At 31.5% G+C, this 144179-nt stretch overlaps 3 protein-coding genes and 1 long non-coding RNA gene across 14 annotated transcripts in view; 1 reads left to right on the plus strand and 3 right to left on the minus strand.

The window, feature by feature from the left end:
* Positions 1-14047: 14047 nt before the first annotated feature.
* LOC143085577 (sodium- and chloride-dependent glycine transporter 2-like) lies at positions 14048-53579 on the minus strand. Of its 2 annotated transcripts, none has more exons than XM_076262024.1 (14): positions 53512-53579; positions 31053-31233; positions 29662-29793; positions 26701-26974; positions 25391-25523; positions 23844-23978; positions 23301-23404; positions 21891-22015; positions 19575-19687; positions 17595-17726; positions 17025-17124; positions 15682-15782; positions 14870-15037; positions 14048-14477 (listed from the first exon to the last, which is right to left on the minus strand). In XM_076262024.1, exons 1-14 carry the CDS (start codon positions 53533-53535, stop codon positions 14316-14318), a joined length of 1884 nt encoding a protein of 627 aa, XP_076118139.1. In that variant the 5' UTR covers positions 53536-53579; the 3' UTR covers positions 14048-14315. The 2 variants fall into 2 exon arrangements, with proteins under 2 accessions (XP_076118139.1, XP_076118138.1); XM_076262023.1 differs by lacking the exon at positions 53512-53579 and adding an exon at positions 52207-52467.
* An 8721-nt stretch (positions 53580-62300) lies between these two features.
* LOC143085580 (uncharacterized) lies at positions 62301-120571 on the minus strand. Of its 2 annotated transcripts, none has more exons than XM_076262025.1 (8): positions 120494-120571; positions 119766-119830; positions 118508-118630; positions 117528-117647; positions 115921-116031; positions 111824-111943; positions 63935-64045; positions 62301-62989 (listed from the first exon to the last, which is right to left on the minus strand). In XM_076262025.1, the coding sequence occupies exons 2-8, from the start codon at positions 119818-119820 to the stop codon at positions 62694-62696; spliced, it is 936 nt and encodes a 311-aa protein (XP_076118140.1). In that variant the 5' UTR covers positions 119821-119830; positions 120494-120571; the 3' UTR covers positions 62301-62693. The 2 variants fall into 2 exon arrangements, with proteins under 2 accessions (XP_076118140.1, XP_076118141.1); XM_076262026.1 differs by lacking the exon at positions 120494-120571 and adding an exon at positions 120408-120426.
* Positions 98171-110266, plus strand: LOC143085579 (uncharacterized). 4 transcript variants are annotated; one of them, XR_012981368.1, is made up of 6 exons: positions 98171-98449; positions 99806-99887; positions 100611-100697; positions 104675-104857; positions 109521-109628; positions 110060-110266. It is a non-coding gene; the product is annotated as an uncharacterized LOC143085579 (long non-coding RNA). The 4 variants fall into 4 exon arrangements; XR_012981369.1 differs by having other exon boundaries at positions 100635-100697; XR_012981366.1 differs by lacking the exon at positions 100611-100697.
* A 9736-nt stretch (positions 120572-130307) lies between the features above and the next one.
* Positions 130308-144179, minus strand: part of LOC143085581 (transient receptor potential-gamma protein-like) — a 151999-nt gene continuing 138127 nt past the window's right edge. For all 6 annotated transcript variants that reach the window (XM_076262031.1, XM_076262032.1, XM_076262033.1 and 3 more), the window contains 2 exons: positions 142779-142968; positions 130308-134687 (listed from right to left, as the gene is read on the minus strand). In XM_076262031.1, coding sequence (XP_076118146.1) covers positions 134092-134687; positions 142779-142968 — 786 coding nt within the window. In that variant the 3' untranslated portion in view covers positions 130308-134091. The remainder of the gene's footprint in view (positions 134688-142778; positions 142969-144179) is intronic.

Here is a 144179-nt window from a genome sequence, read left to right on the forward strand (position 1 = left end):
TGTAGTTTTATCTCGGCCTTTGGTCTCGGTGAATATACTTTTGGTGTTGATGAATCAGTATCAACCTTAATAAATATCATTAATTGTTGATAATCATGCAGGATTGCACTAAAACTTTTTTTATTAGATAGACCAATTAAATCTGACTTTCCATATTGCATAATATTAACTATTAAATGCAAGTGCTTATTATTAGAACGCGATGGTTACAAAATTAAAACGACTTGGTCAGATGTAACTTGATGTTGTTGGAAAATCATGAATAATGAACATTGTGATGAATTAGAAAATATTTGTTCTTTCTGTTTATCATAAGATTTTAAAATGGGACATCTATCTACAAGTCCAAACATATCGTAAATCATTATATGCATATGTTTATTATTTTAATTACCACATATGATGCTATGCATGAGTCACCATTTATCAGCACATGAATGGGGTTTACATAAAGAGGATAATGTGCAATAGATATGGAGCAGGACCAAACCAATAGATAACATAATAAAGAAATATAAAGAATAAGGTGATTGTTTTTTGGTTACATAATGACCAGTAGCAAATACTTCAGCCATGTTTAGGACAAATATAATAGAGATAAAAGGATAAGGAATAGTGTGGAATGAAAAAAAAAAGTTATTGATGATCTGACACCCCCCCCCCCCCACACACACACACACCATAGCCATTACTGCCAATACTCGCATATATATGTCGTGTACAAGTTGCAATTTTGTACAGGTTATAACATGTACAAAAATATTGTACATGTTATAATTTGTACAATGCAAAAGTACAAGTTATAACATGTACAAAAGTACCTCCTACATGTTGTAACATGAACAAAATATTGCTTAAAAATGGGTTTAACTTGTACAAAATTAGAAAATAAAAATATGTTATTATTCATCTATTATAACAACACGTGCCATTAACCTCCATAATATGTTCATCATTTTTTTGTTATTTTCCATTCATGTTAGTGTGATACCTTTTTAGTGCAGTTCGAGTGCAGTGATTGAACTTCAAGTGAGGTGATTGTTTTTCTTCTTTTTTAATTTTTTTTTTGCGCAAACGACGAACAAATTTATTTAGTTTTATTTAGAAAAAATCAAATTAGTTTTTTTCAAAATATAACACTATAAAGTATAGATGGAATTAGCATTCAGAATATTTTGTTTGTGTCATCTGCTTGACCAGAACATTTTTTGCATCAAATTGGGGATCAGAATATCAGAGACGGACATTATTACTGACACAAACACTAAAACCGATGGCGATATGAATGGTAATAATTCAGCAGACAACGATGAACAATACATTGACTTAGAAACAGAAACAATGGTTTTTGAATTTAGTGATGCTATCATGGCTAAAAAAGAGGGACGAAAGATAACAAAGGGACAGTCAACATGGCTAACATTGCTAATGAATCAGTATCCGCATGACATCTACTGGTTTACTTACTCGTTAGTGGCTATCATAGTTTTTGGTGGTGATATTCCTGCTGTCAATACTTGTTTTCTGATATTTCAAATATTGACATCAAGCGTGCACGAAAAGGGATCCTTTCTGGCCAGCAGGTACAAGCAAATGCCTTGATCAGAAACACTAGAACTAGATAAAATGTTCTCTGCCAAGGTGATAACGTTATCATTCATATTCTGTCCTTTAGTCTTTTGTAGACGAAACGCGCGTCTAGCGTAATATAAAATTTAATCCTGGTATCTATGATGAGTTTATTTGCAACCACTTGGTCGATGCCACTGCTGCTGGAGATTTATTTCCCTGAGGGTATCACCAGCCCAGTAGGCAGCACTTCTGTGTTGACTTGAGTCATCATTGATATGTTCATAATTATAAATTAACTGTTAACAAAACTTTGATTCGTTTTTGAAAAAATAAGGCTTTTCTACCTCAGGAATAGATTACCTTAGCTGTATTTGGCGAAACTTTTCGGAATATTTGGTCCTCAACTTCGTACTCTATTTGGCCTTTTTAACATTTTTTTTTATTCGAGCGTCACTGATAGAGTCTTTTGAAGACAAAACGCGCGTCTGGCGTAATATAAAATTTAATCCTGGTATCTATGATGAGTTTATTCATAGGGGCCCTAACGATGAGAGAAACATAAAAGGCATGGTGAGCAATGTGAATGAATGTGTAGGCTATATAATTGGAAATAAATTTGAAATAAAGGGATACTTGAGTGGAAACCAGGTTAAACTTTTAGCAAAGGCAACTTTAAATGTGTCTGAGGTGCCAATGAGTGAGAGAGATAGTGCGTAAGTTATCATTGATTGAGGTTTTGTGCGTTGTCAGTGTAAGTCTGGTAGGTGCAAATGTAGAAGAGTGAAAGTTTTGTGCAACTCAATGTGTCACATGTCTCTGTCTTGTAGTAACAAGTAAAAAAAACTTGTTTCTAAAATAAATGAAAATTTGGTATGTTATGCATGCTGAAAATAATGCACCTTCTTTTGCTTTTGATTATTGTTTGTTTTATTTAATAAATTTCAATCGTGCATGTATATTCTACTTTATTATTTTTTAAATTTTGTACAGGTTAGAACCATTTTTAAGTAATATTTGTACATGTAACAACATGTATGAGGTACTTTTATACATGTTACAACTTGTATTTTAGCATTGTACAAATTATAACATGTACAATATTTTTGTACACGTTATAACCTGTACAAAATTGCAACTTGTACACGACATATACATCTCTATACAAATATCGAGCCACGAATTAGTACGTCGTCGTAGACTAGTAAGTCGTGGTCGCGGATAAGGAAGTCGTGCCCACAGATAAGTAAGTCGTGGCCACGGATAAGAAAGTCGTGTCCAGAAATGAGTAAGTTGTTGACACGCATTAGTAAATCGTGTCTACGATTTTGTTATTCGTTGCCACGAATTTGTAGATCGTGGCCACTATAAGTAAGTCGTGGTCACACATAAATAAATCGTGGCTACCAATAAGTAACTCGTAGCAACGAATAAGGTTTTTCTTCTCTAGAGCATAGAATGACCAAATAAGTTTTCATTCATAACAGATGAAAAGAAGAACAAAATAAAAATACACAAAACAAAACAAACAAGGTCTGAAATATGAGAGAAATCATTTGTGTTTAAATGGGAAATGATTTAATATTTGTAAATTGAAGACTTGAAACTTTAGAATAGAAAAAAATCAAAACAATCATTATACTCGCATGTTATTGCGTGCATATTAATATGATTATAGAATTTTACAAGCTACAGTCTAGGCTTTCATATTTTAGAAACGATAGTAAACATTTATGCAAATATATCAATGCAAAACGGAAAACAAATACTACGAATGACATCAATACATTATTACAACAACAAAACATCATATACATGACATGAAGCATTTAAAAGTAGCCAAAAAAAAGTGTAAAAATAAGAAAAATTATTATAACAGAATGATATCTAATTCGAATATGTATTTATGAATACAATTATATACATTATTTACTTACTACTTCATTGACATTAGTTTTTATTCAAATTTCTAGAATCCTTCAATAAGTCTTCAATGTTTAGGAAAAGTGATTGTTGTATGACATTAATAGTCACAGATCTAGATCTATTCCAAAATAGCAATAAGGTCTACAGGGGCATTTCTAGAATTTTTGGGGTGTAGAATCCAATCTTTTGAACTTATTTTTTTTCTAAAAAAATAAAATAATTCTCTCCATTATTGTCTACGGTATATTAAAATGATTTGAAGGATCTTAACAAGCTTCAAGATTCTTAATTCAACAGCAGTAGACCAATAACGAAAAAAATTCAAATGTTAGAATATAATAAAATTAACAGTACCGATTTACTTGCACCAGATGCACATTTCGACAATACATGTCTTTTCAGTGATGCTCGTGGCCAAAATATTTGAAATCCAAAGCTTATATAAAAGATGAAGAGCTATAATCCAAAAGGTCCAAGGTATAAGGCATTACTTGAAATTTCAATAGTCCTATGCCAGGCTTTTATGAACGGGAGTCGTAATTCTTTGTATTCACGACCGACACTCGGCTAACCGAGAGATTGGTCGGTTAATCTATATTGAGTATGCGGCTATATGGGAGATTGGTCTGTTAATCGGGTTGGTTATAGGTCTGTTAAGAGTAAAACGCCTAATTTAATGTTAAACTCTATTAAATATACAGATTTTTGGCATTTTATAAAAATCAAATCAAAAAAAGAAAAGTGTCTGACAAAATGATATCTATCATAGAACATTTTGCACTTGTAAAATATTTCTTAGACTACGCAGTTTTCAGTAAAACTAAAAGGCGTCGCGCAAGTATGTAGTAGTTATGCTTATACGCATAGCAATTTTGTTAATAAAAGGCGAAACAAACAAATTTAGATATCATTTAAAGGACAAAAAATAGTACTGTGGTTCTAAAAAATAAATTGACATTAGTAAATATTTCAGAATTGTAAAATAACGTGAATAATACCACGTTTCAGTGAAAACTATTGGAATAAAGTCTGTTAATGGGTTGGACAATTAAAGTTGTGTCAGTTAAGAGTTATTTAGCCACGACAATAATTTTGCTACCTTTATATTTTCCCCTTGAAAAATTTAGAATGAGATGTTCCTGAGTAAACAAAAATGACAATACGATGCCACAGTATCCTAGAAAGAGCATTTTTATTTTGATTTTCTTTGCATTTTATTGAAGGGTGTGTCACTTCACAATATAGCGTGATATGGATTGGCCTCTGGAATATGCATGAATTTTTAAATGACGTTGTCAATCAGCCTTAACTTTTGTGTCTGTTCGAAGTAGCACGTTTTCAATTCCGACTGTCTTTCTAATGCGACATAGGGTACATATAACGTGTTCTCGTTCACATATAAACATGATATTTGTCACTCTAATTCGTCAGCATCATCATATTGGTTTTTTCTTCTATTACTTAATCATATGTTGTTAACAAATCACTCTAAAGAAGTAAACGAAATGGAGCGAATGCAGCTACATTTGGTTATTTTAAGTTTCAATTCATTTTATTCCGTTTAGTTCCTTTCTACATAAGTGCAGAGGAGAACTACAGTTGTCTATGGTGGCCGGTGAAGTCCATTTCGCGTTTTCGCGATTTCGCCTTTCATATTCTATAGGGCGAAAACGCGAAGTCGAAAACGAGAAATCGTTTTCGTTTTCGCGTTTTCGTCTTCGAAATTTCGCGTTCTCGCCATATAAAATATGTAAGGCGAAAACGCTAAAGCGCTAAAACGTAAAATGGCATTAACCTGCCACCATAGTTGTCCGCATGTAAACTTCTAGAATTTGTCACCAATATAAGTACATCGCAATCCGTTACTGTTTCAACAGCCATTGGTGTTTCATGTGTGTATTCCTAAACAAGTATTATTTTCCTCTCCTTTTTAGCAATGTATCACTCTCTACTGTCCTTATGTATTATTCTATATTCTGCGTTTCCATCCAGATTCTCGTGTACACCATGAGGGTCCGGATTGGGGGTATTGTTTATTTCTGTATTCTTTAAATTGTTATGTCATTTTTTTCTACATTTTATTGATCTTACTCATTATTCTTTCTTTATTTTTCATATTTTGTCATCCAAATAGAGAATATCATATGGCTTTTTCAATATCGCATCCGTATTAACCCGAGACACCAATATAATCCCAAGAGCTCTGCTCGAGGGATTATATTTGTTGAGGGTTGATACGGTGTGTGATATTGAAAAAAGCCATATCATATACACTTTATTATATTACGGATTACAAATGTGTCGAGGTTTCTGATTGGATAACAACACAGAGATGTCAGTATATATTCAGGAAAATGCCGGGGTATATGCGACGTTTTTATCCCCAATTGGCACCTAAAAAACGACATCATAACACCGGTTACTATGTGACGTAGTCATAAGCTATTAGACTGTCAGAGGTTCACAGAGGGAAAATAATGACGTGCTTCAGTCAATAATACATTTTTGATACACAATCACGCAATTAACACTTTTAATACTTTAATTTGATGTTAAAAGTGTTATTATAAATTATTACATACACGATAAAATTATGTTCACAGCAAATTAGAAAATCCTTCACGTATGACGAACATATCAGGTTGGGTTTTTCAATATATATGTGTTGTCAACAAATACCTGCACTGGAAAATAACATTAAGTCAGGGGTAATCCGTAATATATGTGTAATTCAGGTCTCAGAAAGGGTATATGCTGTGACATTCCCGGCTTAGAGCTTATATCCCCTTCGCCTTCGGCTCAGGGAATATAAACTCTAAGCCGGGAATGTCACAGTATATACCCTGTCTGAGACCTGAATAACATATAATATGCATATACCTGAAGTAGATGGGTTTTTTTTTATGTGACATGAAGTGATACAGATAAGAATGTTTGACATGACGTCATACGGATTAGGGGTTTGATAAAGCCTTTGCAACAGTGACTGCAATCGATGACGTGACGTCATACAGATTAAAGGTGTGATAAAGCTTTTGCAACCGTGCTGATATCGATATCACCACGGGTGGCTGATACAGCACGCTTGCCATTGATTGTTTTACACATACAATTTATCTGTATTTACTACTAAGTATATAATAAATATATTTAATTACTGATGTTTAGTTACATTACGACGTTTATCTTTGATTTATATACTGGTTACCAATGTAGATAACACATTTGTGTCATTCATGACAATTAAACAGAATCAACATGATATATATTCGATCATTCTTGGATGAAATTAATATTACTATAATATTACACTTTTTGAAACCATTTTTATCAATTTTCAATTCCATGTGTTGTTTCCGTATATGTTATGTTTCATTGCTCGTGTGTTGTTTTCGTATATTTTAGCCACTCGTCTTGAGCCTTCTCATTTGATCCGATAACACCCCATATAGCAATAAAATTATACTTTTATTGCCATTCATAACTCTTAACAGTCCAATTAACAGACCGGGTTTTATACATCCGACCCATTAACAGATCAGGTTTTAAATAAAGATTGATTTATGTCACCAAAATACAGATTTTCGTGTAGATTTTTCACACAATGATATCAATATGGTTAACAAACATAATGCCTTTCTTTTTTCAATGTTCAAAATATTGAATGCAAGTAAATTTAACCAATGTGTCATTTTGTGTACATTTTATGTGTGTAAAATGTGTATACATTTATTGATGAGTAACCCGCCTTTTCATTTTATAGATCGTACATCGAAGCTAGAAAATACTAATTACACAACTGAATGCAGTACATTGAATTGTTTTGTTAGACATGAATACTTTTTATGATGAAAATATATTTAGAAAGTTATACAATGAAACATGCTGAACTTTCAATGATTTTCTCGATAACACCTGATTAACAGACTCTAGCCAACCCGATTAACAGACCAACGGCCGATATAGCCGCATACTCAATATAGATTAACCGACCAATCTCTCGGTTAGCCGAGTGTCGGCCGTGGTATTAGATTTATAGATTATCGTTGATCATCTCAACGAGATTGATTTTCTCGCTTAAACCGGGACGGAGAAAGCGAGAAAGGCAATCGAGTTGAGATAATCAATGATAATCTATAAATATAATACAAAGAATTACGACGTTGTCCATTTCATTTCAATTTCGTTAGCAACGCCACGTGCCTGCTTAGTTTCTAGTGATAATTTTCCATTTCAAGCGAGTAGAATGAAAGGAAAAATTATTACAAAAAAAGATCAAAGAAAAAATGCCCAAAATAGCGATAATAAGCTTTGATTAGGATTTGGGCACCACTGACAGGTGTTCTGTTTGTAATACATACGTTTGGCATTCCGAATGATTAGCTTGGCATCTCAGATGAGTTTTACAATTACTGGTCATTGTCATTGCTGATGGACGTTTCGACACCGATATCCTAACCAGCCAAATACTCAACATTTATGTTTTGACAAGATATATCATTGACATTTTCTTTAACTGTAAATTTACTGTTAAATGAATGTTGATAAGTATACGAAACACCACGGTTTTCTACTGAGGCATAGCGTGAGAACAATATTTGGATTTTTTTTTTTTCCAATGCTCTTAAAGTTCGTTATTTATTGAACTATTTAACTCTTTTGACAGAAGTGCAGATGTAAAGGATAACCGACAAAATATAACCAAAGTATTTTAATGAGTTTGTAAAGGCTGGTTCGATGCCTCTTAAGTCGGACGTTTCATCCCAGATGAAATTATCAGCTCATTAGTCAATATTTTGTGTTGTCAAGCCTTGTCATTGATATGTTTATTCAATCTAAATTTACTGATTATCAAATATTTAAATATTTGAAACACTAACTTGTCATTTCCCCTATGCATACATTGCGTAGCTCGTATTTGGAAGACCTTGCATACATTTCAGGTTGTCAATGCTCAATGATTCATAGCGGCTCTGATGAGTTCTGTTGTATTCAAACGCAAGTCTGGTATACCAAATTATCTTACCCCTATATATTTCTAGGAATCTCATTGGTTATAATCAATTGTGTTGAGACCGTGTATATTCAATATGAGGTTAGAAGTCAGGGCTCATTTCAATACATGGTTAGTAGTGGTGTTATGTCCCTTTATACAATTAACATGGTGTTGAGAATAAATCTGAAAGGTTTCAACAGACCATGAGATTGATAATGAACGATGGAAATAAATTCATTATACACATTTAAAGCTAACAAGTTGTTTTTGTTTGCATTTGTTTTTTTTATAGCCCAATATAAGTAGGTTCATAATACTAACGGTATTGAAGACTTGATCACTTTTGTAGGCTGCTAGTCTAAATACCACGTGTTAAGATAGTCGGTAAGATAAGTTGTACGCGGGTTGCTATTCACAAGGACGCTATTAAACCAAGAGTTCTAAATGGTGATGTTGAAATCATCCCTTCGTAAATTTTATAGACGCAATCACGAGTTGGTTGACCGTTAATAACCGTTTCACAGATGATATCGGATAATTTTCTAACGTCGTAACTACAATCCCATTCCCTTTTCATGAATGTGATCTACCGAATTAGACTATTTATCGGGTTTATAATAACATGATCAACACGACGGATGCCACATGTGGAGCAGGATCTGCTTACCCTTCCGGAGCACCAGAGATAACCTCCAGTTTTGGTGGGGTTTTTGTTGCTCAGTGTTAAGTTTCCTATGTTGTTTCTTATGTACTAGTATTTGTCTGTTTGTCTTTTTTTATTTTAAGCCATGGCGTTGTCAATTTATTTTAGATTTATGAGTTTGACTGTTTCTCTGGTATCTTTCGCCCATTTTGGTGTGCTAGGGACCTAATACAATATTTATAGTGTTAGTAAATTCCACATAGGATTTTTACCCTAGTATATTTTGTTGACTTTTCTACATTTGTGGATTGCTGTTTATTTCGTCCTTTCACCTTTAGACATGGTGTTTGATATTTTGTTTGCAATTGTCTTGTTGATTTGTTTTCTTCTTTTTACAATATCATAGCAATTATTTGATATTATGTCAGTTACGTTCTTGTTGGGCTCAGTGTATCTCAACTCTTTGTAAGACAGTAATCGAATTAGGATGAGTATTGTCTTTGTAAAATTGTCTTTTGGTAACATTCAACGTTACACCAGCTCTTGTAATATTTAAATAAACAGCTGCGCCATGAGCGCATGATACGCCCGACGTCCTGTGTGGAAGTTTTATGCAAAAAATCATCGATAGTTTCTGAGAAAGTTTTAAGCGATAACCATTTATTGTTTTTGAGACACGGCGAACATGTGAAACCCCCCCCCCCCCTGTTTTTTTACAAAAAACTAAATATCACTAAAATAAAATTTTGAATCAAACCAAAAAGTCTTAAGATTAATATAACAAAGAAGTGTGTAAAGTTTTAAGCAATTATCATAAATCCTTTTTGAGATACAGCGCGACATGTAAAAAAAACCCCACCCCTTTTTTACAAAATACTCAATAACTCAAAAATGAAATTTTGAATCATCACCAAAAAGTATACAGATATTAAGATTAATATAACTAAGAAGTGTGTAAAGTTTTAAGCAATAATCAAGAATCGTTTTTGAGATACTGTGCGACATGTGAAAAAAACACACAGAGTGCCGTAACTCAAAAAGTTTAAATCTTATTTTCACCAAAAAGTATACAGATCATTTGACCATTATAAGAAACAACTATATTAAATTTCATGACATTTGGATAAGTCGTTCTCAAGTTACAGTGCGACATGTTTACGCCGGACAAACAGACGGACGGACGGACGGACACCGGATATTTGTATACCATAATACGTCCTGTCAAAATTTTGACTGGCGTATAAAAACTGTTGAGCACATAACGCTGATTTAAATTGCATATTAGATTCTTAAACTTTCTTAAATGTTATTTTCGTTGGATTTATTTTTAGGAACAAATAAACTTTTTGTAGTCTGGTCATCAACGCTCAATTTCCTTAAAACAACTTCTACTTCCATTATATTTGGCCTTTTTAACTTAGAACGTCACTAATGAGTTTTTTTTGTAGACAACACGCGAGGTCTGAGTAAAATATATTGATGCTGCTAGTATCTATGGTGAGTCTATAAGCATATAGTCATATAATTGGTTTTACATTAGGAACTTACGGTAGCGAAAGTTGTCTTATTGACAATCATATAATATTTTCTTTTTTTTTTTTTTTTACATTAAACATCATTATGGTTCTTCTTTTGAAACTCTTTTTAAAATATGGTCTCAGAAAGCAATTCTACAATATGTAAAACATGGTTAAAGTCCCATAACTCAAACATACTTGTCTTGTGAATAGTATGATAAACAAAACATCATCGCAAAATATGAAGTATGGAACCTTACAAACGGTAATTAATGGTCAAATAATGGTCTTATTGACAATCATACAATATTATATATATATATATATTAATCTGTTCCTCTAAAGACACCGCAAAACAACGTTTGGGGCAGCTCAAAGGACATTTGAAAAGAAGGGGATATAAAAACAAAAACATCAAAAATAGTTTTCGAAAAGCGGAATCCATCCCCAGAAGCAGTCTGCTAACTTACAAAGAAAAAAAGAAAAGTAAAAGAATCCCATGTGTGCTCACTTACCATCCATGCCTGAGAAATAGTTTCAAGACCATTCGTGATCATTGGACGGCAATCGAGAAACATTCCAAGTTATCCAAAACCTTTCCTGAGCCTCCCATGATTGCCTTCAAACAACCTAACAGCCTGAGAAATATACTTGTCCGTGCTGACCTTTCAAAACCTAACCATACTGTAGGTAATTGCCAGCCTTGTGGGGATAAGCGCTGCAAATGTTGCAACCAATTGCAGCATTCATCAACATTTCACAGTAAGACCACAGAAAAGACATACAAGATCTTTTGCAATGTCAACTGCAAAAGCTCAAACGTGATTTACGTTCTTGAGTGTCCTAGATGTGGTCTCCAATATGTTGGTGAATCTATGCAGCCATTTCACAAACGCCTCAATGGCCACAGGAGTGACCTCACAAAAAAAACGTATATTCTGGTCAGCCAACACTTCAGGTTACCAGATCACAATCTGAAAGATTTTGATCACATGAAGATCATTGTGATCGAACAGGATTGTACATTGCAAAATAGGCAAAGAGAGAATCGGGAGAAGTTTTGGATAAAAACACTGGGTGTCCTCCATCCAGACGGAATCAATAGAAAGAAATAATTAAATTTACAGTCTAGTGTTTATATTATATTCAGGATTTTGGATTAAAATCAATCGACCATAACTTACCTGTATTATTACTGATCTATGTTTACACCTTATACATTATATATCAGTATTGTTAAAACTTTTGCACCGACGAAGGCCATTTGTTGAGCCGAAATATTTGCAATTATTGTATAATTTATATCATCTGTTCAGTTTTTCCATCTTTGTGCGATGATATTCAACACTTTTTAGTGTTTTTTTTCCATCTATTTATCGGTATTGTTACAATCTTTTAGACTCATATATATATATATATATATATATATATATATATATATATATATATATTACATTATATAAAAGCAAATGGAACAAAGAAATAGGGTAGAAAGCATCAAGTTCATATCTAAAGGCGACAAGGTCAAATGAGCCCTTGGCTTTGGTGTATTGTAACACATAGATAAACTTTACCTTGATAAACATTTCAGTTCAGAAAAGTGACACATGCCAAGTCACATTTTTTTAGCAGGAAAAACAGGAGTAGGAAACAAGATAACTGTTCTCATGGGAACTAGGTCAATAGGCTTACAATTGTCCATGCTTACTCAAATTGCCTTCTTGAACACGAAATCAGTCAGCTTCATTCAACAGTAATGAGTACAAATCTTGTAAAAATTATACAGTTCGCGTCTACATATTGAAATTTGAAAACAAAAATATTTAAACATTTTAAAAGCCAACTGTTTTGTTTAAAATATTATTCTATTGTTTATCAATATTGCAACATACCGTTATAAGTTAGTCAAATACATTTGTTTTGCTAATTTGACTTGTTTTATTTGTCGAACAAGCCATTGATATCTTGTCTTAAAAGGGGCGCTTGCAGAACATGCAGAATTCAATCGTTTACTGTGTCGGTTAATGCTTCTAGTTTTAAAGAGCGTCGAATATATAGCATACGTCATAGTTAATTGATGAACAAACATTTTAATGAAAAGGCATGTCTGAAGATGTACAATTTGTTACAAAGCATTGAAGTTTTATCCAAATGTTGACTGGGGAATATAAATGTAACCACCTTTGTTTTTCTTCCGACTGGAAGTAAAACCCGTGTCCATAAGACTGTGTAGGATATATAAATATGCAGTCATGTCCGGTGATGCCTCTTGTTGAAACGTTGCACACGCTCTATAAGGCATAGCTTCTTGCAACAACTGTTTGAGGGATTCGACGATGTTTTTGTTTACAAAGCCCAATTATTTATCTTCTAATAAACGCTAATTTTTCATCGGCACTAGACAGTCTGCTCTTCATTCTGATTGACCCTCTATTACAGAACCTACTGTATTAATGGTTAATTTGTTCTTTTTAAGTAAGGTATGATCTTTAATTAGTAGGTTTTCTTAATTAAAAAAGACAATAGCATCGGGGAACCAAATAAAACACAAATGTTCTAAAGTTTTCTTTAGTTTGAGATCTTTACTTCTGTTCTTTAGAAATACAATAATAAACATTTGTCTTAACCAAGAACATTCTAGAACTCGTAACTTATAGTGTCCCTTTATGCGATAAGTAAAACTCCCCGTAGTTTATCTAAGAAAAGTAGCTGTATTATACATGTATTGATCTTCATTCTTCGTAACTGTTACTCTGGTGGAATTACCACAATAGAATTACGTTTTATATATATCATTAAATAAAGGCTAAATTTTAATTTCAAATCTGAAGCTTGGGTCCAAATATTTTTAATGGAAAATTTTATATCTTTTTTTTTTATCATATATTGTCTTTTTTCCCATTACAGTATACAGTCACATAGTATATTTTTTTACCTCTGCTTTGTGTTGTGTAAAACATGTGTTAACAACAATACCAAACTCCAAGAGTATATCCAAAATTGGGAAATCCATAAAATTTGACACTACATGTAATAAATGGTAAACTATATCATCAACGGTAACACTGGAAAACAACCGACATATTGCTGACTTGGTAAAAAAAAATTCTGCAGGAACAAAACAGTGGAAAATACCTGTTGTATAACTAATCTAATCTCATACTTGCAATGCACAATTTGTAACTGTTTATAAATATTCCAAAAGTCTATACTTTTACGCGAAAAAAATAAGATATTTTTTTCTGAAAGTAATATGAATATCATTCACTTTTAATACAATGTCTATTAGGAACAACATTTATTTTTTTCTTATGTTGTTTTTTGGTTCCTTAAGTTAAATGTTAAAAGTTAAATATCAAAATTGAATATTGAAACATAATTTTCAATTCTTTAACAAAGTGTTGAATATATAAAATTTATTGTATAAATGTTTAATATTGACCCATATGACAATACATTGTAGAACGACCTACTATCTGTTTAATTTTGCAACATATTGCATATGGGATTGTAAACAATTGATACAGTTTAAATTGTCTTCTAATAATAAGTTATCTGCATCTTTTAATATCTGTTAAAATGATTAATGTTTATTTTTTTTAAAAATGGTACCAAAAAATCAAAAGAGGTAAATGCACATGATTACTATAGGCCAAACAGTTATTCAAATCATATTTTGTTTTTCGTTAAACACATCCGGCTGATAAGACGTATCATTATCCAAACGATCAGTTGTTGTCAGCTGCAGAAGTTCAGCTGGTTTGATACAATCTACTGCTAGGGCAGGTCCGTAGTCCGACCCTGCCGTCAGCCGAGTTTTAATTCTCTGAAAAATAGGATAATATTATTATTTGATAGTTACAAATTGATGCAAAATGCTGTAAGTAGTATTTTAGGAGAGTAAAAAAAATCTCTTTCAAAAGTAAAATCACAAAAATACTGAACTCCGAGGAAAATTCAAACCGGATAGTCCCTTATCAAATGTCAAAATCAAAAGCTCAAACATACCAAACGAATGGATAACAACTGTCATACTCCTACCTTAGTACAGGCAATTTGTCAAGTGTTTTAAGGGAACGTGTTTTTTTTTATTGATTTCTTCTTTAAAAATTAACGATACCTATAATTGCTCCAGTGTTTAACACTTTACTTAATAATAAACCATTATGTAGTCTGTATTAAATAAAACAAAATAAAATAATAATTTAATATACAAACTTGTAGGAGTGTTCCTTCAGCAGCCCATAAGTCTTTGATGATATATAAAGGTATCGGTATAACTGAGGCAAATCCAATCATCCAGCCTACAACAACTGCCCAAGATGGATACTTGTACGTGCCATATGAAACTGGTGTGAATTGAATCAAATTAAAAACCACCATCAACTAAAATAAAAGCACTGTTGAATCAAAACGTATCCGGAGTTTAAAAGGATAACCTTATATATAACTGACATAATGCCAAGGGTTTTTCTCAATATCAGGAATGTTTTAAACATTTGATGATTTTGCTTAACATGTATATATTTTATGTTGTGTTTTTTAACTGTTATTTGTCTATAGGTGTTTTTCTTTTTTGTCATGGCATTGTCAATTTAATTTCAACTTATGAGTTTGAATTGACAGTTGCAATCTATAGCCTGTCTTTTAGAATACGATTAGCAAGTGTTAACGCTTGTAAAAGTACTAAATGGACTGAGAAAATGTCGGACTGTTTCTTTTCTTCAACCCTGGGTCTTGACCTTAGCAAATCACATTTATCTTCAATTAACGTTTGCTAAGTTGATGCCACAAGCTGATGATAGCTTGCATATACTGCTTTTGTTTGTAGAGCATGTCGTTCTGTTAGATCTCAAACTGAATCTACTTTGAATTAAACGCGTTTCACATAAATTTGCACACGCACTAATGAATGGTAAACATCGATATAGGATATGACCCAAACAAAAGCCTTTTATAATCCAGACAATGAAAAACAATTAAAAAAATAATATAGAGGCATAGACGACATTCAAAAGAATTAAACTTGCCACAACTGACGTTGGTGTTATAAATTTCCAAAATATACCCCATAAACAAGAGGGTCTTCTACCTGTCATCATTTCTAGATCATCATAAAATTGGTCAGTACCTAATAAAAAAAAAAATAGTTTTAACACATGTAAACTGATGCAATAGGTTTAACGTATTTCTGAGTATTGTTTATTTCCCATCAACATAACCTTCATATTATTTTTTAACATAGGTATCTTCATTCTTCTGTGTACTTTTGTATCTAGAGCAGTTTAATCAGAATAAAGTATATCAACGTTGAATTAAACGACTTTTTAAAAGTCTTTAGAAATACCTTTTTAGCAATTCATTTCCGATAGATCATTACTAATTTTCGACTTGTGAGTTTGGATGTCCCTTAGGCCTCTTTTGCCTTATTTTGAGTGATAGTAAAGAAAGAATTCAAGTAACCAAACGTTTCAAAAGTATAAAATGTCAACCGGATCTTTCTTTTGGACCCATCAGTTTATGAGTCAGTGTGTGGAATTTAATGCTACTGTCAAACAAGTTAGACGTTTAGCGCTTTGAAAATGCATGTACTAAGTCAGGAATATGATAGTTGTTGTCCATTAGTTTGATTTGTTTTATCGTTTGATATTGCCATAGGATTAGGAACTTTCCGTTTTGAATTTTCCTCAGAGTTCTGTTTTTTTGTGTTTTTACTGTTTTCTGTTATAATGCTTAATGCAATTAAAAGTTAAACAAAAACTGTGTTCTTAAAGCCAGCTATAGGTGTATGATCGGGTATTTCACTTCTCATAAAATATGTTTGCCGTAATATTGAAACACCAGACGTTCGAAATTTCATTTTACAATGCATGCATGTAATGACCAGTTCATGAAGGTCATGTGCTCATTTATCGAAATAGAATATCGATGATAACTTTAAGATAAAATTTAATTTATCAAGAATAAATGAAAAATGTCAATAATATAATAGATTTGTTCTTAGGATCAAAACAAAGTATTTGATTGTTGAACTTTAGCTTTATCGAAAAAAATAATTATGCAAGTCCTTCATAAAAACAAAAATCCGTATGGATACTACACCAAATTGCATGCACAATGCATTATATAATGAAGTTTCTTGGGATGAGAATTGTATACTGATGAATAATGTACTCAATGATATATAGGAAACACCTTTTATATTGCGGCATTATTGACAAGAAAAAATATCACCCAATGTGTAGGAAAAGCTTTTAAAATAACAGAAACATGACATCCAAAAGATACATTTTATATATAGAATGTAATGCAAGTCGTCATAAAAAGAATTCTAAAATATATCAGACTATAACTAAAATGTATTTAATATTACCATAAATCCATCCAATCAAAATACATTCCATTATTGCAGCTATCATTGGAGTAATCAATCCAACGTACCAGTCTACGGTTTGTAAAATATAAATTCCGCCCTAGAATATACAAATATAGAAATCTTCTGTACCAAACAAAAAGTTTCTTGATATTCTGTCCAACGGTAAAAGTAATTATGTGCTGTTCAAAAGCTGATACTTCCCAATGCTCAAATTCAGTATAAATCAATATCAAAAGACTGAAATTATGTTTTCATATAAATATTAACTTGTTCTGGTTGGTAAAACCTAATCGAGTTCACATATTTTTTAAAGATCAGGTAAAACATGACGGGTTTCATATGTGAAGCAGGATCTGTTTACTCTTGCTACCCAGCGAGATCATCACCGGTTCATCTTGCTCAGTCTATAGTTTTTTATGTTGTGTCTAGTTTTTTTTTTTTTTTTTTACTTGCCGTGGCGTGTCAGTTTATTTTCACCCCATTTGATATTTTATGGAAAGTAGACAGATTTTGTTATATATTAAAAAAAATAGCTATTTGTTGTTGTTTATCATTGTAAATACATACATTCATTACATACGGTATGCCTGATAGGAATCCAACACAACATATAGCAGTCATGAAAAGAGTTTTCCTGTTTCGCAATAATTTTGGATATTCGTCTACTAATGCACTGTGCATTGTTTCAATTGTTCCAAACTGTAATAGACAAGACAATTAAACAACATTTTCACAAAAATGTTTAAGTTTTAAAAACAAAATATGCAAGTCTTTGACAATCAGAATACGGCCTACATTGGGAGGAATGATATTATTTGGCATTAAAATTAGAAAATTAATATCATAGCGAACATGTGTACTAAGTTACAAGTTGGTTGGACAAAAATTTTAACCTGAATCGGGAAAGACGGACGTAAGGACAAACGAACAGATTCACAAACCGAAAAACATAATGCTCCTTAGTAGATCATAAAAAGGATTAAACAAAAAATATTGTTCATCAAAATACTGATGCAGCTATCAAACATAATAATCTCCTTCGTCTTTTCCATGACGTTATTTCAAAATTATGTATTTTCTTTCACATGCTGAATGATAAAATACAAAATAGATATTAATTTTACTGACAATGCAAACTTGAATTCAACTAGAGGCTCTAAAGAGCCTGTGTCGCTCACCTTGGTCTATGTGAATATTAAACAAAGGAAGCAGGTGGATTCATGACAAAATTGTGTTTTGGTTATGGTGATGTGTTTGTACATCTTACTTTACTGAACATTCTTGCTGCTTACAATTATCTCTATCTATAATGAACTTGGCCCAGTAGTTTCAGTGGAAAATGTTAGTTAAAATTTACAAATTTTATGAAAATTGTTAAAAATTGACTATAAAGGACAATAACTCCTTAGGGGTCAATTGACCATTTCCGTCATGTTGACTTATTTGTAAATCTTACTTTGCTTAACATTATTGATGTTTACAGTTTATCTCTATCTATAATAATATTCAAGATAATAACCAAAAACAGCAAAATTTCCTTAAAATTACCAATTCAGGGGCAGCAACCCAACAACGGGTTGTCAAATTCTTCTGAAAATTTCAGGGCAGATAGATCTTGATTTGATAAACAATTTTACCCTGTCAGATTTGCTCTAAAGGCTGCGGTTTCAGAGTTATAAGCCAAAATTTACATTTCACCCCTATGTTCTATTTTTAGCCATGTCGGCCATCTTGGTTGGTTGGCCGGGTCACCGGACACAATTTTAAACTAGATACCCCAATGATGATTGTGGCCAAGTTTGGTTTAATTTGGCCAAGTAGTTTCAGAGGAGAAGATTTTTGTAAAAGATATATAAGATTTACGAAAAATGGTTAAAAATTGACTATAAAGGGCAATAACTCCTAAAGGGGTCAACAGACCATTTCGGTCCTGTTGACTTATTTGTAAATCTTACTTTGCTGAACATTATTGCTGTTTACAGTTTATCTCTATGTATAATAATATTCAAGATAATAACCAAAAACAGTAAAATTTCCTTAAAATTACCATTTCAGGGGCAGCAACCCAACAACGGGTTGTCCGATTCATCTGAAAATTTCAGGGCAGATAGATCTTGACCTAATAAACAATTTTACCCTGTCAGATTTGCTCTAAATTTTTGAGTTATAAGCCAAAAACTGCATTTTACCCCTATGTTCTATTTTTAGCCATGGCGGCCATCTTGGTTGGTTGGCCGGGTCACCGGACACATTTTTTAAACTAGATACCCCAATGATGATTGTGGCTAAGTTTGGTTTAATTTGGCCTAGTAGTTTCAGAGGAGAAGATTTTTGTAAAAGTTAACGACGACGGACGACGACGGAAGACGACGGACGACGGACGCAAAGTGATGGGAAAAGCTCACTTGGCCCTTTGGGCCAGGTGAGCTAATAAGAGATATGCCAAACAATGTATTTATTATTATATTGTACAAATAAATATTATATATGTCTTTTATACTTGCATAGCAAACTTTTCAAGAAATGAACAAATACTACTATACTCACCTGAGTATCAATGCCTAAAGTAAGCATCATAAGAAAGAAAAGGACCGCCCATAACGGTGATACTGGGAAAGTTGATATTGCCTCTGGATAGGCCACAAAAGCTAGGCCAGGACCTTTAGAATAGACAGAAGCAGTTAATAAAGCTTATCTATAACTAAAACGTATTGGGAAAAAACACTGCTTAAAACCGTAAGTTATCTTCGCAGTAAACAATTTCTCATCATATACTGTTCATGGTGAGGGGTTTAGCTCTGTGTTATTTTAAATAGATTACTGTAAAATTATCATAGATAAAGTAAAAAGGGCCAAATGAAGTACATAGTTGAAGAGCATTAAGAACCCAAACATTTCGAAAGTTTCTACCAAAAACACAAATGGTCATCTATTTATGGAATAGAAAATCCTTAGTATTTTGGAAATTCAAAGTTTTATTCAATTTTAAGGGACACTAGCTGCCAAATTCATGTTCACTGATTTGACTCAAATTCTCATATTTTATTTATAACAATGTAAAACATTTTTCCAAACTATCAAAAGTATAAAATAAACAATTTACAGGACATAGTCTTAATAAGATATAGCTTCGTTTCGTGTGAAATTTAGCCAAGACGCCATCTAATCACTATCGAGTTGACATTCTATGACCATATAGGCGATGTAAACATAAACACAAATATAAATGGAGTAAGCAACTCGTGCAATTGGACTTTTATAGGTCTGTTAAATTTTGTATTGTTGATTAAAATTGGATGTTTATCGTCGTTTTGACCTTTACAAGAAGGATTTTTTGTGGATCGAATCAGTCAATCAAATTATTTACATTTTTTTCACTTTCAATGTTGACATTCTTTTCCTTTAAATAACCGTACACGGACAAAATACATGCGTTATTATATCTTTCTACGGGGTTAAATTGGAGTTCACATGAATATGGATTTAATGAGGTCAAATTATTCACTTGCAAGTGAATAATTCATTATCAATGTTTATTAGCTTAATTTGACAAAATTGAACCATTTTAGCTGATAAAAGCAAATTATTATTTCACTATTTTACTTTCATTAATAATGCTTTAGATTTTATATATATATCGTAGCTAGTGCCCCCTTAACAGTTTATTTATTATATTTTGTATGACCATATCAATGATAATTCATGTTAACACAGAAATGCTGACTTCTGGGCTGGTTATACAATCCGTTTCTTCGCTTCGTTTTATTGTTTTGCCAAAGTTTTCCGATCAATACAAAGTATATCACACTAGGAGTTTGTATATATTTCAATTTTATAACAATAGAAATTCAGGAAACCATGGAAATAATAACTCATTAGCCAAAGAGTGCACACATTTTGAGAAAGAAAGTAAAAAGTGGGAGTCACTGAAATTATTATTTTTGTCGACATTTTGTACAATACAAGTAAAATAAGCATGTATAAGATTCTAGAGACATTTGTCAGATTATTTTTTTTTAAATATAAAGATATTTTTCTGCTTGGAATTTAATGATAGGTTGACTTACCTAATTATAATGCACAGCATACCTTTGAAATATTGTATGGTTACCTGTAGATAACAACAATTTTGATTCTTGTTTTGAGATTTGCCTACACCTCTTGTTTATCATATACAAAATTGTTCATACTGTTAAGAATATACTATCTCCTAGCCACTATAAAACGAAATGTTTTTTGTCTACAAAATTACTGGTACTTAAAGCACTAAAATAATTGATAGATTTTGTAGAAGCTAGGATATTCATAAAATCATTATGTCATGGAATCAAATTTGTGGGATTTTTATTAATCGCTCTGATCACTGACTTAAACTTGATAATTTGCCAAGGTCATGATGTGTTAATTTGAAGTGTCCAGGAAAAGGGAAATTACCTCACGTTGAGCACCCCAAGCAAAAATGATATCGTTCAGTTCTAATATCTAAACCATCATTTAAGGAAGTTCGCTACTCAGTTTCAAAACAACAAGCCTTTCATAACACTAGTATATATTGATAGGCGTTAGATAAGGTAACCAAAAAAAGCAAAAACAAATGTAGGTCAAAGTGCTTGTTTTCGAGATATCAGCCTTTCTCAAAAACTATTAAAAAAATAACAAAGCTTTTGTAAGACTTTAACAGATGGTATATTATTATACATATAAAAGATTTATCAAAAGAAAATTGGGTCAGCGGGCATTCAAATGGATAAACCCAGAGGATTCCGAAAATCTGACAAAATCCTAAAACATTGACAAGCGAACATCCTTAAGTACACCACACTCGACGTTTTGTTAGAAACACATTTTTATATGGGTGTATACCTTGATCTACAACTTCAGCTACCTGCATTCCTTTAACATTTGCCATGTATCCTAGAATACAAAATGCAATAAATCCCGCCAAAACACTCGTTCCACCGTTTATAAAAGGCACAAGAATGGCCTCTCTGAAAGATGAAATTTAATTATGTTTGAAAATATGATGTCATTTCTCTGAAAATGCTGAATAAATGTTAAAATGGTTTTATTACATCATGATCTTAAACATGACACCTGGCTACGTCTTATGTAAATAGATAACACAAAGACTAGCAGACAGTTCTTTCCATCTGAAGTCATTGCATAACCAATCGAAATGTGACCACCAGCCCCTGTACCGACTGAGTGTTATTCCAAGACGTGTTATTTTGTTAAATGTTCTAACTAGTGTTTCGGGGATGAAAATTATAAAAGATATGAATAAAATTGAATAACAGCACTTAAATTAAACAAATATTTATGTATCTATGTATCTTTAAATAAATTCAATTCCAAGTACTACCATTGTAATATTGAAGGAATTCGTTCAAAAAATAAACTTTTAATGTTAAAACACAACGAACAAATAAAGGCAGCACTGGTATACCGCTATTCGAAATTCATAAATCGACTTAGAAAAAAAAACAAATCCGGGTTACAAACTAAAACTGAAAGAAACACCAATGTAAGAGAAAAACTACGACACAACAGAAACACATCAATAAAATGTAACACAAACAGAAACGAACTATAATATAACAATGGCCATTTTCCTGACTTGGTACAAGACATGTTAAGAAAATAAATGTGACAAGAGCTCATATACATATGCTCTCTTAGATGTCGTTATAAAGTTATTTAGTTTGTTCGGATTTATTTTGTAACCCGGATTTGTTTTCTATCAATCGATTAATTATTTTTGAACAGCAATATACTACCTTGCCTTATCTATATTGTCATATCCCTATGTGCACTACCTATATATCCCTATATGCACTACCTATACTATGTCTACTTTCCATTTGTTTTTCCTTCTTTATATATTCCTTTTACTTATAGGGATTAAAATTATGATACTATGTTGACCCCAATTTTTTTACTTTTCTCACTATTATGTCCGTTTTTGACTCACACAATGTCGTCAACATAAAACAATTGTATGTGACCCTTACACAAATGAGAGGTTTTGCTATGTATTATACTATACTTTAATCATTATTTTAGCATAAGGAAATGCATGCACCAATCGGGAATATAACAATTGTTTTGTATTCGTTTGCTGTGTTTGAGCTTTTGATTTTGCTATTTGTTAAAGAACTTTCCATTTAAAATTTTCATTGGAGTTCCGTCTTTTTGTAACATTATTTCTCCATATAACAGACTCTCCGATATTTGTTATTCGTCATTCAGAATTGAAAAGTAATATATTCTAACCTGTATAAGTTGTGATTGAACCGATTAAAACTGGCAAAAGTAATATAACCTCCCCATCCAACAGCTGTCGAAAAGAAAATCTGTAAAGCAGCCTCACCCCATACCTAAATGACAAACAAAAACATATTTTTCATGACAAATGGATAGATTGTGAAGAGAGATTGTCAAAAACAGGGTAATTTAAATCATATTGCTACGATATATGGCTAAATTGATGCATATTTCAACAAATAATGTATCATGGTACTAATAGAAAAAAAAATATTTTAGGAACAAACAACTCAAGGCAAAGTTCATTCTGTCGGAATAGTATTTGACACATCGTGAATTAATGTTTTGGGCAAGTCCACATAAGAGGAACGACAATTTCTTCGGGAAAAGGGAGGTAAGCAGGTATCAAAAATGGTACTGTCATATTATAAAAGAAAATACATATTCTTCTTTACACAAGACAATGATCTGCTCAAATTATTCGACTGCAAAAAAATATTCTTGCCAGAAATTAGTCTAAAACAGCATAACACCTATATAACTTCAACTTACTTGTGATGAAAGCAATTTATTCCACTTTGGAATGAACATAAATTTGATACCATCAATAGCTCCCGGTAGAGTAACTGCTCGTACCAGAAAAATTAGTAATACAACATACGGAAACGTAACTGTTACATAAACTACCTGAAAAAAAATTTTTGAATGTAATAATAATTTAATCAATTTTTTTTGAAAAACTATTAATATCATTTGTTTCATCATTTGATTTTGTCATTTGATTAGGGACTTTCCGTTTTGGATTTTCCTCAGAGTTTAGTATTTTTGTGATTTTACTTTTGAGTTATCGAAATATGTGTGTTGTGTGTGTGAAAACATTGTACACAACATGCAGAATGAAAACAAGCAAAATTATGTTGAATAAATTGAATTATTTAAAAACTAAGGTTCCATCTCTCTCATCAAAAGTTGACCTGTTATGCCGTTTCAAATTCTAATCGGTCCCGTTTGATCACATAGCTCTTTATATTGATAAAAAATGTTGTAACTGTTGTAAACCTCATTTTTCAATATCCTTCTGGTGAAACTATTTTGTATGATATCGTCTTATTTGCAATCATACCGCCTCTCACAATGTTTTCATACTTCACATAGCTTCTTCCTTTGTCCAAACAAGATATGCTTTGTATGTTCAATTAAGATGCAATACAAGACCCCTTTAAATGCAAGACTTAATATATATAAGTATGAAAATGCAATAAACATGTGCATACAATTAATAGGCACTCTTTATTTGACCTATATCAAAATAAAGCATCACTTATATGATCGGACCAGTTTATTTCATATTGATGTTTTTAGAATTCATTTGTCGAAACAACAACTACAAAATGTAAGCATTGCAAAAAAAATTCTAGTCTATATCATAAAATGCAATTTCAAATACCTAAAGTGACTTATTACCAATGTACTATTCGTTTTTATTTCATCAATTTATTATTGCGGGCCCAATTTAAATACTTTAAATAATATAAGATAACAACGGTCGCAGTAAACTTTTAGTTTAAGATGTTATATAATTCTCATTTTTTCATACTTTATCTACTTTGTTATTTCAGTCTATCACTCACTTTACATGAGTTTTATATTTGCATATGAATAATTAATAGAAAATTGGATATATCAATAACATTTGTATAATCTGAGAATCCAAAGATCGAAACTTTCAACGAGTGACTGAACAACATATATATGAATTCAACAGGGCGTGCAGTGAACGCTGCGACTGTTGTTTGACACGAGTTCAATATTGTTCGGTATGTGATTTGGTGCATTAAGTTTTATTATCATTACCTTGACTGAGTGTAAATAAGAAAATGTAAGGATATCTTGCTTGTGTAAGCGTTCACACTTCGTTTCAATGATACAACGTCCTTGACAAGGTCTTATGGACTCAATCATATGATTTCTTTAACATGTGAAATAATCAATTTTGTAAATGGGAAAAACAATTTTTTTCAATCCAACCAATCTTATCATTATATTCCTCAAAGCATTCAACTAATTCTAAAACATAATAATTTTAATTTACAACTCACCTTGCCAGATGATTTTATACCTTTACATAAGCAAAGAAAAACAATTAGCCATGCGATAAACAAACATATTAAAAGTTCTAGTCTGATTCCTCCAATATTTTCTATACCATCAGTGATCTTTAATACTTTGTGTCTGAAATGTATTGAAAGGAAATATGATTATTTATTGCTACACCAAGCATAATTTATATGCGACTGTCAAACAAGTGAGAGGTTTAGCTAGCTATAAAACCAGGTTTAATCAACCAATTTCAACATAAGATAATATCGGTAACAAGTCAGGAATATGACAGTTGCTATCTATTCGTTTGATGTGTTTGAGCTTTTGATTTTGCCATTTGATTAGGGACTTTCCGTTTTAAATTTTGCCCGAGATTTTTTTTGTTTATTTTGTTTTTGTTTTGAAAGTTGATTAAAACATACAAAAAGCTGATAATAAGTTTAACTTTTTGTAAACCTTATCAATACCCCCTTCCGACAAGGGCATAGATCCAATCGATACCGTCATGTTACAATTAAGTATAATTTAAGTATTGTCAATATTCTTGTGGAACAACTAATGAGACAATTGTAGTGTTTTCTTTTTCTTTTTTGCTTTCTTTGCTCTCTTTATCAAATAGATATAACGAAAATAAATTAATTTATATTGTAAAGAGGTATTAACCCAGACCATAACATAAACAGGTCTTAGAAATTATATCGGTAATTAAAATACTGAATATTAGCCTACACATAACTAGGTTTCATTCTCCCCTTCTATTGTAACAGACACCGCGATTTTCGTAAAAAAAGATAATAAAAGGAAATATATGAACTGTCCACTACTAGAAGTAAACTTATCAACGAGTAATCATACCTACAACAAAAAATAAATTTGTAATCACTGTCGAAATAAACATATACTATTATTGATTTCTTCAAAAGTTCATATCCAAATATATGAAATCGGATACAATTTTCAAATTACAATCGCATTCATACAACTTATTCCTTTCAAGATTCAATCATTTTCATTATTTGTTTGTTATACTGAATTAGATATAATTTCCTCTAATAATTTGTTCAACAGGTTTTTTCTTTAAATATTCTGTTTAAAATACTTTCAGTGTCTAAATCAAACCTCAATTTCCACCAGACGAAAACTTATGTTCTTTTGTGTGCAAAATACCGCCAACTAAAAAAAAAAAAGATATTTTAGTACGTCCAAACAGTTTTTTTTTTTCTTCCGTTGGAAGGGGATTTATTTTATTTATCATTTTAATAGGGGTTACTTAAGTCAAGTATTATGAAAAATCATTCTGTATTCTTACGTCCAAAATTCCTCACTGGCAGTTTTCTTGGTTGCGTTTGAAGTTAATGTGCCATTTTGAATACCAAATGAGCTATTATAAACCGTTCCATTTTGAATACCAGATGAGTGATTGTGTACATCATGGCAATTGATTGTATTCCATTCGTTGTTGCAATGACTCCATGGAAGCACTGACGTAAATGATTGGTAAAGAAAATACAGCACCCAGGAAATAATAACATTGACGTACGTACAGTATATAGCTGAAGCAAGCAATGTGCCGTATCCAATACCTTAAATACAAATAAAACACATGTAATCTTTAAGAACAGAAATATAAAAAGACATGTTTATTCAGTCATAAGATGACGAAAAGTTAATAACATTAAAAGCCTTTCACAGTTTTAGTTGTCATATAGACCAGTATAATTTGATATTTAGATTTTACATTTAAAAAAAAGTAATTCATTAAATGACATGACTCAGCACACGTAAACAAGAGATAATAGAACAGAAAATTCGGTTTATATTCTTTTAAACATCTATAGAATTATTACAGAAATAAAAAAAGTCAAAATCGTCTGATAAAAGAGTACTATTTAGCCAGTTGTACGTTATTTGAATACATATTATCTAATTTACATTGAACGTCGCCAAATGAACTAAAATTCGACGAGTGAGCGAACTAAGCATATATGTAGGAATTCTACTGAAGTTGCATTTATATTGGATAAAACTTATTTTAACACACGATTTATTTTTAAATAAGTTGACATATGTTTTGTTGACCTCTTACAGTTCATGTGTTTTCTTCGGTTTTATATGTGCTCAAATTTGTTTTTGTGTATTCAAATTATGGCTATTAAACAGCGGTATACTATTGTTGCCTTTATTTATACCCAACAATAAATCAATCCAAATTTATCGAAGGTTATGATGTCTCAAAAATAAAAATAATAACAAAATAATCTTTTTTTGAAGTTTTAGTCTTTTCAAGGTTGAATCTGATGTGACACATATTTTATAGAAATGTTTTGGAAATGCATTTAGAAATAGATAGGTATATATCTTCTTATCGTTTTATTTGTATATACATGTTTTTGGCAATCAAATCCCTTACCGTTACTCCCAATTATCAAAACAGGGAAACCTTATCAGAATTATTATAGCTTATAGATGTTTTTTTATACACAGTCTGTGTAAATGAAAAAAAAAAGACCATTAGTTTTCACATCATGTAGTTAAAACGGAATTTCTCAGCGTGACGTTTTGCTTTGTATGAACTATTTAATAAACGTCAATTGTTTAAAGCAGAAGTACAATTCCCCAAAGATCAGTTGTTTTTAAGAAGAATACATCTAAGTTTTCCTGATTAAATAATTCATAAACTGAATGTATTAGTCAAATGATCTCCGTACTACTGGTTGTATTTTGATGGTACCATCGGGAACTTGCAGTCAATATTGTATTGTAGTTTTTTCTACAGTTTATGTAGCAAAATTTTAAAAATGTCCTGTACCAAGTCAGGAATATGGCCATTGTTATATTATAGTTCGTTTCTGAGTGTGTTACATTTTAACGTTGTGTTTCCGTTGTGTCGTTTGTTTTCTCTTATTTTTGAGTGTGAATTCACATTACTATAAGACTTGTCACGGTACTTATCTATCCCAAATTCATGTATTTGGTTTTGATGTTATATTTGTTATTCTCAAAGGATTTTGTCTAATGCTTAGTCTGTTTCTGTGTGTGTGTGTTACATTTTAATGTTGTTCTCTTATATTTAATGCGTTTCCCTCAGTTTTAGTTTGTTACCCCTATTTTCTTATTAGTCCATGGATTTATGAGTTTTGAACAGCGGTATACTACTGCTTCTGTGATGTTTTTTGTTTAAAAAATAACTCATTTTCTAAAAGCTGCAAACTAATATAAACTTGGAGGATTCGTAGTCAATCGTAATTTGTAATCAGCTATTATACCCGTTACACAAATGAAAGTCTAATCATGTGTGGTAAAATCAAGGATATAGCAGAGTTTTTTTTATTGAATTATATACTGCCTAAAGTTACAGTACATATAAACCGAGACAAATAATATAATTGTTATGCCTCTGATATAGATCATCAAATTAAATTTAATAAAGGTGAATATGCACAAAAATAATGAATGATTAGAAAAAATAATATGGATTATGGTGCATATTTTTTTCAAGACAGATGATTTTGATCCATATTCATAGTAGATATATATCTAGACAACTTAAGGGCATACGATACAGTTATAGGGGAGGTAATGACGTTGCTAACGTAAATTGTTATTTTCGCGACGTCAAACGGTGACTTATCGGGAAAAGATGCAGTTTTCGGCTGATTTGTATCATTCAAACTGATTTAACTTGAAAACGAGTTCATGGACCCCACTTTTTTAAAATGACATTTGGTTTGATTACGTAAGAAGATTATGTGTACCAATTTTCGTGAAAACGTAAATAGTGCATTTTTTATTTAAATTTGATTAATTTACAGCAAAACAATGACGGGGTTTTCTTACATTCATGATCATTTGATTAATTTCAGTTATTTGTAAAAAAAAATGTACAAATTTATGCAATATTTATATAACACATAAATTACAAATAATTTAACAAAAAACAGATCGTGTTTATCTTTTAAAACAAAAACGTTACGTATTTCTATTGAAAGGAATAATACGGCCACAAATCCGTATTTTTAGGAAATATCTAAAATTTGAACCTCAATTTACTCAAAAAGTAACACACGAAGGTATATTTTTTATTACATATTATTTGATTTAATCACGTTAAAAATAGCCTACATGCAAATTTTCATCAAAATTTAAATACGGGATCAAAGCTGTATTGTATGTCCTTTACAACCAATGTGAATTTGTGCAAAAGTCAATGTGTTGATCGTACTGAGTAAACCTATTAGGAGGGGGTTATACTCTTAATAATAGTGTTTACCTTTCAAAAGTGGCGATATCTTCCAAACCGTTAATACACCACTGCTTGAAAACTGACCTAAAGCATACTCAATGAATATTAACGGTAAAACACATATAACCAGGAAAATTACGTATGGTATCAGAAAAGCACCTGCAAAGAATAATAACAATATTTATTAAAGTCCTAGGAATCTGTGATACCTATACATACACACACACACACACACACAAAAGCAAATTAAAAGCATGGTATATTTAATCAGTTATTTTTACATCAAAGAGAATGTTACCTTAATCTATGTTAAGTATACTACTTCAGTCATACAACACACTACTTTAGTGTAAATAAAAAAATTCTGATATATGAGGAGGTGCTCATAAGTTGTATACCAGTATATAAATCGGGAGTATATCGATGTTCAACTGTCATACATCAAATAAGAAAAATGAATCCATGTTACACATACAAACTGAGGGCATCATGAGGTAATAATACTTTGAAAACTTATGTACGACAACTGCCTGAAATTATTCTTGCCTTTTGTGGTTCGAGATAAATTTTTGGGAAACATTTACGAGTAACGAAATACGAATGGTAAGTGATCGGCTTTGCTCAAATCGACTCTTTTTTTCTGGGTTTTTATTTGAATATGAAATATTTTCGGTGTGGTAAAGGTGAATGCCACAAAACGATATGCAAGTTTTGTGTTGATAACTAATTAAATATCATGGTACTGAAAAGTGTGAACAAAAGTTCAAACACTCAAACAAATGGAGAACTGCCGTATTCCTGACTTGATACAGACGTTTTCTTATGTAAAAAAAATGGAGGATTAAACCTAGTTTTATAGCTAGATAAACATCTCACTTATAAGCCAGTCACATGAATTTATATATTATATTTACAAAGATGTGTGATAAAAGCAAACATACATATGTAAAAATGTAAAAATAAGGGTACAGCAATCAATATTGTGTATTAATCTTTATCACTTTACAACAAACAACTCACAGAATGTTTGAAATGATAATTTGTTTTAGAAATGAAACAATGCCTTATCCAATAAGACACTTCGATAATGTATTTATGACGTTAAATTGGGAAAGGAGCCATCGTGTTTACAATCTCATAGACAAATCTTCGAAAAAAAAGGTTAAATGAAGGATTGGTTACATACGAACGATTTTGAAGACTGCGTTAGATAAGTGATTGCTCAAGTATTCATGTTTGGAACTAGTAAGTAAACAATTGAATGTTTTATAACCAAGCATCCATCAAATATATGAGTGACAGGATTTTCAAATGTGTATTTTTGTTTTTCGGTCAAAGTGAACTGGGACAATAGTAAATTTTCAAACGATTTATACTGCCTACAACTAAACAATAATAATGCAAAGAATATTTCGAACCTCCACCATTTTTATAGCACAAATAAGGAAATCTCCATATATTGGTGATGCTGACGGCATATCCTACACAGGACAATAAAAAATCCAAATTTCCGCTCCATTTGCCACGACCATCATCTTCATGTTGGCTTTCTGTCTGACTCTCTGTCTGGCTTTCCGTCTGCAATCTTCCGTTCTTTTCCTAAATTAATACACAATATAATTTTTTTTTTAAATTTGCAAATGAACGACTGAGGTTATGGCTCTTTATTCATATGCTCTTCTCAATACCCCTTACTTTCAAAACATTCGTTGTGAGGACTCTCGGATAAGTCGAGGTATCGTGTCAGTCCCCGAAAAGTTCCCATTCGACCATACTTTTTAACTTGGATAAATAAAGTTGAAAGTGTTTGATTCAAAATCTCATTTCACACGTCTAGTATGTGTCGCAGTTTCCCAGATAAAAAATGAAAATAAATTAACCCCGATATAAAAAAATATGTGGAAGGAAAAGATTTTTTTTAAATTTGAAGTACTGACTAACTATAACTCTAAATCGTTTTTTTTTTTTTTTTTTTTTTTTTTTTATTCATTTATTGTGTATCGATATGAGTTTCTTAAATTATTAATATAAATTAGAATGTTTGTGTTATTTTATTGTTTGTCAACAACTTTGATGATTGACCATGCCTGAACGCGAAGTTTGTGGAACACAATATACCTAGAATACTTATTGAACGCATTTATCGACCATTCTCTATAAAATCTGTTAAGCTGAATGAATCCCTAAGAACTTATCAAGCCATGACGTATTTAGTCAATAAAATGGTGTTTTCATAAACTGTGGATTCATTATTATTCGTTGGATACCATAGCCAATTTTTCGTGGATTTCGTGAGTACAGTTAACCACGAAATTAAATGTTCAACGAATGACAATATTTCCATAGGCTTGTACACAGATCTCGGCAAAACCACGAAAGTAAATATCCACGAATTTACATGCGTTCTTCTGTCCACGAAAATTAGTACACACAAAAATAAATGATTCCACAGTACTTGAATTGGGTCGATATTGTTGCTGGTGGACTGCTTGTCATCCAGTGTATTATCAACTCGAACGGACAAGATTTTATTCTTAAGATATCCGTTGATATTTTTTATATTGTATAGAAACTTAGGTTTAATATCCCTAGGCAATAAAGAGCATAATTATACCAAAGGGACATTCAAACTCATAGGTCGAAAAAAAACTGACATGGCAAAAAAACATATATAGACAAACAGACAAAGTAACGACAGTACACAAAACAATACATAGAAAACTAGAAAATGTGCAACACGAATCTAAACACAAACTGGGGGTTATTTCAGGTGCCCCGGAAGGTTAAGCATATCCTGCTCTAATTTGTGTACAAATCCAGTGAAAAGTATAATTCGGTAGGTCACATTCGGAAAATGAACAATTGGAACATATCCGTCTTTATCTGTAAAACAGATATTCCAGAACTTGGAACTCTTGGGTTTAAGTATCTTCGTTTTGAGCAGGAACCATATATCAAGAATAGAATGATAGGAAACACAAGCACTGACATATCTCCGTATGCAGGTGCTGCTGGAATGTTGCTACATAGAAATTAAAAGTTTACATTTGGGAAGCTGAAATCTACTCTTTGTATTTAAGTTTTGTTTTCATTAGACCCTCTCTCTAGATGGAAGACAAGATATGAGGTATCTGTTATATCCTTTATCTTAAGTTCGATGGGATAGATGCGTTCAACATACAGTGTAGTCACCAAAGTTTGATTATTTAGTGGGAGAATAAATCTTGTTTAGCGGAGAGTGGAGTTAAAGGATACTGCTAACTTCTTTTCGTTCTTCCTTAAAAGTTCCTGTATGACGTCTGCATTTCATGAATAAAAGGAACAAGTCGGCAAGAAGAGAATCACAGTTGGTTCTCATTGGAATGCTGATTGTTTGATGAAAAATCAAATCCTCCAATAGCAACAGAAACGTTGTCAACTTAAAAATCAAGCATCTTGATTATGTCAATTTCAGAGATAAATTTGTTTAAATAAGAGTGGTTAGTACTCTCAAATATGTTTTGATTTTTTTAGTATCCAAATCTGACATTAAATAGATTTGCATTTTATACCCCTTTATATCATATAGATCACCACGTTTGCTCTCTCGATCTCAATCACGAATGCACAATTTAACATTACACAGATAATCACCGCGTATTACTGAGATACTGAAATACTTCTTAACTATTAAATGTATTACAATAACGATCAGTAATGCATTGTACACAGGTGAAACTTGGGTTTCTCTAGGCAATATATCTCATACCTCTTTACCTCAACATGAATGATGTTTTCAGTAAACGATATATCAACATGCTTTATGTAAGAATAAGAATGTTATTTACATGGTGAACAGTTTAAATATAAGGGGTAACTTTACAATACATTTCTGTGGATTAATTCATTTTCGTTCGTATCCTACGAAGCCCCGTTATGGACATATGCGAAGTAATAATTAAATAGCGAGATCAATATAACAATACTGTACGAACACGTTATTATTTAGTGTTTACAAACAGTATAATTGTCTAATATCTCCAGTTCTAAGATATACCTATACTTCAATCAAAGAAAAGGTTAGGGGTAACATTGGAGCAGCCAGTAAAAAGAATATGTCTTAATGATTTTAAGGGTTATCAGTATTGCATTGTAATAAGATTAGATTTTTTAAAGTATGTTTTATTTTATTAGAATATGTTTAGGCTATCCGTCCTTACGTATAGTTTTTCATTTGCTTTAACAATGACAAAATCGTAACCTCTGTTATTTTAGTTTCACTGGGAATAAAATTGTTTTTACGACCAGTCAGGGTTTCCTTAAATAAGAAATTAAGATGCATTTATATATATAAAAGGCAGAAATAATATACATCCTAGAATTACAAAGCAGGCGCGTAGCTGCCTTTACGCAAAAAATCATTTGCTTGCACATGTTTTTCACAAAAAAAAAAAAAATCAAAAAAAATCCTGAAATTGAATTTCGGATAGTCTTTAGTCTTTCCGGATTATCGTGTCTGGCGGTGTCTGTACTTGCAACTACAATCACGACACAAAGTTTAACCCCGGTAGAAATAAAAATATGTACATCGTTTTCACAAGACGTTACTGCAAAGAAAATACCAAAGTAAAAGCTACTACCGAACGGTCATTTAGTTCATTACGCCGACTGAAAACTTATCTCCGTTCAACCATGGTACAGGACAGACTATCTTCGTTGGCCCTCATACATGTTCACAGAGAAATGGATATTGACACCGAGAGAGTTCTGAGATCATTTGCCTTGGCAAAAAATAGATATATGGACTTTGGATATTAACTAGTCTATACTTTAGTTTAAGTCTTACATGCAGTATTAACATTTAATTATACAGGCTCAATAAAATCACCTTGAAAACATCTTAGATTTATTTCCCTTACTTATAAGTCAAGACTTAAAAGTAGCCGTTCGATTTCGTATTCCCATTGTCATTTCGTCCAAAAGACTATTGATTCACCTAGGGTATCTGTGTTACAAATGACCTTCTACCGTTGTCGTAGAAACCTCTCATTTGATTTTAAAATGACCCTCGTGAGAAACACCACGGGTGTCTTGCAAGAAGCAGGACCTGCTTACCTTCGGAGCACCGGAGGTCGCCACATTATTTCGGGGTCCGTGTTTTTCATCTGTAGTTAGTTTTCAATGTTGAAAGTTTTTGCTTGTCATTTTGTGTCTTATCTGTTCCCGGGTTTCCAAATTACGAAACCCACTAGGATGTTACTATCGTTTCTTGAAATATGGTATAGTAAGAAACAGATAGGGTATTTATCATTTTCATCATAAAATGGTCCAAAAAAATTTTCGCCTCGCTCCGCTCGGCGATATATGCTTGCACTTTATTTCAACTCAGCTACGCCCCTGCAAAGAATTCGAAATATAAGTTTGGATGGTAGATTTAGAATATATTAGTAATCTACTTTCAATTGTGTATCAAGGATTTTGCAAAGAGTGTGCACCAAGCAGCGTTAGTAGTGGCACTTGCAATAAAACTATACATTAACATATTTATATGTATTTATTTTTGTGTATTCAATACTTCTGTCTGTTTTGTCATGATCGTATATTTTTGTAATCTATATTTTGCAAGTGCATAATTTATTCAATAGTTTATCGTGCATAAACTATTGATAAAAACATTAAATTTCTGCTCTATAGATTTTTAATTTAGAAATAGGATGATAAAAATATTAATAATAGGCATGTATGAGGTGTTAGTGTGTAAACTACTTGGAAACTGCTCTGTTTCGCATTAATTATGGGTTTTCAAGTTGGTTAATAAAAAAAAATGTTTAAAAGCTTTCAACGAGACGTTTTCCTAAATATAGCAAATAACTGTTTGTATTTTTAGTCAATGTCATGCATTTGAAAATTGTATTTATTGCGCCGTATTAAAAGATTGACAAATTGGCTTCATTGCAATTGTACGCTACGTGGAAAATTGAATACCCACCAGATGAGTGTAATATTATTTCAATCCCCGAAAATAGAAAAAAAAAGAAAACAATCACATTCATTTACTTTCAATTACACATTACACAATCCCCTTTTATAACATGTAACAACAGTAAAATATATGGGAGTAACAATCCGTTCTAACTTTAAATAGGAAGTTCACATACACAAAAGAGGGGCGAAAGATACCAGATGGATATTCAAACTCATAGATTTTAAACAACATATGCAAGAAAACTAATAGAACTCTAAGCTTTATAAAGAGGAACCTGAATATTATTCCAACATCCATTAAGATCACTACCAAGTTGCTTGCTCTGTTTGGTACTCTTACAACAAGACATCAATTGTATTGTAAAATATTAAAAGAGAAATGCCGGCTATGTACGGAAACAGCCAAAGCGTCAATTGGTAACATGTTACAACACCTTGAATGACACAGCCTCTTTGACAGTAGAAAAGATTTACGATTGGTAATGCTGTATAAAATAGATCACGAAAAAGTAGAGAGATAATTCAACAAATCGGATAAAAAAAACAAAAACAAGAATGTGTCCATAGTACACGGATGCCCCACTCGCACTATCATTTTCTATGTTCAGTGGACCGTGAAATTGGGGGTCAAAACTTTAATTTGGAATTAAAATTAGAAAAATCATAGCCTGGGGAACATGTGTACTAAGTTTCAAGTTGATTAGACTACAACTTCATCAAAATCTACCTTGACCAAAAACTTTAACCTGAAGCTAACGGACGCACGGACGGACGAACGGACCAGACCAGAAAACATAACGCCCCTCTACTATCGTAGGTCTACTATCGTAGGTGGGGCATAATAATTTGTACTTTATAAATTAGTAAACTCGTTTATCAAAAAGGTCAAAATCGAATACGGAGTCTCTTATGCCAAAATTCAAAAAGACTAATTTCGTTGTTGTTTCAACAAATATATCATAATAACTCAATTGAGTGAATGATTTCTGTATGTATGTTCAAGACAAATATACGAAAATACTATTTTACACAAGGTACCCCATAATCCTTGAAATATAATGGCTTGTCTTAAATATATGAAAAGATTATCATTTCATCATGAAAATCTAAATTTGTTCTGGTTGAAGTATAATAAATTAAAAGCACTGCACTGCTGATTATATATCAATTTTCAAATGTTGGAAAAATTGTGTTCCTTCATGCACCTCTATGTACAAAGTTTGGTAAAGTTTTTTTTTTTTAATCCACATAATGGCTCAGGAGGATGCGCTTACATTATTTATCCACAGACAGACGGATTGGACTATTACTCTTACCCTCTCGAATTTGTTTGTGAGGTTAAAAAATGGTTTAACTTATTTCAATCTGTGGCGGTTGTTGTCTCATATGGAGTCATACCAAATCTCTTCGTTTATTATTCCTGAAGTTTCATAAGCAGAAATTGTAAGTTTAAGATGACTGCTCTTTTGTACTGCCCAAGAAATATGTGATAGTCAACTATCGTGTATATTGACTAAACAAAACAAACACAACGAAGATGTGGTATGAGTGTCAGTGAGACAACTCTCCATTCAAGTCACAACTTATAAAAGTAAACCATTATAGGTCAAGGTACGGTCATAAAAACGGAGCCTTGGCTTCTTATTCGGGCAAAACGCAAATTAACAATTAGCTAAGAATGGAAACGGGGAATGTGCCAAAGAGACAACAACTCTATCAAATAGCGGTAAACAACACAAGGCCACCAATGGGTATTCAACGCTGCGAAAAAATCCCTCACTCAATTAATATCTATTTAATACCACCTAATGCGAGGCTTTAAAGTCGCTTGCAATTTAAAGATTTTTCGGTGGCATTTCCCTTTGGTCTATTGTTTTTTCTCTCTCATCTTTAAAATTTTGGCCAAATGTCACGCATTTGCTTCGTGATAACTGGGCAGTACTCCATAATGACCAGCATTAAGGTTGCCTTACCATGTTTTAGGTGAATTTATCCACTCAGAAAATATCCCTTATGTTACTATTTATACTTTAAAACAACTTGGTATAGAAATGATTGTCTAATGTTTTACTTACATAGTTTATTACACAGAAATAAACAAATACAAGTACAAGTGATTAATCCAGCTCTGGAACATAACAAAACATCTAATAAACAAAAAATCCTATTATATATATCTAAAACAGGTTGATGAGGTGTCATATATATGTCAAATAAAATGTATAACAAACATCGCTGCAATGTTTAACTATTTTAGATTTAATGCTTGACAAATGTGTAGTTACTTTGATTTATGCTTTCGTGTGGATAGTACATTTAAGTATACAAGTTGTAATGTTGTACAAATTATAATTTGTACAGATTTTTTGTACAAGTTATCAGTGTTTTATGAACGGCTTAACACAAATGGATGATGCATTGTTTCGAAAATTTCTGTCATATTTTCACAACTTCGTTATACAGTCTAATACTGAGCATTGATACAAAAAACATTATAAGACCACAAAAAAACTTTTTATGGGTATAAATATGGTATAAGGAGAAAAATAAAATTAGAATTTAAACCATTCAGGTATGCTCATTTCCAGTTTGAGGACAACGAGACTAGCACTAACTGCCGTATATAAATCTGAATTTACATTAAACTAGTACATTATAGAAGATAAAACTGTATCACCTGGTGCAAGAAAGTATGTGTCAAAAAAATTATAACTTGTACAAAAAACCCTGTACAAGTTATACTTTGTAAAAAGTTACATCTTGTACACAACATATACACTGCATAAGTATATATTACGGATTACAAATGTGTCGAGGTTTCCGATTGGATAACAACACAGAGATGTCAGTATATATTCAGGAAACTGCCGGGGTATATACGACGTTTTTATCCCCAATTGGAACCTCAAAAACGTCATCATAGCACCGGTTACTATGTGACGTAGTCATAAGCTATCAGACTGTCAGAGGTTCACAGAGGGAAAATAATGACGTGCTTCAGTCAATAATACATTTTTGATACAAAATCACGCAGTTAACACTTTTAATACTTTAATTTGATGTTAAAAGTGTTATTATAAATTATTACATACACGATAAAATTATGTTCACAGCAAATTAGAAAATCCTTCACGTATGCCGAACATATCAGGTTGGGTTTTTCAATATATATGTGTTGTCAACAAAATTACCTGCACTGGAAAATAACATTAAGTCAGGGGTAATCCGTAATATATGTGTAATTCAGGTCTCAGAAAGGGTATATACTGTGACATTCCCGGCTTAGGGCTTGTATCCCCTTCGCCTTCGGCTCAGGGGATATAAACTCTAAGCCGGGAATGTCACAGTATATACCCTGTCTGAGACCTGAATAACATATAATGTCTCTGGTTCAATTTTCAAAGAGCATAATTGTGTTAAATATTTATAATTTATAATACAGTATAATTTATTCTTTATAGCTTCTTATAAATAGGTAATGATTTGTTAGTTGCTTTGAATTAATTTTTAAGAAATAATTCATGCATGAACTCATTGCATGAATTTGTTACAAATTTATAATGTCCTAGACAGTTTTATGTTAGAATTATATCCCGAGCGTTAGATTGTAAAGATTAGTTATATGGTTCGCTACTCAACCCCTACGAAAACCAAGACAGCTTGAAGGACACCGGATTTTAACAAGCTGAAAATAAAATTCATAAGCATAAATACATAAATAAATCAATACAATTATAAATGATTACTGAATGCTGATATATGCTGTATATTTAAGTTAAATACCAAATAATAACAAAGACTCTTTCGTCCGACGACGATCCCGTCGGCCAGGAACAACCAACCAAAACTAGTTAACTCGGTCAAACTACATTAAATACTAAATATGTAGTGGCAAAAAGTTGGAAACTTGGTCCAAACCGTTTGCTCGGAAGACTCCAGAGGTATACTTGGTCAGTATAAAAAAAAAATGGAATATAGATAATTATTCGAAACAAAACACAACTAATCATGAGCAGAAACATGAATTAAAACTAAAAATGTTACATATCTGAAATATGTAAAATTAAAAAATAAACTTGACACTACGACTGTTGGGTAGAAAATATTTTCCCGCACATGAAAATTTTCACGTGACTAATTTAGAAAAATTCATACGCATCGTTGATACAAATGTTTCCCGCTATTCGTTGAAACGCAGGAAAATGTAATTATATGGTTCGCTACTCACCCCCTACGGATCCTTAGAGGGTAAGTAAAATATGTGCAATACGGAATCAATAACAGTGTTAAAATCAAAGTGCTGGATAGCACCTCTGGAAAGTTTGCAACTAATATATGTGTATTATTTCAAATAGGTCATGTAGGTTATAGACGTGTATTATTTCAAATATGTATTTAATCACAGTTTTGATTTTTCAAACTAAACTATTGTCTTGCCAGCAATTTCCAAAATTCACTTTTAAGGCCCCATTTATGGGCATTATGTTTTCTAGTCTGTGCGTCCGTTCGTCCGTCCATTCATCTGTCTGTCCCATTCAGGTTAAAGTTTTTGGTCGAGGTAGTTTTTGATGAAGTTGAAGTCCAATCAATTTGAAACTTAGTACACACTAGAACACACCCGTGATATCTTGGGTCTGTGACTGAATTAAAGTATATAACTATGCGTAAGCCTTATTTTAGTATTGGGGTTGTCATCTGATAAAGTCATGCAGTATATAAGATGCACAGTTTTCTCTGCTTTCAAAATCTTTCTGTTTGAATCCGTCAACTTGGATCTTATCAATTATTGGTAATATTCATTACTGTTGACAAATTGGACCTCGTTATTTTAGTATTACAGATGTTCCCTATGATTTAATCTTTCTAAATTAAATGCCAAATTACAGTTTTTACTCCATTTTCACGGTCCACTGAACATAGAAAATGATAGTGCAGATGGGGCATGCGTGTACTATGGACACATTCTTGTTTATACTTCTAAATCTTAAGACCGTTTTAATTTCACCTGATAAATGTATAACCGAAGAAAGCTACAAGTCAAACTTATATATAAGGGTATATATACTTGATAGGGTATACTGAAAATTTCACCCCTTTACACCTAGAATAGTAAAAGTGACGCCAACAAAATTCAAGCTTGACTTGTGTTTTGTGGTTATAAGCATTGCGTATAAGTTTCATAAAATTTGGTTCAGGCAAACTAAAGAAAACAGAAATCAAGTTTGGGATGTATGGATGTACGTACAAGTAAGGGACGTACATACTTATAGAACTTGAAAAACAAGGATTCAACTCATTATGGTGGGGCATAACAATAGTAGTATGACCTCAGGAATAAAAAGTTTATATACACTAGATTCATACAATGTTGATCTGAGGTGCTTATAACCCTACAACACGTTTTAGTTTCTGCTGTGTAATCACCATTGAGGAAATGTTATTTGAATTTTTTGTTTTGAGCCATTTATTTGATATACTAGTAATCATTGCATCAGTCTTAGGACGACACATTGTTAATTATACATGTAGGTCAATCTTAAAGAATTTTACTGCCCCAGGAATAAAGTGTGAGGATAAAAAGTTCTGGATCCGCTACTGCATTGTTAAGCACTAAGAAATTCAGTTTGCTAGTACAATGTACATGGCCCGTGACAAATGTTATTAAATCATTTTTTACAGCACTTGTCTTTAGCTTGATCTCGGTCTTGATACACTGAACTATAATATTCTAAGAAGTAGATGATGACTCGGTTGTTTTTAAATTATACTGATGCTATGATACTTATTGTCATTAAAACGTTTTTTCTGATGTCTGTTGTCAGTTTGATGCACTTGAGCATGCTGAACAAGTGAAGGTCCTCATATCCACATTGGAATGTGAAACAGTTAGTATTCAAATGATGTTTGCTGGGAACAGTATATCTAACATAATAATATATATGTTCCTGATGTTTGGCATCAAAACTGTCAGATCGATGTCAGTTTTGACAAAAACAATACACTTTTCTATTAAAGCCGGTATTTACCTTATTTACATGTTCTTGACGTGAGACATAAGCCATATAATTATCGATTATTTTATATTCTATCGCTTGTGTATTGTTAAATAAATCAAACCATTATCACTTGTCAATTATCCCACAACTTGGTCAAATATCAACTTGTTCTCGCAAACCGGACTCTTTCGATATTCTCGGGCTTTTACTTATTCAATAATAAACAGTTGTAAATATCGTTCATAGTAAAAAATAGTGCGGGAAAATGTTCATTCATGAAATATTCATGAATGAAACGCTGCCTCGCGTAGATTTCTTTTGATTTTCTTCAGCCAATGGCCGATCCGCAAAGTAGTTTTGTGATACTTATTTGCAAAATGAAGTTAAATTCATCTGAATTGTCGGTAAACATTTATTCCTTTTTTATTCAAGCTGTAATCTTTTAAAAAGAGTAGCAACTCAAAATATCCAAGAACCAGAATTCGAACACTAGTACTACATTATATTGGAGCAGAACATTGCGACAGTCTGTCTCACTCGAAGTTAGGCCGACGCTATAGCAAACTTTCCAAAAATGTAAAATTGAAAGGGTTGAGGGGGTCAGTAGTGAATCGTAAAATAATTTTTATCGGACTTTTCCTGTCGCGTTTTGTAGAGAAATAAAAAAAGAAGGAAATACAACCTCAGTAGACGTTAAGTCAAACAAACCCTTTACAATTTACTTACCCCCTACGGATCCATAGTAGGTCACCACGTGAAGGCGTTAAACCAATAACAACGTCATAATTTATCCGCGGTGCAATTAAGTTGTATTTTGTGACAGGAAAGATAATAGGTAAACTCAATTTCAGTGACAACTGAATTTGTCAAGCATTTGTCAAGCAGTAACAAAATATTAATAATAGATGTGGTTTATTATTTGCCAATAATCAACCATTTTATTTTTAAAAAAACAATTATTGATTGAATTGCCTGTGTAGAAAATATTGATATTTGATCAATTATTATACATAAATTGTGATTGTTTTATCAGTATTATAATAAATTTAACTAGAACTCGTGGCAATTACTACAGCATCACTATTGAACTAGAACTCGTGACAATAGAACCAGCAAATAAAACAATATATCATAGACAAGTTTCTACTTTTTGAACAAAAAACATTTAATTAAAACCTTCCTAGCCCATAATATCTGTTGAAGACGAGAGTAAAGTAATGTGTGTAAAGTTTTTGCACTGAGCGACATTCATATCAGATAAAAAAAAATGTATTTGAAAGAAACTACTTATAATCCAGTTAATCTAGCATAAATTTGACCCTAACCTTAAAGTAGTTGCAACAGGAGATTTTTTAGTTTACATCTTTAGCATTATACTCCAAATAAACACAGAAAAAAAGTCCAACAAAATATAACTTGAGGAAGACTAAAAAAATCACGATTTTGAATTCCTATGGAGATTTGCATTGAAATGGGAGATAACTCTGCAAAAACGGCAGAAATATCAATACAAATTGATACAAAATTATAACTTTCCCGCTTCTGTTCAGCAAAATGTATTTAAGAATTGAATGCTTCTTTTTGTAAATTTATTGGGGTGTAAAAGCGTTGACCGAAGTACATTTTGTATGAAGCGCAGAATCGCTTCATTCTAAAAATGTGCGCACGGTCAACGATTTTACAACCCTATAAAGTTACAAAAAGAAGCATTCAATACTTATAATTACATTTTTAGCTATGATCATGTATAACACGAATTTTATAAATTTTTGATTAAATTCACCTGTGCACTTTATTGTTGGACCACGTGTTATCATGAATGAAAAGTTGTATTGAGCAATGCAACTGCTTACGGAATAACACGTGATGTGCAGTTAGCCAATCAGAATAAAGTATTATAATGAAACATACATCTAATGTAATTATTGGTTCTTGATATTTAGCAGTCTTAAGAGTATAACAAACAACTCCAAAGCTGTTTCCATATCAAAGTATCATTCTTCACATCAATTTTAAGAAAATCAACCAAAAGCTGAGGAAAAAAAAGACTCGTTTTTGCGGAGTTATCTTCTCTTTCCAATGTTAATTTCCATAGGAAATTTAAAATGCTGATTTTGAATTTTCCTCAAGTTAGATTTTATGGGACTTTGTCTATGTATATTTGGGTCTTAATGCTATAGATAAGAACTAAAACATTTTCTGTTGCAATTAGATTGAGGTTAAACCTTTAGTTTGACTGTATTATTAGATTCATGTTCGATTGGTTTGTTGGTTCCAGTTCAATGAACTAAGTATGCATAATTTATTTTTCTAATTTACTTTATTCAATCAGCCAAATATTAACGTCGTGAAATCCAAGTATTATGAAGTATAGTAATTATTAATATAATCCATTTCAGAGTTGTCACTATAATTATTTCTTAGAGCTTATGTTTTTATTTTGTATGTTTATCTCTTGTTTCACATGTGTTGGTGACAAAGGGCTTTAGATAAAGCATTATAAGCGGATTAAGGGGAAGGTTCCGGGGGTTGAAACCCCTCCCCCTTACTTTTTGACGATCAATTCATTTGTATAGGGATCCATATGGTTGGGAAATGGCTGGCTCCGCCAGTATGTACATTATCAGAAAGTTTACCTCAATTTTATCTATGATTTCAATTTTAAGTCATATTAACATTTATGTGAGCCATGAGACTTGTACATAATCATTTTAATAATATTTTAGAATAATTTTCAAAGTCTCAGAAATAAAATTAGTAATTATTAAATGAATTGTATTACCATAAGTACATATGTTTAGTTAAACTCCAAAAAATTATTAATTTAAAAGATTAAAAAAAAATCTGAAAGTAAAAGTAAAATCAAAATCAAATGAATGCTCCGGAAATGGCACTAATATCTTCCTTATTTGTTCTGTCTTTCTTCATATTAAATACATGTACAAAAACAAATTATACGAAGATGTTAATTAAATTTCTTACCATCTTCTGTCGGAGTTAAATATATATGTTCACAACTGTCCTTAAATTGTAATAATAAACTCGAATCTTTTAAAAGTCTGAAAAATGTATATTTTTGCTCAGCTGGTGCAAAAGACTTCACATCATTGACTAAGTACAAAATTATAAACAGATACGATGGGGGCACATGCTACGTCCGATTTAGTCCAATAGCCTTGCCAGACGTCATAATTATTTGGACTACGTCCGATTATAAATCACAAAAAGTGAACATTTTATGTATATTATTGAACGAACTTAACATTTTGTCTTATTGTGAAATTTATTGAAATGGTCTAGTATTTGAATTAGCATCAATCTCAAACAACTGATATACTGAAACCAAATCGAAAGGTTTCTAGTCTGTATTACTAGTCATTCGAAGTAGGGACTTTCTATACTAACATACATAATGGTTAGTATAGAAAGTCCCTGATCGAAGGCTGATTCTCTTCCTAGCCATATACGGGTATCTCAGACACCTTTGTTGTCATTCGTCACAGCTCGGTCGATTCCGTACCTCAAGTAGAGGAGCGGAGTTACCCGAGGATTGCCGATTGCTTTGTTGTCCGTCAGAGCCAAAAACAGTTAAAGGACAGGGAACTAGCTAGCTTTATATCGCCTCGGAAGTAGTATTACTTCCATGATATCGCTAATATAGTCGTATTCCCTTAATGCTGTCATTTCCCAGCCGTATCGATAATTTGTTTTGTACACGGTATGCAGTCGGCTTTCCTGAATGTAGACAATAATTTTCTGTTTTTGAATTTCTTTTATAATTGTTGTTTAATGTTGAAATAATTGGCAAGTACTTTTGAAATGTAAGCATGATTGTATCCAGGTGAGCAATTATACATTTGCCATCACGCTGCATGCATTTAAAAGTCCGATATGGATTATAATCACACGAACAATTGAAAGTTAAAATCTATAGGATATCTTGTTAAAAGCATTTGTGTATTATCTATACTAATCTGAATAATCATAAGAATGGATGACAAATGCGACTATGCATGTTACCTATAGAACACAGAGACATGATGATTAATTAATCGTGGAAGGAAGAGAAGCGACACACAAAATGATGTCTTCTCGTTCATGGTTTAAAACATGCACAAGTACAACCAATCTCCATACATAATATCTTTTACAAAAAATCATCCTACAACAGTTAACAAGCTGTATATGCCCGTGATTTCGCGGGTGAGTTCTAGTACAAATGAAATAAAGAGAACAAAAATGTGTTTGTGTTTTGGACCGTAAGATATATGTGGATAACGACAAATGGTGAAGTAATAGAAGTATGTAATGAATTTGTTTACCTGGGTTTATTGTTTAAGTATAACGTTTTATTTACTGTAACACAAAAGACACTAACTTAACAGGGTAGAAAAGCTCCTTTCGGCTTACTTAGCAAAACTTATGAGGAATTTTTTTTTGAAACTTTTGTACTTATTACCTTTATTTGATACTTATGTTACAAGTATTGTGAATTATGCCAGTGAAGTCTGGAGCTTTCATAAAGCGAAGATATAGAAAAATTGCATTTATATTATATGAAAGGAATTTTAAAAGTAAGATAAGGAACTGTTAATCACATCATGGAAGTATTATATTGACAATATAATACTTCCATGATCACATGGTAAATTTTGAGTAGGGCAGAGTGCCCTTGTATGTAAAAATGGTAACCTACTGGTTTAGACTGTTAGACAGATAGATAGTTTATAGATAGACACAGAGAACTGTATTTTAAAACATGTAAATAAAGATATGTACGAGTCTAGTTGTGCGAAGCCAAATCACAAGCTAAATTGGTTTTGTAGACCTCTTCAGTTAGCCACTTGTACAAATGAAATGAACTGTCAATCATTTTAACTGTTTTCCCCTGCTCACCACGGGGAGATGGAAGACGTCATACAAGAAACATCTCCAGACTTTTTCATTGACCGTGCCCGTAGTTCTTTAGCCTCTGTCTTTCGGGCTCGTTCTGTGTTTTAGTCAGCCTATCAGAATCCGTGGTGACTCTGGCTTTACACGATTTTATGGTACATTAGTAAGATATGTTGTTATGTTTCAGGAGACTGACTTTCCGATATATATGGCCGTCGATGATTAAAGAATTGACTCCTCGGCTCGTTTTAGTGTTCAATGTGTCCATCATGTTTCAACGAAGTTCCAGAACAATATAAATCAAAATTAACTAATTTAACATAAGTGAACAACATTTATAAACAGATTTTACCAATGGTATTATATAGTACTAGAACACACCCGTGATATCACGGGTCCGTGACTGAATTAAAGTATATAACTATGCGCAAGCCTTATTTTAGTATTCGTATTATCATCTGATAAAGTCATGCCGATTATAAGATACACAGTTTTTCTCTGCTTTCACGTCTTTCTGTTTGAACCCGTCGAACTGGAACTTATCAATTATTGGTAATATTAATTATTTGGAAAACAAAAGGTCCTGGAATGGAGTATTCTTTCGGTTTGAACCCGTCGAACTGGAACTTATCAATTATTGGTAATATTAATTATTTGGAAAACAAAAGGTCCTGGAATGGAGTATTTTTTAATCAACAGCATTGTCCTATATAAGTTATAAATAAAGTTGAATTCTTTGCTTCGCTGTTTTACGTCATGCCCACTAACAAATTGAAAACTGTACCTATACGCCTTATTTTTAGTCCAGATTTTTAGTATTCGTATTGTTATCTTAGAAAGTCTTACTGATTAAAATACTACAATAGGTAACAATTTGACAATTTAGTAGTGTCAACACTGTGGTTATGACCCGTGTATATAGCATATTAATCCGGAATACAACGTTTGGTGGCGCGCCTGTCAGATGCGGAACGTACAGATAAGGTAATAGGTAACAGGTGAATATACTATTGGTATCGGTAGCGGACTCGACCCGGAACTTCTTAATTATTGGCAATATTAATTACGTGGAAAACAAAAGGGCCTGGAGTGGTGTAATTTTTAATCTACACCATTGTACTATATTAGTTATATATAAAGTTGAATTCTGTGATTCGTCGTTTTTACGTGATGACGGCTGACAAATTGGACCTCGTAATTTTAGTATTATAGATAGTACATGTACAAGTATTGGCTTACCTGTAAATCTAATTAGGAGAAAATATAAAATCGGCGCAAATGAAAAAAGGAAAGCGGCACAAATGAAAGATAAATATTAAACCTGAATGGTAAAATTATACAAGAAAAGTATTTAATTATTATTTACAATATAAAACTTCTCGGCGTCTTTTAGGAATAAGATTACAGGTTTTGGCACATATATAGTCTTATAATATCTTGATTCGAAAATAAAAATACCATTTTCTGACAATCTGTAAGACTATTAAAATATTCATCAATTTTAAGAGACTCAGTAAAAAGATCTTGTCTAAGATCATTATAAACAGGACAATGTAAAATAACATGATATGCATCTTCGACAATATTAAAACAATTAAAACAACATCTCTCTTCCAGCGGCAAATTTGCATACCTCCCAGTTTCCAGTCTAATAGAAGCCACCCCACATCTAAATTTTACAAAGGCGCTTCTTTCACAAAAAGGCATTAACAGTTTGCAGTAGTTTTCAACAACTAATCCTGCTTAAAAATATTATAGTTTCTCAATTTATTACGCCAATTTCCCCGTCTGGAAGAGGATGAACTAACAATACTTTTCCAATTTTCAATAAAATTATCAAACATTCTTGACATGACTGTATCAATGAACATATTTTTATTAATATTAGCGTTTGTATTACAAAGACAACCAATTCAAGTGCCGTGAAATGGTTTTTAACAATGAAATTCCAAGTTTTCACAGTTCTATGTTTCAGACTGACCTCATCTGCCCATATGAATATTTTCCTATTTATATACGATCTGGCTCCATATTTACTAATCTGTGCCAGTGCCTTGCCATTACTTTCCATTGAGTATGGTAAATTGGAATCCACCCCATGTCTCCCATAATAGCTGGATTAGGTGTATATTTACCAACACCAAGGAAGAACCTACAAGCTCTCTTCTGAATCGCATTAATAAATGAGAAATTTTTGCAGTCCCAAATCGCGGCACCATATTCAACAATAGGACTTACAAGTGCATCAAATAGTTTTTTATAGACGTCATCTGACATGCCACCAATAGCTTTACACTTAGCTATAACCAGACCTAGAGCTCTGTTTGCTGACCTAGCAACTGCTTTTGCAGTAATACTTAAGTTTAGAAACTCATTTAAAACAAGGCCTAGATAAGCATATTCGCTGCTAGTAGCAATATTCATATCCCCACACTTAAATACGCGACTTGATCGTTCAAATGAGGTCGGCCTGAAATGGACAACATTACTCTTACATAATAGTCATTTTATTGTCAATACACAGTTCTCAGTATTTGCTAACAGTACGATATACAATAAAATACATACTTTTTCTCCCCCAATGTCATCACCAAAATTAAATGATTTTAAGTATACAGCTAATTCATTTATGAAAATGTTAAATAAAAAAGGAGAAAGTGGACAACCTTGTTTTAAACCACAGTTCACAGTAAACCAATCTGTATTGAAGCTATTGACTCTGATCGAGCACCTGCATAGGCGGATCCAGGGGGGGGGGGGGCCTGGAGGGCCCGCCCCCCCCCTAATTGTGGGAAAAATTTGGTTGATTATATAGGGAATCATTGAAGTATGACTGGAGCGCGTCCCCCCCCTTAGGTCAGTCAGTGCCCCCCACCTTAGGAAAATTTCTGGATCTGCCACTGACCTGACCCCCTTATAAAGGGACTTAATAGCCATACACATTTTTACATCAACCCCCAGAGATGTGAGTTTTTCCCATAACAATGTCCTATTAATCGTATCATACGCCTTCTTAAAATCGATAAATGCACAAAAGGTGGATTTTCGTAGTTTTTTACGAACATCGATTAAACTAGTAAGTGAAGATATTTGATCTATGGTGCTCCTTCCCTTCCGGAACCCATTTTGATCATCAACTAGAGGACTTATTATCTTCAACCCATTGAGACAGCCTCAAGTTTAATATGTTACAATATAATTTATAAGAAGCTGGGGCTAAAGCAATACCCCTATAATTTAAGGGGTCTCTTTTATCTGACATGTTATTTTTGGGTATCGGATTAATAATTATATTATTCCACATCTCTGGGACTTTACCAGTTTTAAAACACCAATTAAACAATCTATGTAAAAATATAATACAATTCTGGTTACATAAAACATCAGCTGGAATATTATCTACACCAGAGGCTTTGCCTCTTTTTCTTTTACATACTGCATTAAAAACCTCTTCAAATAAAATTTCTTCTGTTAAAAGAAAGTCGCTTTCTGTCAAAACGGCAGGGCTTTGATCGATTGGAATGTTCCTATCCGTAGTAACCTGGTTACCTGTTTGATTAAGTAGATCGGCATAGTCCGATTTCCACTTTAACAAAACATCATCAATATTTGAAGATACATTACCATTTGCGTCTACAACTTCCATTGGTATTAAAGTTTTGCGTTCCGAAGCAATTCCTATCTTACCTTAAATCTTAGATTTTATAATAAAGTCCGAAGCTTTAATAACTTTGAAGTCTTGAAAAAAATGAAGATTTTCATAGCTAGTACAATAATCAACAACCGATATAAAAAGAGTTATTACTATGAGAGACCATCTACTTTTAAATTAATGCAACTGATATATGTAAGAGCGGTCAAAGAGCTTAACAACCTGGAAAAATATTTATTTTCTGCAGAAAAAGCACGTAATGGTAAAATTATTCAAATGTTTATTTTTAGTTTAATATGTCTATATGTCATACTCCGCTTAACTCTTTCATTGATTTGTATAATTTGTCTATAAATGTTATATTATGCTGTATATCATCTATTGGATATTTCTATTGTGTAAATCCTATAATCTGTATTTGCTTACAGAAATAAAGTATTATTATTATTATTATTATTATTGAATACCTCAACGAGATGGATAGCTGGGTGATCCAAGTCATATTTTATGTACATGTAATTCAATTTGTACTATAATACTTAAGTTTTCAACAATCTAATCTAATTATATTTGACCTCAGACGTTTGTGGCCGTTTTGTTTGGGATTTTTTTTTATTTATTTATTTTTATTGGGGGGGGGGGTCTCTTTAATACTTTGTATGTAAGCTTTCTAACCAGGGGCCGGTTTCACGAAGCTATCCTAAGACTTGTCGATAATCTTAAGAAGTTGGCCAAGTTTATTAGATTCGAATATTTATTACAAATCAAAAGAACTGAAATCTCGAATTCATTTTATAAGATCAATTGTAAATGAAATAAAAACTTAATATTCTAACTATTTAAAAAAAACCGTCAACTTAATCTGTTAATCTCCTATATTTAGCAAATTACATGGGATTTTATTTTGCTCACTGAAATTGAAGTTATTGGAAGTAATCATAATGCTGGAATACATTTTTTGAGGATATTTAGGAACTTTACTACAAAAACCGACAAAACTACTTGACAGAAGTAATACATCTGTCGAAAATACAATGAGTAAAAATATAATAAAACGTGTCGAAAACAAATACAAAGATTTAAAACGGTAGAGCTCTTTGTTACTTGAAAAGGTTTTCTCTTTTTAATTTTTAATTTCTGTGTCATTTGGGCTCTTGTGGAGACTTGTCACATTGGCAATTATACCACATCTTCTTTTTTAAAAGTCTAGAACGTTCCTAAGCAAGTGTCGTCACGGGTGAGAGAGCCAAAATACATGTAGGATTCATATAGACAATTAAATATGAACTTAATTGCCAATAACAAAATGTTCACTTATTCACTTTATTCATCTTACTGATGATATTAAAATTTCTAAAAATCAAATTTTTTTTTTTTAATAAATGTTCACCTAAAATTAGCCCATATGGTCCAGCTCGTACTAGAACGTACGAGTATACTCATACGGTCCGACCGTACGCGTATGGTCGGATCATACGAGTATACGCATACGGTCCGGACCGTACGCGTACGGTCCAAATACTCATATGGTCTAGAACATAAATAGTCTATTAATAATTTACTAATATACATATAAACTTAAAATACAAAATCAAGAAAAGGGAAAAAAATTATAACATATTTTTGTACAGTTATATTCAATATGTCCCCGTATCGGTTTAAAAAAATAAGTTTAATGGATGAAATCTTGCACTCGTGATAACAATTAATAGATCGAATGTTCATTGTTGACAAATCATGATAATCCCTCAATCAATAAAGATTTAGTTGTGAGCATGAAATGGAGAATAGACAATTTGATAAGAATTAGATATATTTTGCAAAATTAATATAAAAACTGCGTGTTATTTTATATGAATAAACATGCCTATCATAAGACCATCATAAGACACCTCTCGTGTAGTCCTAACTTTATGCCCAACTTTAAGAGATGTCCAAACTTGTGTCTATAGTATACACAGTGAAGGTTATAAAAGAACAGAATGTTCACGAACATTGTATATATTACGCTGAATCCTTTTTTTTTTATATAGACTCATTGAAATAATGAAAGGAAAAAGACCTTACCTTATTCTCTAGACATTTATTGCTATATGTGCCGCCGGGTTCTTGCACTGATGTATAAACCATGTCCGTTTTTTTCATAACCATTTGGAATTTCTGATAAATTCTGATTTTTTATATGCGAACAGTGTCAACAATTTACAGCCGAAATCACACGTTGGAATCGTTTTCGCTTACAAGTTGTTGACAATGTATATATAGTCAGTTGTGTGCTATCCCTACAAGCATTTTTTTCCTACTATTGACCACCTGAGGAATGCTTCATATTACATTATTGTGACTATATAGAGTGAAACACAACATTAATAAACGTATTGATATTTATTAAGGTCATGAAGGTACACATGAATGGTTGCTGTGTTTAATTTATCACTCAACTATGTGTTACAGTGAAGCATGACGGGTGGGAAGCATGTAATTAATTATGCATTAAGCGTTATATTCTGAAAGGTGAAGTTACTTTGAACAAAATAAATACATTTAGAAGAATCTATTATCGTATTCTACCACATAAAATCTCTCGATTTTCATTCAATGAAGACCTTTACGTTTTAAAAAACCGTTAAAACAGACCATCATTGTAAACGATTGCAATTATCAGCATGTCTGTTAGTTTATCTAATATCGGTTGACACAGTTTCAAAATAACAAAGATTTCAAATGACTGTTATTAAAAGGTAGAACCTGAATAGAGAAACTAAAACAAATGAAAAAAGGTACGGGTCAGTGTACTTGTTTTTTGAGGCCATTGAAAATTTGGCGGGAAACAATTTTCTCAAGACTTTTCATTCATTTAAAATTGGCCACTATATTTGAAAAAAAACTATGAAAAAATAACAAGGATTTTCAAAAATGGCATATTAAAATGTAAGAAATGAAAATATGAAGAGAAAAAAAAAACCTTGGGTAAATGGGTAAAAATGTAGAGACACTTTTATGGATAAAACCAGAGGATTCCGAAAAGATGACTAAATGTCAAAAAATGAGTAGCCGAATCATGAAAGTATGAAGGTTAGATCTCAGGGGACTCTTATTGTCAATTTCTAGATGAAAGACAATAAATGAGGCGAATTTTCAATTAAAAGTAGTCACCAAACTTTAAATTATTTAGTAAGAAGAGAGCATCACTAAAGCGAAACATTAAGTTAAAAGAAAACTGCTGGGTTCATTTCATTTTTCTTTCAAAAAAAGTCTTGTTTATAACTCTCCTACGGTATGCTTTAGTTAAAGAATTTTTTCACTGTTTATCAGATAACATGTTTTCGTGTATACGCACTTGAATAAGAATTAATACAGTGGCCACCTTACCTCTTTTGAGTAACTGTCCAACATTTTGTCCTGGTAATATATAAATATAAAAGTAGTCCTATAATATAATATTTAGAAGGTTCCTATCATTTTCATTCAACATTTTTGTTGGATATTTTATTTTTACTATCATTGTAAAATTTCAATTAAACTGACATTAAAAGTAAAAATTAAAAGATCCAATCCGTGTAAATACTAAATCAGGAAACAGATGTTCAGTAGTTGTCGTTTGTTTATGTGATTCATAAGTGTTTCTTGTTTCTCGTGATATAGGGATTAGACCGTTAATTTTCCTGTTTGAATGGTGACACTAGTCAAGACCGAACTTTCACCTAGTATACTGGTTTACTTTACAAAATGTGACTTGGATAGAGAGTTATCTCATTGGCACTTTACCAATATATAAGGAAGGGCAGTAAAATAAAATTCTTAACAAAAAAATAAAATTTGACTTCGTATCGATTTCTTCTTCTTCTTCTTCTTCTTCTTCTTCTTCTTCTTCTTCTTCTTCTTCTTCTTCTTCTTCTTCTTGTTTTTCTTCTTCTTCTTCTTCTTCTTCTTGTTCTTGTTCTTCTTTTTTTTTTCTTGTTCTTCTTCTTTTTCATCAAGCATGCAGAAGTAGTCGTTTTTAGTTCTGTTCTCTGTTTCCTCAAGCATCTCTACCTAGTTTTCCGTGTTGCAGATTTTGAGGCTTCATATGCAAATTTCTGGATAAAAAACTACTTCAAACGAGTTCCTCCCGTATCATTAGTTTTTTGTTATATAGAATTGAATTCCTATCATGGAATTTTACCAAGTACCAGCTTCTTACTTGAAATTAATTGATTTTGAAACTGATTTTTCATCAAAATATAAAGTGTCGCTCGGGGGTCAGATTTTGTGTATCAAGGGGTAGAGGCTTTTAATGAAAAATAGAATAAATTTGCATATAAATCGGTCTTAATGTGATACTTTTTAGTTCAAATACATCTACTTTATTATAACACATTACAAACTGAAGGTACTTCATTTTGTCTGTTTTTTAGTCTTATTAGACATGTGCTTTTGATTTCATAAAAACTAAAAAAAGACTTTAAATATTTTGTTTTAAAGCTGGAAAATTATTTCTTTTTCTCTTCATTTACCATCATGGTCGGAATAAGTCACGGCTGTGGTTCAATGCACCGAAATATGGAGGAGAATTATAGAGAAGACTTCTATAAAAGATTTGCCCGAAGCCACCAACAGTCAAACTTCATGCACGCCGCAAAAAGCACTCACTCCAAAACGAACTCAATTACTCTATCCAATGAAGCACTCACCGGCATCTTCAACATCAAATGACAATACAGCTTCAAGGAGATCTGAAGATGATGATACTACTATTCTTAACGATTTCAAAACAGAATTTAAAATCTTAAAAAACTTGTTTTGAATTTTAATGTAAGGTAAGTTTGTTCACAAATCAATTTTCACACTAGATGAAAATAAATTGTAACAAAAAGTTGTATTTGCTTGCATTTTATCACCTTTTTTATTACGTGTTAAACAATGTTTTTAAGTAAGATCCTCTAACAATCCATTCTGTAAAATAACAATTCCGCCAAGTGTGTTCATCATGTGAAAAAAATACAACCAAAAAACAAATTACATTTACAAAAAACATTTTATCAAAGTCAACTTCCAATACAATAATTTTGTCACTCATCAAAACGGTTTCTTGAAGAAGAAAAAAGCATTTTCAAATTGATTTTCTAACACTATAAACAATACTTATAAAACAGCCATTTTTCTCATGTTTGTGTTGCCTCCTTTAGCACTAGTTCAATTAATTGATAATGCTCTTTGTAAGTCTTGTTTTTGATTTTTATGCATTTCTTTTTTCAAAAGATCTATTCCGTCTTGGTTTATCGGCAAAATTGACGTCTGGTGTTACTCTTTATCTTCCTAACATCAGTTTCAGCTACAATTAAAATGAAAAAAAAAATAAATAAATAAAGTAATGCTTCTAACGTTTTATAGATCATGCCTCAATACAAGGACCAAACTAAACAACTTAACCTCATCCTATGTACAAAGTGCAAATCAAGAACTTGCTTCGTGAACTAGGGGACTTTAGTCTACTGTAACAACAGTTTTTATAATTTTCGGGTTTCGGCGTTGATTTACAACTTGTTGTTTTCTAAGTCGGATATTATTGCTTGCATATGAATATAATGCAACACTTCGCTTATGGACGATCGAGGATAAATATGGGAAGAAGAATAAATGAAGACATTACCGCGTGTTATCTGTTAAACAAATCAATCTTGTGTCCGATGCGCACTTTGTACGTAGTGATCATATAACGGCAAGATTTTCGAATAAGAGTACTAGTACTATACTTGTTATTTCTGTTTTCGGTAACTTTAGCCTCCATCACGTTATATGTAGGATATACAAGTCTAAATTGAAAACTACGTTCAAACCTATGATTGCGTTGGATAAAAATCGCAATTTTTTAACGTGTGCATGTAAAACAAATTTTGTTGTAGAAGGGTCTAAATACAGCACAAACAACATTTTCCAAAAGACCAAAAAAGTGAAAAAGTATATTTTAACAAAACGCATTTGACTAACATTGTTCTTAAACCCTGCTGACTGCCATTGGCGATTGCCAAATAAATTGATCACAAGATGTAACAAAATGGATCTAAATATAAATTTAATACTAAATAGAAAACAATAAACTTGCGGCAAAGATGTTATACCACAAACATGAGGTGCAAAAATTTGTACACCAGATCTGGATTTCGACAATTAATGTCTCTTCGGTGATATATATATATATATGTGTGTGTGTGTGTGTGTGTCAGTTATATGTACCATGTGTATCCCAATTTGCCATAGTTTTACTCTGAATATACATGTTAACTAAAAACGTACCGCTCGATACCTATAAAAATGGTACAAATAACTAAGATATGATTTGGAAAATTTATAATTTATGAGTACTAAGGGGATGGGGCTCAATAAAAGTTGCTGTCCTTACGCACCTTTGTTTGTTTATTACTGTTTTACTGTTTTACTTGTATATTTACAGATATTATAGAGCGGTGTAATCGTTCGATCTAAATGAATTTTAATTGTACTTTCTTCTTTTAAATTCCATTTGTTTATCTACTTAACGGGTATCTTGAGTACTTAATTATAATGTTGCGCAACCCTTGCCTAGCCAAAGTTTAGAACATTTTTAATGGTTATTTACATCCATCATTGATTTGGTGTTGATGGCTGAACTTTGGTATTTTCTATAAAAAAAAACATTGTAAATGGTTCCCTGGAACCTATTGATGTGACTACGATTGCTGCTTTTAGTGTAACAGTCTAGTATTGACTATAAACTAGAGGCTTTCAAGAGCCTGTGTCGCTCACCTGTATTTACTGATGCTTTGTAAATCATGTAAAATAAGATAAAATCATAATTTATAGTATTAGATATAATTATATATTATCAAATACTAAAATGATATCTAAGATGATAGCCAAAAACTGCCAACAACGGGTTCTCAAATTTGTCTGTAATTTTCAGGGCAGGTAAATCTAAATCTGATTAACATTTTTGCCACCTGTCAGATTTGCTCTAAATGGTTTAGTTTCAGCGATTTAAACCAAAAACTGCATTTTACCCCTATGTTCTATTTTTAGCCATTTTCGCCATGTTGGTTGGAAGGCGGGGTCATCGGAAACGTTTTTTCTACTAGATACCATAATGATGATTATAGCAAATCTTTTATAGAAGTCTTCTCTATTATTTTCCTCCATATTTCGGTGCATTGAACCACAGCCGTGATGATTATTAAGTTTGGTTAAATTTGTCTCAGTAGTTTCAGAGAAGAAAACGTTTGTAAAAGATTACAAAAATTTACGAAGAATTGTTAAAAATTTACTATAAAGGGTAATAACTCCTTATCGGGTCATCGGACCATTTTGATCTTGTGAGTTATTTGTAGATCTTACTTTACTGAACATTATTGCTGTTTACAATTTTTCTCTATCTGTAAAGGATATAAGCCGAATGGCGATAACAATCCATTCTGTGAAAAATTTAACCTAACACTACAGGGAGATAACTCTGTAAAATCAGCTAAACGTTTTAATTACGTTGTGTCGTTAAGGGAATATTAAGCTTCTCATTGGTCAAATTAGTGTTTGTCAAACTGCTATATAACCAGTGTAATTTTTCTGATAAAATGGTTGGTTAAAATTTTTTGAAATTTTTATATTTTTGTCAAATGGTCAAAGTAAATTCTTTTTCAAAATGTTATGAAAATTAAACGAGCCAAATTAATTTTAGTGAAGGTGTTAGGTACATGTACCACCTTAAAAAATTATTTTACACGTCGAAAAAGTTAAATAAAAAGAAAAAGAAAGCAAAGATTTATGTTCATCAAGGATGAAAAATGTTTTGTGAATAAACTTTCTTTACATTAAAATATATCCTGCATTTTGACCCCCTTAAACAGTAGCTCAACTTAAATTAATAGACAAAAAGAAAGTACAGATGAAAGTAAACAATATGTATTGCTACATACGAAGAATAAACTGACACAGGGTATGCGTATCATGATTTTTGCGTAGACAAGGACTACTCATATTTTACGTAAATACCTATACATGCGTTTTGTGTTTCAAAATGGATAAAGTGATGAAAGTATATTCTTAATGCAAAAAAATCAAAGAGATGTCGTTATAAGTGACTGTGTTGTTTCAAACTTTTTGATTAAGCAACAATATCATTTCAGTGTGGATATAGTCAAAGCAGCTTATAATGGCAAGCTGTATATATATTATATTTCAAAGTGTATTAGTTTCTTGTTTCTTCTCGGGTTTTATTTTTTACTAGGTGAACGAGAATAAAAGAATAGCATATGAAGACACTCAGGTTCTTTTTGAACCATATCGAAGGCACCGCAGTCAATTTTATTTCAAATATATAAATATGAACAAATGAAGAGATAACACAACATGCAATCAGTTATATTCTTTTGTTGGAATTTTCAAGGGACTGTTATTGTTTACCCAAATGGTACCACCTGAATTCAACCACCACCCTTTTTTCAGGGTTTTTTTTTTTTCTGCAAGGTCGTGTCGCTCCTTTTTAGATTATTAGTGTATTGAGTCTCTTGTGTTTTTTAAATGTTACCGAACTTAATTTTTCTCGATTTTCTTTTGGAAAAAAAAACTTTAATAAAACGATCACAGCGAACAATGTGCGAATCGGACACACGATTGGTTTGTTTGACAGATAAAATGCGGTACTGTCTTCCTATATTCTGTTTCCTATATTCATCGTCTGTCATAATCAAAGTGTTGCATTATATTCATATTTAAGCAATAATACCAGTCTTAAAAACAGCAACTTGTAAATAAACGCCGAAACCTGAAAAGTATATCAAAACTATTATATATAGTCCCCTAGTTCATGAAGGAAGTTCTAGATTCGCGCTTTGTACACAGGATAAGGTTTTATTATAAGGTTGTTCATAGTCCTTGCATTGTGGCATAATTTATCAAATTTAAGAAGCAATACTTTATTAGTTTTATTCATTATAATTGTAGTTGAAAATGATGTTAGAAAGAATAAGAGCAACACCAGATGTCAATTGTGATAATTTTGAAAAAGAAATTCATTCAAGCAACAAGAACAAGACTTGCAACGACAATAATCAACTTATTGAATTAGTGCTAACAGAGTCAACCCAAGAACAAGAGAAAAATGGCTGTGATATAAGTATTGGTAGTGTTAAAAATAAATTTGAAAGTATTTTTTTTCTCTCCAAGAAACCGTTTTGATGAGTGACAAAATTATTGTATTGGAAGGTGACTATAATAAAATGTTTTTTTTTTTGTCATTTGTTCTTTTGTTGTATTTGTGTTAACATGATGAAATCAATTGGGGTAATTAATGGTTTTTTTTTTATTTCAGTGATTGAACTATCATTTACCTGTAAGAATCAGTTATGCTATTTTAAAAAAGAGGAGCGCTATTCTTAAAAAATATTGAACAGCTAAAGGTAACATAATATAAGTTATATGGTTCGCTACTGACCCCATACGGATCCATAGAGGGTTGGTAAAATCCATAGGGGGTGAGGCCGGAGGCCGAATCCCCTATGAATTTTATTCACCCTCTATGGATCCGTAGGGGTCAGTAGTTAACTGTATAACGAATTTATCGGACGCTGGACTGTTTCTGCTGCGTTTTGTTGAAAAATAAACAATGAAACACAACAACAGCAATATATGACGTCACCATTAACGCGTCATGAACCCCCTATGAAACTTACTAACCCCCTAGTGATAAGTGTGGCAAAGTCTGGTTAAATTTGTCTCAGTAGTATCAGAGGAGAAGATTTTTGTAAAAGTTAACGACGGACGACGACGACGACGGACGCCAAGTGATGAGAAAAGCTCACTTTACCTTTCTGGTCAGGTGAGCTAAAAATGAGTCCAATTATTAAAAATAAAAACTGAATTAACAAAATCTTATTTTCTCCTAAAATAGTATTACTTTCTCTAGAAGAATATATCAGAGCGTATTCGAAGTTTTATAACAATCCATGAATGTTTATAATTTTTTTATGTCACAATAATCAATTCCATCTTGATTACTTAGTATGTATGGTTTGTGAGAAAAAAAAATCTGTCAGTAAAGTACTGAAAAAAAAACGTTTAAAAACTTTTGCGTTAGACATTATATCTTACATGTAATCATGAAAACCCCTCTGCCAAAGTTTCAGAAAACTCTCTGAAGGTTTTATCACGCCATTATTGATGTGCAAGAAACTTTCACCCTAGACTACAATCTATTAACTGAAAATAACTAAGTCCCTTAAGGATTATGTACCCTTGTATTGATTCAATGCTAAACATACAGAAAATTCACAGCTTTTCCCCTTGTACTCTGATATTAAGCAATTCGGTGCTTGATTGATAGAGGATTATTGTATGCAGTTCTAACAATGATATCCTTAACACAAGTTTATAAATTTAGATATTGGTTAAAACAATTATAAATATGGACCAATTCCAGTACACCTTCTAAAGTGCGCTCTACTTTAGTGACTCAGCATGAGTTTTTTGGAATTAATAGGTTGTATAGGACTTTTTTGTAAAAAAAAAAAGACAAGCACATCATGCCAAAACAAGTGAGTGAACTATGTTTAAAATTTTATAACAAAAGTCTTCATATTACAGTCTGTGGATTTCTACAAAAATCTTGATTTTAGTTGCCTCAAAATCTTCCTTTTCTATAAAAATGCAATGGAACAATAAATACTAATGCTTTGCAAGAAGTTTCCACTTGGTATATGTACAAAATGACACATCTATATTATTCATTATCTTTGCTGTTTTGATACTATTGCTGTTTGAAAATTTCGTATAATTCACATTGGGTCATAAACCTTAACAGCTCAACACGTATAACGAACATGATAGTTTTTCCTAATTTTCCTTTCAGTACTGCCACATACAAAAAACTGTCGAACTACGTCCTTCAACATACGTAAAATTACACTTATGTTTGACAAAGTTAGTGGTGACTGAAAAACAGTTATCTTAGACAGTATATAAATGTTATCTGTGAAAAAAAAACCAGTCAATTTATTAGTAAAATTGTGCTCTTTTTTTTTTGTGTATTTATATCATAAAATGAGCTTCCATTCAAATTTCATAGAATTCTACAAAGATTTGGACACGAAGTCACAGACTCGACAGAAAGAAGAAGGAGATATAAAGTCGACACCCTAAACACTAAAACCGAAGAAACATTTACTTAACGCCATGACAAAAACGACAGACGACGAAAATACAAACAAGTTCAAGTAACCAGTACATTTCAAAACTAAGACTTAGAAATAGAAATCCCATCTTAATCTAGGGTCCATCGGTGCACCGGAATGATAAGTGCTGCTATACTAGTGGCATCCTTCAGTTCATTTTCGGTGGTAAGTCTCATTCAGTGATGTCACAATCGGTAACAAGAGGAAATCAGGGGACGGTTTATTAAATCATTGTATTCTAAGATTTTAAGTTTTGACATATAGTATAGACAGCCATTCACTTACATTCATCCTGACATATAAATGGGTTTTTTATTCAGACGCTTTCAGTACAGCAGATAAAGTATGCTGATTATTAGAAAAGAAACTATATGAGATAAACATCCATAACATAAACATTAGAACATGCACAACAATACGCACAATTGAAAAACAATGGAACAGTGCTTTCGATCCTGTTCATCACTTCAAAGTTACAGTGAGGCCTCCACTGACACGGTGTAAAATCTTTGAACTCACTGCAAGTTAATTAAGACTCTCCATAGCACTGGTTTGAGTGGATTTCTTTGCAAATTGTTGATTAAGGGACACAACTGTGAATTGGAGAGCAAAGCAATGGAGTAAAATCAATAGAATAAATCTGGCAAAGTAAACAAGCATTTACTGCTTTAAAATCATCCCAACAATCACACTGAAGTGTGCAAAAACAAAATATGCCTCTATAATTTCATATCTGAACTTAATTTTGGGTCACCTTCACAATTAGTGTTTTTGATCTCCTTCTTATTACTTTATAAATCATTTCTAACTTTCCCATCGAGCAGCTACTCCTGTTTTGACGACATTCTATGGCAGAATTTGTTTTGTAAATGTTTGACTGCAGGATGAACACTAATAGTAATAAAAAAATGCAGGACCGAATAGGGTAAAAAATCAAATGGTAGCTCCCTAAGTGTATTGATAATTGGTAACCTGAACATGAAACTATTTGCTATATGTTATTTATTGCGTAAAGATAAAATATGTTAATACACATTACATTGATACGTTATAGGAAGTAATGAATTCTAAATCAAGAGCTGCAGAATATATAGGACACCAACTCAGTCACAGAGCCGAGTTGTTCCAATATATGACATCAAATGAAAACTAGAAATATAAATGTATCTCTATTGTATAACAGATATGCATATATCAGTGGGAACAAGCGGGTTTTCTAGCGACAGTGATCCAAAATAGAATAAACACACTCGATGTTATCTTTGGAATAATGTTATAATGAAATACAGAAAAAAAAGAGAAAAAAAAGAGAAGTATGTGAAGCAATAAGATACATGTCTTGAACAGAAAAAGTTATTTTGGCTTTCTGTCCTTCACTCATGGTCTTCTTTTATCCATTTCTCTACGACTAAGTATTCCGTTAGCTAATCTGTCATCAGTCTTTCTGTGTAATAGATAATTCATCAAGTTGTCCTTCAAATTAGATTTGCCTCGTCTCAGAAATTTCCTATGTGCATCAATATCTTTATTGCTGCGGGCTACTGTGTGCACTGTATCCTCATCTTTCTTCCTCCTTTGTTCTCGGGTTATTGTGTGCACTGTACCCTCATCTTTCTTCGTCCTTTGTACATGGGCTTTGTGTAAACTTCGTGCTGGTTCTTGTGGTGCTGGTCCTAAAATAAAAAAGTAATAAAGGATAACCACATATATATGACATTATAACATACCTCATCAATCAACACCACTCGGCTCCTCCAAATAACACAGACATACAAACAATAACAAATAACAACGAACGAAATATAATCCGGGATTATAATGAGATGAGTGTATTGACAAATAAACGACTCACTATTTGAGCTGAACAAATTGCATTCTTGTATTCTTGTACATAAAGAGAAGTAATAGAACAGTATGTAGGTGCTTCACTAAGAGACTTTTATAGAAAAAGACAATCTTAAGCTTGATTGACATATAATATTTCATAGTGCGAATAGAAACGATTGTCACGTGGTCGTAAGTCGTAATTTGAATACTTGACAGTGACATTTGCGCCAAAAGTAATATGGAAAAATTAGAATATTAAGCGGGTTGTTTTTGGAAAAAAATATCATTTCATTTATCGTGTATCGTGTCTCAAATTAGTTTTCTTGCTTTCGTGATGGTTGATAACGTATGGATTCCAAGATAATATAAAGTTATAAGAAATATCTGCCGTGTTTGGCCCAATGACCAATGACATTTTCACCATCACTACAGTCTGGAAATGAGTCGCATACCCAGTTCCACATAATACATGCACTATCTGTTGTACACAGGCATGCACCATTGTCATTGTCATGATTGTTACAGTCTGTGGAATATGAAGATAAATTAAATTTTTACGTTTAATATAAATATTTTTACAAGATAGCGATACAAAAATTAAAAAAAATATAAGAACGTTAAATTGAATACAAGGATTTACAGTTCAAGTGCTCTTTCTCTTGCAGGGATTAAATATAAATTGTACCTAACTCTTAACATGCATTAAATAGAGAATAGAACATGACAAAATCCGTATCATATGCCGTATCAGCCCAAAATACCAGTATAAGCCTGAGGGCCTTTATTATTACCTGTACAGTCCAATTCATCTTCACCATCACAATCATCATATCCATCACAATGCCATTCACTAGGGATACATTTTTTCTCTATTGAACAGTGAAAGGCTCCATCAACACATGCTGGAAATTTAAAAAGGTACATAAAATATTATTTCAGCTCAAAATTTGAACATATAATGAACTACCAAACATCAAATAGAAAAAAAAACTGTATTTACATGTGAAATGTTCTGTCAGCTTATTTAATGGGCACAATACAGGTTGTACATATAAAGCACCAGTCGTTTGTTATAATCGTTTTAAAACAGTTTTAAAAATTTAATCATACTCTTTTCTGGAACAAGTTGGTTGATACCAATTAAATGCTTAAATGGGGCCATGGATTAAGCTTTATGAAAAACAATAGAAAAATGCCTGCCCCTTTTCCTCATTACATAAACTCTGCTAAAATCTTTGATTCATATAGTAAATGTAGACCTTTAACCAGCATTGAAGTGCATTGAGTTAACTTCTACGGCAGTGTTTTTGTTTTTTGTATTTTCTTTCCACGTTTGAAAGATTAAATAAACAGATGTGTCGGGGAGCCTATTATACAACTGTCCAAATCATAGTTTGGGGTCCTAACACACGGATGCCTATCACCGACAGTATCCTATGACAAAGTATTTGGTCAGGATACCAGGCTATCAAAATCAGTGAATGTGTATAGGTTATGAAATTAACTGGATTATTGAATAAACATAAGGCTGCGGATTACAGGCATACTTAATTCATGTTTGCGATCAACGTTCTATAACTCGGAATTTTTATCTGAAAACGGCCAAAATCATCAAAAAGCTATAATAAAAGTTGTGAAATTGTCACAATATTTCATTTGTTCGGTGTAATTAAAATAAAGTTTTTACATTCAAAGAATATATTACATTAAAATGACTGATCTAACAAAATGATCAAGCATTCTTTAACTTATTGTACACAGGTAAAATAGCTACGGACGTTTCACGGCCGTGGTAATAAACGTCCGTAAAACATCCGTAATACGGATGTATTACGGATGAAACGGTTACGTCCGTAAAACGTCTGTAAAAATACATCCGTAAAACGTACGTGTAAAAACTGACGTAAAACGGATTGTCCGTTTCACGGACGTATCGTAAACATACGTATTACGGACGTTTCTACAACATCCGTATTACGGCTGTATCATATTCAAAGATGTAAAAGTACCATGCATGATATACGCACGACTGCTTATACATGTATAAAGTAAAATTCTGAACTTGCTTTCAACATTCTGCATGCCAGACATACATATGTATAGTGAATCTCTGCTTCAAGGCTATAACTTTAAATATTTGCATAATATGAGTACATACATGACATACATGTACTAATATAATTTTTTATTATTAAAATAATTAACTTTTGTTCATTATGAACATCCATTCGCAACTACCCTATATTTTAAGCCTAGAAATAGCGTACCAATTATCAATAAGCACTGTTAATGTCAGAATTTCTCTCCCATCAGCCCAAAGAGTCAATGAAAAATATGTAAAATGTAAAATAAAAAAAAATCCCTACCTATCCTATTTTTTCAAAGATGTAATAGCTGAATAGCATGAACACAGATATTATTTTATTTGACCTAATTACAAAAAAAAGAAATTGAAAAAAATCTTTCTATATTTTTTTCTAAAGGTTGTAATTACAATTAAGTTGAATTATAAATACAAAGAGTGCTTGGCAGTGGCAGATCCCAGGGGTCTGGGGGTTGGAACCCCCCCTTTTTTTTTGGCCGATAAATGCATTTGAATTGGGACATATAGTTGGACCCCCCCCCCCTGTTTTTAAAATGGCTGGATCTGCCCCTGCTGGGTGTCTTTCAAACAACCAACTAATCATGCTAATGATGGATGGTTAAATAATTGCCATAAAAGCAGTTAAAACAATATAAAACATCTAACATTTAACCTTATTTGCAATGCTTGAGCAAAAATGACTGTAGTCTATGTATATATTGTACAAGGCTGAATTAAAATTACCTCATACCAGGTTTCACCAATGGCAATAGACCTGACTGTTGTCTAATATACTTGATTGTTGATCATTCTGATTATCTGTCCAAGTACAAAACTATGCTAACAAGAAATTGCACATGAGCATATAGAAAGTACCTGAAAAGTTTCAGATTGTTTAATGTCTGAAGTAGTTTCTACTGGAAGTACACCACTAATTCATGGTCCCATTGCTTTCTATGTTAAATTCCTCCGTTTCAAGTAGGCACACCTCTTTTGTTTTAAGTTCAAATAAAGTGGCAATCATTGCATTTCAAAGCAACACTTTATGGTGTTTTGTACTGAAAAAATCAACATACCTTTAATTGCATATAAGAAAGAACTGGTTCCCGAAACTTTGGATGTACCAAAACAGGTACTTCAGATCTGACAAACAGACAAAATGTACCCTCTTTTTAAAATTTGGTGCATTTTTTTTAATATTCAAAATCAAAAGTCCAAAAGTGTTTTACAATGATCACCAGTCCTTCAGCTTTCATTTGATACCAACAATACCTAAATATTCTACATATTTTGAAAGTTACACTCATGCGTAGGAACTATTTTGTGTTAAATATGTACTACTTTCTGGTATGTGCTTTCTGGCCGGGCCTGAATTAGTGGTGTTACACCTATAACAGAACCAAACTTGCTATATTGACTTGAGCATTACTTTATTTCATTCTATGATCTATTTCAAGCAATAAAAAACATATAAAGCTTTAGCTCAAATACTATTTTACTAATTTTAAGCTCAAATTGGACTGGTAGTAACATATGGGTTATTCAAAGAAAACTGCATATGGGTATTACCAATGGCCAATATACTTTTTTTATTCTCAATATCATTGTTTTATTTATTAATTTCTATTAGGAAAGCTATGTGCTTACCAATAGTCATATTTTAATCAGAGGTTCTTCATCAAATAAAAATATATTAGTCCAAACTTAAGACATGAATGAGAAAATTGTCCCCCCTTTTTTCTTTAAATTGGAAAAGGGCTTTTTTTTGTATAAACCATAATTCTGTGGTAAAACATAGATTATTAAGAGCAATTTATATATCTCTCAGCTAGATAACTTGCTAAACTGGTTCAAAATTGCATGTACAGTGAGCTTTTAGAATTCTTATATTAGTGTATACCATTTGCATAGATTGTAAAAGGCTACCATATAAAACACAAAAAACTTGAAAAATCATAAGATTATTTTGACCAAGAGCTATTTTATACCATATACAAGTCATAAAATACATGTTTTATTGATTTCAATCACAAAAAATGCAAAAATAAGAACTTGGAGTCAAGTCTTAACTGCATGCATGTTGTATGACCATAAAAGGCTAAAATACTTGTGTATGCCAATTCAAGAGCTTAAATTTCCCATAAACAGGATGTTTCACCAAAAAAAGATGATTAAACATGATTACTAACATCAAATTTGACTTATTTTCATTGGAATAGGTACAACTTCTAAAAATTGGATTTCTGATGATTCTCTGTAATAGGAAGTACACCACTAATTCATGGTCCCATTGCTTTCTATGTTAAATTCCTCCGTTTCAAGTAGGCACACCTCTTTTGTTTTAAGTTCAAATAAAGTGGCAATCATTGCATTTCAAAGCAACACTTTATGGTGTTTTGTACTGAAAAAATCAACATACCTTTAATTGCATATAAGAAAGAACTGGTTCCCGAAACTTTGGATGTACCAAAACAGGTACTTCAGATCTGACAAACAGACAAAATGTACCCTCTTTTTAAAATTTGGTGCATTTTTTTTAATATTCAAAATCAAAAGTCCAAAAGTGTTTTACAATGATCACCAGTCCTTCAGCTTTCATTTGATACCAACAATACCTAAATATTCTACATATTTTGAAAGTTACACTCATGCGTAGGAACTATTTTGTGTTAAATATGTACTACTTTCTGGTATGTGCTTTCTGGCCGGGCCTGAATTAGTGGTGTTACACCTATAACAGAACCAAACTTGCTATATTGACTTGAGCATTACTTTATTTCATTCTATGATCTATTTCAAGCAATAAAAAACATATAAAGCTTTAGCTCAAATACTATTTTACTAATTTTAAGCTCAAATTGGACTGGTAGTAACATATGGGTTATTCAAAGAAAACTGCATATGGGTATTACCAATGGCCAATATACTTTTTTTATTCTCAATATCATTGTTTTATTTATTAATTTCTATTAGGAAAGCTATGTGCTTACCAATAGTCATATTTTAATCAGAGGTTCTTCATCAAATAAAAATATATTAGTCCAAACTTAAGACATGAATGAGAAAATTGTCCCCCCTTTTTTCTTTAAATTGGAAAAGGGCTTTTTTTTGTATAAACCATAATTCTGTGGTAAAACATAGATTATTAAGAGCAATTTATATATCTCTCAGCTAGATAACTTGCTAAACTGGTTCAAAATTGCATGTACAGTGAGCTTTTAGAATTCTTATATTAGTGTATACCATTTGCATAGATTGTAAAAGGCTACCATATAAAACACAAAAAACTTGAAAAATCATAAGATTATTTTGACCAAGAGCTATTTTATACCATATACAAGTCATAAAATACATGTTTTATTGATTTCAATCACAAAAAATGCAAAAATAAGAACTTGGAGTCAAGTCTTAACTGCATGCATGTTGTATGACCATAAAAGGCTAAAATACTTGTGTATGCCAATTCAAGAGCTTAAATTTCCCATAAACAGGATGTTTCACCAAAAAAAGATGATTAAACATGATTACTAACATCAAATTTGACTTATTTTCATTGGAATAGGTACAACTTCTAAAAATTGGATTTCTGATGATTCTCTGTAATAGGAAGTACACCACTAATTCATGGTCCCATTGCTTTCTATGTTAAATTCCTCCGTTTCAAGTAGGCACACCTCTTTTGTTTTAAGTTCAAATAAAGTGGCAATCATTGCATTTCAAAGCAACACTTTATGGTGTTTTGTACTGAAAAAATCAACATACCTTTAATTGCATATAAGAAAGAACTGGTTCCCGAAACTTTGGATGTACCAAAACAGGTACTTCAGATCTGACAAACAGACAAAATGTACCCTCTTTTTAAAATTTGGTGCATTTTTTTTAATATTCAAAATCAAAAGTCCAAAAGTGTTTTACAATGATCACCAGTCCTTCAGCTTTCATTTGATACCAACAATACCTAAATATTCTACATATTTTGAAAGTTACACTCATGCGTAGGAACTATTTTGTGTTAAATATGTACTACTTTCTGGTATGTGCTTTCTGGCCGGGCCTGAATTAGTGGTGTTACACCTATAACAGAACCAAACTTGCTATATTGACTTGAGCATTACTTTATTTCATTCTATGATCTATTTCAAGCAATAAAAAACATATAAAGCTTTAGCTCAAATACTATTTTACTAATTTTAAGCTCAAATTGGACTGGTAGTAACATATGGGTTATTCAAAGAAAACTGCATATGGGTATTACCAATGGCCAATATACTTTTTTTATTCTCAATATCATTGTTTTATTTATTAATTTCTATTAGGAAAGCTATGTGCTTACCAATAGTCATATTTTAATCAGAGGTTCTTCATCAAATAAAAATATATTAGTCCAAACTTAAGACATGAATGAGAAAATTGTCCCCCCTTTTTTCTTTAAATTGGAAAAGGGCTTTTTTTTGTATAAACCATAATTCTGTGGTAAAACATAGATTATTAAGAGCAATTTATATATCTCTCAGCTAGATAACTTGCTAAACTGGTTCAAAATTGCATGTACAGTGAGCTTTTAGAATTCTTATATTAGTGTATACCATTTGCATAGATTGTAAAAGGCTACCATATAAAACACAAAAAACTTGAAAAATCATAAGATTATTTTGACCAAGAGCTATTTTATACCATATACAAGTCATAAAATACATGTTTTATTGATTTCAATCACAAAAAATGCAAAAATAAGAACTTGGAGTCAAGTCTTAACTGCATGCATGTTGTATGACCATAAAAGGCTAAAATACTTGTGTATGCCAATTCAAGAGCTTAAATTTCCCATAAACAGGATGTTTCACCAAAAAAAGATGATTAAACATGATTACTAACATCAAATTTGACTTATTTTCATTGGAATAGGTACAACTTCTAAAAATTGGATTTCTGATGATTCTCTGTAATAGGAAGTACACCACTAATTCATGGTCCCATTGCTTTCTATGTTAAATTCCTCCGTTTCAAGTAGGCACACCTCTTTTGTTTTAAGTTCAAATAAAGTGGCAATCATTGCATTTCAAAGCAACACTTTATGGTGTTTTGTACTGAAAAAATCAACATACCTTTAATTGCATATAAGAAAGAACTGGTTCCCGAAACTTTGGATGTACCAAAACAGGTACTTCAGATCTGACAAACAGACAAAATGTACCCTCTTTTTAAAATTTGGTGCATTTTTTTTAATATTCAAAATCAAAAGTCCAAAAGTGTTTTACAATGATCACCAGTCCTTCAGCTTTCATTTGATACCAACAATACCTAAATATTCTACATATTTTGAAAGTTACACTCATGCGTAGGAACTATTTTGTGTTAAATATGTACTACTTTCTGGTATGTGCTTTCTGGCCGGGCCTGAATTAGTGGTGTTACACCTATAACAGAACCAAACTTGCTATATTGACTTGAGCATTACTTTATTTCATTCTATGATCTATTTCAAGCAATAAAAAACATATAAAGCTTTAGCTCAAATACTATTTTACTAATTTTAAGCTCAAATTGGACTGGTAGTAACATATGGGTTATTCAAAGAAAACTGCATATGGGTATTACCAATGGCCAATATACTTTTTTTATTCTCAATATCATTGTTTTATTTATTAATTTCTATTAGGAAAGCTATGTGCTTACCAATAGTCATATTTTAATCAGAGGTTCTTCATCAAATAAAAATATATTAGTCCAAACTTAAGACATGAATGAGAAAATTGTCCCCCCTTTTTTCTTTAAATTGGAAAAGGGCTTTTTTTTGTATAAACCATAATTCTGTGGTAAAACATAGATTATTAAGAGCAATTTATATATCTCTCAGCTAGATAACTTGCTAAACTGGTTCAAAATTGCATGTACAGTGAGCTTTTAGAATTCTTATATTAGTGTATACCATTTGCATAGATTGTAAAAGGCTACCATATAAAACACAAAAAACTTGAAAAATCATAAGATTATTTTGACCAAGAGCTATTTTATACCATATACAAGTCATAAAATACATGTTTTATTGATTTCAATCACAAAAAATGCAAAAATAAGAACTTGGAGTCAAGTCTTAACTGCATGCATGTTGTATGACCATAAAAGGCTAAAATACTTGTGTATGCCAATTCAAGAGCTTAAATTTCCCATAAACAGGATGTTTCACCAAAAAAAGATGATTAAACATGATTACTAACATCAAATTTGACTTATTTTCATTGGAATAGGTACAACTTCTAAAAATTGGATTTCTGATGATTCTCTGTAATAGGAAGTACACCACTAATTCATGGTCCCATTGCTTTCTATGTTAAATTCCTCCGTTTCAAGTAGGCACACCTCTTTTGTTTTAAGTTCAAATAAAGTGGCAATCATTGCATTTCAAAGCAACACTTTATGGTGTTTTGTACTGAAAAAATCAACATACCTTTAATTGCATATAAGAAAGAACTGGTTCCCGAAACTTTGGATGTACCAAAACAGGTACTTCAGATCTGACAAACAGACAAAATGTACCCTCTTTTTAAAATTTGGTGCATTTTTTTTAATATTCAAAATCAAAAGTCCAAAAGTGTTTTACAATGATCACCAGTCCTTCAGCTTTCATTTGATACCAACAATACCTAAATATTCTACATATTTTGAAAGTTACACTCATGCGTAGGAACTATTTTGTGTTAAATATGTACTACTTTCTGGTATGTGCTTTCTGGCCGGGCCTGAATTAGTGGTGTTACACCTATAACAGAACCAAACTTGCTATATTGACTTGAGCATTACTTTATTTCATTCTATGATCTATTTCAAGCAATAAAAAACATATAAAGCTTTAGCTCAAATACTATTTTACTAATTTTAAGCTCAAATTGGACTGGTAGTAACATATGGGTTATTCAAAGAAAACTGCATATGGGTATTACCAATGGCCAATATACTTTTTTTATTCTCAATATCATTGTTTTATTTATTAATTTCTATTAGGAAAGCTATGTGCTTACCAATAGTCATATTTTAATCAGAGGTTCTTCATCAAATAAAAATATATTAGTCCAAACTTAAGACATGAATGAGAAAATTGTCCCCCCTTTTTTCTTTAAATTGGAAAAGGGCTTTTTTTTGTATAAACCATAATTCTGTGGTAAAACATAGATTATTAAGAGCAATTTATATATCTCTCAGCTAGATAACTTGCTAAACTGGTTCAAAATTGCATGTACAGTGAGCTTTTAGAATTCTTATATTAGTGTATACCATTTGCATAGATTGTAAAAGGCTACCATATAAAACACAAAAAACTTGAAAAATCATAAGATTATTTTGACCAAGAGCTATTTTATACCATATACAAGTCATAAAATACATGTTTTATTGATTTCAATCACAAAAAATGCAAAAATAAGAACTTGGAGTCAAGTCTTAACTGCATGCATGTTGTATGACCATAAAAGGCTAAAATACTTGTGTATGCCAATTCAAGAGCTTAAATTTCCCATAAACAGGATGTTTCACCAAAAAAAGATGATTAAACATGATTACTAACATCAAATTTGACTTATTTTCATTGGAATAGGTACAACTTCTAAAAATTGGATTTCTGATGATTCTCTGTAATAGGAAGTACACCACTAATTCATGGTCCCATTGCTTTCTATGTTAAATTCCTCCGTTTCAAGTAGGCACACCTCTTTTGTTTTAAGTTCAAATAAAGTGGCAATCATTGCATTTCAAAGCAACACTTTATGGTGTTTTGTACTGAAAAAATCAACATACCTTTAATTGCATATAAGAAAGAACTGGTTCCCGAAACTTTGGATGTACCAAAACAGGTACTTCAGATCTGACAAACAGACAAAATGTACCCTCTTTTTAAAATTTGGTGCATTTTTTTTAATATTCAAAATCAAAAGTCCAAAAGTGTTTTACAATGATCACCAGTCCTTCAGCTTTCATTTGATACCAACAATACCTAAATATTCTACATATTTTGAAAGTTACACTCATGCGTAGGAACTATTTTGTGTTAAATATGTACTACTTTCTGGTATGTGCTTTCTGGCCGGGCCTGAATTAGTGGTGTTACACCTATAACAGAACCAAACTTGCTATATTGACTTGAGCATTACTTTATTTCATTCTATGATCTATTTCAAGCAATAAAAAACATATAAAGCTTTAGCTCAAATACTATTTTACTAATTTTAAGCTCAAATTGGACTGGTAGTAACATATGGGTTATTCAAAGAAAACTGCATATGGGTATTACCAATGGCCAATATACTTTTTTTATTCTCAATATCATTGTTTTATTTATTAATTTCTATTAGGAAAGCTATGTGCTTACCAATAGTCATATTTTAATCAGAGGTTCTTCATCAAATAAAAATATATTAGTCCAAACTTAAGACATGAATGAGAAAATTGTCCCCCCTTTTTTCTTTAAATTGGAAAAGGGCTTTTTTTTGTATAAACCATAATTCTGTGGTAAAACATAGATTATTAAGAGCAATTTATATATCTCTCAGCTAGATAACTTGCTAAACTGGTTCAAAATTGCATGTACAGTGAGCTTTTAGAATTCTTATATTAGTGTATACCATTTGCATAGATTGTAAAAGGCTACCATATAAAACACAAAAAACTTGAAAAATCATAAGATTATTTTGACCAAGAGCTATTTTATACCATATACAAGTCATAAAATACATGTTTTATTGATTTCAATCACAAAAAATGCAAAAATAAGAACTTGGAGTCAAGTCTTAACTGCATGCATGTTGTATGACCATAAAAGGCTAAAATACTTGTGTATGCCAATTCAAGAGCTTAAATTTCCCATAAACAGGATGTTTCACCAAAAAAAGATGATTAAACATGATTACTAACATCAAATTTGACTTATTTTCATTGGAATAGGTACAACTTCTAAAAATTGGATTTCTGATGATTCTCTGTAATAGGAAGTACACCACTAATTCATGGTCCCATTGCTTTCTATGTTAAATTCCTCCGTTTCAAGTAGGCACACCTCTTTTGTTTTAAGTTCAAATAAAGTGGCAATCATTGCATTTCAAAGCAACACTTTATGGTGTTTTGTACTGAAAAAATCAACATACCTTTAATTGCATATAAGAAAGAACTGGTTCCCGAAACTTTGGATGTACCAAAACAGGTACTTCAGATCTGACAAACAGACAAAATGTACCCTCTTTTTAAAATTTGGTGCATTTTTTTTAATATTCAAAATCAAAAGTCCAAAAGTGTTTTACAATGATCACCAGTCCTTCAGCTTTCATTTGATACCAACAATACCTAAATATTCTACATATTTTGAAAGTTACACTCATGCGTAGGAACTATTTTGTGTTAAATATGTACTACTTTCTGGTATGTGCTTTCTGGCCGGGCCTGAATTAGTGGTGTTACACCTATAACAGAACCAAACTTGCTATATTGACTTGAGCATTACTTTATTTCATTCTATGATCTATTTCAAGCAATAAAAAACATATAAAGCTTTAGCTCAAATACTATTTTACTAATTTTAAGCTCAAATTGGACTGGTAGTAACATATGGGTTATTCAAAGAAAACTGCATATGGGTATTACCAATGGCCAATATACTTTTTTTATTCTCAATATCATTGTTTTATTTATTAATTTCTATTAGGAAAGCTATGTGCTTACCAATAGTCATATTTTAATCAGAGGTTCTTCATCAAATAAAAATATATTAGTCCAAACTTAAGACATGAATGAGAAAATTGTCCCCCCTTTTTTCTTTAAATTGGAAAAGGGCTTTTTTTTGTATAAACCATAATTCTGTGGTAAAACATAGATTATTAAGAGCAATTTATATATCTCTCAGCTAGATAACTTGCTAAACTGGTTCAAAATTGCATGTACAGTGAGCTTTTAGAATTCTTATATTAGTGTATACCATTTGCATAGATTGTAAAAGGCTACCATATAAAACACAAAAAACTTGAAAAATCATAAGATTATTTTGACCAAGAGCTATTTTATACCATATACAAGTCATAAAATACATGTTTTATTGATTTCAATCACAAAAAATGCAAAAATAAGAACTTGGAGTCAAGTCTTAACTGCATGCATGTTGTATGACCATAAAAGGCTAAAATACTTGTGTATGCCAATTCAAGAGCTTAAATTTCCCATAAACAGGATGTTTCACCAAAAAAAGATGATTAAACATGATTACTAACATCAAATTTGACTTATTTTCATTGGAATAGGTACAACTTCTAAAAATTGGATTTCTGATGATTCTCTGTAATAGGAAGTACACCACTAATTCATGGTCCCATTGCTTTCTATGTTAAATTCCTCCGTTTCAAGTAGGCACACCTCTTTTGTTTTAAGTTCAAATAAAGTGGCAATCATTGCATTTCAAAGCAACACTTTATGGTGTTTTGTACTGAAAAAATCAACATACCTTTAATTGCATATAAGAAAGAACTGGTTCCCGAAACTTTGGATGTACCAAAACAGGTACTTCAGATCTGACAAACAGACAAAATGTACCCTCTTTTTAAAATTTGGTGCATTTTTTTTAATATTCAAAATCAAAAGTCCAAAAGTGTTTTACAATGATCACCAGTCCTTCAGCTTTCATTTGATACCAACAATACCTAAATATTCTACATATTTTGAAAGTTACACTCATGCGTAGGAACTATTTTGTGTTAAATATGTACTACTTTCTGGTATGTGCTTTCTGGCCGGGCCTGAATTAGTGGTGTTACACCTATAACAGAACCAAACTTGCTATATTGACTTGAGCATTACTTTATTTCATTCTATGATCTATTTCAAGCAATAAAAAACATATAAAGCTTTAGCTCAAATACTATTTTACTAATTTTAAGCTCAAATTGGACTGGTAGTAACATATGGGTTATTCAAAGAAAACTGCATATGGGTATTACCAATGGCCAATATACTTTTTTTATTCTCAATATCATTGTTTTATTTATTAATTTCTATTAGGAAAGCTATGTGCTTACCAATAGTCATATTTTAATCAGAGGTTCTTCATCAAATAAAAATATATTAGTCCAAACTTAAGACATGAATGAGAAAATTGTCCCCCCTTTTTTCTTTAAATTGGAAAAGGGCTTTTTTTTGTATAAACCATAATTCTGTGGTAAAACATAGATTATTAAGAGCAATTTATATATCTCTCAGCTAGATAACTTGCTAAACTGGTTCAAAATTGCATGTACAGTGAGCTTTTAGAATTCTTATATTAGTGTATACCATTTGCATAGATTGTAAAAGGCTACCATATAAAACACAAAAAACTTGAAAAATCATAAGATTATTTTGACCAAGAGCTATTTTATACCATATACAAGTCATAAAATACATGTTTTATTGATTTCAATCACAAAAAATGCAAAAATAAGAACTTGGAGTCAAGTCTTAACTGCATGCATGTTGTATGACCATAAAAGGCTAAAATACTTGTGTATGCCAATTCAAGAGCTTAAATTTCCCATAAACAGGATGTTTCACCAAAAAAAGATGATTAAACATGATTACTAACATCAAATTTGACTTATTTTCATTGGAATAGGTACAACTTCTAAAAATTGGATTTCTGATGATTCTCTGTAATAGGAAGTACACCACTAATTCATGGTCCCATTGCTTTCTATGTTAAATTCCTCCGTTTCAAGTAGGCACACCTCTTTTGTTTTAAGTTCAAATAAAGTGGCAATCATTGCATTTCAAAGCAACACTTTATGGTGTTTTGTACTGAAAAAATCAACATACCTTTAATTGCATATAAGAAAGAACTGGTTCCCGAAACTTTGGATGTACCAAAACAGGTACTTCAGATCTGACAAACAGACAAAATGTACCCTCTTTTTAAAATTTGGTGCATTTTTTTTAATATTCAAAATCAAAAGTCCAAAAGTGTTTTACAATGATCACCAGTCCTTCAGCTTTCATTTGATACCAACAATACCTAAATATTCTACATATTTTGAAAGTTACACTCATGCGTAGGAACTATTTTGTGTTAAATATGTACTACTTTCTGGTATGTGCTTTCTGGCCGGGCCTGAATTAGTGGTGTTACACCTATAACAGAACCAAACTTGCTATATTGACTTGAGCATTACTTTATTTCATTCTATGATCTATTTCAAGCAATAAAAAACATATAAAGCTTTAGCTCAAATACTATTTTACTAATTTTAAGCTCAAATTGGACTGGTAGTAACATATGGGTTATTCAAAGAAAACTGCATATGGGTATTACCAATGGCCAATATACTTTTTTTATTCTCAATATCATTGTTTTATTTATTAATTTCTATTAGGAAAGCTATGTGCTTACCAATAGTCATATTTTAATCAGAGGTTCTTCATCAAATAAAAATATATTAGTCCAAACTTAAGACATGAATGAGAAAATTGTCCCCCCTTTTTTCTTTAAATTGGAAAAGGGCTTTTTTTTGTATAAACCATAATTCTGTGGTAAAACATAGATTATTAAGAGCAATTTATATATCTCTCAGCTAGATAACTTGCTAAACTGGTTCAAAATTGCATGTACAGTGAGCTTTTAGAATTCTTATATTAGTGTATACCATTTGCATAGATTGTAAAAGGCTACCATATAAAACACAAAAAACTTGAAAAATCATAAGATTATTTTGACCAAGAGCTATTTTATACCATATACAAGTCATAAAATACATGTTTTATTGATTTCAATCACAAAAAATGCAAAAATAAGAACTTGGAGTCAAGTCTTAACTGCATGCATGTTGTATGACCATAAAAGGCTAAAATACTTGTGTATGCCAATTCAAGAGCTTAAATTTCCCATAAACAGGATGTTTCACCAAAAAAAGATGATTAAACATGATTACTAACATCAAATTTGACTTATTTTCATTGGAATAGGTACAACTTCTAAAAATTGGATTTCTGATGATTCTCTGTAATAGGAAGTACACCACTAATTCATGGTCCCATTGCTTTCTATGTTAAATTCCTCCGTTTCAAGTAGGCACACCTCTTTTGTTTTAAGTTCAAATAAAGTGGCAATCATTGCATTTCAAAGCAACACTTTATGGTGTTTTGTACTGAAAAAATCAACATACCTTTAATTGCATATAAGAAAGAACTGGTTCCCGAAACTTTGGATGTACCAAAACAGGTACTTCAGATCTGACAAACAGACAAAATGTACCCTCTTTTTAAAATTTGGTGCATTTTTTTTAATATTCAAAATCAAAAGTCCAAAAGTGTTTTACAATGATCACCAGTCCTTCAGCTTTCATTTGATACCAACAATACCTAAATATTCTACATATTTTGAAAGTTACACTCATGCGTAGGAACTATTTTGTGTTAAATATGTACTACTTTCTGGTATGTGCTTTCTGGCCGGGCCTGAATTAGTGGTGTTACACCTATAACAGAACCAAACTTGCTATATTGACTTGAGCATTACTTTATTTCATTCTATGATCTATTTCAAGCAATAAAAAACATATAAAGCTTTAGCTCAAATACTATTTTACTAATTTTAAGCTCAAATTGGACTGGTAGTAACATATGGGTTATTCAAAGAAAACTGCATATGGGTATTACCAATGGCCAATATACTTTTTTTATTCTCAATATCATTGTTTTATTTATTAATTTCTATTAGGAAAGCTATGTGCTTACCAATAGTCATATTTTAATCAGAGGTTCTTCATCAAATAAAAATATATTAGTCCAAACTTAAGACATGAATGAGAAAATTGTCCCCCCTTTTTTCTTTAAATTGGAAAAGGGCTTTTTTTTGTATAAACCATAATTCTGTGGTAAAACATAGATTATTAAGAGCAATTTATATATCTCTCAGCTAGATAACTTGCTAAACTGGTTCAAAATTGCATGTACAGTGAGCTTTTAGAATTCTTATATTAGTGTATACCATTTGCATAGATTGTAAAAGGCTACCATATAAAACACAAAAAACTTGAAAAATCATAAGATTATTTTGACCAAGAGCTATTTTATACCATATACAAGTCATAAAATACATGTTTTATTGATTTCAATCACAAAAAATGCAAAAATAAGAACTTGGAGTCAAGTCTTAACTGCATGCATGTTGTATGACCATAAAAGGCTAAAATACTTGTGTATGCCAATTCAAGAGCTTAAATTTCCCATAAACAGGATGTTTCACCAAAAAAAGATGATTAAACATGATTACTAACATCAAATTTGACTTATTTTCATTGGAATAGGTACAACTTCTAAAAATTGGATTTCTGATGATTCTCTGTAATAGGAAGTACACCACTAATTCATGGTCCCATTGCTTTCTATGTTAAATTCCTCCGTTTCAAGTAGGCACACCTCTTTTGTTTTAAGTTCAAATAAAGTGGCAATCATTGCATTTCAAAGCAACACTTTATGGTGTTTTGTACTGAAAAAATCAACATACCTTTAATTGCATATAAGAAAGAACTGGTTCCCGAAACTTTGGATGTACCAAAACAGGTACTTCAGATCTGACAAACAGACAAAATGTACCCTCTTTTTAAAATTTGGTGCATTTTTTTTAATATTCAAAATCAAAAGTCCAAAAGTGTTTTACAATGATCACCAGTCCTTCAGCTTTCATTTGATACCAACAATACCTAAATATTCTACATATTTTGAAAGTTACACTCATGCGTAGGAACTATTTTGTGTTAAATATGTACTACTTTCTGGTATGTGCTTTCTGGCCGGGCCTGAATTAGTGGTGTTACACCTATAACAGAACCAAACTTGCTATATTGACTTGAGCATTACTTTATTTCATTCTATGATCTATTTCAAGCAATAAAAAACATATAAAGCTTTAGCTCAAATACTATTTTACTAATTTTAAGCTCAAATTGGACTGGTAGTAACATATGGGTTATTCAAAGAAAACTGCATATGGGTATTACCAATGGCCAATATACTTTTTTTATTCTCAATATCATTGTTTTATTTATTAATTTCTATTAGGAAAGCTATGTGCTTACCAATAGTCATATTTTAATCAGAGGTTCTTCATCAAATAAAAATATATTAGTCCAAACTTAAGACATGAATGAGAAAATTGTCCCCCCTTTTTTCTTTAAATTGGAAAAGGGCTTTTTTTTGTATAAACCATAATTCTGTGGTAAAACATAGATTATTAAGAGCAATTTATATATCTCTCAGCTAGATAACTTGCTAAACTGGTTCAAAATTGCATGTACAGTGAGCTTTTAGAATTCTTATATTAGTGTATACCATTTGCATAGATTGTAAAAGGCTACCATATAAAACACAAAAAACTTGAAAAATCATAAGATTATTTTGACCAAGAGCTATTTTATACCATATACAAGTCATAAAATACATGTTTTATTGATTTCAATCACAAAAAATGCAAAAATAAGAACTTGGAGTCAAGTCTTAACTGCATGCATGTTGTATGACCATAAAAGGCTAAAATACTTGTGTATGCCAATTCAAGAGCTTAAATTTCCCATAAACAGGATGTTTCACCAAAAAAAGATGATTAAACATGATTACTAACATCAAATTTGACTTATTTTCATTGGAATAGGTACAACTTCTAAAAATTGGATTTCTGATGATTCTCTGTAATAGGAAGTACACCACTAATTCATGGTCCCATTGCTTTCTATGTTAAATTCCTCCGTTTCAAGTAGGCACACCTCTTTTGTTTTAAGTTCAAATAAAGTGGCAATCATTGCATTTCAAAGCAACACTTTATGGTGTTTTGTACTGAAAAAATCAACATACCTTTAATTGCATATAAGAAAGAACTGGTTCCCGAAACTTTGGATGTACCAAAACAGGTACTTCAGATCTGACAAACAGACAAAATGTACCCTCTTTTTAAAATTTGGTGCATTTTTTTTAATATTCAAAATCAAAAGTCCAAAAGTGTTTTACAATGATCACCAGTCCTTCAGCTTTCATTTGATACCAACAATACCTAAATATTCTACATATTTTGAAAGTTACACTCATGCGTAGGAACTATTTTGTGTTAAATATGTACTACTTTCTGGTATGTGCTTTCTGGCCGGGCCTGAATTAGTGGTGTTACACCTATAACAGAACCAAACTTGCTATATTGACTTGAGCATTACTTTATTTCATTCTATGATCTATTTCAAGCAATAAAAAACATATAAAGCTTTAGCTCAAATACTATTTTACTAATTTTAAGCTCAAATTGGACTGGTAGTAACATATGGGTTATTCAAAGAAAACTGCATATGGGTATTACCAATGGCCAATATACTTTTTTTATTCTCAATATCATTGTTTTATTTATTAATTTCTATTAGGAAAGCTATGTGCTTACCAATAGTCATATTTTAATCAGAGGTTCTTCATCAAATAAAAATATATTAGTCCAAACTTAAGACATGAATGAGAAAATTGTCCCCCCTTTTTTCTTTAAATTGGAAAAGGGCTTTTTTTTGTATAAACCATAATTCTGTGGTAAAACATAGATTATTAAGAGCAATTTATATATCTCTCAGCTAGATAACTTGCTAAACTGGTTCAAAATTGCATGTACAGTGAGCTTTTAGAATTCTTATATTAGTGTATACCATTTGCATAGATTGTAAAAGGCTACCATATAAAACACAAAAAACTTGAAAAATCATAAGATTATTTTGACCAAGAGCTATTTTATACCATATACAAGTCATAAAATACATGTTTTATTGATTTCAATCACAAAAAATGCAAAAATAAGAACTTGGAGTCAAGTCTTAACTGCATGCATGTTGTATGACCATAAAAGGCTAAAATACTTGTGTATGCCAATTCAAGAGCTTAAATTTCCCATAAACAGGATGTTTCACCAAAAAAAGATGATTAAACATGATTACTAACATCAAATTTGACTTATTTTCATTGGAATAGGTACAACTTCTAAAAATTGGATTTCTGATGATTCTCTGTAATAGGAAGTACACCACTAATTCATGGTCCCATTGCTTTCTATGTTAAATTCCTCCGTTTCAAGTAGGCACACCTCTTTTGTTTTAAGTTCAAATAAAGTGGCAATCATTGCATTTCAAAGCAACACTTTATGGTGTTTTGTACTGAAAAAATCAACATACCTTTAATTGCATATAAGAAAGAACTGGTTCCCGAAACTTTGGATGTACCAAAACAGGTACTTCAGATCTGACAAACAGACAAAATGTACCCTCTTTTTAAAATTTGGTGCATTTTTTTTAATATTCAAAATCAAAAGTCCAAAAGTGTTTTACAATGATCACCAGTCCTTCAGCTTTCATTTGATACCAACAATACCTAAATATTCTACATATTTTGAAAGTTACACTCATGCGTAGGAACTATTTTGTGTTAAATATGTACTACTTTCTGGTATGTGCTTTCTGGCCGGGCCTGAATTAGTGGTGTTACACCTATAACAGAACCAAACTTGCTATATTGACTTGAGCATTACTTTATTTCATTCTATGATCTATTTCAAGCAATAAAAAACATATAAAGCTTTAGCTCAAATACTATTTTACTAATTTTAAGCTCAAATTGGACTGGTAGTAACATATGGGTTATTCAAAGAAAACTGCATATGGGTATTACCAATGGCCAATATACTTTTTTTATTCTCAATATCATTGTTTTATTTATTAATTTCTATTAGGAAAGCTATGTGCTTACCAATAGTCATATTTTAATCAGAGGTTCTTCATCAAATAAAAATATATTAGTCCAAACTTAAGACATGAATGAGAAAATTGTCCCCCCTTTTTTCTTTAAATTGGAAAAGGGCTTTTTTTTGTATAAACCATAATTCTGTGGTAAAACATAGATTATTAAGAGCAATTTATATATCTCTCAGCTAGATAACTTGCTAAACTGGTTCAAAATTGCATGTACAGTGAGCTTTTAGAATTCTTATATTAGTGTATACCATTTGCATAGATTGTAAAAGGCTACCATATAAAACACAAAAAACTTGAAAAATCATAAGATTATTTTGACCAAGAGCTATTTTATACCATATACAAGTCATAAAATACATGTTTTATTGATTTCAATCACAAAAAATGCAAAAATAAGAACTTGGAGTCAAGTCTTAACTGCATGCATGTTGTATGACCATAAAAGGCTAAAATACTTGTGTATGCCAATTCAAGAGCTTAAATTTCCCATAAACAGGATGTTTCACCAAAAAAAGATGATTAAACATGATTACTAACATCAAATTTGACTTATTTTCATTGGAATAGGTACAACTTCTAAAAATTGGATTTCTGATGATTCTCTGTAATAGGAAGTACACCACTAATTCATGGTCCCATTGCTTTCTATGTTAAATTCCTCCGTTTCAAGTAGGCACACCTCTTTTGTTTTAAGTTCAAATAAAGTGGCAATCATTGCATTTCAAAGCAACACTTTATGGTGTTTTGTACTGAAAAAATCAACATACCTTTAATTGCATATAAGAAAGAACTGGTTCCCGAAACTTTGGATGTACCAAAACAGGTACTTCAGATCTGACAAACAGACAAAATGTACCCTCTTTTTAAAATTTGGTGCATTTTTTTTAATATTCAAAATCAAAAGTCCAAAAGTGTTTTACAATGATCACCAGTCCTTCAGCTTTCATTTGATACCAACAATACCTAAATATTCTACATATTTTGAAAGTTACACTCATGCGTAGGAACTATTTTGTGTTAAATATGTACTACTTTCTGGTATGTGCTTTCTGGCCGGGCCTGAATTAGTGGTGTTACACCTATAACAGAACCAAACTTGCTATATTGACTTGAGCATTACTTTATTTCATTCTATGATCTATTTCAAGCAATAAAAAACATATAAAGCTTTAGCTCAAATACTATTTTACTAATTTTAAGCTCAAATTGGACTGGTAGTAACATATGGGTTATTCAAAGAAAACTGCATATGGGTATTACCAATGGCCAATATACTTTTTTTATTCTCAATATCATTGTTTTATTTATTAATTTCTATTAGGAAAGCTATGTGCTTACCAATAGTCATATTTTAATCAGAGGTTCTTCATCAAATAAAAATATATTAGTCCAAACTTAAGACATGAATGAGAAAATTGTCCCCCCTTTTTTCTTTAAATTGGAAAAGGGCTTTTTTTTGTATAAACCATAATTCTGTGGTAAAACATAGATTATTAAGAGCAATTTATATATCTCTCAGCTAGATAACTTGCTAAACTGGTTCAAAATTGCATGTACAGTGAGCTTTTAGAATTCTTATATTAGTGTATACCATTTGCATAGATTGTAAAAGGCTACCATATAAAACACAAAAAACTTGAAAAATCATAAGATTATTTTGACCAAGAGCTATTTTATACCATATACAAGTCATAAAATACATGTTTTATTGATTTCAATCACAAAAAATGCAAAAATAAGAACTTGGAGTCAAGTCTTAACTGCATGCATGTTGTATGACCATAAAAGGCTAAAATACTTGTGTATGCCAATTCAAGAGCTTAAATTTCCCATAAACAGGATGTTTCACCAAAAAAAGATGATTAAACATGATTACTAACATCAAATTTGACTTATTTTCATTGGAATAGGTACAACTTCTAAAAATTGGATTTCTGATGATTCTCTGTAATAGGAAGTACACCACTAATTCATGGTCCCATTGCTTTCTATGTTAAATTCCTCCGTTTCAAGTAGGCACACCTCTTTTGTTTTAAGTTCAAATAAAGTGGCAATCATTGCATTTCAAAGCAACACTTTATGGTGTTTTGTACTGAAAAAATCAACATACCTTTAATTGCATATAAGAAAGAACTGGTTCCCGAAACTTTGGATGTACCAAAACAGGTACTTCAGATCTGACAAACAGACAAAATGTACCCTCTTTTTAAAATTTGGTGCATTTTTTTTAATATTCAAAATCAAAAGTCCAAAAGTGTTTTACAATGATCACCAGTCCTTCAGCTTTCATTTGATACCAACAATACCTAAATATTCTACATATTTTGAAAGTTACACTCATGCGTAGGAACTATTTTGTGTTAAATATGTACTACTTTCTGGTATGTGCTTTCTGGCCGGGCCTGAATTAGTGGTGTTACACCTATAACAGAACCAAACTTGCTATATTGACTTGAGCATTACTTTATTTCATTCTATGATCTATTTCAAGCAATAAAAAACATATAAAGCTTTAGCTCAAATACTATTTTACTAATTTTAAGCTCAAATTGGACTGGTAGTAACATATGGGTTATTCAAAGAAAACTGCATATGGGTATTACCAATGGCCAATATACTTTTTTTATTCTCAATATCATTGTTTTATTTATTAATTTCTATTAGGAAAGCTATGTGCTTACCAATAGTCATATTTTAATCAGAGGTTCTTCATCAAATAAAAATATATTAGTCCAAACTTAAGACATGAATGAGAAAATTGTCCCCCCTTTTTTCTTTAAATTGGAAAAGGGCTTTTTTTTGTATAAACCATAATTCTGTGGTAAAACATAGATTATTAAGAGCAATTTATATATCTCTCAGCTAGATAACTTGCTAAACTGGTTCAAAATTGCATGTACAGTGAGCTTTTAGAATTCTTATATTAGTGTATACCATTTGCATAGATTGTAAAAGGCTACCATATAAAACACAAAAAACTTGAAAAATCATAAGATTATTTTGACCAAGAGCTATTTTATACCATATACAAGTCATAAAATACATGTTTTATTGATTTCAATCACAAAAAATGCAAAAATAAGAACTTGGAGTCAAGTCTTAACTGCATGCATGTTGTATGACCATAAAAGGCTAAAATACTTGTGTATGCCAATTCAAGAGCTTAAATTTCCCATAAACAGGATGTTTCACCAAAAAAAGATGATTAAACATGATTACTAACATCAAATTTGACTTATTTTCATTGGAATAGGTACAACTTCTAAAAATTGGATTTCTGATGATTCTCTGTAATAGGAAGTACACCACTAATTCATGGTCCCATTGCTTTCTATGTTAAATTCCTCCGTTTCAAGTAGGCACACCTCTTTTGTTTTAAGTTCAAATAAAGTGGCAATCATTGCATTTCAAAGCAACACTTTATGGTGTTTTGTACTGAAAAAATCAACATACCTTTAATTGCATATAAGAAAGAACTGGTTCCCGAAACTTTGGATGTACCAAAACAGGTACTTCAGATCTGACAAACAGACAAAATGTACCCTCTTTTTAAAATTTGGTGCATTTTTTTTAATATTCAAAATCAAAAGTCCAAAAGTGTTTTACAATGATCACCAGTCCTTCAGCTTTCATTTGATACCAACAATACCTAAATATTCTACATATTTTGAAAGTTACACTCATGCGTAGGAACTATTTTGTGTTAAATATGTACTACTTTCTGGTATGTGCTTTCTGGCCGGGCCTGAATTAGTGGTGTTACACCTATAACAGAACCAAACTTGCTATATTGACTTGAGCATTACTTTATTTCATTCTATGATCTATTTCAAGCAATAAAAAACATATAAAGCTTTAGCTCAAATACTATTTTACTAATTTTAAGCTCAAATTGGACTGGTAGTAACATATGGGTTATTCAAAGAAAACTGCATATGGGTATTACCAATGGCCAATATACTTTTTTTATTCTCAATATCATTGTTTTATTTATTAATTTCTATTAGGAAAGCTATGTGCTTACCAATAGTCATATTTTAATCAGAGGTTCTTCATCAAATAAAAATATATTAGTCCAAACTTAAGACATGAATGAGAAAATTGTCCCCCCTTTTTTCTTTAAATTGGAAAAGGGCTTTTTTTTGTATAAACCATAATTCTGTGGTAAAACATAGATTATTAAGAGCAATTTATATATCTCTCAGCTAGATAACTTGCTAAACTGGTTCAAAATTGCATGTACAGTGAGCTTTTAGAATTCTTATATTAGTGTATACCATTTGCATAGATTGTAAAAGGCTACCATATAAAACACAAAAAACTTGAAAAATCATAAGATTATTTTGACCAAGAGCTATTTTATACCATATACAAGTCATAAAATACATGTTTTATTGATTTCAATCACAAAAAATGCAAAAATAAGAACTTGGAGTCAAGTCTTAACTGCATGCATGTTGTATGACCATAAAAGGCTAAAATACTTGTGTATGCCAATTCAAGAGCTTAAATTTCCCATAAACAGGATGTTTCACCAAAAAAAGATGATTAAACATGATTACTAACATCAAATTTGACTTATTTTCATTGGAATAGGTACAACTTCTAAAAATTGGATTTCTGATGATTCTCTGTAATAGGAAGTACACCACTAATTCATGGTCCCATTGCTTTCTATGTTAAATTCCTCCGTTTCAAGTAGGCACACCTCTTTTGTTTTAAGTTCAAATAAAGTGGCAATCATTGCATTTCAAAGCAACACTTTATGGTGTTTTGTACTGAAAAAATCAACATACCTTTAATTGCATATAAGAAAGAACTGGTTCCCGAAACTTTGGATGTACCAAAACAGGTACTTCAGATCTGACAAACAGACAAAATGTACCCTCTTTTTAAAATTTGGTGCATTTTTTTTAATATTCAAAATCAAAAGTCCAAAAGTGTTTTACAATGATCACCAGTCCTTCAGCTTTCATTTGATACCAACAATACCTAAATATTCTACATATTTTGAAAGTTACACTCATGCGTAGGAACTATTTTGTGTTAAATATGTACTACTTTCTGGTATGTGCTTTCTGGCCGGGCCTGAATTAGTGGTGTTACACCTATAACAGAACCAAACTTGCTATATTGACTTGAGCATTACTTTATTTCATTCTATGATCTATTTCAAGCAATAAAAAACATATAAAGCTTTAGCTCAAATACTATTTTACTAATTTTAAGCTCAAATTGGACTGGTAGTAACATATGGGTTATTCAAAGAAAACTGCATATGGGTATTACCAATGGCCAATATACTTTTTTTATTCTCAATATCATTGTTTTATTTATTAATTTCTATTAGGAAAGCTATGTGCTTACCAATAGTCATATTTTAATCAGAGGTTCTTCATCAAATAAAAATATATTAGTCCAAACTTAAGACATGAATGAGAAAATTGTCCCCCCTTTTTTCTTTAAATTGGAAAAGGGCTTTTTTTTGTATAAACCATAATTCTGTGGTAAAACATAGATTATTAAGAGCAATTTATATATCTCTCAGCTAGATAACTTGCTAAACTGGTTCAAAATTGCATGTACAGTGAGCTTTTAGAATTCTTATATTAGTGTATACCATTTGCATAGATTGTAAAAGGCTACCATATAAAACACAAAAAACTTGAAAAATCATAAGATTATTTTGACCAAGAGCTATTTTATACCATATACAAGTCATAAAATACATGTTTTATTGATTTCAATCACAAAAAATGCAAAAATAAGAACTTGGAGTCAAGTCTTAACTGCATGCATGTTGTATGACCATAAAAGGCTAAAATACTTGTGTATGCCAATTCAAGAGCTTAAATTTCCCATAAACAGGATGTTTCACCAAAAAAAGATGATTAAACATGATTACTAACATCAAATTTGACTTATTTTCATTGGAATAGGTACAACTTCTAAAAATTGGATTTCTGATGATTCTCTGTAATAGGAAGTACACCACTAATTCATGGTCCCATTGCTTTCTATGTTAAATTCCTCCGTTTCAAGTAGGCACACCTCTTTTGTTTTAAGTTCAAATAAAGTGGCAATCATTGCATTTCAAAGCAACACTTTATGGTGTTTTGTACTGAAAAAATCAACATACCTTTAATTGCATATAAGAAAGAACTGGTTCCCGAAACTTTGGATGTACCAAAACAGGTACTTCAGATCTGACAAACAGACAAAATGTACCCTCTTTTTAAAATTTGGTGCATTTTTTTTAATATTCAAAATCAAAAGTCCAAAAGTGTTTTACAATGATCACCAGTCCTTCAGCTTTCATTTGATACCAACAATACCTAAATATTCTACATATTTTGAAAGTTACACTCATGCGTAGGAACTATTTTGTGTTAAATATGTACTACTTTCTGGTATGTGCTTTCTGGCCGGGCCTGAATTAGTGGTGTTACACCTATAACAGAACCAAACTTGCTATATTGACTTGAGCATTACTTTATTTCATTCTATGATCTATTTCAAGCAATAAAAAACATATAAAGCTTTAGCTCAAATACTATTTTACTAATTTTAAGCTCAAATTGGACTGGTAGTAACATATGGGTTATTCAAAGAAAACTGCATATGGGTATTACCAATGGCCAATATACTTTTTTTATTCTCAATATCATTGTTTTATTTATTAATTTCTATTAGGAAAGCTATGTGCTTACCAATAGTCATATTTTAATCAGAGGTTCTTCATCAAATAAAAATATATTAGTCCAAACTTAAGACATGAATGAGAAAATTGTCCCCCCTTTTTTCTTTAAATTGGAAAAGGGCTTTTTTTTGTATAAACCATAATTCTGTGGTAAAACATAGATTATTAAGAGCAATTTATATATCTCTCAGCTAGATAACTTGCTAAACTGGTTCAAAATTGCATGTACAGTGAGCTTTTAGAATTCTTATATTAGTGTATACCATTTGCATAGATTGTAAAAGGCTACCATATAAAACACAAAAAACTTGAAAAATCATAAGATTATTTTGACCAAGAGCTATTTTATACCATATACAAGTCATAAAATACATGTTTTATTGATTTCAATCACAAAAAATGCAAAAATAAGAACTTGGAGTCAAGTCTTAACTGCATGCATGTTGTATGACCATAAAAGGCTAAAATACTTGTGTATGCCAATTCAAGAGCTTAAATTTCCCATAAACAGGATGTTTCACCAAAAAAAGATGATTAAACATGATTACTAACATCAAATTTGACTTATTTTCATTGGAATAGGTACAACTTCTAAAAATTGGATTTCTGATGATTCTCTGTAATAGGAAGTACACCACTAATTCATGGTCCCATTGCTTTCTATGTTAAATTCCTCCGTTTCAAGTAGGCACACCTCTTTTGTTTTAAGTTCAAATAAAGTGGCAATCATTGCATTTCAAAGCAACACTTTATGGTGTTTTGTACTGAAAAAATCAACATACCTTTAATTGCATATAAGAAAGAACTGGTTCCCGAAACTTTGGATGTACCAAAACAGGTACTTCAGATCTGACAAACAGACAAAATGTACCCTCTTTTTAAAATTTGGTGCATTTTTTTTAATATTCAAAATCAAAAGTCCAAAAGTGTTTTACAATGATCACCAGTCCTTCAGCTTTCATTTGATACCAACAATACCTAAATATTCTACATATTTTGAAAGTTACACTCATGCGTAGGAACTATTTTGTGTTAAATATGTACTACTTTCTGGTATGTGCTTTCTGGCCGGGCCTGAATTAGTGGTGTTACACCTATAACAGAACCAAACTTGCTATATTGACTTGAGCATTACTTTATTTCATTCTATGATCTATTTCAAGCAATAAAAAACATATAAAGCTTTAGCTCAAATACTATTTTACTAATTTTAAGCTCAAATTGGACTGGTAGTAACATATGGGTTATTCAAAGAAAACTGCATATGGGTATTACCAATGGCCAATATACTTTTTTTATTCTCAATATCATTGTTTTATTTATTAATTTCTATTAGGAAAGCTATGTGCTTACCAATAGTCATATTTTAATCAGAGGTTCTTCATCAAATAAAAATATATTAGTCCAAACTTAAGACATGAATGAGAAAATTGTCCCCCCTTTTTTCTTTAAATTGGAAAAGGGCTTTTTTTTGTATAAACCATAATTCTGTGGTAAAACATAGATTATTAAGAGCAATTTATATATCTCTCAGCTAGATAACTTGCTAAACTGGTTCAAAATTGCATGTACAGTGAGCTTTTAGAATTCTTATATTAGTGTATACCATTTGCATAGATTGTAAAAGGCTACCATATAAAACACAAAAAACTTGAAAAATCATAAGATTATTTTGACCAAGAGCTATTTTATACCATATACAAGTCATAAAATACATGTTTTATTGATTTCAATCACAAAAAATGCAAAAATAAGAACTTGGAGTCAAGTCTTAACTGCATGCATGTTGTATGACCATAAAAGGCTAAAATACTTGTGTATGCCAATTCAAGAGCTTAAATTTCCCATAAACAGGATGTTTCACCAAAAAAAGATGATTAAACATGATTACTAACATCAAATTTGACTTATTTTCATTGGAATAGGTACAACTTCTAAAAATTGGATTTCTGATGATTCTCTGTAATAGGAAGTACACCACTAATTCATGGTCCCATTGCTTTCTATGTTAAATTCCTCCGTTTCAAGTAGGCACACCTCTTTTGTTTTAAGTTCAAATAAAGTGGCAATCATTGCATTTCAAAGCAACACTTTATGGTGTTTTGTACTGAAAAAATCAACATACCTTTAATTGCATATAAGAAAGAACTGGTTCCCGAAACTTTGGATGTACCAAAACAGGTACTTCAGATCTGACAAACAGACAAAATGTACCCTCTTTTTAAAATTTGGTGCATTTTTTTTAATATTCAAAATCAAAAGTCCAAAAGTGTTTTACAATGATCACCAGTCCTTCAGCTTTCATTTGATACCAACAATACCTAAATATTCTACATATTTTGAAAGTTACACTCATGCGTAGGAACTATTTTGTGTTAAATATGTACTACTTTCTGGTATGTGCTTTCTGGCCGGGCCTGAATTAGTGGTGTTACACCTATAACAGAACCAAACTTGCTATATTGACTTGAGCATTACTTTATTTCATTCTATGATCTATTTCAAGCAATAAAAAACATATAAAGCTTTAGCTCAAATACTATTTTACTAATTTTAAGCTCAAATTGGACTGGTAGTAACATATGGGTTATTCAAAGAAAACTGCATATGGGTATTACCAATGGCCAATATACTTTTTTTATTCTCAATATCATTGTTTTATTTATTAATTTCTATTAGGAAAGCTATGTGCTTACCAATAGTCATATTTTAATCAGAGGTTCTTCATCAAATAAAAATATATTAGTCCAAACTTAAGACATGAATGAGAAAATTGTCCCCCCTTTTTTCTTTAAATTGGAAAAGGGCTTTTTTTTGTATAAACCATAATTCTGTGGTAAAACATAGATTATTAAGAGCAATTTATATATCTCTCAGCTAGATAACTTGCTAAACTGGTTCAAAATTGCATGTACAGTGAGCTTTTAGAATTCTTATATTAGTGTATACCATTTGCATAGATTGTAAAAGGCTACCATATAAAACACAAAAAACTTGAAAAATCATAAGATTATTTTGACCAAGAGCTATTTTATACCATATACAAGTCATAAAATACATGTTTTATTGATTTCAATCACAAAAAATGCAAAAATAAGAACTTGGAGTCAAGTCTTAACTGCATGCATGTTGTATGACCATAAAAGGCTAAAATACTTGTGTATGCCAATTCAAGAGCTTAAATTTCCCATAAACAGGATGTTTCACCAAAAAAAGATGATTAAACATGATTACTAACATCAAATTTGACTTATTTTCATTGGAATAGGTACAACTTCTAAAAATTGGATTTCTGATGATTCTCTGTAATAGGAAGTACACCACTAATTCATGGTCCCATTGCTTTCTATGTTAAATTCCTCCGTTTCAAGTAGGCACACCTCTTTTGTTTTAAGTTCAAATAAAGTGGCAATCATTGCATTTCAAAGCAACACTTTATGGTGTTTTGTACTGAAAAAATCAACATACCTTTAATTGCATATAAGAAAGAACTGGTTCCCGAAACTTTGGATGTACCAAAACAGGTACTTCAGATCTGACAAACAGACAAAATGTACCCTCTTTTTAAAATTTGGTGCATTTTTTTTAATATTCAAAATCAAAAGTCCAAAAGTGTTTTACAATGATCACCAGTCCTTCAGCTTTCATTTGATACCAACAATACCTAAATATTCTACATATTTTGAAAGTTACACTCATGCGTAGGAACTATTTTGTGTTAAATATGTACTACTTTCTGGTATGTGCTTTCTGGCCGGGCCTGAATTAGTGGTGTTACACCTATAACAGAACCAAACTTGCTATATTGACTTGAGCATTACTTTATTTCATTCTATGATCTATTTCAAGCAATAAAAAACATATAAAGCTTTAGCTCAAATACTATTTTACTAATTTTAAGCTCAAATTGGACTGGTAGTAACATATGGGTTATTCAAAGAAAACTGCATATGGGTATTACCAATGGCCAATATACTTTTTTTATTCTCAATATCATTGTTTTATTTATTAATTTCTATTAGGAAAGCTATGTGCTTACCAATAGTCATATTTTAATCAGAGGTTCTTCATCAAATAAAAATATATTAGTCCAAACTTAAGACATGAATGAGAAAATTGTCCCCCCTTTTTTCTTTAAATTGGAAAAGGGCTTTTTTTTGTATAAACCATAATTCTGTGGTAAAACATAGATTATTAAGAGCAATTTATATATCTCTCAGCTAGATAACTTGCTAAACTGGTTCAAAATTGCATGTACAGTGAGCTTTTAGAATTCTTATATTAGTGTATACCATTTGCATAGATTGTAAAAGGCTACCATATAAAACACAAAAAACTTGAAAAATCATAAGATTATTTTGACCAAGAGCTATTTTATACCATATACAAGTCATAAAATACATGTTTTATTGATTTCAATCACAAAAAATGCAAAAATAAGAACTTGGAGTCAAGTCTTAACTGCATGCATGTTGTATGACCATAAAAGGCTAAAATACTTGTGTATGCCAATTCAAGAGCTTAAATTTCCCATAAACAGGATGTTTCACCAAAAAAAGATGATTAAACATGATTACTAACATCAAATTTGACTTATTTTCATTGGAATAGGTACAACTTCTAAAAATTGGATTTCTGATGATTCTCTGTAATAGGAAGTACACCACTAATTCATGGTCCCATTGCTTTCTATGTTAAATTCCTCCGTTTCAAGTAGGCACACCTCTTTTGTTTTAAGTTCAAATAAAGTGGCAATCATTGCATTTCAAAGCAACACTTTATGGTGTTTTGTACTGAAAAAATCAACATACCTTTAATTGCATATAAGAAAGAACTGGTTCCCGAAACTTTGGATGTACCAAAACAGGTACTTCAGATCTGACAAACAGACAAAATGTACCCTCTTTTTAAAATTTGGTGCATTTTTTTTAATATTCAAAATCAAAAGTCCAAAAGTGTTTTACAATGATCACCAGTCCTTCAGCTTTCATTTGATACCAACAATACCTAAATATTCTACATATTTTGAAAGTTACACTCATGCGTAGGAACTATTTTGTGTTAAATATGTACTACTTTCTGGTATGTGCTTTCTGGCCGGGCCTGAATTAGTGGTGTTACACCTATAACAGAACCAAACTTGCTATATTGACTTGAGCATTACTTTATTTCATTCTATGATCTATTTCAAGCAATAAAAAACATATAAAGCTTTAGCTCAAATACTATTTTACTAATTTTAAGCTCAAATTGGACTGGTAGTAACATATGGGTTATTCAAAGAAAACTGCATATGGGTATTACCAATGGCCAATATACTTTTTTTATTCTCAATATCATTGTTTTATTTATTAATTTCTATTAGGAAAGCTATGTGCTTACCAATAGTCATATTTTAATCAGAGGTTCTTCATCAAATAAAAATATATTAGTCCAAACTTAAGACATGAATGAGAAAATTGTCCCCCCTTTTTTCTTTAAATTGGAAAAGGGCTTTTTTTTGTATAAACCATAATTCTGTGGTAAAACATAGATTATTAAGAGCAATTTATATATCTCTCAGCTAGATAACTTGCTAAACTGGTTCAAAATTGCATGTACAGTGAGCTTTTAGAATTCTTATATTAGTGTATACCATTTGCATAGATTGTAAAAGGCTACCATATAAAACACAAAAAACTTGAAAAATCATAAGATTATTTTGACCAAGAGCTATTTTATACCATATACAAGTCATAAAATACATGTTTTATTGATTTCAATCACAAAAAATGCAAAAATAAGAACTTGGAGTCAAGTCTTAACTGCATGCATGTTGTATGACCATAAAAGGCTAAAATACTTGTGTATGCCAATTCAAGAGCTTAAATTTCCCATAAACAGGATGTTTCACCAAAAAAAGATGATTAAACATGATTACTAACATCAAATTTGACTTATTTTCATTGGAATAGGTACAACTTCTAAAAATTGGATTTCTGATGATTCTCTGTAATAGGAAGTACACCACTAATTCATGGTCCCATTGCTTTCTATGTTAAATTCCTCCGTTTCAAGTAGGCACACCTCTTTTGTTTTAAGTTCAAATAAAGTGGCAATCATTGCATTTCAAAGCAACACTTTATGGTGTTTTGTACTGAAAAAATCAACATACCTTTAATTGCATATAAGAAAGAACTGGTTCCCGAAACTTTGGATGTACCAAAACAGGTACTTCAGATCTGACAAACAGACAAAATGTACCCTCTTTTTAAAATTTGGTGCATTTTTTTTAATATTCAAAATCAAAAGTCCAAAAGTGTTTTACAATGATCACCAGTCCTTCAGCTTTCATTTGATACCAACAATACCTAAATATTCTACATATTTTGAAAGTTACACTCATGCGTAGGAACTATTTTGTGTTAAATATGTACTACTTTCTGGTATGTGCTTTCTGGCCGGGCCTGAATTAGTGGTGTTACACCTACTGTTCAATGAGGATCATAAGATGCAGGGGGAAGGAAACACTCTTATCATGTTTTAATCACAACAACCAATGCAATTAAGTCACATGTTGTTCCTTCGTCCCTTATACATTTTGTACCCGCCCTTTAATATATTAAAGCCCTTAGAATGTATATGTTAAAGTAGTCTCAGAATCAATGTATGTACAATAATGCCGGTATAAACATTAAAATGTTATCATACATTTATCCTCCTTTGGTGTGGAATAAGAGCAAATTACCTGCTAAGCTTCTATTTTATTGTGGGACTATGGGAAGAAAGGGGTACTATTTAAAGTATTTTTAGGCAAGACAGAAAATTAAAGTACAGGGCCTTTTGCTGTAGGTCTATTGTTAACGATGAAATTGGAAAGAGGATACCAATTACATTAATTTGTAACAAAAAATACAATCAAACGAGATAAGACAGAGAATAAAAGATAAACATATCAATATTTAAAGTCCCTTTAAACTTACCATTAAACATAAACTGACTGATCCAGAAATTTGTATAAAGGGATGCGGGGGGGGGGGGGGACCTGACTGTTAAAAAAACAGGCCCCACTAGTCATGCCATGTACTAGCGAACAGTTCGGAACTTCCCGTGGCTTCTCAAAATTTGGCAACCTACATCTCAATTGCAAATTTAGTAAGTACAATTTTATTAGAATCTTAATTGTATCGAGTAAATGAGGGCCCTCATGGGGTTTTTGATTATGTGATTACTTGGCCGTTTTTTTAATGATTATTTGATTATTAAGCCAAATATTTCATGATTATTTGATTACCTAGGACTGTATTTTTAGTTTATGATTATTTGATTACTAAAGATAAGCAAATATTTAATGATTATGTGATTATATTGGCAAAAAAATGGTGATTATGTGATTACTAGGACCCCACCCCCCCCCACCCCATGAGGGGCCTCGTAAATCAAGGAGACAGTAGGGGAAAACTTATAAGATGTTTCCTAATAATCATGGTTACAAAAGAGCTTGACACGAATTTTTAACTGAAGGTCTGTCCGATTGGTAAAATTTTGATTGCACTTAAATGAATACATAAGTGACCCCCCTCCCCCCCCTTCCTCCCCCGCCCATAATAAGTGTCCAAGACTTTAATTCTTCTCTGATTTAAGCTAGGATGTGTATAGTAAGTAAGTCAGTAATTTTTATTGGTTTGAAATCCAAAATCATAGGATTGATACCAAGACAATACACATTGGTTATACACAAACATCATGACAAACATACAGACATATATATCATACCAAATTCATAAAGATTGTACTATATATATATATACACAGCCATGTATCACCATCATTGCTGGTGATCCGATGGATAAATCTGTTGTAGAGTTGTCACTGACTTAGACGTTCTTATACATATAATAATTTCTGTGACTGTATCTTGCATTAATTTGTCACGGGACTGAACAATAACATCTCCATGGCTTATATATCATGTAATGTAGTACGACGCTAGATTAAAACTGACGAGGAAAGGTAACACACGGCCACCGAAAACTTTATTCATTGTGAGGCCCAGGTGGTCGTGTGGTCTAGCCGGCGGGACGGCTACAAAGGGGGGGGGGGTAGGGGGGGGGTTCTAACTAAGTCCCCCTGCAAATACATTGATCGTCCCAAAAAGGGGGTCTAACCCCCCCCCCCTGGATCCGCCACTGATGTATGATAATGTCATGTAGGCCTATGTCTCCGATTCATTTCTTCATAGTTTTATCTTTTATATAAAGCGGCCGTGACTGATTTGTAGACAAATCCTTGTTTATAACAGAGGCCTATTTTAAAATACTCAGTGTACCACTTCTGAACTTTTTTGTATTTATTTTCAATACTTAAATCCCCATTCTTGATTCCAGACCGGGTTCCGGACTAACTCTCAATCATATACGTAAATGATCGTAAAGTGTATTCTCGAAAGCTTGACAAATGGAATACGAAAACCCGGAAAAATGACCGTGACCGTTTTTTACACTATGACGCAACTCATCCATGGACGCTCGTCGGCTGCTGAATTCATGTTTTACAGTTAAAAAGAATGGAAAGATGTATACTAGTCTGATAGATAATACGAGGACCTCTGGTTTTTCAAAACTGTTGGATCAACAAGTTATTATAAACAGATAAATTGAAATGGTTTGCTTGTCGATTAACTTGAAGAAACCGGGTTTTAAACAAGAAAGTTGTGCGTCTTTTTGATGGATTATTTACATACCCGCTATTTTGTACTTGGAAAGCGCACCGAAAGGTAAATTTTATCATGCAAATATTTAAGAAGATGCTAGTGGTATACTTTTCACGAAAAAACATTTGAATTTATAAATTTCATCGCATGCAAACCCGAAAATCAGTCTGACAAAGATCAGAAGATTGGCAAGAACGGACGCAAGTCAACTCGACCCACTGCCAAAACGGCCTACTTTTTTAACAACACGTCTCCCTTTCTAAAAATGTCCCACTCTTGTTAAGGGAGCTACCATGTGAGTTTTATTGGAGGTGGGGGGTCACCATGTCACATATTCCCTATATACCTTAATATAATACATATTTAATACATATATATAGGATTTTTTTTTCTGAGACAAGTGCCTGTGTGGGGGGTGCTTGGATGTTATTTGAAAAATATGCGGAACTGGAGTTCTGTCAACTTTAAAAAAAAAATGCAGGATAACATTTTTATCGTAGCCCCCACCCCATAAAAGTCAAGTGGTGGCTTCCTTACCAACTCGTCCTGCTTTAAAAAAAAATTGCCCTACTTTATATAAAAATGGTTAAAATCTGTAAAATATACTCCTGCAAAGAATGGCCTTGCCCAACTTGCATGACTTGGGTAAAATCCAAATGAATATAATTAATATTTAATTTATATAAAAAATAAAAGTCTGCAAATTTGCCCTTATTTACATAAATTTGTACTTATCTAGACTACCTAGTTCAAATAATTATGACTTCTTGAAAGGCTATTACATTTTTTTTTATTTGACGCCTTACTGTACATTAGAGTAAAGCGTCCAAAAAATAATATTATAATAGCCTTTCAAGACGTCATAATAATTTGGACTACTATACTACCCAGAAATTAGAAAACACTGATATAAAAATTTAATATACATAAAATTGATAATGGAAATGAAGAATGTGTCAAAGAGACAACAACCCAACCATAAAGCAGACAACAGCAGAAGGTCACAAACATGTCTTCAATGCAGCAAGAAATTCCGGAGGCGTCCATCAGCTGGCCTCTAAACATGCTAAACAAATATATATACTAGTTCAGTGATAATGAACGCCATACTAAACATGCTAAACTCCATATTGTACACAAGAAACTAAAATTAAAAATAGTACAAGACTAACAAAGGCCAGAGGCTCCTGACTTGGGACAGGCGCAAAATTCAAGCGGGGTTAAACATGTTTATGAGATCTTAACCCTCCCCCTATACATGTACCTCTAGCCAATGCAGATGTATGATATCTATTGATTTAAATTGATGTGTCATTTCTGAAACCATGATTGTGGATTCATATTTATTGTTAAATTATTATGTACATGTAGTTTATGTATTTATTTAGTGTATCATAATCTATTTGAACTTTTTTTTAGCTTACTCAAAATCAAGCTGTTTGGGCCTCCTCTTGTACATGGGAAGTGGACTCCTTGAGAAGGTGAAAGGTCTGCTTTACATGTACGTAATGTTAATATAAAAATACAAAAAATGTGGTGATCATGGTGATAGTGAATGAGAAAATAGAGGAATTTTTAAAAGTGTAAATTCACTTTTTTCCACTTATAAATCTGTCATATTGTAATTATGATAATAATGTTTAAATTACATAATTAGGGAGCTACCATTTGATTTTTAGGGGGGGGGGGGGGGGGCTAGGATGAAAAATTTTGTCCTGCATTTTTTTTCAGTTGTAATTTCTGTCCTGCCTTTTTATTTTTCACTCTATTCGGTCCTGCCTTTTTTTTATTAGTTTATTCCGACTTTTTTTTACCTAAATTGTCATCCTGCATTTTTTTTGCAAAGTGTCTCATCCTGCCTTTTTTTTACACTCAAAACTCCTGTCCTGTCTATTTTTTTCAAATTTCATCCTAGCCCCCCCATAAAAATCAAATGGTAGCTCCCTTATTTTCAAAATAAAATATTGTTTAGGTTGCTATAAACAGTTTCGTATAAAAACTAGGGGTTATTCCCCAACTAAAAATAGACATGGAGGGAAGTCCCTTTTTATCAACATAATTGGTGAAAAAGTATCATGTTTTTTGTATTTGGTTGTAAAGATATATTAATTAACTTCAATTAAAGCAGGTTGAATGATTAAAATAATTAAAAAAATTAGATTAAATATACATGATGATGTTTTGAGGGGAGACAACACTGTAAACAGTCTGTTTTTTTTGGCAGTGAAAATTGAAAACTTATTTGCAGACACTGTAGCTCTTTATGGAGCAGGCGAACGTACCCTGAAGCATGAATTTTTTGAAAGACCAGGTAAAAATCTATGAAATTCATACAACTTTGATTATGAAAAATGTGCAGGTATCATGTCTCCAGGGGTGTGCACATGACCTGATTTCAGGTTATTGTCGAGCCTGCAACTTTTGTTGCAGAAAGCTCAACATAGGGATAGTGATCCGGCGGCGGCAGTGTTAGCTCACTTCTTAAAAGCTTTATATTTTAGAAGGTGGAAGACCTGGATGCTTCATACTTTGTATATAGATGCCTCATGTTACGAAGTTTCCGTCAGTCACATGTCCAATGTCCTTGACCTCATTTTCATGGTTCAGTGACCACTTGAAAAAAAAGTTCAGATTTTTCGTAATGTTGAATTCTCTCTTATTATAAGTAATAGGATAACTATATTTGATATGTGCGTACCTTGAAAGGTCCTAATGTCTGTCAGACAGTTTTCACTTGACCTCGACCTCATTTCATGGATCAGTGAACAAGGTTAAGTTTTGGTGGTCAAGTCCATATCTCAGATACTACAAGCAATAGGGCTAGTATATTCGGTGTATGGAAGGACTGTAAGGTGTACATGTCCAACTGGCAGGTGTCATCTGACCTTGACCTCATTTTCATGGTTCAGTGGTTATAGTTAAATTTTTATACGACCGCAAATTTTGAAAAAATTTTCGTCGTATATTGCTATCACGTTGGCGTCGTCGTCGTCGTCGTCGTCGTCCAGCGTCCGAATACTTTTAGTTTTCGCACTCTAACTTTAGTAAAAGTGAATGGAAATCTATGAAATTTTAACACAAGGATTATGACCACAAAAGGAAGGTTGGTATTGATTTTGGGAGTTTTGGTCCCAACATTTTAGGAATTAGGGGCCAAAAAGGGCCCAAATAAGCATTTTCTTGGTTTTCGCACTATAACTTTAGTTTAAGTTAATAGAAATCTATGAAATTTTGACACAAGGTTTATGACCACAAAAGAACGGTTGGGATTGATTTTGGGAGTTTTGGTCTCAACAGTTTAGGAATTAGGGGCCAAAAAAGGGCCAAAATAAGCATTATTCTTGGTTTTCGCACAATAACATTAGTTTAAGTAAATAGAAATCAATGAAATTTAAACACAATGTTAATGACTACAAAAGGAAGGTTGGTATTGATTTTGGGAGTTTAGGTCCCAACAGTTTAGGAATTAGGGGCCAAAAAGGGACCCAAATAAGCATTTTTCTTGGTTTTCGCACCATAACGTTAGTATAAGTAAATAGAAATCTATGAAATTTAAACACAAGGTTTATGACCATAAAAGAAAGGTTGGGTTTGATTTTGGGAGTTTTGGTCCCAACATAATAAGGGGCCCAAAGGGTCCAAAATTAAACTTTTGTTTGATTTCATCAAAATTGAATAATTGGGGTTCTTTGATATGCTGAATCTAACTGTCATGACTGTGTATGTAGATTCTTAACTTTTGGTCCCGTTTTCAAATTGGTCTACATTAAGGTCCAAAGGGTCCAAAATTAAACTTTAAAAAATAGTTTGATTTTGACAAAAAATGAATCAGTTAGGTTCTTTGATATGCTGAATCTAAAAATGTACTTAGATTCTTGATTATTGGCCCAGTTTTCAAGTTGGTCCAAATCGGGGTCCAAAATTAAACTTTGTTTGATTTCATCAAAAATTGAATAAATGGGGTTCTTTGATATACCAAATCTAACTGTGTATGTAGATTCTTCATTTTTGGTCCTGTTTTCAAATTGGTCTACACTAAAGTCCAAAGGGTCCAAAATTAAACTTAGTCTGATTTTAACAAAAATTGAAATCTTGAAGTTCTTTGATATGCTGAATTCAAAAATGTACTTAGATTTTTTATTATGGGCCCAGTTTTCAAGTTGGTCCAAATCAGGATCTAAAATTATTATATTAGGTATTGTGCAATAGCAAGTCTTTTCAATTGCACAGTATTGCGCAATGGCAAGAAATATCTAATTGCACAATATTGTGAAATATCAAAAAAAAATTTAATTAGAGTTATCTTTCTTTGTCCAGAATAGTAAGCAAGAAATATCTAATTGCAAAATATTGTGCAATAGCAAGATTTTTTTTTAATTGGAGTTATCTTTCTTTGTCCAGAATCAACTTAAATCTTTGTTATATACAATATACAATGTATATTCACTTTTTACTACCAACTGATAAATTAAAATAATCTTTACCATTCAGTGATAACAAGCAGTTTTTTTACATCTTAATATTTTATGATGTATTTAAATGAGTAGTTATTGTTGCAAACTCCATTAGAAATTTTAATTGAGATTAGTTTTGGAATAAGGGAAAGGGGGATGTGATTAAAAAAATTGGGTTCAATTTTTCTCATTTGAAATTTCATAAATAAAAAAGAAAATTTCTTCAAACATTTTTTTGAGAGGATTAATATTCAACAGCATAGTGAATTGCTCTAAGAGAAACAAAAATTTTAAGTTCATTAGAACACATTCATTCTGTGTCAGAAACCTATGCTGTGTCAACTATTTAATCACAATCCAAATTTAGAGCTGAATCCAGCTTGAATGTTGTGTCCATACTTGCCCTAACCGTTCAGGGTTCAACCTCTGCGGTCGTATAAAGCTACGCCCTGCGGAGCATCTGGTTGTGTTTTGGTCTGTTTTTCTCATACTATATGCAATAGGTCTACTTTATTTGTTGTATGGAATGATTGTAAGGTGTACAAAAATGTACCTATCTAGCAGTCAGATGTCATATGACCTTGACCTCATTTTCATGGTTCAGTGGTCAAAGTTAAGTTTTTGAGTTTTGGTCTTTTTATCTAATACTATATGCCATAGGTCATCTATATTTGGTGTATGGAAATATTTTATGATCTTTATGTCAGTCGCGCAGGTTTTATTTGACCGTGACCTCATTTTCACAGTTCATTGCACAGTGTTAAGTTTTTGTGTTTTGGTCTATTTTTCTTAAACTATAAGTAATAGGTCAACTATATATGTTGTATAGAAGCATTGTTAGCTGTACATGTCTGCCTGGCATGGTTCATCTGACCTTGACCTCATTTTTAAGGTTCATTGGTATTTGTTTAGTTATGTTGGTTAATGTTAAGTTTATGTGACAGTTGTATTAAAGCTTAGCTTTATACTTAGGACTATCAACATAATATCAATGATTAGTATAGAAGGCGAGACATTTCAGCGTGTGCACTCTTGTTTAAGCTTAAATAAGCCAATGTTTTTCCCAGTTTCTCTGGATAAAACTTTTTTATACTATTAAAAGTACACTTTTTTTTATTCCATTATAAACTAGAGAACATTCTGATTCCAGTGATATCTAGTTTTATACAAGTATCTTTATTAATCAGTCCACCACTAAGGGTCACTTATACATGGTCCCTCAAAATATGACGTCATAGAAAAAAACTGTTGATTGCACCCTTAACAAGAAAAGAAAACTCTCCACCAGAAATCAAGTGACATCGAAGTTAACTGTTAACATGTACAACAATAGGTCACTTAACATCCTTCAACAATGACTATGAGCAAAGCCAATACTGCATATTCAGTTTTTAAGGACCCTATATGAGAATCACAAATTTGTAAATCAATTCAAACAAGAAAACTAAGAGACTGATTTATACAATGTAAAATATAAAAAACAGAACAAAAAAAAATATGATAAACAGCAAGATAAGACAAATTGAACCACTAAATTACACTTATTTAGTTAGAAATTTGTGTCGGATGACAACCCCTCTTGCTAACTAACATGCCAACATGACTAAAAATAGAACATAGGGGTAAAATGCAGTTTTTGGCTTATACATGTATCTCTGAAAGCAGAAACTAAAGCATTCAGAGCAAATTTGACCTGGAGTTAAAATGTTTACCAGGTTAAGAAGAGCTATCCTTTTTTTTCAGGGAAAGTTTGTTGGTCTAGTTTAAAAGATCAAAACTAAGCCAATTTTGCAAGATATTATAACTTCATTTCATGAAACATTATTTCTTTTAGCATTTTCAAAGAATGTACAAGTACAAGTACTTTGAGAAGTAGGAGAAGATAAGCAACAGAACAGAATTCATTTGGGTCATTGCTGTCTAGATTATATAGTGGATTCATAGATTGTCATTATATTGATTTATGTGCATATGAGCACAGTGGAGCAGTAGTCAATGAATAATTTTGTGATGAGAGGTATGTTTATATTAAAATGATGCCTAGTTTATTTGATAATTTTGCTCTCTTGTCAAACTCAGTAAATCATGGACATGTAGTTTCCAAGATTTATTTTAAAATTTGAGGTCATAGAGTTCCAAGTTTTGATTCTTGTTGTGGGCAAGTTTGAAAATTATCCATGTTAACAGTTAGAAGTGACAAATTATTTTTTTTACAAAACCATAAACAATTTAACTAAGATTTAACCCTTTCCTCCATGGAATTTTTTTTTTACAAACTTGATTCGCATAGGATTTTTTCAATAAAAAAAAAATCATCAGGTTTAAAGTATTAATGCATTGTAAAAACGAACATTTCATCAATGAAATTCAAGTCAGATATTCTCCTGAATATCCTTTTCATATTGGATACAATTTTTTTAAAGTCTTTTTTAATATGCAGACATTTTGTAGTCAATGCGTTTCAACTGAGGTACTACACAGGCGTCAAAAGGCGTCATTATGGAGTAAAGGGGTGGGGTCAAAAAGCGTCATTATGGAGGAAACGGTTAACCTCAAACTAATTAAAACAGAAAATGTTTTAGTTCTAATCTATAGCGTTATGCCCTTTATATACACAGAAAAAAGTCCCATAAAATCTAACTTGAGGAAAACTCAAAAGTGGCATTTTATATTTCCTTTGGAAATTAACATTGGAAGGGGAGATAACTCCGCAAAAATGAGTCCTTTTTTGGTCAGTTTTTGGTTGATTTTCTTGAAATTTATGTAAAGGCTTAAGCACGATACTTTTATGGAGTTATAAGTTTGTATTTGACTAAATTATATAATCATGATAATCTCCTGCTCATGAAATGTACAAAACCGAAGTGTTACAGGTATTATTTTTTTTTGGTGCATTTTTCATTAAAGAAATTGCAAATTTGAAGCTTTGAGACCATTTTGAAAAAATAATGTGAATATTTGGTATTGTTTATATCTGTATATTATATTCTTTCAGCATCTTACTTGTCTAAAGAAACTTTAAACCACAAAATGAAGAATACGTGCTTAATTATTTTTATCAAATTTGAGATTCTTAATTACCTTGACACCAAGCAATAGGTATGGGCTTTGCTCATTGTTGAAGGCCATACAGTGACCTATAGTTGTTAATGTCTGTGTCATTTTGGTCTTTTGTGGATAGTTGTCTCATTGGCAATCATACCACATCTTCTTTTTTATAATAACTTATGGTAAAGTGATTAATATTGTGCAATTGTAGTTATAATATAGGGATATTGCATGAATATTGTCATGAGTAAAATTTATATTGCACGAGCTTCGAGTGCAATTTTTGTTCTACAAGGGACAATATTTCCCAATATTCATGCAATAATTTTGAAGATGTATTGCACTGGTGCAATATTATAGGGTTATTGCATGAATATTGGGGAATATTGTCCCGAGTTGAATTTTATATTGCATAAGCTTGCGAGTGCAATATATGTTCTACGAGGGACAATATACCCCAATATTCATGCAATAACCCTTTTATTGTATAGCGATATAATATTTGAAAGTAAAAATTGGTTTAAACTAAGAGTTTGTCATTGATAACGTCATGATTTTTTGAAGATTTTTGCACTAGTGCAATATTATCAGATTATTACATGGCATTTTTCATATCGCATATATTATCAGCCCTAGGTTCAATATCAGCCCAAGAGCCGCATGACATGTTATGATCTTTTTATCATATGCTTCAACAGTAGAGAAAAATAACAGATTCATATATTGATCCTTCTACGTGGTTCCCGAAAAGATCTTGAAAGAGTAAAAAGTTCACGGACGTCGGACCCAAAATTTGATACATTCAATAAGAAATCTTTCTATCATATGCCTCAACAGAGAGGAAAAAAAAAACCAACATTTTAATATGGACGAATCGACAAAAAAATAATTCAACAATATACATGATGAAAATTGTTTGGAAAAGTCAACTTTTTTTAAAGTAACTTTCTAAATTATGTTTCAGAAAAACTAAAAAAATGCATTTATTTAATATTTTTTTTTAATTTAATTTAATTATTTTACATAATATACTTTCCAGTATTCATATAATTGTTTTGTACACTACTTTGTAATGTTTTTCACTGAAAACGTAGCATTAAGGTGTATTTTCCGGAATTTGCCGAGTATCACCGGAATGCCATGTGATAACGTTACAGAAAGGCATGTGATAACAATCGAAGCATGTGATAAACTTTTCATATCAGCCCGCTAAGCACCAATTCGAAAAATATAGGAAATACTTTAATTTAATGCTATTATCATACGGTAAAAATCATATGTTATTAAGTCTAAGTATATGATAATAGAATTTATTGCACGCTAACTTTTAGTTATTTTCTGTGGGAAATATTATATTGCTATGCAATAATAGAATTTATTGCACACTAACTTTTGGTTACTTTCTGTAGGAAATATTATATTGCTACATGTATGCAAAAATTCTTATAATTAGTGCTTCACTTAAATGTTGACAAGTTTCTTACTCCTTGATACAGGTCCTAATTTGGATTGTAAATAAATATTTGACATATTATATGTTTCTGAATAAATGTAGTCAAAGAACTTGAAATTGGTTACACAGCTACTTTTGCATCTATGTACTATTTCTGAACCAAAAAATATGTAGTACTGTAGCTTCGGAGGCGACGGCATCAACAATGTATTAGTTTGTGATTAGGTCTAGTTTATGGTGAACCACATGTGATAGGATAATCATATTTGGTATGCAGCTGTATAAGCATTGGCACATCTCATTTCCATGGAGATTATTTGGCCCTGCCTTCTCAGTCATGGTCTATAGACTTCGAAACTTTTGCTCATACATGTATTAGTTTGTGATTAGGTCAGTTTATGGGGAACCACAAGTGGTAAGTCAATGATATTTGGTATGCAGTTGTATAAGCATTGGTATATCTCATTTCCATGGAGATAATTTGGCTTCGCCCCCTTAGTCATGGTTTATTGACTTTGAAATTTTTTCTAAGTTATCATGTATTAGTTTGTGATTAGGTCAGTTCAAGGGGAACCATTAGTGGTTGGGCAATGTTAATTGGTATTCAGTTGTATAAGCATTGGCACATCTCATTTCCATGGAGAATATTTGGCCTTGCCCCCTCAGTCACAGTCTAATGACTTTGAAACTTATCTTAGTTTACATGTATTAGTTTGTGATTAGATCAGTTTAAGATAAACTGCTTATGTTTAGTCAATAATATTTGGTATGCAAATTTATTGGCATTTGCAAGTATTGTTTCCATGGAGATTATATAGCCCCACCCCCTCATCATGGTTCATTGACTGTGAAACTTTTACATAGTTTACACATTAATGTTTGTAATTAGGTTTGGGAACGACTTATACATGTACCGTACCTAAATGTTACAATAATTTTTAAGTAAAGAAAGTTATGATACTAAATATCAAAAGTAAATGTCCAGTACTACAGATTTTAAATACAGAAACATTACCTATGCAAAAGTAGCAGTTTATATGAATTCAAGAATTGAATCTACATGTATATTCAATTAAAGATTTCTTGCTGTTGTGCAATACACTGGGCTGTTGCGCAATAATTGGTTAATCTGTTGTCAGACTGCAAACAAACAATAATTTCTCAATGTCACATGTATATCAGAAATTTATAAAAAGAAAACTAAAAGGAGGTTTTCTTAATAGCTATAAATCGGTCATCAAAGTTTAACGAAATTTTAAGGATACATGTATTTCCAAAAACTTGAAAGTCACCCCTTTTCTTATGACATGTATGAAGAAAATCTTATAAATCAGAAACTGACAAACTTAAATTTATAAAAATCAAATGGGAGCTTACAACAAAAAATATGAACAATTTAACTAAGTTTCATGATATTCAGCATTTTTATGTCCCACTCAACGAAGTTTTGGGGGTATAATGTTTTTGACCTGTCTGTCTGACGTCAAGTCCTGTTTCTTGTCATCACAACTGTTCTCAAACCACACAACAGAATTTCATGAAATCTTTTTAGATAATAAGGACATACAATGTAGATGTGCAGATCGACAGGAAATTAAGATTCAATTTTTTTTTTTTTAGGAGTTAAGCCCCTTTGAACTTATTTGCTTTAATGTACTACTAACAGTTTGTTATTGCAACTCTCCTGAATCCACACAACAGAATTTCATGAAACTTTGTAGATAATAAGGACATATATACTATGTAGATGTGCATATCAACAGGAAATTATAATTCATTTTTTTTTCTAGGAGTTATGCCCCTTTGAACTTATTTGCTTTATTACTACTTCAACAGTTTGTCATTGCAACTCCTCTGAATCCACACAACAGAATTTCATGAAACTTAGTAGATAATAAGGACATACTATGTAGATGTGCATATTGAAAGGAAATTATGATTCAATTGAAGTTTATCAATTGCCAAGGTACATTGAAAGGTTGTTCTTTTATTAAAATCTGCACATACATGTATATAGGATTTTTTTATAAGCTTAAACTTGATCTTCTTTCTGTTGTTAGCTTACATTTTGTTTCAATTTACTTAAAAGTAAAAGTATATAGGAAAGGTATAAATTAGTGAGCATCGGTTCATACTACATATAGTAGATTAATTTATATATATATATATACAATTTTAGCTTGTTACCAAATGAAAGGAAAGGACATTATTGGCAAGGATTGATATTACTGGTGAACATGTATGTCATGTAGGTGTGAATGCCCTGCAAAACAGACCTGATATCAAAGTAAGTTCATCTGTAGAATTGCAGTTAATTTAAATAATTTTATGTTATCTACCTAAAACTGTTTCAAGTTTAATTGTACATGTACAGTGTTGCTTATTTTTCTCACTTTCTGATTCAATGCATGCATTAAGCCTTACTCTGCTCGCCTCCTTCTGCTCCATACACACACACTTGAGATGTCAGAAATTCAGACTATCATAGCATTTACATTACAAACTTACCTAGTCAGACTGGCCAATATTATGTTTTGATAAGTTAACGTTGTTATTTAGAAAACATAAAATATTTGCCACTGGACATTCAAATAAGCAAAAAAAAAAACGACCAGTTAATGATTTTGCATTAACAGAATGAATTTGCAAACATATAACAATTAGCTTATGTAATTCATGGAAGTTAGATTTATATTCTTTATGAATATTTTATTTCAGTTACCATCACAGTGAACATGGTGAAGAATAACCAATACCATGAATACAGGACACAGAAGACTACCTCACAAACTTGGGAATTTTACAAAAAATAGAACGTTTAAATTTACAAAGAAGACATTTATTTTGACATTCATAGACTTGGAAAGTAGAGAAATTATAATGTGAATATAAATCCTTGGAAATAAAATTTTGAACTTTGAAGAAGATTGAAGATTATGTTTGTTCTAAGAAAGTTTGAAGAAAAAGGATACATTCAAAACTGTAAAAAGGAAACATTACAGTATTCTCAATTTATACTCTTGAGATCAATTACTCTTGATATATAATTAAAAGGACTTATAAAAGTAAGGACATTTGGTTGAATTGCCAATGAGAAAAATATCCACCAGAGTTCACATGATGTGATAGTGAGCTATTATAGGTATCCATATGTCCTCCAACAATGAAAAAAATGAACTATATAGTGTGTTGTGAAAGGGTTTGGACATGACAAATAGAGAAAACTAAGAGCCTTATTTTATCAAGTTAATACATGAAAGCAAAATATGAACCAAAGACCACCACTGAAATTCTTCTGATTATTGTTGATTTACTCTTGAAATATCATGTAAAATGTTTAAAAAGATACCATCAATATTCAACTTGTTAAACAACAAGTCACTGTATGACAGAAAGTTCTTTGACAAAATCCTTGTATGTGTATTGCATCAGAATATTTTTTTTAGATAGAACACTAGGAGACTATATACATGATATAAGGAAATGCAAATAAAAAGTATCATCACCTTAAAAAAAGTATAGCATTTTATCATTGACAGTTCCATCAAAAGTTTCAGCAATACAATGCAACTGTTACATAAAAATCAAACTATACTATACACTATAATAAGTGTGTTATATATACTACAATAAGTGTGTTATATACTATAATATATATATATTATAATGCATAATTATAATAGACGTTATACGTCCGTGGTACAAAACATCCGTATTACGTCCGTAATACGGACGTGGTACTAAATATCCGTATTACGGACGTTTTACGGACGTTTTACGGATGGGAAGCAACGGACGTTTTACGTCCGTGGTACTATTCGTCCGTAGACGTGCCGTATAATACGGACGTTTTACGGATTTTTTACGGACGTAAAACGTCCGTAGCTATTTTACCTGTGTAAGACATATGACAAGCTTTATACCTTTCGACGATTTTGAATAGTGAACCATGCACTGTAAACCTTTCAGGAGCACCCGTGTTTGTCCTCAATTTGTGATGACATTCGTTTTGCTATTTGTTTAGTGTGTGATGACTGTCTGTCGGTTGTATAAACCATATTTTCTGGAGGTTTTTTTTCTTTTACCCGCGTTGTCTGCATTTCTCTTTTTATGTTTTTTATTGTTGGCTTGGTTTCTTATTACGATGTATTAGTGTTAATTTGATGATTGTTTGATGAAAATTCCTATTAGATGAATCAAATTTTACACGGATTATTTTTGTTATTTTACTTTTTCATATAATTACATTGTATCTATAAAGATCAAAATATAGATACATTTATTTGTAAGTAAAGATCAACAAACGGATAGTTTATATTTTTTTGTGTATAATTCTGTTACCTCTGTGGTATTCAATGTTTGCAGAGCCTTTTGTAATTTGACAATAATACAAATTTTCATCCAGAAACTTAACGTTCATTTTTTCAGATGAAAATGGACCCGAACTAACACATGTAACAATAAAAGAATAAAGTTTCATACAATCACAATCTTCTTCTTCGTTTTGTAATAGACAATCTCTTTTACCATTACACACTTTACCATCTTCCCGTCCACAAAAATCATCTGGACATTTCAGTTTGTTATCTGGACAATCAAAATCTGCAATAAAACAGAAAAAAAGTTAAAACATAGTGTACCACTTGATATAAATAAAAACGCTTCAAGTTCCACCTAAATAACGATGGAATTTAACATTATTCAGTATAATGAATGAAAAAAATGTGCACACACTATTGTTAGCGTTCTCTTTTTTATTGGTTACATGTACCACTATTTTGTAATGTATACGGTCAACAGTTCTTAAACATAAATATTTAAAAATTATATACTTGTATAGCCAGACTATTTGCTGGGTATTAAAATGAAGATTCAAGTCGGTATAAAGTTTAACAATTTAATAAACGATCCAACAAGAATATAAACGATGTTACAATATTGAGTCCGGTGTTTACGGTTTAAGAACCTATCCAAAACTGAATATAAATTATTTTTAAGAAGTATATAAAACAGAATAATTTAGAAATACATGTAACAACGGATTAGGCAATTATTGTCCATTGTTCAGATAATCTGCTAAAAGCTGTCTTTGACACATAGATACGAAGTCCATTATCGGATTAGTAGAAACATACATTTTAAACCAAAGATAATTGTGTGGGAATATTTGAGCTAAAAATGGCAATTGAAAGATATAGTTATTAAAGTCAGACAGATGATAGTCCAAATAATTAGCATGCTTTTCGTCCAGTCATATTTGCCCCTCTCGTCCAGAATCACGTCCACGGGATTTGAATTTTCATAACTAATATCTTCTTCCACGGTATTAATAGTTACGCCTGTTTTGATGAAAATTTCCTGAATTTGTTCGAGTGTTGTTTTTTAAATGTTCTAGTTCATGTTCGTAATTTTTGCAAATTGCCTTTAAATCAAGTTCACTTTTTCTAACTACATTGTACATTTCTGAAACATCACTACAATGTAATTTCCAATTTTCTTTTTCTTCTTTTATTTCAGTGATATAGTCTGTTATTTTGTCGTGTCCTTTCTCATATCTTTGTACGGTGTTCTCCAGTTCGATAATTTTAGCGTCTCGAATTTTAATTGTTTCTCGAAGCTTCCGAGTATTTTCTAGTTCTCTTTGCAATTCCATTAATGTAGACGTATGGATGAAATTTTCGTCTTCCAATTGCGTTTTTAAAGTTTCAATTTGGTCCCTTAGAAAACAATCACTATTGATAGTTGAAATGAAGACAGTATTCCCGGTTTTGTTAAATGGAAGTTCCTGAAGTGTCCGTTTTCGATCAAAATAATCTTGAAGTCTTTTAAAATCTTTCCTTTTTCTTAATTGATTTCTTATTGTTACAATTTTCCGTTTGTGTCGAAATTGAAACAGTTTTAAGTTCATTCTTATGAATTTTAACTCGGCCAACACGAGTGAAGCACTGTCGAGCAAAATGTCCTGGTTTTTGACATTTGAAGCATTTTGAATTTCTAGCGGCACACAAACTCTTGTTGGTATGTTGCTTTCCACATTTTCCACACATTTTGATAAACTCTCTTCTTTCTTGATTAACTCGATACGGCATATAGTTCCACATCCATGCTGGTCTTAAGGAATATCCGTAATAATCCACTGTATTGATATTACTGTCCAAATATAGTTAGTCCGAAATATAATAATTCTGGGGTAAACCAGTCACTTGTCTGTAACTTGTCCTTGGGGAAATTTCGCTTGGCTGCGGAGGTAACGGAATCTTGTGTTGATCTATAAAAGATAACACTCACGAGTCTCTAAACACCATGTATAGCCAGACTATTTGCTGGGTATTAAAATGAAAATTCAAGTCGGTATAAAGTTTAACAATTTAATAAACGATCCAACAAGAATATAAACGATGTTACAATATTGAGTCCGCTGTTTACGGTTTAAGAACCTATCCTAAACTGAATATCAACTATTTTTAAGAAGTACTAGTATATAAAACAGAATAATTTAGAAATACATGTAACAACGGATTAGGCAATTATTGTCCATTGTTCAGATAATCTGCTAAAAGCTGTCTTTGACACGTAGATACGAAGTCCATTATCGGATTAGTAGAAACATACATTTTAAACCAAAGATAATTGTGTGGGAATATTTGAGCTAAAAATGGCAATTGAAAGATATAGTTATTAAAGTCAGACAGATGATAGTCCAAATAATTAGCATGCTTTTCGTCCGGTCATATTTGCCCCTCTCGTCCAGAATCACGTCCACGGGATTTGAATTTTCGTAACTAATATCTTCTTCCACGGTATTAATAGTTACGCCTGTTTTAATGAAAATTTCCTGAATTTGTTCGAGTGTTGTTTTTTAAATGTTCTAGTTCATGTTCGTAATTTTTGCAAATTGCCTTTAAATCAAGTTCACTTTTTCTAACTACATTGTACATTTCTGAAACATCACTACAATGTAATTTCCAATTTTCTTTTTCTTCTTTTATTTCAGTGATATAGTCTGTTATTTTGTCGTGTCCTTTCTCATATCTTTGTACGGTGTTCTCCAGTTCGATAATTTTAGCGTCTCGAATTTTAATTGTTTCTCGAAGCTTCCGAGTATTTTCTAGTTCTCTTTGCAATTCCATTAATGTAGACATATGGATGAAATTTTCGTCTTCCAATTGCGTTTTTAAAGTTTCAATTTGGTCCCTTAGAAAACAATCACTATTGATAGTTGAAATGAAGACAGTATTCCCGGTTTTGTTAAATGGAAGTTACTGAAGTGTCCGTTTTCGATCAAAATAATCTTGAAGTCTTTTAAAATCTCTTTCCTTTTTCTTAATTGATTTCTTATTGTTACAATTTTTCGTTTGTGTCGAAATTGAAACAGTTTTAAGTTCATTCTTATGAATTTTAACTCGGCCAACACGAGTGAAGCACTGTCGAGCAAAATGTCCTGGTTTTTGACATTTGAAGCATTTTGAATTTCTAGCGGCACACAAACTCTTGTTGGTATGTTGCTTTCCACATTTTCCACACATTTTGATAAACTCTCTTCTTTCTTGATTAACTCGATACGGCATATAGTTCCACATCCATGCTGGTCTTAAGGAATATCCGTAATAATCCATTGTATTGATATTACTGTCCAAATATAGTTAGTCCGAAATATAATAATTCTGGGGTAAACCAGTCACTTGTCTGTAACTTGTCCTTGGGGAAATTTCGCTTGGCTGCGGAGGTAACGGAATCTTGTGTTGATCTATAAAAGATAACACTCACGAGTCTCTAAACACCATGTATAGCCAGACTATTTGCTGGGTATTAAAATGAAAATTCAAGTCGGTATAAAGTTTAACAATTTAATAAACGATCCAACAAGAATATAAACGATGTTACAATATTGAGTCCGCTGTTTACGGTTTAAGAACCTATCCTAAACTGAATATAAATTATTTTTAAGAAGTACTAGTATATAAAACAGAATAATTTAGAAATACATGTAACAACGGATTAGGCAATTATTGTCCATTGTTCAGATAATCTGCTAAAAGCTGTCTTTGACACGTAGATACGAAGTCCATTATCGGATTAGTAGAAACATACATTTTAAACCAAAGATAATTGTGTGGGAATATTTGAGCTAAAAATGACAATTGAAAGATATAGTTATTAAAGTCAAACAGATGATAGTCCAAATAATTAGCATGCTTTTCGTCCGGTCATACTAGTATACTGCTCTTAATTTGCCGTTTCAGAGTATAAGTAGCCCATTTTTTCCCAATTAGAACCAGTCTACAATTGGCAAGAGGAAATACCAGAAGGGTTTAGAGGGCAGTGTGTGGCGTGCTCCCTTATAGATTTTCATATATGAAAAATGCATATAGACTTTTTACTCAATAAAAAGTATCACAACGCACGTGTGGCGTGTATACAAAATCTAGTCCTGGTATCTATGAGTTTATTTATAATCAAAACATTGGCTTGCCAGAGGGTCCTTCTTTTTAAATGACTGGATCCGCATCTGAAAACTAAAAGTGTGTGATAGCAAAATCAAATCAATAATATCATAAAACATTAAGAGTTATATTTACCCGCACAGTCCATTTCATCTTCCCCATTGCAATCATCCATTCCATCACAACGCCATTTAATAGGGATACATTTTTTCTCAACTGAACAGTGAAAAGCACCATCAACACATGCTGTTAATAAAAACATACATACAATCTGATTTCTTCTCACGATTTGAACATATGAAATAACAAATATGGAAATATGAAAACTGTGAAATATACTGTCAGCATATTATATGATTAAACATATGCATCCGGCGTTCGTTATATTTCAATATTAAAATTTTCATATGTCTGTGCTTTTTTCCGGAACTATAGTTCTTCAATACTAATTAAATACTTAAATGGGTCCGTAGCATACACTTTAAAATCGTATATTTAAAAAAAAAAGACTGCCCTCTTTCCTTTAAACATATTTTTTTCCAAAATCTTTGATTCATATACTAAATGTTAACCTTTAAACCGCAGATAATTACATTGAGTGAACTTATACGGCAGTGATTGTTTTTTTCCCTTGTTTTTTTTGGTATTTGCTTTCTACAATTCGAAGATAAGATAAACAGCTGGGTCGACAGCGTACTACACGACAATCTATATCATAGCATTGGGTCTGGGCTCACTGAATGCTTACGCTGACAGTATAATATCGACAAAGTATAAATTATGGTCTGGATTCCAGGCTATCCAGATCAGTGAGTGTGTATATTGTATGACAATTAGGTCGGTTATTGAATGAACACAAGACTGCGAATTACAAGCAGACATGATTCATGTCGACGGTCAACTTTTTATAACTCTGGAATTCTGATCTCTCTCTCGTTTTCATATAAAACAAACTTAAACTAGTTGTAATATAGCACATATCTTCTTTTTGATGATTTTAAGTAGTGAATCAGGCACCTCATACCTTTCAGGATCACCCATGTTTTTCCTCGGTTTGTGATCACATTCGTGTTGCTATATATCATAGGCGGATCCAGGGGGGGGCCCTGGGGGGCCCGGGCCCCCCCTTTCGTGGGAAAAATTTGGTTGATTATATAGGGAATCACTGAAGCATGACTGGAGCGGGCCCCCCCTTAGGTCAGTCAGCGGGCCCCCCCTTAGGCAAAGTTCTGGATCCGCCACTGTATATATAGTTAGTGTGTGTTGATGTGTTGTTTGTATGAACTATGTTTTCTGCTTTATTTAAGTCATGTTGTCTGTATTTTTCTCATGTATGTTTTTTTTTTGCTGGATTCCTTACTTCTTTCGATGTATTAGTGATAATTTGAAGATGGTTACTAATGCCTCTTAGGTGTATCAATTTTTCGTCGGAGGTCGGTATTTTTCTTATTTGACTTTTTATATAGTATTACATCTTCAAAGATGTCGATCAAATTATAGATACGTTTATTTGCTAGTAAATGGATAGGATATTTTTTCAGTGATTTTGTATTTTCTTTTGTATAATAAAACAAAAAATAAAATAAATAAATAATCGGCGAGGCCTGATAGTATACAATGGTTGAAGAGCCGTTAGTTATTTGATAATGTAATTAAGATTTGTTGATACATCAGAAACTTGACGTTCAGTTGTTCAGATGAAAAAGGACCCAAACTAACAAAAAAAGAATAAAGTTTCATACATTCACAATCTACTTCGTCTTTGCCGCGTGGACAATCTCTACGACCATTACACAATTTACCATCTTCCTTTCCACAAGTATCATCCGGGCATGTCAGCCGGTTACCCGAACAAACATAATCTGCAATAAAACAGAAAAATCTCATTTCAAAAGTCAAAACGTAGTGTACCACTTGAAATAAATAAGAACGCTTCCAGATCCACCTAAATAACGATGGACTTTAAACAAATTTAATCACTATTTTCGATTAACAAAATGTGCACAAACTGTTGTTATAGTTTTTTTTTTTATTGGTAACCACTCTTACACAATGTGTGCTGTCAACAGTATTGAAACTTTAATCTCTAGAAATTATATACTCAATTTGCTATTTCATAATATAATGCTTTCTGGGTAATATGTTTAAAACGTTGTAATTGGTTATAAACGTCAAACACAATGGAATATAACCAATGACGTAACTTTAGTATCATTTTGCGGTACAAACGATTAGATTTCTCATAGGACTTTAGATTATAAAACGGCTAAATACTAATGAAATGCTTATAATTTTGTTTGCAGATTTCGTGGGTATCTGATATAGCTGAATAATATAATAAAGATATAAGACTTGTATTTACTTATTCTATTACATTATAGCAAATTTATTTTTGAATCATATCCCATATCCTCTCTTTTCAGAAGAACTATTTCATAGAAAAGAATCGACAGGAGAAGCTGGACAACTAATTAAACAAATAAATAAACAACCAATAAAAATAGAGGGGCGTTAAGGGTCTCTGTACGGGAGAACGCGAAATAAAAGTGCCATTTCACGATGAACAAAAAATCAAAAAAATCTTGAACGTTGACCTTTTTACTGATTTCACGAAACACGGTGAATAACGAATATTTTCACGACTGCACGTGAAATAAAAATGGCAAAACACGTTGCACGAAAATAACCCTTTACCACCCTCAAAATAATGTGTGTCACGAACCTTCACATTGGCATTCATCAGTGCCATCATCACAGTCTGCATACCCATCACATCTGTACTCCTTTGGGTAGCATTGTTCTGATCTCCTGCATTTTAGTTCATTTTCTAAACAATCGTCTGCTTTTGTATGATAAATAATAAGATGTATTAGTAATGCAAATTCATCCATTTTTCAAAGAATAGACAGACATACAGATAATTGAGCATTGTCACAATAACAATATTAAACATGCCCTTATGTTTGAACAGATATGTGAGGCAAATTTCAATACGAAAGCAACATTTTAACTTCAATGGGAAGAGGGGTATGTTGTTTTTGTTTGAGGCAGAAAATATTTTTTCACGCAAAGCGCGAATAATTTAATTTAGTTTTTCAATGCTGTCAATTGAATTATTCTGTTCAAATTTAACACGATAATGTATTATGGGTAGGATGTGATGTACAGCAACAAACGACACCAATTGAATAAGAGGTGCATCTAAGACTAAAATATCAATCCAACATCCAATAGGTTTAGTGTAAAGACGTCATTAACAGTCAGAGAAAAACATGACATTTTGCAATGCCAAAATATATGTATCGATAGGTTGTAGTTAACCGTGACTTAACTTATATTAAGGTTGATTTTAATTAACTGATAACACAATCCGCCTTCACACCAATAAAAACAATATTCATAGATATAATTACTGTGTTTAATTATTAAACTTTTTAATCAGTTTATTACATTTTTACTTTTAGCTGCTGCTTCTTATCTTTATTGATTTTAATAGATTGAGGGTTGTACAAAAGAAGACTTCTAAAGTTGAACCCAATCATGACTCGTATAGGTTCTCTTTTATGTCAAATCGACAAAAAAACTAAGCTCTTGTCCAAACTTAGAAATACGGAGGTCAATTATGTTATGTTTCAAGCATGTTATTTGGCAATATGGTCTCTCCTCTTACATAGATGATAGACGTACAGGGATTACACATCAGTGGACTTTTTGATTAAAAATGTAAACAAGAATATATATAAAACAGTCTTCGGTTACTCGAGATTTACTCGGGGTTGATTTTAACCTAGCAATATAGATTGGTATCGCAATAACAAAATTGGTTACCCTCCAAAATAAATCCTATCTTAAATACTGTAGCCGATTTTTTTTCCGGTGTACCTGGCGTTCGTCACTTCATATGGTGTATAGTACAGTCCCAATTCTCCTACGGCACGCAGCAGCCTATCTCATATGACGTTTACTTTACTAAAACTTACTTGCTAAATGGAGTCCAATCAGAACCATCAACATAAAGCTAAACTGTTTCCACATTTTTAATAGACTAAAATTAAAATAAAAATGATGTATATTTTTCATTTTTTGCGATTTTGTTATCGTTTTTTTTATTTGAACGTTGTTTTGTCAGTTTAATTATTTAAAGGTATAGGTCCAGTGAGGGCCGATTTTGGCCTCAAATTTGAAGTTCATCTGACGAACGATTTTAGACACTTTTTAAGCACTTTAAAAGTGTCTATTTCAGTTGATTCAATTAGTTTATGTGAAAGATTTTAACTGATTTACTCATTAAAACGCTCCGATTCTAGATTAAATATGAACATTATATCAAATATACCCAAAAATGTCTCTTTTCAGATTGTTTTTGTCAACAATTTTGTAAAACTGTTATATTTTTGGGCCAAAAAGGGGTCTTACTGAACCTACTCCTTTATAGTCATTCTTTGAATATTTTCCCCAAAAACATTATCTATTAGAAACCTTTACATGTTTTTTTCCAAATATTTTGTGAAAGATTGATAAGGATAGATAAAAAAAAAAAAAAAAAAAATACCGAAAAAGATTTTTTCTAACACAATTATGAATTTTCCACATAAGAAAAATAGTAATTTAGGTTAACGTACATTCACGATCTTTTTTACACAGAACCTTCCGCATTAGCTTCTTATACTTCATTATTTTGATATATGCAGTTACGTAAAATACGTACAAAGGGACATAGAAAAGGTCTCAAATTGAAAGTAGCTATACTGAAGACAGGTCAACCAGACAACTACATCCTCTGTAATAATCCAAAATTCACACATGGACATAAATACAAGTATTACCATCTTACACATACGATGAAATGGAAAAAAAAGAGTTAAAATAAGTCAATTTTTATTTTTTTGATTTTGTTTTAAATTAAAAAAAAAGTGTTATTTTACTCTTTGAATTGAACTTTCCGTAGTTTTCAAATATTTTTTTTTACTTATATATGATTTTTATTTTTTTTTATTGTAAAAGTTTTACTTAAATTGATTTTCACAAGTATTATAGATAACTTGGTGTTTTTCCAAAAGCTTTTTATTTTAATGCTTAAGTCCCATGTCCCATTCTTTTAAATGATTATGATTATCTTTAATTTTAATGAATTTAGTTGACTATTAATTTTGATATACAATACGCTACAAAACAAACACTGAAAAATAGACTTATAGTTCAAACCTGAACATAAAAGAGAATACTTAGCTCTTATTAAAATATATGTATATGAAAACAATTTACCTTTCGTCTACAGTAGTTGGTGTTATGCTTGATTTGAATGAATTTTTTTTATTTATACAGAAATAACTTCAGTCGCTATGGAAACTAAAATATATATAATTTATGCGTTAAAAGTAATAAATTTAACATTAACGAAAAAGCTCATCTAATTTTGGTAAGGAATTTGTATTTGCTATACGTGGGTACACTATATAATTGGTACAGACGAGGTTTAAAGTAACTTAATGTAGTTACTTAATTCAAAGTCAAATTTTAAATTTAAATTGCATCGTGACAAACTAGATATGATAATAAAACATATAATATTGATGAAAACAAGCTTATAAAGATCTAAATCTTGATCTGCACTCTGCACACAACTTCACTTCTCAGCAGTTTCAAGGACACAAAGGTTTCGGGTATTTGCTTTTATGTAGTAAAGAACCTTTTACCGAATTGAACGATCAATGGACAATACGAACGTTGACCTGTCTACAGCGAAAAACTCTGATTAAAATTCAGTCTGCTCTCTTAGAAGAGGGACGAAAGATACCAGAGAGAGAGATAGTTAAACTCATAGGTTGAAAATAAATTGACAACGCCATGTATAAAAATAAAAAGACAAACAGACAAATAATAGTACAGAAGAAATAACATAGAAAACAACAGACTATGCAAAACGAACCCCACCAGATGCTCCGGAAGGGTAAGCAGATCCTGCTCCACATGTGACAACCGTCGTGTTGCTTATGTTATTTCAAATCCGATAAATAGTCTTATTCTGTAGGTCACATTCGTGAAAAGGGAAGGGTATTGTTGTTACGAAATAAGGAACATCTCCGATATCATCTGTGAAACGGTTATTCCATAACGCTCAACCATAACGGCTAGCCTTTTTACACTTTAGTATAGAAGTCTCCTGCCAAATCCATAAATAACGAAGCGAAATGACAGAATTGGTTCAAATACTATTGTACGACTGTGAAGAGATGAATGTATCATAATGGCAAGCCTTTTTACTATTTAGTTTACTAAATTAAATATATCTTATATGATATATAATATATCTTATATACTTAATAATATGTCTTCTATTTTAATTCTATAATGACGCCATCACGAGTTGGTTGACCGTTATGGAATTACCGTTTCACAAATGATATCGGATATGTTCCTTACGTCGTAACTACAATCCCCTTCCCTTTTATGAATGTGACCTACCGAATTAGACTATTTACCGGATTTGTTATAACATAAGCAACACGACGAGTGCCACATGTGGAGCAGGATCTGTTTACCCTTCCGGAGCACCTGATATCACCCCTAGTATGGTGGGGTTCGTGTTGCTTATTCTTTAGTTTTCTATGTTGTGTCATGTGTTCTTTCTTTGTCTGTTTGACTTCTTTCATTTTTAGCCAGGCGTTGCCAGTTTATTTTCGATTTATGAGTTTGACTGTCCCTCTTGTATCTTTTGTCCCTCTTTTATAAGATATCTTGAAGTAAGAATGAACAGTAAAACAACTTGCCGTTATATCCTTTTCACTCATTGGTACCTGATCGCCGCAATGACACATTATTCCATGGTTGGTTTTGTACTATAAACATAATTCATATATTGATCTCGCTATATATATAATATATCTGTTAGAAACCTCAATTAAATGAATGTGAGATTCGATCTATTTATTTTAAAATTGTGTCGCTACATGCACGACACATGTTATTTTGATGATCCAAGTAAAACTTTTACTGCGGTACTAGCCTGTCCATTCCTTTCAATTAAACAATATTCATATCTTGTTGATGTTTATAAAGATTAAAAGTGGAAGTACAAATTATTATTTAATGTGAAAATTCGGTATAAAAGTAGGCTTTACTTGAACTGATTTCTTGTTGGATAACCAGTCAGCTATGCAAGTGAAAATAAGTAATGTCATATGACCAGCTGATATTTAAATCTAACGGGAGCCTGAGGGTGTTCATATAGCTTCAATTTGTATAGTTAAACGCAAATATTGTAAATATAATTGAAACAGGACGCGTTTTTACATGTTTGTTAGATATATAACCTTTAAAAAGCAATAGTACTACTAACCTGTCTGATCTTAATTGCTTATTCTCCCTATGACTTGCTATTATGTGTGCCGACATGAAATAAACTGTTCATAAAGTGTTGAAATCGTTCGAAAATTTAGGTTTTTTTTCTACCCAAGCATAGATTTGGAACACGCTTTAGGAAGTTTTGGTTTTTAATTCTCAACTTTATAATTAAAGTGACCTTAAACTGCTTAGATTTGAGTACCACTGATGAGTCTTTTATAGACAAAACACACCGCTGGCGTACTATATGATAAGCCTGATATCTTTAATGAATGTATACACGTATTTAACAGATAACTAAGTTTTCCAAAGGCAGTACATTGTTCCTACTGCAAAAAAAGTTAAATTAAATTTGCGGTGATAATTCGTACTCAAAAAAAATAACTGTGGGCAGTTTTTACCGGTTTTTTTTTTTATCAAATTTTACCTGAGGATGTTTTGACTGTTTTTATCAAATTTTAAAGGGAGAATATTTTTGCTGTTTTAAACAAATTTTAAAGGGGATGGTTTACTGTTTTGATCAAATTTTAATGTAGGATGTTTTTACTGCTTTTACAAATTTTAATTTGTGGATCCTTTTTACAGTTTTTTTTAATTTTAACGGGGGATGTTTTTACTGTTTTAATAATTTTTAATGGGGTATATCTTTTTTTTTTATCAAATTAAAGAGGGATGTATTCATATTGTTTTCAAATTTTAAAAGGGGATTTTTTTACTGTTTTTTTTTTATTAAACTTTAATGGGAGGACAATTTTACTATTTTTGTCAGGTTATAACGGGGAAGTTTTACTGTTTTTATAAAAAGAGTAGGTCCAGTAAGACCCCTTTTTGGCCCCAAAATACTGTGAAAGTACTTTAATTTGTGGGTATCAATTTTCGTGTCCTTGAAACTGCTGAGAAGTGAAGTTGTGTGCAGAGTGCAGAACAAGATTTTGATCTTTATAAGCTTGTTTTCATCAATATTATATGTTTTATTATCCATATCTAGTTTGTCGCGATGCAATTTAAATTCAAAATTTGACTTATAAAATATAGTAGTTTTACAAAATTGTTAAAATGTAAACTTTTAGTTATTTATTGGAAAGTTGAATGCTTCTGCTACATAAATATGGGCTGTTTTTGATAATACAATGCACATATTTCGGGCACTAGCATTATTAAGTCATGCTAAATTACTGACATCTTCACAATTTTAGCATTTTAATTAAATTTTGACGGTTCCTGTCTTAAATGAAAGTGGCCGCTTTTGTGTTCATTCTTTAAATTGAAAGTAAGTTGTATTTGATGATAATACATAACATATACATAAAGGTTGAGGATGGACACGGATGCGGCCACTTTCATTTTTGACAAAAACCATCTGAAAAATGACATTTTTTTACATATGTGATAGATTTTTCATATTTAAGCTTGAATCGGAGAGTTTCTTTTTAACTTAATAAGTTAAATTCTTTCACAAAAACTATTTGAAGCAACTGAAATAGGCACTAAAGGTGGTATTGGTGACTTCCGCTATCTTGGATTGTAAAAAAAAGAGAACCCAAGGTCCAGATTTTATATCAAATTAGCAAAATATGATGAAGGAATGCAGATATTTAATGTGAATTTTCATTGAAATGAACCAATTTATATGACTATAACTTATAAATATTAATATTTTTACAAGTGTTGATTATTTTTGGTTGTTTTTAAATGTTTAAATATTGACATTTTTAGAGGAGGTAATTCTAAAACAGTGTATTTTCTGAAGGAATCTACATGGAATTTTGCTATTTTGTATTTTAGTCGGAAAAAACGTACGGTGACCCTATCTTTTATTAAATTTTTTTACAATTCTATCATTTTGTTTAGTTTCTAATCTTAAAATGGTGTTTTTTCCTGTATAATCCATACAAAATGTGGCATTTTGTCACAACTTGTAGATGCGCGGTGACCTTTCATTTTTATTATATTTTTGAACATATATCAATAGATACTACGTTTTGGCAAAGTATGAACAAATTCTATCATTTTTTTTTTAGACTCCCATACCACCTTAAGTGTTTAAAACATGTCAATAATCTTTAGTCAGACGAACCTGAAATTTGAGGCCAAAATTGGCCCTTACCGAACCTACTCCTTTAACAAGAGATGTTTTACTGATTTTATCCTGTTTTAACTGGGGATGTTTTTTACTGTTTTTATAAAACGTTTTAACTGTGGGATGTTTTTACTTTTTTTTTCAGATTGTAATGGGGGATGTTTTCACTTTCTTTCTTTTTTTTTTTAAAGGGAATGTATTTACTGTTTTTAACAAATTTTAATGTAGGATGGTTTTTTTACTGTTTTACAAATTTCAATTGGGGAATCTTTTTATTTTTTTGAAATTTTTATAGATGTTTTTACTATTTTGATAAATTTTTAATGGGGTGATATTTTCATGCTTTTATCAAATTTCAAAGGGGGATTTATTTCTGTGTTGATCGAATTTGAAAAGGGGTTGTATTCAATTTTTTTGGAAGAATTAAAGGGGGGTATTTTTTTCCGAACACATTTGAAAGGGGATGTTTTACTGTTGTTAAAAAATTTGAAAGTGGGATGTATTCATTTGTTTCAAATTTTTAAAGGGGATGTTTTTACTGTTTTTATCAAATGTTAATTGGAGGACAATTTTACTAGTTATGTCAGGGAAAGTTGTCCTAATGGTAAAAGTTTAAAGGTGTGTGTTTTATTGATTTTATCAAATTTTAAAGGGGTATGTTCTTACGGTTTTTATCAAATTTTAAAGGGGATGTTCTTATGGTTTTTATCAAATTTTAAAGGGGATCTTCTTACGGTTTTTATCAAATTTTACCTGGGGATATTTTTACTGTTTTAACAAATTTAATGGGGAATGTTTTTATTGTTTTTATCAAATTGTAAAATGGGGCTGTTTTGCTGTATTATCAAATTTTAAGTGGAAATAGATTATTGCTTTAATCAAATTTTAAAGGGGACCATTCTTTTTTTATATTTTTAAACAACATTTTAATGGGGATAGATTTTATTGTTTTATCAAAACGTTAAATAAGATATTTTATCTTTATTTCAACAGTATGAATGCCCTTTTCTATTAAAAAATTTTTGGCTGTGTAGGCATATCGATGTCTTTAAAATTCGTACTGCGAAAGAAAGAGGCAGGTGTTTTACTGAGTCCAATTGTCTTGGTGAACTAGCACCGTAAAGTCTAGATAACCCACAGGCCAGGTGTCAGTACAAACAGACAGATACTTTAATACCATTTTGGCATTTTAAAAACTTTAAACTTTTTTTACTTTTGGATTTATTTCTTATGTATTTTTTTAAAAATTGTTTTAAATTTTGTTTCAACACCCTTCAAGTAAATACAAATCTTGGCTGCATAACTATGGTTATCCTAAAATAATTTCTTTAAAAAAAAATACATCATACATTTTCGGCTTATACAGTTACTTTGGCTGTTACCGTAGATTTCAAGAAATGATATGAAAAAGAAAATTTCCATATTCCATGTCAAATGTTTTGATCTTTTCTGCGGTGAATTTTTTACATTTCCATGCCTGGTACTTCTAAATTAAAAATAATTTTATCAACTAACAAATTTTCCATAGGGTATCGAACACAAAGATAAGGCTAATATAGGTGGCTGGGGTTGGTATGGATTTGACAGAAATTAAGGGAGGGAGAATTAAGACGAATTGAGAGGGTGAGGGTAAATGATGAGAGTGGTATGTAAAGGTGTAAGATCTATCTCTATATATGTAGAAAAAAATAAGAATTGAGAAAATGAGTTATATTGAGAGTGGTATGTAAATAAGTATGTTTGAGAGGGAGTGAAAGAGTGAGAAAATGAGTTATATTGAGAGTGGTATGTAAATAAGTGTTTGAGAGGGAGTGAAAGAGTGAGAAAATGAGTTATATTGAGAGTGGTATGTAAATAAGTATGTTTGAGAGGGAGTGAAAGAGTGAGAAAATGAGTTATATTGAGAGTGGTATGTAAATAAGTATGTTTGAGAGGGAGTGAAAGAGTGAGAAAATGAGTTATATTGAGAGTGGTATGTAAATAAGTATGTTTGAGAGGGAGTGAAAGAGTGAGAAAATGAGCTATATTGAGAGTGGTATGTAAATAAGTATGTTTGAGAGGGAGTGAAAGAGTGAGAAAATGAGTTATATTGAGAGTGGTATGTAAATAAGTATGTTTGAGAGGGAGTGAAAGAGTGAGAAAATGAGTTATATTGAGAGTGGTATGTAAATAAGTATGTTTGAGAGGGAGTGAAAGAGTGAGAAAATGAGTTATATTGAGAGTGGTATGTTAATAAGTATGTTTGAGAGGGAGTGAAAGAGTGAGAAAATGCTAATTTCTTTGAAATTACATAAGGCTTGATACGCTGGTCTAAAGGAAATGTAGTTTTCCCCTCTCTCATGGTGTTTCTATTTTCTCCAGAACTTTGATACATGTAACATTTTTTAAACTTCTAAAATTACTGCAGTCTGAAAATTTATAAGTTAACAGACTTTTTTCTTACTATTTATGTGCTGATTATATATATAAACACTGTAGCACCCCACAGTGACTAGATATGTTGCAGCTTTTCATCAATTTGAACAGCATCGTCTAACAGTTATATATACAGTGATAAACACTTCTTCATTCTGAGACATGTTGCTTTCTAGTCCTTTCAGATGCCTGCTCACCATCTTTCTTCTTAATTCTCTGCATCTTGGCTATCAAGTTTATTATTTATTATCATCATATGGGTTTTGTATCAGTCTAAATAGTTTGTATTTTTTTTAAAGATTAAAGTCAGCTGTTCAAAGCGGCAAGAATCAAGAGAGGTTGATATAAAATTTATGACGTTATGTAAATTCCCTTTTTTTCCCTCTTTCTTTTTTAAAAGCATCGTTTTTATCTCTTCTTCATTTTTTCAGTGTTTTGTTTAGTAAAATTTATTAAATATTTTAACTTGTGACAATTAGTAACTACAAAAGCAGCGAACAGTTTAAAAAGCATTTATGACAAAAGTAAAAATTCGAAAAATGATAAAGAGTTATATAGTAAAGCAATTGTTGACTTTAGATTTCAGAGTTATGATTTTTGCCGAAGCCAACAGGGTTGATATATCATTGTATTAACCTTATCAAAAGTCAATAGTTGTATAATTTCCAAGATATTGCCTTTTATTGTATCTTAGTAATTTGCTTTTCTGGTTATTTTGAAGAATTGGACAATATTGACAGTCTTGAAATATAAAAATCATTTGTTGGAGGCTGAGAAACAGGAAAATGACAGGTTATTGGAGCAGGATCTACATCTCATTTAAGGAGCACATGGGACCATCCCTGTTTTGTGAGGGGTTCATGCTGCTCTTTCCTTAGTTGTATATGTTGTGTTCTGTGTACTGTCTTATCGTCATTTATCGTTTTTGTTTGCTATGGTATTCAGATAGTTAGTTTTGGACTTCTAGTTTGAATATCTCTTTAGCATCATTCGCCTCTCTTTATGCTCACATATACCACTGTTTATTGCCTCTCTTTATGCTCACATATACCACTGTTTATTGCCTCTCTTTATGCGCACATATACCACTGTTTATTGCCTCTCTTTATGCGCACATATACCACTGTTTATTGCCTCTCTTTATGCTCACATATACCACTGTTTATTGCCTCTCCTTATGCTCACATATACCACTGTTTATTGCCTCTCTTTATGCTCACATATACCACTGTTTATTGCCTCTCTTTATGCTCACATATACCACTGTTTATTGCCTCTCTTTATGCGCACATATACCACTGTTTATCGCCTCTCTTTATGCTCACATATACCACTGTTTATTGCCTCTCCTTATGCTCACATATACCACTGTTTATTGCCTCTCTTTATGCGCACATATACCACTGTTTATTGCCTCTCCTTATGCTCACATATACCACTGTTTATTGCCTCTCCTTATGCTCACATATACCACTGTTTATTGCCTCTCTTTATGCGCACATATACCACTGTTTATTGCCTCTCTTTATGCGCACATATACCACTGTTTATTGCCTCTCCTTATGCTCACATATACCACTGTTTATTGCCTCTCCTTATGCTCACATATACCACTGTTTATTGCCTCTCTTTATGCGCACATATACCACTGTTTATTGCCCCTCCTTATGCTCACATATACCACTGTTTATTGCCTCTCTTTATGCTCACATATACCACTGTTTATTGCCTCTCTTTATGCTCACATATACCACTGTTTATTGCCTCTCTTTATGCTCACATATACCACTGTTTATCGCCTCTCTTTATGATCACATATACCAGTTGATCGCTTCTCTTTATGCTAACATATACCACTGTTTATTGCCTCTCTTTATGCTCACATACACCACTGTTTATTGCCTCTCTTTATGCTTACATATACCACTGTTTATTGCCTCTCTTTATGCTCACATATACCACTGTTTATTGCCTCTCTTTATGCTCACATATACCACTGTTTATCGCCTCTCTTTATGCTCACATATACCACTGTTAAATCTTTTATTTCATAGTTTTTTATGTCGATACATATGTGTTACTGTTTTAATGTATTCATAAATTTTGCTTTAAAGCTGGACACAGTGTTTAATAACTGTCTATTGTTGATGAGTGTATGTTGCCCTCTAAAATACCTTTTTTAATAATCTATTGTTGGATTTCTGTCTCCTTAACTTTCCCTCTGCATCTTTTATTCAATGTAGGACAAAATTAAACTCTCATCTGAAATTTGGCGCCTTTTACATTTGGAGAATTAATTCAGGTAGTCTTCCAGTAGAATAATTTCCTGTAGAAGTTAATTTTGATGCAATACAGATACTTTAAATGACTATTTTGGTCAATCTATGCTTATTATTTAAATTATACCAGATTTAAATCTTACAAATAATGTTGCAGGTGTCAGTATACTGCTGGTTCTTTTCCCTGTAGTGTAGAGGGGTTTAATTTGCTCAATAAAACAAATAAATCAGTGGCGGACCCAGAAATGTTCATAAGGGGGCACACTACCAAAAGAGGGGGGCCACTCTAGTGATTCCTTAAATAATCAATCAAATTTGTTCAACAAAAGGATCGGTTGTTCAACAAAAGGGGGGATGTAAAACAGATAATGTTAATGTAATTCAACAAATCAAAGACCACAACAAAAAATCAACTAATTTTAATCTCATTTCAACAATTTGTATAGAATTAGGAACTTTACACAGTCCTAAACATTGTATTTACATATGACAGATTGACACTTTCATTAACAAAAGACACTACAATTATTGAAATGTCAGTTTTAACAACACAACATATGAAAATATATATATATTTAATATATGTTCAGATTTTCAACCAACTCATACTTTTATTAATCTTTTTTTTTCATGCAAATGCTTAATTCATATTTCAATTTTTCTCAAGCACTGTTATAAAATTTATATAAGAATTTAATGTTGTTTTATTGATTTGTCTCTCTTTGAATTTACCTTGAACTTAAACTTTTGAAACATGAATCGAAATATGTATTTTCAAAGCCAAGTCTGATTTCTGTGTATATTTATATGTTTTATGTTTACTGCCGTATTTGGTTGTGTATAGTCCGCACTTTTTTTGCCTTAAATATGTATAAGACTCACACAATGATTTACAGTAATGTTTAAGATTAAAAATATGATGCCACACATGTCTTGAGGATAAAATTTCATCTTATTAATGATGCTTATGGTATTGAAAAAAGGGGAAATATGATGATTAATGATAACGGCCATGTATCCTTATTTGTTTTTTGACAAAATTTGAAATCTTTAATTGCTATGTTTGCCATAATTAGAATGCCACAAATAAGATAGTACTTTGATGGTATAAAATAAAAACCAATGTAAATATATACTTAAGAACTATTTTTTTTGGTTTAATGCTGCTGCTATAATGCTGTCTCATTTATGTATACTAAAAAGTATCTTTTATTGCAGCCTTATATTATTGCTTTGGAAAAAAACTTAAACCACTTTAACATCAAACTGTTTTCTGAATGAAAAAGAAATAAATAAAAAAACTGATATTCTAAAAACAAGTAGCAAAGTGAATAAATAACATGCAAGAAATCAAAACATTGTATTGCTATAAATATTTAAGTAAAATATAATAACAAACATGGAAAGACCAGTATATCACAAATATTTTCATGAAAAGACAATCTAACAATGAATGACATATACAACCCATTGCGGCCACTAAAACCTGGAGCTACAAAGTAGTAGACTTTCTCTTTCTAAGTTCAGCTAAAAGGGGAGATAATTATGTTTGACAACTTTTTTGTTCATTAAGAATATTGTAACATTCCAGCACATACATATAAAATCTAATTATCCATAGTTACATGGATTTGATTAATTTTATTAAATAACAATCTTGATGACATGTGATGTCTTCTTTAATGTACAAATAACTATTTTTTGGCAATACACTGAAAATCAATAACAAAAAAATTAAACATCAAACAACTCAAATCATAAAAGGGGCATTTTTATAAAAAGTGATATCGCTACTTTCTTTCCAGGTGATTGGTCAAAACTATAGGGTTCATTTCAAGTTTTTAAGGGAAAAAAGGGTTCATTTCAACTTTTTAAGGGAAAAAAGGAAGACTCTCTTGCAGATATTGTGCATTGGCAGGTGTCAAACTCAACCAGCACCTATATGTTCATTTGCAGGTATGGAAAAGTATTAAACACTGATTACATGTTTATTTTTATTTAAAAATCTCTAATATAAATCACTCACATGATGCATATAGAGAAGGGATTTACAGCTTTTCTATAAAAGCATGCAAAACAAAACTTTGATCGACTTGCTTGCTATGTTTGCTGTTTGCAAACTATAGGAAGGTGGAGTTTCAGTCTGTTTAATATATACTGGGATTTGATTGGACAATAAAAGTTGGCATACAATGTGGAACTTAACCTTGAAATGAAGTTAATGTTTATTGTCCAGAACAACATAGCTAGCAAGTTTATCAAAGGTTTGCTTTGCATGCTTTTATACAAGAGCTGGAACAGGTGCTTCATGACTATTTGTACATCATTAAAGGGACAATGTTTCACATGGGTCGACTTCATATAAATAAATAGAAGGATGTAAAGAATGAGAGGTTTGAGAACATTAAAGTTTTACACTGACAAATCTCAGTGGCAACAAAGTGATTTTACTGTTTGATTGGCTTAGTTCAGGGTGAACCCTGTGTTTGAGGAAAGAAAGGGGAAATTTGTAAAGACAAACATAGCTTAAACAATTTTATGAAGAAAAAAAATAGTTTTTTTCTCCAAAAGGGTAGGCTCACCTTAATCAATTGTTTTCCCTCTATAAGCCTGTTAACATTTGCACTTTTAAAAAAATTGAGCAGAAGTTAACTTTTGATCAAATAAAGAAATACTTGGCATGAGTAATATTCTATGTATGTCCAGTGCTACAGACAAAATTTCACATTACATCTTATAATTCTTATTGCATATAAGATAAAAACCGTCATTGAAAGTTAACCAGTCAAATTTTCACTCCTTTTTTCTTGTGAACAAGCTTTTGTAATCATGTAACTACCAGTTTCAAAATATTCTATAAAAACACCAAATAATAAAAGAAAGGTGCTTTGATACATCCAATATATATGTTTTTTTCTTCTTCACTGCAATGAAATGTAGGACAAATTAAAAGGAACATATTTTTAATCCGTTTTCAAATGCAACTGGATGTGACCTACTATGTATGATTTGGTGGTATAAGACCTGTATGGATCAGCACAAATGATTTCATTCTCAAAAATCTAAACATGTTTAATTTGATCCACTCTGAATCAAACATAATGATTAATAACAATCAAGCACTCAATGAAAAAAAGGAGTATGACTAAGTAATTTTGATCTTTGGCCATACTCTGTAATCAAATAATGAAGTTTCAATGGAAACATGTGTATCAAAAACTTGTAAGTTGTTGTTGATTACTTCTGATGATGTTACCATGGTACCAAACTATGATGATTAAATACCTGTTATTCTCACAAGGTTAAAAAAAAACTGGCCCTATAATTTCTCCTCCTGAATGAAAGACTTACAAAAATAAAACAGTTCATAAACATGATATTAAAACAATGAAAAATGCTCACAAGGCCAAATGAAAGTACATTGCTTTAATTATAAAAAAAAATCTTTATTGTCTTCAAACAAAAAAAAAAAGATGCAAAGTTTGGTAGGTATATCACAATCCAGTTCTTAATATATTTTTGTTTCATTTGATTTAGCAGTTTTTAAATAAAATAGTTCAGCATACTATTTAGGTAAGAACTTTAAACTAATTTGTCAATCATAAATTTACTGCAAAATACATATATGTATATATATATATATGATACCCGTACAAAATATACCACATGAATGTATTCAAAAAGTTATTCTATTTGTTATGTTCCCTTTCAAAACTAAACCTATTAAGATTTAATTTGTTCCTTTTATAAAAAAGATGTAGTATGATTGCCAATGAGACAACTCTCCACATGAGACCAAATGGCACAAAAATTAACCACTATAGGTCATGGTACGGTCTTCAACAATGAGCGAAGTTGATAGCATTTGAGCAATTGAGAAAATTATTTAGAAACTAAAGCTCTAACTTATTCAGTCAAAGTGAACTTTCCTATTCTTACTTGGTCCCTTTTGGTCATAAAGCTTTTCTATTATCACTATATTTATACATCTATGGCTATCAAATCTTAAGATTTAAGAATTTCTGATGTGGGTAAATCCAGAAAAGCACTTCAACACACAAAATTTATATTACTTCATATAGAAGAGATACAGATATTTTAGTTTTATTCATTTGGCCTTAAGAGTAAGAGTGATTAACAGATATTTTTCATTTGGCCTTAGAGAATGACAGATCAATGAGAGATGATTCATAAAAATGTAACACGTTTTGATGGCTTCCCATCGCTGGGATCATCACTGAACATATCAGAAAAATAAAAATCAAAACTACAAGAAGGCTGTTCCACCTGGTCGACACTATTATCATCCGATGGGACTTGGAGTCGAGACATCGTATCATTTCCAAATTTATCACTTGCTTTAACACTACTATCACTCTGTTCAGAATTTAGGTCAAGTGATTCACCTAGACCTTCATCACCTTTCTGAAGAGTACTTAGACGGAAAACTGATTTATGATTATTGGACCGTTGAGTGTTAGGGTCTGATATGTGTTTGTGTTCTCGAGCACGTTCTTCCTCGTGGATGTGTTCTCGTTCAAGGTCATATCTGCTTTTTTGTTTATTGAATGTTTCAGATTTTTCCTCAAATATTGTATCAGGGAAAGTTTTTAATGGAGATGTTGATTTTGGTGATGAAGGGTCACTACTTGTTATCACAGTTGTTGGCACTTCCATAGAAATTCCTTGTGACCCATTTTCCTTTTCTTTTATTGTATCCATTTTAAATGAGCGTTTAAGTCTTTCCATTGACATTTGACTTCTTTTTCTGGACAGTCTACGATCTGGAATAAAAGCAAAAGTATATAAAACATGAAGATTTGTATCAAAATGACAAATTGTTCTATAATGTATTTGATTTTTATTGTAATCTGACCATCAATTACAGATACAGTATGAGATAAGCACCATTACTGAAGTTGGAAAAATCTATATTTATATTACTTTAATTTTTCTTTAAAAATGTCTATCGCTAAAATATCATTTATAAAAACTTCATAGTTCTCAGTATTTTGTTTTGGAGAAAAATGAGAATTCTGAGTGTACTTTTTAAAAAAACAAAGATAATAAGAAAACAAGTGGTATAAAAAGTACCACAGTAACGGAACACCAAATGGCATACAAGTACCAGAGTAACAGAACACCAAATACATTATACTATAGTGTCTGTGGTCGTCTGAGAAACATATATTAAATTACAGTCTACCAAATCATGATAGCTTCTGTAAAAATTTCAAAAGGATTTTTTCAGTTTTGCCTTTATTGGTGTCATTTAAAACCCTTGGTTTAATTTAAAAAGGAACTAATTTTTCATGTTTTTTAGCAAGTTCAACATGCAAGAATTATATACTTTTTTTTTGTAAACAAAAACAAAATGTGATGCATTTTAAGAAAAATATAGAATAAGAGAAAAATCACTGACCTAGAGCTTTTCCCTGGATAAATTAAAGTTCTTATCTTAGGGAGGTACCATTTGCTTTTTATGGGGGGACTAGGATAAAAAATTGTGTCATGTCTTTTTATTGTTCACTCTATTCGGTCCTGTCTCTTTTTTGTTAGTTATCTTGACTTTTTTTTATATAAATTGTCATCCTGCAGTTTTTTTTTTTAAGTTGATCATCCTGTCTTTTTATTTTACTCAAAACTTCTGTCCTGCCTTTTCAAATTTTATTCTAGCCCCCATAAAAATCAAATGGTAGCTCCTTTAAAATGTCCTAAAATTAATTTTCTAATAAAACAGTATTTAGCTTCTTTTAAATCGAACTGTCCTTACCGACATACATGTACTCTATATATACACATTTCTTCTTTAAAAACATATTTGTGAGTTGAAATTATCAGTAGATTAAATATAAATGAATAAAATTACAAAACATTGAAAGCACAAAGAAGGCAAGGCATCACAATGTCAAAAGCCATTAAAATAAAGTGTTCACACTACGCTATTGGTGCTTCTAGACATCCATTACTAGACTAAGCAGCAAGATAGTATGATGTAGAGTTATCACCTGATTAGTCAAGTTAATTTGTTACAAACTCTAATTGAAAATGTTTCTATGGGTGTGTTCAATTTTAGGTCAGATTATACATATCAAATGAAATTAGTAAGTTAAGACAGTTTCAGATGCAGATCCAGGATTTAGAAGAAAGGGGCCCCAACAAGGGAATGTTAGGAGTGTGACTTGTAAAAAGTTTATGCATTTATCATACATGTGGCTCCATAAGGGAGGCCCTGCCCCAACTTCTAAAATATGTCTCTTAGTTTTCAAGTTTTAATAGAGGCTCTTAACAGAAATTATTAAAACGTTTAAAGTAAAGTTTTTTGTGAAATGGTACATTTTATCATGATGCTAATTTAACTGGTCATGTTGGCCATCTGGTTTTTAATATAATAATTCTCTGGAATTTTCCTTGCTTTACCTTCACTTTTTTTTTTTTTTAATTTCAGTTGGTGCCATATTATTTAATGAAATCATCTATAACAAACAGGTGGAAAGACAGATTTTGTGGCGTCATAATTATATTCTTTCAAGAAAATGTCTTTCATCATTTACCAACTATTTCAGAATTTATTATTTTGAAACTCACTAATGAACTTTGGATTACTGGGGCAAAACACAATTGTCCACATGAAAAGAAAGAAATCTAGACATAATAAGTTTACAAGTTGAATACTGCACAGTAGATAGACAAATGTAATATTGACTACTGCATCCTGACTCCTTTAAGAGTGAAATAAAATACAAATGGCAGTCATTGATAAAAATCAATGTGAAAGTAGACATAGAAGGTAAACACATTGATCAGCTTACCAATATTGAAGTTGGTATCATAGGCTATATTAAGAACCATTGATTTCTAGTGCCACAAAAATTCAATATTTATATGAATTAATGTAAAGGAAGGTATATACAGGTACATGTATCCAATAAATAGGAAGTAGATAAGCGATGGATCATAACATGTGTCAAATATATAGTATAGCTTATAATTAGTATAATGAATGGTACCAACTACCAAATATCAAGATTTCTTGTATGATTAATCAGTGTGACAGATATCTATGCAGGGAATAAGAAGAAGTTAAGTTAGGGATCTGAAAATGTGTCACATTATATTGCTTACCAATATTAAGCTTAGCACCAATTAAAGATATCAAGAATCATTCCTGGCATTTAAAGACACTTTTATCAATTTTAGCTAGATCATGGAGGTCTGTTTTCATTAGTAGGGGAAGCCTTAGTGAACGTAGGGTATCACCAACCTTTGGTATAGCTTGGAAGGAAAACAGAAAATCTTACCAAATCAAAAGTGGAGTCAAAAGCACCTTTAAGATAATGGGTTCAAATTAACCACCCCAGTGTTGATAGTAGATACAGTAGAAACATGGACTACTCCAGGCCTTTAAAGTAACAAGAAACCTACATCTGTAGTTAATTAGTGAGAAAAAAAAACAAATCGTATGTATCTTATCAAAGTCAAAAACAATAGTATGCAGGGAACAAGAAGTAGAAACATGACTGTTATGTGAAATGTGTCACATGGAAATGCTAAACAAAAATAAAGTCTGGTATCAAAAACACATGAACTCACATTCGAGTTTACCAATACAAGGCTTAATATCAAATATAAAGAAGAACTTTTTCATCGTGGCTAAGGAAATGCAACCAAAACATGTTATGACGGATGCACAGAAGTATTGATAGCATGAGGACTGGAGACAGACATCGGTTAACCAGTATACCACCTCTCTGTTAAAGAGGGGTTTAGGAATAGAGGTCATCACTTAAAAAAACTATATCACATAGTAACAATAAAAGAAATCATAGCAGAATCTATTGGAGTTACCTCCCCTTTTGAATAATATTCTTTTCAAAAAATTCCAAAAAACTTATTGGAAACTAATCCCTAGTCATTGATATGAAGAAAAGATAGAAACACCTTATGATTTGTGAGAGGTAGGTAAAATAACAAATCAAGAAAAATTATGAATATATGTTTCTACATAATAGGCAGTCGTTTAATGACACACTTCTACTACATAAGTAAATCTAAAAACTATTAAAAAAATATAAAACATCAACTTGGCCTATAAAAAATTCTGTTGATTTCCTAAAAATAAAAGTTACAATATTAAATCCTGTTAAATTTACTTTTGAATGTTATTTTTAGAACAGTAAAAATAACTGGATTAGAGTTTTTCTTAAAAGGTTCTCTATTTGTTAAGCATCGGTCACACCTTAACGGATAGCTCGAACAGACGCCTAACAGATAACTTATTTTCAATCCGTTCATGTCCGTTAGATGTTCGTTCTTATCCGTCTGTTTTGTCTGGTGGAAAATTTTGAGCATGTTCAAAACTTTGAACGGACGTCCAACGGATGAAATGTCCGTTGAACGTCCGGTAGTCGTATGTTTTGTACGGTACTCGTCTGTTTCATTTCCGTTTTGTATCCATTACGTTATACATCCGTTCGAGGTCTGGCAGATAAATTCACCAACGGACTTGTAACGGATAAAACGGATGTTGAAGGAATGTGAAAAGGACCTCTACCGGATGTATAACGGATAAAAAGGATGATGAACCGATCTGAAACGGATAAACGCCAATTGAAAATTTCGCGTCAGAAATGCCAATTAGATTTCTTAAGGTTCATGAATTCTTATTATTCATAATTGATCTTAGATTAAGGGCTCATCTTCACAATCAAGCAGCTCTTATTCAGGCCAGACACTGCCCTTTTGGCGGCATTTTGAAGTACAAACCAAAACCAGTTACACAGAAACATTTTGAATATTTATGCAATTTACATGTATTATTATTGTCTCATTTAATTTTTCCGTATATCTTATTCATCCGTTTTATCCGGTCACTTCCATTAAGTGTCCGTATTATGCGGTACTCGTCCGTTGGATGTACGTTCGACATCCGTTCTGTCCAGTACATTTCCATTTCTTGTACGTTGCATGTCCGTTATGCATTCGTTAAGCGTCGATTTTATTAGGTCAGTACATCAACGGACTCCAAACGGATAACAATTTTTCATCCATTAGGCGTCTGTTCGTCTTATCCAGTAAGGTGTGACCGAGGCTTTAAGAAAATATCTATTAGCTCTAGTGTAATAATAAAAAGAGAGAAAGTTATTTGCTAATTTCTCTGAGACAAAAAAAAGCATGTTATAATCAATTTAATACAAGAAAGTTGAACTTCATTAGTTTTTGTTTCAGTTTAGCCAACATTAATTTAATGATTGTTTAGTATCATAATAACAGACTGCCTAGTTTTGGGGTGTGGATTGTCCTTGTAAATATTTTTTAAATATGTTAGTGACACATCTCCATTAATCTTGATTCGGACCGTACAGATTTCCACTGTACCAGCTCTTGAATAACAGAGGGATATATGTACATACACACACAGTACCAAAGAAGACATGGATTTAAACAAGCACAATACCATGGATATTTGTTTACAGCTTTAAGATATTTTCACTTGAAGTAGCTTTTAACACACATTGAAGTCAGAAAAGAACCTTGTTTATGGCAGTCAACCATGACTCTTAACCTTAAGGATGTACTCTTCGGATGTTTCAGTCTTGTGGAAATCTTGTTCTGGAATTATTTCCAAAACATGTGATACAAGTGGAAAATATCAATGAATTTTTAAAATATTATAATCAAACATAACTCTGTGTAAAAATTGTGTATTTACAATGAAAAATTTTTAAGTAATTCAGTTTTCATGTTTTACAACCAATCAAATTGGTCTTTTAAGCCAAAATTTTGAGAAAATGGGTGAGGGGTACAACAAATGATTTTACAAGAATCATGTACATCCCATATCATTTTTGTCTTTTCAAATTTCTTACATATGTATGTTTTCAATCATTTATAACAAAAAAGTTGAAATAATATGCATTTTGTTCTTAAACTTGCGAAAAATCACAAATTTACAAAATTAACAGCATGGTAAATTTGATACAAAAAAGCTTCAAAATATTATAAAACTTTCTTAAATTAACACCTACCTATAGTTTTTTTAAGTTAAATTTATTCAGATTGGTCCATTTCATCTTTATTAAAAGAATGAAAAAAAGTTTAATTGTGGAACTGTGATATTTTTCACGATAATAGCCCCAAAATAGGTAAAAATTGATGAAAAATGGCAAAATCATCAAAATTGGGTATTTTCAAAGGGTCGTAGCAAAAAAAAAAAAAAAAGAAGTGCACCGCCATATGACTTTTTCTTCATCAATTATTTTTTTTAAAGATATCATCTTGTCCCATATGGAACTTACTCCTCTGTTTCTTTCAAGGAATGGCTAGCCGGGCTGACTACATTGTATGACATTAAATTCAAATTAAATTTGAACCATACCTAACAAACATATTACATTATGTAATCCCATGGTATATTTTAGCCACAATACTTTACTTAAAAATAATTGACTTTGCTTCCAATTCTATTTTTTTTGGCAAATGAAAGCTCCTGTGTTCCTTGTCTATACAAAGCATATGGCACAAGCAAGGTTCACTGTTTTGGTATTTGAAAAAAGAAATTTACTTCTTTTGCACATCACCAAATTATGGAAAAAGGTTTTAAGTTACAAGGAAAGTTATATATGCTTATATATGAACATAAAAACATGCTCCTTCCATAATGTTTGAAGTGACAGGGACCCAGTTTTTACAAGTCTGTAATATTTTAAAGTTATCTCCCTTTGACAAAAAAAATCTAAAATTGCCATACAAAACAGTAGTTTGAAAACAAACATAGCTTGTATTGATATATTTTTCTTCTACATTTGTGTAATTTCTAATGAAGTTCAACTTTTACTAATACAGGTTAGCGATGTGTTATTGACAAAATGGTAATTGTTAGTTAGTTAGTATTGTGTTAGTAATTGCAGTTGTTAGTAGAAGCTATGCGAGATGATCTTTCTTCCTTCTTTGTAAAGAGTTGCAAAATCAAGCAAAACCTCCCCAATGACAATGATACATGTATATTAATATACTTAACTGTATGATATCTTGATAATAGGTAAAAGTAAAATTAAAAAAAGCTTTGTTCAATGTTTTCAAATTCATATTTTAAATGAAAAAAAAAGTTCTATATTTATTTCGTATTATTGGATTCATTATGATTTAGCACTACTACTTTCATTGAACTATAAAGTCCATAATTTGTCAATGAGAAACCCCCTGAGTTTATTCTTAACAAAGAAATAAAAATATGGGAAGTACAAAAGTGAGTGAATATGATTTTTCAAAATTTCTATGAAATCTTGTCCCAGATAAAGGAGTTAAGATTAAGAAAAATGATAAAAAATAAGTAAAGAAACAAAAACTAAATCATTATGATTATGTTACAAATAGTCATCTTTGTGTTTTATAAGAGTTATCTTCTCTTTAGAGCAGATATATTAGATTCTCTTAAACCTAATGTTCAACACATTTTTAAATTGTTTTTTAGCCAGTATCAATACCTATTTTGAATATATTTGTGTTGAATTGCCATAGAAATCCATCTGTACACAAAAATGTAAAACATAATTTTCTCACACAAACTGTGCAGACATTACATGCTCCAAAGAAAGATAACTCTTAAAAAATCATGCAAAGAAATATAATTTTTTAAAATGACTGTGGTGTTTACCGAGAACATAGGTTGATATTTTCCCTCCCTTTTTGCTTACCATTAAAAATCTAACCCCAACAACCTTAACAGAATAGCCAAATTTACCAACAGTCAATTTCGTCTAAAGGAAGTTGGAACCTTAGTTTTTCTAATTTCTTATTTTAGCAATGGTGAATTTTAGAAAATTATGTTATTCATCATGTCAGCACCTAAGTACTGACTACTGAGGTGTTGATACCCTAGGGAATTAACAATCAGTCCACCAATTGCATCTGTAACACAAGTCTCAGACATAAACAAAAATAGTTTTTGATTCTCATCTTACATGTTTATAAGATTTTTTTATATTGGCCAATGATATTATTTAAATGTAATTTTAAGTACCGGTACATGTTAATTTGTATTGAGCTACTGTGGATTCATTTATTTTTCGTTGATAGAAGACAATTTTTTGTAGTTTTTCCTTAGTCTGCTAACAAGCCTGAAGACAGTTTTTACTTCATTTAACATATAAATTCGTTGATCACCTTTACCCGTGAAATGAACAAAAATTGGTATCCAACGAATAATAACCAATCAACAGTAACCTGAATGTATCAATGGAAATGATTGGTTCATCATCCTTCCCTCCCTTTTAACCTGAATGTATCAATGGAAATGAATGGTTCATCATCCTTCCCTCCCTTTTTCCATTAGCTTAACCATAATGCAACTCTTTACAAGAATGGCAAGAGAAATTTAAATGTGTTCAATATTCACCTTGATAAATAACTGTTACTTGGGGCATCACTCCATAGATTCCATTTTGGCAATCCACAAACCTATAAGACTCAAATCAAATACTGAAAGACGGTTAGTATTGTTTTCACATAAAGGAAAATATATATGAGCAAATTAACACAAAATCAACATTCAGTGCCATTGTGTGACATTAAATATGTGCAAGTTTTATAACAACATCAAGAAATGGGTTTTGACATTTTTGTTTACAACATGGTTTTTTTAAATACTATTTGAAAATATCACAGTAAATTTTCACTTGTTGATTAATTGCTAAACATAATGTCACAAGGGGGAATAACTCCACAATAAATTCTTAGCAGCAAAATGGGAAAAGCAAATCTTGAAGACAAGACAAAAAAGCAAAGCTATCCAAAATCTGTATTGTTTGTGTTACTGGAATCAAAACTCTCAGAAAAGCTTGACATTAAACTTTTCCACATTCTTTTCTTCTTACTTGATGTTTTCCCCTGATTTGGATTTGGTGTTTTCATTCCATTATTTTTCAAGATTTCTAATAATTCGTATCTGAACGATGATATATCTTGTTTTATTTCTGTAATATCATCCTCCGTCACTCCTTCACCCCTCAATGGACCTCTCTGTTTCTGCATAATGTATCTTTTAACAAGATCCTTCATCACACTCTGAAATAGGCAACCAAAATAAAAAAAAAGAATTTTAATCAGTATTTCAAACATAATTTATTGTCAAGTAGCATATGAACTATAAACAACGTTAACTGTCATACAAGTGCGAGTTTTTGCTAGCTTTAAAACAAGGTTAAATCCTTCATTTTCCATATACCGGTATTAGCAAGAATATAAGCAAATTCAAAAAGGGGAAGTGCATTAGAAAGAAAAATGCCTTTACCAAGTCAGGAATATGGCAGTATTTTTCATTTGTTCAATTAAGGAATGACTGTAATATTTTTTCTGTCTATGAAGAAATAACATAAAAAATTTGGTGCACACTGAATAACACGCGTAGCGGATTATTTAACAGTGTGCACCACATTTTTTATGTTATTTCGAATAGACAGAAAAAATATTACAGTCATGCATTTCTTATAATTTAATTCTAAATTCCGTTTTAAACTGTAGAAAACCATGAAAAAACGTTGATGACGTCACGGTCACATGACTAAATTATGTCTATGGGCTCATAACAAAATAACATCAGCCAATCAGAAGACGCGCTACATCCAAAATTAAATTGTTGATTGATAGCATTTGATTTTGTCAGTTTTCTAATGCACTTCCCCTTTTTGAATTTGCTTATATTCTTATTTTATATTATTCTTTCCATAAGGGATGTCAACTTGGTAAAGTTTTACTTATCGAATAATTCATTGATTTACCAAGCAATACTCGAGCACTCACTCTAAAAAACATCTGTCATCAAACTAAATACTCTAAAAATGAAGGTGCATATAAAAGAAGCTGTGAAATATATGCCAATAACAAAGCAACCAACGTACAAGAATAACAAATGGTCAAAATACAGTCTTCAACAATAGACTTAGATAAAATATAATGAGTTCAAGTTGGATTCTATTTGGCTGCATTGTTTTAAAAAAATAATCTTATGGGACAAAATAATGTGTTTTGGTGTTTCTTTGTCATTGGGTTGCTATCTGATAATTGACGTATACCCAACATCCCCTTTTATTCATACACCAAATATAAACTTAAGATGCTTATTAATTGAAGTAGTTCACACTTGCCCTCTAAGTCAAGTAAACTAAAACATTGCATCATTTTGTTTACAAACAAATGAAAGATGACAGGTATATGTCAAACTGTAATACAAATCTATGATAACCATTTGTGAATTATTTCCTAATCAAAATCTATTG

The sequence above is a fragment of the Mytilus galloprovincialis genome, chromosome 8 (genome assembly GCF_965363235.1).
Source record: "Mytilus galloprovincialis chromosome 8, xbMytGall1.hap1.1, whole genome shotgun sequence".
In the NCBI taxonomy this organism is placed as follows: domain Eukaryota; kingdom Metazoa; phylum Mollusca; class Bivalvia; order Mytilida; family Mytilidae; genus Mytilus; species Mytilus galloprovincialis.

Coding starts and splice junctions, on each gene's coding strand:
- LOC143085580 (XM_076262025.1), bottom strand. CDS start 119,820: ATGTGGAAACAGTTTAGCTTTATGTTGATGGTTCTGATTGGACTCCAT. Junction 118,631..119,765: donor GATTGGACTCCATTTAGCAA/GTAAGTTTTAGT, acceptor TTTATCATACAA/AAGCAGACGATTGTTTAGAA. Junction 111,944..115,920: donor AGATGAAATGGACTGTGCGG/GTAAATATAACT, acceptor GTTTTATTGCAG/ATTTTGATTGTCCAGATAAC.
- LOC143085577 (XM_076262023.1), bottom strand. CDS start 52,290: ATGGTTATGAAAAAAACGGACATGGTTTATACATCAGTGCAAGAACCC. Junction 26,975..29,661: donor GATATCGCCACTTTTGAAAG/GTAAACACTATT, acceptor TTTGTATTTAAG/GTATTGGATACGGCACATTG. Junction 17,727..19,574: donor CTTTAGGCATTGATACTCAG/GTGAGTATAGTA, acceptor TGTCTATTACAG/TTTGGAACAATTGAAACAAT.